At 40.3% G+C, this 144,179-nt stretch overlaps 2 protein-coding genes and 1 non-coding gene across 4 annotated transcripts; all 3 read left to right on the top strand.

Moving 5' to 3' along the window:
- The first annotated feature begins 5,027 nt into the window (after positions 1 to 5,027).
- On the top strand, positions 5,028 to 12,489 carry LGALSL (galectin like). The gene is made up of 5 exons (XM_050754835.1): positions 5,028 to 5,146; positions 5,910 to 5,981; positions 6,162 to 6,250; positions 6,920 to 7,097; positions 9,343 to 12,489. The coding sequence occupies exons 1-5, from the start codon at positions 5,111 to 5,113 to the stop codon at positions 9,484 to 9,486; spliced, it is 519 nt and encodes a 172-aa protein (XP_050610792.1). The 5' UTR covers positions 5,028 to 5,110; the 3' UTR covers positions 9,487 to 12,489.
- A 61,018-nt stretch (positions 12,490 to 73,507) lies between these two features.
- AFTPH (aftiphilin) lies at positions 73,508 to 143,203 on the top strand. 2 transcript variants are annotated; one of them, XM_050754815.1, is made up of 10 exons: positions 73,508 to 73,632; positions 100,697 to 102,663; positions 117,216 to 117,367; positions 119,100 to 119,226; positions 119,634 to 119,690; positions 123,331 to 123,453; positions 129,811 to 129,871; positions 131,421 to 131,504; positions 135,359 to 135,482; positions 142,093 to 143,203. In XM_050754815.1, the coding sequence occupies exons 2-10, from the start codon at positions 100,729 to 100,731 to the stop codon at positions 142,235 to 142,237; spliced, it is 2,808 nt and encodes a 935-aa protein (XP_050610772.1). In that variant the 5' UTR covers positions 73,508 to 73,632; positions 100,697 to 100,728; the 3' UTR covers positions 142,238 to 143,203. The 2 variants fall into 2 exon arrangements, with proteins under 2 accessions (XP_050610772.1, XP_050610773.1); XM_050754816.1 differs by lacking the exon at positions 131,421 to 131,504.
- LOC126934518 (U6 spliceosomal RNA) lies at positions 129,213 to 129,318 on the top strand. Its single transcript, XR_007718983.1, has one exon. It is a non-coding gene; the product is annotated as a U6 spliceosomal RNA (small nuclear RNA).
- Positions 143,204 to 144,179: the final 976 nt, after the last annotated feature.

The raw sequence follows: 144,179 nt of genomic DNA, 5'->3' as shown, positions 1-144,179 counted from the left end.
GTGAAAACTGGCTTCCCTCTACCCTTGTAGTTTCCTTGGCTGGACTACGAATTAATTTGACATGAGACAGGTTAACAGGAAAAAAACATTTTAATTACATATATACACATGGGAGTCCCACAAATTATGAGACTCCAAAGGGTCAGATGGTTGCAGCTTATATAGTATCCTGAGCTACGGAAAGGAATAGGGCGTGGGCCTTCAAGGGGTGGTGGAAACGTAAGTTGTGGGAGGGTGAAAGTACAAATGTATGGTGAATAAAGGTCGTCTTGTTATGCAGATAAAGTCACCCAGATAAAAGTTGTCTGGAGCAGCCCTCTTCATGATGCAGATACTGTATTAGATTTCCTTTATAGATATACATTTCTTTTACAAAAGGACAGCTTTTCCAGCTGCAGTTTCCTAGAATAATCAGCTCAAAATATGCCAAAGAAGTATATTCTGGGGTGGCATATTCTAGTCTCCTACAGTTACATTTTGGGGTAGTGTGTCCTGAGCCTCAACTGGGGACAATTTGTGCCCTCCCTTCCAAGAGGGGCATTTGTCAATATCTGAAGACATTTTTGGTTGTCACACTAGGGAGGAGGGGGAGGTGTTATTTGCATCTAGTGCTCAACATCTTCTAACACACCAGACAGCCCCCCACGAAAAAGGGTTTCCTAGCCTAAAATGTCACTAGTGTGAGGAGAAACCCTGCTTTAGACAATGTGTATATACACACCGATAGAAAATGAGGGGTCTGTAAGTTCAAGTCAGGCCTTGGAATCATGGCCCATAGGAGGCCTCAGAAGGCAGGCATGGTGGAAGGGAAGGAAGCACATGCCTCTCTGGACCAAGGTACAGATGAAAGGCAGCCTCTGGAAGCAGGGGTTCAGTTCAGCTGGTTGCCACACCAGAGAGAAGAGTGGGGTTAGAATTCAGGCCACAAACAGAGCTGCAATGTGGTCTTTGAAGACTTGCTTTTGTAGTTCTGCAGCAGTTGCTGCTAGGCATACGCTCAGGGATATGCCACCTCCTTCAGAAAGTGGCCTTAATCCTCCAAATGGGAGTGAGTTTCCCTGCATCAGTGCTCAGGCTGTGGGTCTGAGGCCTTTATTATCTTACCCACTAATACATCCTGCCATTGTGTCCCAGAGTAGACTGTGAGTTTCCTGAGGACAAGACTCATGCATTTTCAACTATCTCCACAGGACCACAGCATGTAGCAATACTGATAAAATAGTTGCTGAATTGTCATCAATATTTATTCTCCTCCCAATATTAGAAATTGTATGTGCATACATTTGAACAAAACATATAAAATGTTAAGGTAAAAAGGAAGTAATCTATTTTCCTCTGGAAAAATCATTTAGCAAAGCCCATCTTCAAAGACCTGTTTATACTTTTTTTTCAAAGCTAATAATGTTTGACTGCCTTCCCCACTTCTATAACGTTTTTAGTAGTTTCCAGTAGTAACACAGTTCATCTTGAAATTTCACTACTGCATTTCATAAATGGGTCCCAATTTGGTTAATGTTTTTACACACAAATACCTATAATCAAAGCATGGAGCAAATTTTGCCTATTCTTCGCTATACAACTCAAAAAAGAATTTTTTAAGCTCTATAATTCATTAATTTGCTAATGGCTTTTCCCCATAAGGGATAGTTTGACCCTGCTCAACTTTTAGTTACAACAAAAAAACTCATTCAGGCTTTCTCTCTGCTCTTCATATTCAAAATAAACCATGCCCTAGATTGAGAAGGAATCAAGCATTTTTGGAATAAAAGGCAATTTTCCATGATAAAATATTCTGAGCACATTTAGTACCTTCCTATTCTTTACATTTCTAAAATGTAAGAAACTCATCTCCAGCAATCCAAATATCTTAAACTCCACTTATAAAACAAATCAAAGGGTTATTCTTCACCCTACAAAAGCACTTATCAAAAGATTCAACCCAAGATTATTTTCATTCAGCAGCACCTACTCTCAAACCCATTTCAATTTAGACAGTATTCACACAGCTTTTCAGGAACCAGAACTTTCTAAGAGCTAAGAGGGAATGATGAATGAGCTCAGCCCCTTAATTCTGCAAGTGAGGAAACTGAGGCTCAGAAGACCATATGAACTCTCAAAGCTGCATGATAACAGCTAGCACTTATCAGGGGCCCAGGGCTTCTCACAGCTTCACCACTTCCACCATGTCAAGGCCACCATCACATCTTGTTTGGAATGCTATAGGAATCTCCTAAGTCCCATTTTTACCCTCCCTCCTACCATCCACCCTCTCTCCAAAGGCCACTCCATACAGCAGCATGTGGATGCATCTACAGTAGAAGGCAAACTATGTCCCTCCTTTGCTCAGAAACTTTTAATGTCTTCCTATTTCCCCATGTAAAAGCCAATCCTCAACCACAGTGTAGAAGGGCTATCCATTTCTAGCTACATATCTCCTCAGTCACTGCCCCCAGCCCCAGTACTTGGAGACTTTTCCCTTGCAGTTCCCTCTGCCAGCAAACTCTTCCTCCAGATGTCCACATGACTCACCCCTCTCCTTCAGGGGTCTTCTCAAATGTCACTTTACCACAGGTGGCTTCCCTGACCATCCTGTATAAATAGCATCACCCCATCTCCTGTCTCTCTCTCTACTGGCTTTTAAGTTATTTTTATTATTATTGAGACAGGTTCTCACTCTGTCACCCACGCTGCAGTACAGTGGTGAAATCACGGCTCACTGAAGCCTTGACCTTCTGGCTTCAAGCGATCCTCCCACCTCAGCCTCCCAAGTAGTTGGGACTACAGGCGCACAACACCACACCCAGCTATTTTTTTTATTTTTGTAAAGACAGAGTCTCTCTGTGTTGCCCAGGCTGGTCTCAAACTCTTGGCCTCAAGTGATCCTCTTGCCTCAGCCTCCCATATTGCTGGGATTATAGGCATGAGCCACCACACCTCACCTTATTATTTTTTCCTAACGCTTTTATCACCCAACATATTTTGTTTACTGACTTCCTTTGCCCACTAGAATGTAAGCTCAGCAAAAAAAAGTCACCTGCCGGATCCCCAGTGCCTGGTATATGGCAAGCACTCGGTATTTTTGTATAATAAGTGCTCACTATGTGCCCAATACTGTTTTAAGGAAAGCATTTACTTAATCCTCCCAATAACCTGAGATAGGCATTATTATCATCATCATCATCTCTGAGTATAACAGATGAAGAAACTAAGGCACAAAGAATTTTAGTAATTTTTCCAAGATCACATAACTAGAGAATAGTAGAGCCAGAATTTGAACCCAGGACACCGACTCTTTAACTCCATCACATATTGTATCACCCTTATTGTGTCACTCAGTTAATGACAAAGAACTGCTGCACTTTAATGCTGCTTCTCTATACCAGACTCTCAGAAATTGATACATACTAAAGTGTGCTTTCAAATGTCAATAATTTCCTATAAGTGCCTAATATTTTAAAATATAATAAAGTGTGATTTTGAGCTAAGACTGGTAAACAAAGTGTGCTGCAGCCACAAGCGTGCTGCGCTTCAGCCTCTAGTTCGAGAACCACTTCCAGAGGATATGACTGAGGCTTACAGGCGTGTGTAGGTAATTCTCCCTGCTCAACTGAGATTACCATGATTAGCTCTGGTCCATAAAGGGAAAACTAAGACACAAAAGCCGCAGTGATGTTCTAGGCCACACAGCCAATTGCAGTGACTAGAAAGAAGCCCGGCAGCGAAGGTAAGCTGAGATGGCTAAGGTGAGCTGAGATCGCGCCACTGCACCCCAGCCTGGGCGACAGAGGGAGACTCCGTCTCAATTTAAAAAAAAAGGAGCCTCTGAGGGGCCCTCTGGGACTGCAGTAGGTCACACATGCTCCCTGCTTATTAGTGTAGAACGCCCCGGTGATTCATGCAACGGAATGTTTCAGCCAAGGATGTCACCTAATAGAGGATATGTTGATACAGCTTTATCTGAGAAGTTACATAATCATCCTAGTGTGGAAATGCCATAAAGGAATTTCTGGCTTGAATAAAACAGGTGTGTATCCCCTGGGAAGTACTCCATGAAGGGTATGAGGAGATTTTCAGTGAGAAGCTTACTACCCTAGACTGGGCAAGTGACTTGTTAAAAACAGGGCTCAATGGAGGCTCCCTGAGGACAGTGACTGTGCCCAGTTTGATTTGGTAAGGCTTAGACTCCTGTCCGAGAGAGTCCAGGGAACCCCAGACCTGCCTGTCCTTCCACAGGGAAGAGAGACCTTTCTGTTTCTAGCCTCCTGGGATAGAAAGGTCCCTACCTTGAGTCCTCTCTGCTTCGTTCTTTCAGGTCACACATTTATTTCTGCAAGCCTTCAGACCTTCCATTCTCTTTCTGCCCTAGAGAGCAGAATGAATCCTTCCCCCGATTTTGTTGGAATTCTCTGAAAGAAATCCTGCCGAGTCTCCCACTCTGGAATACCACCCCCAGCACCCAGTCTTCCCTCGACCTCGCCTCCCACCGCCCCACCAGCCCCCAGGACGTGGCAGGAGGAGGAAGGAGGCTGGAGGGAGTGGCGCCGGTGGCACGAGCACCTGTCACCTGACCTGCTCGGGCCCTTACTTCTCCAGCCCCGGCCCTGCCCACCCTCTGGCCGGTGTGCGCCGACAGGGTCCCCGCCCTCCCGGACCGGGACAGGCCCGTCCCTCCCGCCCCGGCCTCCGCCACCGTCCAATGGCCGAGGGGCAGGGCCCGCTGAGCAAGCCGCGGCAGCCCCGCCGGGTCCCCGCCCTGTTCCCGGTTCCCAAGCCGGGCCCCGGAGGCCTTTAAATGCTGCCCAGGGCCGACGCGGCACGGCCCTTGCCACCTTTCTTGGTCGGGCAGCGGCAGCGGCAGCAAGCAGCAGCGTCGGTCCAGGTCCGGGGCCGTTCCGGGCCGCGGCGAGCACCTTGGCCCTCGCGGCCCGCGCTGCCTCCCTCCCCTCCCCTCCTCCCAGGCCCTGCCTGCCAGGTCGGCGCCGGGCCCCGGGCGTGCGCGCGCGCGCCCCCTCGTGTGTGCGCGCGCCCGCGCCCCCGCCCCGCGCAGGACAGCCCCGGGATCCCCGCCCGCGCGCTGCGTCCCACGTACCCCGCCGCGCCGGGCAAGAAGATGGCGGGATCGGTGGCCGACAGCGATGCCGTGGTGGTGAGTGTGGCAGGGCGCGCGCGAGGCGCCCCTCCCCGCCGCCCCGCACTCCGCTGCCGCCTGCTCCAGCAGTGCTGGGGTGCTGAGAAGCCGCAGGCCTGGCCGGCGCCCCCCGCGTGGGAAGGCGCCGGGTACCTGTTAGCAGCCGCCGGCTGCGCGCGGCCGGTGTTGGGGGCTGGAGAGGCTCCCGGGCTGCGGGGCTCTGGGCTGGGGAGGGAGTTTGGGGAGGATGGCGGGGTGGGGGCGCCCGACAGCCCGATCTGTGCCGTGCAACCGCCAGCCAGGTGTGCGCGTGGGTGAGTGTGTCCGGGGCGCGCGCCCCACCACCGCCCCCGACGTCCCGGGGATTCCCCCTTGGAAATGGGTCGGCGCCCGGGGCTCCCGAGAGAAGTTGAGCACGGCCGCTCCACTTCAGCCACGTCCCGGAGGACAGGCCTGGCCCACCGCGCTTCCAGAAGCGTTTGCGGTTGAAGAGGGGCCTGCCCTCCTCCGGCGTGGGGCTCTGGCTCCTCGGTGGACCTCGACCTTGATTTTGATCTGGATCTGAAGGGTCTGCGGATCTTCAGAAGCTTACCCACCGGGTGGAAAGGATGGGTTTTTTTCGGGGGTTATGAGATTATCTAAGAGACAGTGAAGAGGCATCATCGGCAGACACTGTGTGCGTGTGGAAGACTGCTGGATTCCACCACATCTGTGTGGGTTCTTCCTCCAGCCCCCCAAAAAAGAGCCCATGGAAAGCCAATCTGTGTGCTTCTATTTTTAGAAACTAGATGATGGCCATTTAAACAACTCTTTGGGCTCTCCAGTTCAAGCGGACGTGTACTTCCCACGACTGGTAAATGGCTTTGCTCTGTGTTCTGTGTCTCTGCCTGTACCCTCCTCCTTTCTCGTTGCTTTTTAAAATTTTATTCGTTTGTTTATTGCATTTTCCAGTGGGTCAGGCCTTCAGGATCTGAGGTCTTGGCTCTTTCCTAACAGGCTGTGAAACTCATTTTTCTTCTCCCACCCTTTGCAGATAGTTCCATTTTGTGGGCACATTAAAGGTGGCATGAGACCAGGCAAGAAGGTGTTAGTGATGGGCATCGTAGACCTCAACCCAGAGAGGTAAGGCAGAGTCTTTACAGAACTATCAGGCTGTGGCTGAGCCCTGCCCACTCCTGTTGTGGTTTAGCACTCCTCCTCTTCCTCTCCTTGTGCACAATGTTGCTAGTTGCCAGTGCCAAGAAAGTACCATGTTCCCATGAAAAGAATGTGTATGAATCCCAGCCATCATTTCTCCAGACAGCTATTTATATCAGAGATTATAAATATAGGCCCACATTTTCTCTTTGACCCTTAGGGAGGCCAAAGGATTTTTTTTTTTTTTTTTTTTTTTTTTTTTTTTTTTTTTTTATGGTTTTGAAACATGGTGCCAGAAGCAAGAACTATCAAGATGAATAAGAACCCAACTTAACATTATTTCCCGTGGTCAATTTCTGTGGCTGTTTTTGAGAATTCCTAAGTGGATTAAGACATTGATGTGTGGTCGCTTTGGGGTATTTGAAATCGCTAATTTTAGTCATTTTCAGCTCCACCAAAGTTTTCACCAGAGCTTGCTTTAGGTAACAAAATAAACTGGTTTGACTTACTTCTCCATAATCTAACCTCTCTTGAAGAGTAGTGGCCTCTTAAAAACGGGCAAACCCAGAGGAGGAACAGGAAATATAAGCACCTGGGTCATTTTGAAATGTTTTTATATCCAACCCTAAATCAATGAGATGATTTTCTTTTCAGCTTTGCAATCAGCTTGACCTGTGGGGACTCTGAAGACCCTCCTGCCGATGTGGCAATTGAACTCAAAGCTGTGTTCACAGATCGGCAGCTACTCAGAAATTCTTGTATATCTGGGGAGAGGGGTGAAGAACAGTCAGCAATCCCTTACTTCCCATTCATTCCAGACCAGCCATTCAGGGTGAGTACCTCGAGTGCCTCGGCTCCAGCCACTGGCAGGGTGATAATGTTCGACTTACCTAGTGTGTGCCAAGAACACTTGAAGCGGCCAGAATTTTTGCATGTCCAGGAAATTTGTCACCCAATGGTGAAAAAAAGATCAAAAGAGCTCTGTTTGCTGATGTAAATTAACACTTGCCATAGTAACTGTTAGTTCTATTCAGCTCACACATTTAAATAGACCCATATTTACGTGACCAAATTGTTAAGAATAAGTAACTTTTCTATGTAGTACCCAACATATAGTAGATACCTACCCCCAAATATCTGATTGATTAATCAATACTAATAAGTACCCACTTATTAAATATTAATAAATATTAATAAGGTTGAGAGCTACTTATTAGCTCTCAGCCTTATTTGTATGACATTTTAAAGAATATGATGATGATCATTTCATTTTCTCTTGTTCCCTTTGCTAATGAGGCCATGTTTGTGTCCTTGTTTCCCGCTCTGGATTAATTAACCGCAGTCTATTTCACAGTTACAGACTGGCTGACAAATTCCTTCCCTTGGGACTGGATGAATAAAGATTTGCTCCCCACTATCTTTTGGGCAGGAAGCACAATCCAAACTTTTCATTCAGTCAAGCAGCATTAGCAGCACCTTCCTCTATGAAAGGCAATGCCAAATAAGAGATGCAAGTAGTGGCACATTGGCTTGTGCCTGTAATCCCACCACTTTGGGAGGCTGAGGCAAGAGGATTGCTTGAGCAAAGGAGTTCAAAACCAGCCTAGGAAACATAGCAAAAACCCTGCCTCTTTAAAAAAAAAAAGATTAGCCTGGCGTAGTGTCACACACCTGTAGTCCTAGCTATTTGGGAGGCTGAGACGGGAGGATCGCTTGAGCCCAGACATTCAAGGCTACAGTGAGCTATGGTTGCATCACTGCACTCCAATCTGGGTGACAGAGCAAGGTTCTGTCAAAAAAAAAAAAAAAAAAAAAAGGAAATGCAAGTAGTAATGGTGTTGAAAAGGGGTCAGACCTAGTGATGAATTGTCATTACACTTTCACATTACATCACAATAATGACAACTCAGTTAAAAGCTCCATGTTACATATGAGCCCAATAAAACAGAACTACACTTAACTGGTTACCCTTCATCTAGAAATTTTCAAGTGCCTCATGAAGAAGTAATTATTTCACTTCCCTTCTTACATTCTGAGGGGAAAATAAGAATCCATGATTTTTGCATCAGTGGTAGCATTGAGATAGTTGCCCTTCTAGTTATAGTCTCTGGAAAGCACCCTTGACCCATTCTCTCTCCTCACCCCCTTCTCTAGAATGGTGATGTCCCCTTGGGCTCCTCTTGGTGAGGATAGTTTCTCAGTGATGAACCTTAATGCATAGCTCATGAATGTGAATAACCACAGCTTCTGACTGCCAGGAGGAATATAATGCTCCCAACAACAAAACTGAAGTGAAATAGGCCTTTCTTGGTGATAAAATTTTAGTAATATGAATTAAATGTGACTAATATCACATATGGAGCCTCCTTACATGGTGAATGCCAATGCTTTTAATAAACCCATCATAGCACACTACCAGTAATTAAACTTTATGGTAAATTACTTGAGGAAAAAGCTTTTACCTTATGGAACCGGTATTTCTGTTTGACTCAACAAAACCTTGTTAATTACATGTTCTTTGTCCAGTGGTAATTACTATGTGTAACCTTCTCTCTGCCTTAGTGCTTAGCATATTTTGAGTGTCTAGACTATTATGGTCTGCTACTAATGGATGCCAGTTCTGCCTTGTGAGGGGCCCTTCTGAAGGTGGAATAGAATAGTTCAGGGGATGACAGTGGAGGCATTAAGTGCCATATAAACAAGTCTATGCTACTTTACATCACTTTCTGGAGTATAGGCAGAAGGGAGATATGTTAAAGGAATGCAGTTTTAAATCTTTAAAAGGTATTATATTGAATAGTGTAGAGCAATGGTTCTCAAAGTGGGTTCTCTATTCTAGCAATATCAGCATTACCTTGGAACTTGGTAGAAACACACATTCTTAACACCTACTGAATCAGAAATTTTGGAGGTAGAGCCCAACAATCTGTGTTCTAACAAGCCCTCTGCAGGTTTCAATGCATTCTAATGTTTGTGAACCACTGAAGATACTGCCTTTTTTTCTCTAAAATGAAGTATTATTTGTTTTCCCCAGTAGGGTTCATTGAAATTGTGGACTATTATTTTGTTTCTTCCAGGTGGAAATTCTTTGTGAGCACCCACGTTTTCGAGTGTTTGTGGATGGACACCAACTTTTTGATTTTTACCATCGCATTCAAACGTTATCTGCAATTGACACCATAAAGATAAACGGAGACCTCCAGATCACCAAGCTTGGCTGATTTAAACCACCTCTATTTCAAATAGGATCACGTGCCACAACTGTCTTGACTGTTGGTCTGGAAGAAGTGTCCTAGCAAGATCTGGACACTTAAAAAGAAAACAAAAACAAATGGCAAGCTTCACTGTCTCTTCTTTTGTACAGTTTAAACCCAAAATGACAACTTCAACCGTGGTTTGCCCTTAAGAAGAAAGCTGTTGGGACAAAGACACCGAGCCATTATACCCAGAATAAAATAATACATTTATGCTGGATTTTATTCAGACCACACTAAAATGGATTTGTGATGATTTGTGATTTGGTAGCAAATTATTCATCTTTTCAAAGCAAGGCAATGCTTAGAAACAGAAGTGCTAAAGACACTTGAAAAGCCAACAACAACGGTACAGTGAAATCAATGCATTTCTGCGCTGAAGTGGAATTGTGTAGCACAACCAATATTTTAGTCAGGGTATTTACATAGAATGTAGGTTGTTCAAGATTTGACTTTTTTTGTTTTGTTTTTGTTTTTGTTTTGCACAGCATAATGTTAATTCAGATTGTTGAAGCTTTCTTGTAGTTATTTATTTCACTCAATGTATGTATTAGAGAACGAACAATGTCTCAAGAACAGCAAGTTATAAACTTTTGAATGTATAAATATCTTAGGTCCTAGGGGAGAAAATTACATATTACAATTATGAAACTGGTGAATTTCTGCTTTAAAGAATTGAGATTCTCCATACCCCTAAACTTAGGATCTCTTGATATAAATTGCTGTAAGTGCTTTTGGGAAACCTTTACAAAACCATTTTGATAAAACTGCTTTTCAAGTTATTGTTGGTTATGTAAAATTCTATTTACATTGCTTTTTCTCCTTACTGGGAATTAGCACAGTATTGGCTTCCTTAAGACTAATTATTTCTCTCTTGATTTATATAATAGCTCATTAAGTTGTTATTAAATTAATCAAAAACACAAGAGGTGACTGCTTAGACAATTTTTAAAGCGACTATAATATAAACTTTTAAAGGAATAATATGAAAATGACTGTGGAATGCAGTGTAAAGCAGAAGCAAATGGCCCTGAATAACTTACTTGGAAGTAATTTATATCAACTTAAGCTGTTAGCTCATTGTATAACTTTTCTTATGTGACCCTCACCAATATCCCTAAGTAATGCCTTTGGAAGCTTCAGAGTAGAAGATGCTTCCTACTGTGTTGGCTCTGAGGAGATAGTAGGATTAGATGGGATTCAGATTAGGAAATGATCCAGTTTATCTGAAAGGTTAACTCCCAGGACTCCAGGTCTTTGAATCCAGCCAGTAGAGTGAATGCTTCCAATTAAGCTGTAGGCGTTTCCCTGCACTTATGGAACTGATCAAACAGGGTGACTCCAACAGGAGGCTGCAGTACTGTAAATGTCACCGCAAGGCAAGGGATGCTTAAAGTCCTGGGTTCTGGACTTTACAAGCTACATTGGCCCTGGAGGGAGGGACCCTTGGCATTGCTTTGATCAGGTAGTGAGGGAAGACAGGGTTCTGGGGTGGGGGTGTATTTATATATAATTTAGGTTTTGTTTGTACAGCATACTGTGTCTTGCAATGACACATCCTTGTCCTGCTTTGCTTTTTTGAGTTTTTTTTTTTTTTACACAACATGCAGAGGCACTGAAGTGACCATGTCATTTTCAAGTGTCAAGAATGTAGACAGTGTTTCAGTACCAAAGTCTAAAATAAACAAACTAAAATTGTGAATTTTTTATAGGTGATATATTTGGATTCTTCTCAACTTTGAAACTGTTTAGCACAGTTCCATTGTGTTATATAAGAAGATACTGTATCCAACAAGACTGGCTGTATATTGAAAAGCTTTATGTACCAGCCAACTTATTTAACCATATTCAGCCTGTTCCGTGGGGGCTGCTCTGTGGTTCCAGGTATTTTCAAGCCTGTGATTAACTTCTCATGGCTTGTCACTTCAAAGTCCCTAAATTTTGAGAAGTGTTTGTATAGAGACTTAAAGGGCACCTTGAAATAACATTTGTGGGAGTTTCGATTCAACTTATGGTGGAAGAGCCCCATAGGAAGACTCTTTTGAGTGGCCAACCATTCCCACCCACTGCATAATTCAGCAGAAACTAGAGGAGCAGGGCGTGTAACTGATTGGAATTGAGACTCTTATTCTGTCTACCTATCAGCTAACTCATTAGCAGCCAAGCCCTTAGGCAGCTTAGTGTGAAAATACAATGTTAACTGTTTGTTTCTCTGTGCGGTTAGTGGGAACCTCTTGGATAAGCCTATTGGGATTAATCTAAATGATGTGATGATTTGATTCAGGTATAGCCCAAATTAGTAAGGGGCTTTAGATGTAAACTGGAAACAGTATTCACACCCTCTCCTGGGCCTGTGAGATCTAAGGTGAGAATTTCAGGATGGAAAGTGCAATTTAAAGCTTCCACAGGAAAGTATTTGGGTATGTGAGGAGTTATTTCTGACCAGAGCCCCAGTTCTGCAATAACCAAAACCAAGGAGTATAAATAACAATCAGGCTCTGGGGGAATAGAAAGCAGGCTTTAGACAATCTGTCCATTTCTGCAGTAAAATTGGAGTGAGTGTATATATCTACTTAAAACCTAATAGAAGTGACTTCTACTTTTTGGGCTATGCCAGAAGTATTTTTAAATTATTATTTAAAATTTTGAAGCCCCATTTCAAATCTTGCCGACCTTAGTTCAAAACCCCCTGAGACATCACTTTTATAATTGAGGATTTGTTAAAACGGCAAGTCATTTCATTTGTGTTAAAAAGAAGATACCCAAAAGGAAGGAGGGAGCCCTGTTGCCTTGAGATAAACGGCCTTGGCATTTTCTGGCATTAATGTAGAAATAATGTTCCTATGATGACATATTTTCAAAGAAACACTTTCTTATTTACTGTGTGGTGTAAAATGTTGCTAAATGTGTTGTTACATTATGTCACTGCTGAAAGTTATTTGCACTATAATAAAGGAATTTTCTACAAAACGGTTTCCAGTTTCTAACATGCTACATTTGGCGCCAGGTATAATGTACTTAGCATAGACTCTAAGGCCTAGCAGTGATTCCTCACTTTCACACTTGTGCCTCAAGATAACTTTTTCCTGCATTCCCCACACTGATAAACAGAAGAAAAGTGTCTCAGGGCCCTCAGAGATCTAATAACTTACATTGTGAATGGTAAATGCAGTGGGTTCCTTTAATATATAATTTGCCTACAGCAAATTCACTCTTTTGGTATAAAGTTCTGAGTTTTAACATATACATGTAGTCATGTAACTACCCTCTCAATCAGAATATGGGATCATTTCATCATCTCAAAAAATTCCTTTGTGCTACTCCTTTGCAGATAAATTTGTCCCCCATTCCTAATCCTAATTAGGCATCCACAGAGCCATTATCCCTCCCCATAGTTTTGCATTTTTTGTAATGTTTTCTTAAAAACAATCGTATAACATGTAATCTTTTAGAGTTGGCTTCTCAATTTGCATAATGCATTTGAGAGTCATTCTTGGGTATATCAATAGTTTTTATTGCATTCCATTGTATAGATATACTACAGTTAATCCATTCAGATGTTGAAGGATGCAGTGGGTTTTTATCAGCAAATACAATCTTAGCACAATGTAGATACAGAAACAAGATTGCATTTCTCTTGCCTTCTCTTTCGTGTGGTTTGAATGATTAGGGAAGAAATTTAATCTCTTGGCTATTCAGCCTACAGATAAAACTGTATGGCTTATAGAAGTTTGCCCAACTTCTGTCATTGCTGGGTGACAGATTTACTCACATGCTATATCTAGGGCCCTTTTTATACCTTAATTTTATTGATCCCATCTTTTTTTAGAGTGCAGCATTGTGAGGCTGGTTTGCTGCTTCCTCTGTCACAGCTTTTGTAGTTAAGTACTGGCAGATGAGGCCTGTTAAGGTAGGGACAGTTCGCTGAGGCTGTTGGACAAAGATAGGAGAGCTTCCCTTGCTCCCTAGCCTGGTTAGGAATGCCTCTTGGGGGATGTGACATTTTACTTATGACAGCATTTTGGATTAGATGGCCTGGAAAATATATCCATAATTGGAGCCTTTGAGTACCACGAACCCTTAAGGCCTTCATTCATTCAACAGGTATTTATTGAGTTGCGTCACTTGGATCCATCAGTGAGTATAAAAGACAGAGGTCTCTGGTGGCTTTAAACTTTAGTGTGATTAGCAGGCAGATAGCTCTCCCGTTCCCCCAACCCCCAGGAGATTTCTGTTTCACCAGGTCTGGAGTAGGGCCCAGAGGTCTGTATTTTCAAAACCACCCAGGTGTGGTGGCTCATGCCTGTAATCTCAGTACTTTGGGAGGCCAAGGCCAGAGGATCATGAGAAATATACCAGGAATTTGAGACCAGTCTGAGCAACTTCGGGGGACCCCATCTCAATTGAAAACAAACAAACAAACAAACAAATAGGTGTGGCAACACATGCCTATAGTCCCAGCTACTCAAGAGACTGAGCAGGGAGAATCGATGGAGCCAGGGAAGTTGAGGCGCCGTAGGCCATGATCATACCACTGCACTCCGCCCTGCAGTGACAGAGCTAGACTCTGTCTCAAAGAAGAAAAAAAAAGAAAAACAAGAAGCACTCTGGATGGTATAGGTGGTCCTGGGTCTCCTGAATCTTAGATTAAATGACGCTGCCTTTGGGAACTCCTAACTGTTGGGTTGTACAGGCCTTGAGATTCCAATCTATGGATATCATTCTGTGAAAACTGCATTTCAACACAGGCACATCCTTCTCTGCCAAGATCCTGCAACTATCATTACAACATTACAACTATGTGTCATTGTCCTTGACTTAACTTCTCTTCTCTAGGATTTCTCTATCATTTCATTTGCTCACTTCTGCCTCTACCTCAAAAATAAAACACTGTAGTAAAAGAAAGTTTGCCTTTCAACTGAGTCTTGTAAAAATCCTCCTTCTTTGGGTTGGTTTGGGAACTAGATGGCACTTTGACACCTATTTTAAATAGCGATTGCCCCTAGAAAGATTAAAGTTCTTGGGGAGGCCTGTCTTCCTTCTTGGTAAATATTTCAATTAGTTATTCACTGAAGAATTGTCAAGGTGGAACTCAGTTTTCTCTGATGCAAGTCCACATGGTGGCTTACAGCTTGTAAAGAGGCAAAGGGCAAGCAGCAGTGGCCCAAGTGAGCTTTCACGGCACTTTAGAAATGAATTTGAAGGCTTCCTTTCACAGGAAAATGCAACTGAGTGTGCACATAATGTTGCATGGTTGCCTCGAGCCACTTGCTTCCAAATCACCAGATAAATTTCACAACGATTTTTCACACACACACACACACACACACACACAAAATCTTCTGCATAAGGCAGAGACCTGCCTTGCAAAACATAGACTTCATAATTAATTAAAATGGGTGTATCTAAGGTACAGAAACAATACCCAACCTAGAGAGCAGAGGAAGAAATAACCACTGACTCTTTCTCTTGCTTTGATACACCCTTCCATCTCCCAGGGAAAGATGGTGACTGGATGAACAAACAGAGGGTGAGGAGGCATCATTGTTTGATAGGACAACACAGACAGTCCCTAAATAATAGGCCCTGGGAAGCTGCAAGCCAACCACAGGCCTTGGGGATGATGTGGGGTTTTGGGGGCCTTCCAAGCTTTCCTGAGTCAGAACAATAACAAATGTTTGCTAATAACCCAACACATCCCTTTCTGTCAGTATTCTGTCATTAATTCTATTTTTTATTTTATTTTTTTTTTTTTATTTTTTATTTTTATTTTTTTGAGACGGAGTCTTGCTCTGTGCCCCAGGCTGGAGTGCAGTGGCGCGATCTCGGCTCACTGCAAGCTCCGCCCCCCCGGGTTCACGCCATTCTCCTGCCTCAGCCTCCCGAGTAGCTGGGACTACAGGCGCCTGCCACCTCGCCCGGCTAAACCCATTTTCTTGTATTTTTAGTAGAGACGGGGTTTCACCGTGTTAGCCAGGATGGTCTCGATCTCCTGACCTCGTGATCCGCCCGTCTCGGCCTCCCAAAGTGCTAGGATTACAGGCTTGAGCCACCGCGCCCGGCTCTGTCATTAATTCTAAAACGACAGATGCAAATTATCAAAGCTTACCTAAACAGTTGGGATGGGAACAGGAGGAAGCAAAGTGGTGAGTCTCTGGTGACAACAAGGAGTTGGGAATGGGGCGTCCACGCCTCCTGGATTTGTGATGTGTGCTCAGGTTGGTGCTTTAAACCTCCAGCCTTAACTGACCTCCTGTGGGAAATAAGGACTGCAATGCCACTTGTTATGGTGAGCTTGGAGAGCCAGAGGTGACAGCAGGTCATGCAGGAGTAAAGCATTTCTTACAGCTAATAAAGCCAGAGTTTAAAATAATCATGACACCAATTTCCATAACAATCCTCCACAGTTTTATAAAGAAACAGTGTAAAAACTGCTAATCCTTAAGACTATGCTCCAATTCACCAGAATATGCCTTACATATAATTTCACTGGACTCTCATTTTATTTAAAATCTAGCCAAAGTTAGCAGTGTATTAGGCAATATTTAGAATAGCATTTGTAAAATATACTTAGGGATTTTTTTTACTCTAAGTTATTGCAGCTGTTCCAATATTAGAAAGCACAGATTTCTCTTAATGCAATAACAACGACCTTTAGCTCAGCATAAAATGATATTTAGTGTTATAATAAAAAGTGAACAAGGAAGAGATGCACCAAATGATGAGAAACTGCTGAAAACATTTTTTAAAATGAGAATCTTCATGTAGTAGTGTGGTCTGTTACTCTAAGATTCTAATTAACCATGTATCACACATTTTTTAAATCCTCAGATTTAAAAAAAAATCATACACACTATGGAGCACAAGACCACAGTCTTTTATTAGAAGAGGTTGGAAATGGATCTGCTCTCACAGGGCTCTGATTACAGTCGACACTGGGGTCACCCCACAGGTTGGTTTGTTTTAAGGCAACTAACTTTCTTTTTGGTTTTGTAAATGATGTAAATCCTTGACATGAGAGTCCCCTTACAATCCTTCAGAATTAAGTACATAATTAAAACAAATTAAAAAACATATCTCTCTGGTTAACCATAGCCATCGTTTCTCTCTCCTATGAGAGAATCACTCATAACTGGTGCCAATGCAGTTAGATGTGAAAGAAGCACTGTATCTGAAGGCATATTAGACATTGTGGGGTACCAAACAGGGAAAAGACACATACCATTTACCCTTAAATAATTTATGATTTAGCTGTAAAGACAAGATGTGTACATATAAAATACACGTAAAGATGAATGTCAATAGATAATTAGAGTCAGCCTGAGTAGGCAGAACATAGCAAGCTACAGAAGTTTGGGGAGGACAGAGCTTGCCATGTCTTGGGTGATGGGGGTAGGTGGGGAGGGTCTAAAGCAATGGTCTCCAACCTTTTTGGCACCAGACACTGATTTTGTGGAAGACAATTTTTCCACAGACAGGGAGGAGGGGGGATCGTTTTGGGATGAGTCAAGCACATTACATTTATTGTGCACTTTATTTCTATTATGATTACAGTGTAATATATTATGAAATAATTATACAACTCAACATAATGTAGAATCAGTGGGAGCCCTTGTTTTCCTGCAGCCAGACAGTCCCACCTGGGGGTGATGGGAGACAGTGAAAGATCACCAGGCATTAGATTATCATATGGAGTACACAACCTAGATCCTGCACATGAGCAGTTCACAATAGGGTTCACATTCCTATGAGAATCTATTGCCACTGCTGATCTGACTGGAGGTATCTCAGGTGGCAATGTGAGCAATGGGGAGCAGCTGTAAATACAGATGAAGCTTTACTCATTCGTCCACCATTCACCTCCTACTGTACGGCCTGGTTCCTATCAGGCCACCAACTATTACTGGTCCATGGCTGGGGACTGGTCTAAAGGACTTTAGCCATGTTTCTAAGGACCTAAATCCCCTTTGCATGTTTACAGGCACAAAACTCACTAGTATATACTAACTTCGGGTTTGATCTATGGGGCCAGGGTTGTGTTTCCTAATGCTCGGTGATGTGGTTGAAATTCTAGCCTCCCAAGAAAAGAGTTCAGGGAGGAAATTTATGTTCTTTAATTGCAAAACACATGGGTCTCTGGTAGAGAGCAGACCCTTCCTTGAACAAAGCCTGGGGCAAAGAAAGGCCTGCTTTGTGGACTATCTACAAGGAATCACATCACTGAATGTACTCAAACTTCAGCTCCATGCATTTATCACCTAAATATAGAACAAAGCAAAAAACTGTTTAAATACTATATATGGGTGCCATGGCTCACACTTTAATCCCAGAGATTTGGGAGGCCAAGGCAGGAGGATCACTTGAGGGCAGAAATTGGAGACCAGCCTGGGCAACATAGCAGGACCCTATCTCTTAAAAAAATAAATAAATAAAAATAAAAAATAAATTAAATTATCTACATGTGGTGGCACATGCCTGTAATCCCAGCTACTTGGGAAGCTGAGACAGGAGAATTGATTGAGCCCAGGAGTTTGAGGCTGCAGTGAGCTGATAGCATTCCTGTACTGCCTCAAGTAAACAAATAAATAAATACCACAGGGACAATTCCACCTGTCACTCCATTGAAAGAGAAAGGAGCCCAAGAATGGGGAGGTGATTCAAATGGGCCTTCAGTTGGTTCTGCTTCCTGGGTCTCTCATGGTTAAGCCCTTTATCTCCCTGCAGTGTTACGCCAGTGTACAAAGATACCATCAGTATTTCTTATGCATGGCCCCTAACCACAAGCCAAATCTTTCTTCAGCCAAAGAAACAAAGATCTGTTGACTTTTGTACCTAGCCCATGGGTGAGATGGGCTTCCGCTGTTTAACCTGAGTGGACAGTTTCCTTGTTTAATCGTAGTAGCCAGCTCCTAGATAGCAGAATTCATTCTATGAGCTCTGGCTCAAGACACAGCATTATCCACTAAAACTTTCTGTGGTGTTGGAAATGTACTATAATATCAACTGTCCAGTACAATGGCTACCAGCCATATTTGAGCATTAGGGTGACTAAGGAACTGAATTTTCCATTTTATGTCATTTTAATCAATTTAACTGTAAGTGGCCACATGGGGCTAGCATCTACTGTACTGGCAGTGTGGGTGTGGAACATCAGGAGCTGCTGGGCTTATGTTTGGTCTGGACACTCAGAGAATACCAGAGGCTGCAGAAATTCCTTATTTAAACCCAAGTCATGTTCGCCCTCAAGGTCAGAAAAGGCTAGGTGCTTTCTAAAGGCCAGTGGAGGCCTAGTGGGGTAAAACACGCAGGTGCTCCTGGTAAAGAAGTCATCCGAAGGGAAGAAGTGCTCAGGCAGTTTGATGCAGGAAGACAGGCAAGTTGAGAAGGAAGTGGCAACTCTGTGGTCCCAGGCCCTGCTCAGTGGAGCCACACTTGAGTGCTAGAACAAGGACGCGGCCATAAACCCCCTGCTAAACCCCCTGCTTCCTCGTGAACCCCACTCCCTGGAGGATGAAAGGGGAAGGTAGTGGCAGATGGGCAGCTTTCCTCAGTCTTGCAGCCAGCCTGCATTTCCCAAGCTGTGTGTAAATGCTCGGCATGGTGCTGGGCAGCAGTGTTGGCAGCTGCAGCAGCACCTACTCAGGCCTGCTTTTAACAACCTCTGTACAGCTGTCAGCAGTGACAGTGATGCCATCATCAAGCATCAGGAGTATAGCTGTCTATTTTGGAATTATAGTGATGATCAGGAGCATTTATTTATTTACATTTTTATGTCCAAACCATAGGTGGCTGGTCTCCTATGAACAAGCCTTGGATTCACCTGAAGCCAACCCAGAAGAAGGATGTGGTGCTTTGCTGAATCCTCAAGAAGCAAAACTACTCCAGAAAGCGTTAGGGAGCAAGGAATTTTACTATTTTGTGGGAAGAAGTGCATTTTATCACATACCACCCAAGAAACTAGGGCATAAAAATTCCTGTTAGACTTTTTTTTTCTCTTCCAAGTTTCCCTTAGTTTCTATTCCCTCTCAGGGCCCTCTTTTAGGCAGCTTCTAAATATCCCCCAGCTCCCTTCCTTATGCAGAGCTATTTGGCCACTACGAGCTCCCCTGGGGTTTTTTTAAAGCATTCATCCTGCATGGGCCATTTTCCACCATAGGGGAGATTTGCCCCTAAGAAAAGTAGGATTTCTCTATCATATCATTTCATTTCATTTGTTAGTTTCTTTAACACCCAGCCTCAAGTCCAGAGGAACTCAAGGCAGCAAAAAGTGAAAACACCAAGACAGGTGAGAAGGAAAAAGGCCAGGCACCTCCTGGTGCTTTCTAGTCTCAGGACTCAGGTTTAATGTCCTTTCTTCAACTTCCCCACCTTTATCCTAAAGTGTTCTCCTTTCCTCTCAATGTTGTCTCCTCTGTATGCTTGCTTAATATCCATCTCTCCCATTAGATAATAATTTCCACCAGGACAGGTACTATACTAGTCTTACTCTATTGCATCCTGAGCACCTAGCATGACATTTAACACATAATAAATAACAAATAAGCCAGACATGGTGGCTCATGCCTATAATTGCAATACTTTGGGAGGTGGAAGTGGGAGGATCGCTTGAGGCCAGGAGTTCAAGACCAGCCTGGGCAACATAGCAAAACACAGTCCCTTCCACCACCTACAAAAAAGTAAATAAATAAACGTTGTTGAATGAATGAATGGTAGCCAAGATGTGGTACTGGTTATATATCACTCTGCAACAAATTATTCCAAAATTTAGAGGCTTAAAATGATAACAAACAGTTAAGATCTCACACAGTTTCTGTCAGTGAGGAAACCGGAAACAGCTTAGCTAGGTAATTGTAACTCAGGATCTGTCATGTTACATACAGTTAAGCGATCAGCCAGAGCTGCAGTCACTTGAAGATTTGACTGGGGCTAGTGGATTCACTTTTCAACATGGCTCATTCACGTAGCTGTTAGCCACATGAAATTCTCCACAGAACTGCCTGAGTGTAGTCACAACATGCAGCTGTGTTCCCCTTAGGGACTGATACAAGAGTGAACAAGGTAGAGGCCGCAATGTCTTTGATGCCCTAGCCTCAGAGGCCACCCTTCCACAATATCCCATTTCTTACATAGGTTACCCCTATCCAATGTGAGCAGGAACTACACAAAGGTATGAATACCAGGAAGTGGAACTGTTGGGAGCCATCTTGGAGACCGGCTACACAGATGGCTAATTCTTGCAAATTCTCAGAATTATTTGAGTGGTTGCAGAATTCCTAAAAGGTAAATGACAGTGGAGCCAGAGAAATGCTGTTCATGGCTATTATGTTTCCCTGGTATTACATCCCCCACCCCCTACTACTGTTGCCTGAGATTAGTGTTTCCTATAGAATGTCTTCACTTGTACATCCAGATCCTCAGAGTAAACTAAGACAAAGAGAGCATGAAGAACCCAGAAATTCCTAGCGGATTGAAAATAGCAAAATTCCATTTATGAAATATGATGACAAAGTCTTCCTAAAATTATGGCAGAGGGTAGAAAATCAGTTCTTATTGGGAACTTCAAATAAGCATAATTGTATTTAAGAAAAGTATTCGCTTTTTTTTCAGTTTAGAAAGAATATAATTACTCCTCAGAAAATGCGTGAATTTTCCTTATTTGTCTTCAAGCTGGTGTTTGGTTTTAATGGAATTGGATAGGAAGATAGACCGAGGTAGCAAAATCCATTGCTAGCCTGCATCAAAGGGCACAGACTCAAATGCCTACAAGGGGGAAGCACGTGATATTAAAGAAGTAAAATGGGCCACGTGGGCAGCTGCCACCCAGACCTAGCCATTGTTGCCATAAATAAATGCGAGCCCTTTATTGCCAAAGCTTCTGGATTTTCTTTTAAAAGAAAAGTCAATATGTATTAAATATTGCGTGTGAAAATAATTTTAACTATGTGGATTAATATGGCCCTAGATCTGGCATACTAGCTGCCATTTTGCAATCTTTGCTATGAGTTAAAGAGTAGATGGAGTAATAACCAAGCAGGTGAATGGGTCCTGGTTACTGCTTGTGTTGGGCGGTGGAGTGGGGGTGGCGGGTGTGGTGCCTTTTGAGAGGCTACTTGGCCTTTTGAGTTCTTCCAATTTACTGAGGAAGTTTTCCATTCTCCTTTTCACAGACATTCTCTGCATATCTGAGGATTGGGGGTAGGAGAGAGGGGAAAACATGACAAAAAGGGGTAAGAGAGTCTCATAACTCAATGGACATAGAAGCTGAAAGGAACAGCACACTAAAGCATTCTCATACCACCGTTGGAGCTCCTTGTAGGTGAAAGGGCCTTCCAAAGCGAAATCACTTCTGTAGTCTCTAGCAGGACAACCAGCTCCTTACAAAGTCAATGAGAAAACCAGCCTTTGGCTTTCCTCCCTCCTCGGTAATAAAATCATCTGGGACTCCAAATGTCATTGGCTGTGCAATCGGGGTGCCTTCTTCATATCAGGCAGTGGTTTTGAGGGAAGTCAGTGCCTCTCCACTCAGAGACACGGTGCAAAGGAAAAGAACATGAAGACAGACACATTAGGATTCAAATCTTGCCACTTACAAGTTACGTGGCCTCCTTGCATAAGTTTTGACAAGTCTGAGCCTCATTTTTCTCATCTGTCATGTGGGATAGCAAAAATCATCCTTATAAGATTATTGTAAGGATTGAACAAGAGAAGACACCTAACCATTAGGGTTACATCAGGGTAACAATTCTCTCACCTGATATTTTATATTCTGGACCTCAACTTTGCAGTTCATAGTCTACCTGAATAGTAGAGCTTGCAAATTTCTCATGTTGCAGATGAGAAAAACCAGTCCAGAGTGCTTAGGTGGCTTTGTCAATGGTGGGACTTTGCTCCTCACTGCTTGTCAGGACCCTGCGCAAGGCTCCCTGAGATGATACAAGTGGGAACCAGCTCAGGAAGAATGATGAATGGCCCAAGATAGCAATGTTCTGTCTGGGCTGCTGAGGCCACTTAGTGGTGAGCTGGGAGCCTGGCTACTGTCTTGGTTGATCCTACAGGAGAGGCTCATGTGCCTGACCCACCTCCCAGCCATGGTTAGAAGGGATTAATTAGTGGCTGGGAATGCAGCTGTGACAGCCATCCTTATTCCAGTAAGCCACCCGAGCGCACCCAGCAGCTACAGCCAGATGGAAAACAACCACTTACGCCTTAACAAGCTTGTTCAGCTGTAGTTCTGGGGAGTCCTGAGAGCCCTGCTGATTACCCCATTTTTTTGTCATTGTTGTTGTTTGGTTTTGCTTTGCTTTTTGTTTGGTTCAGGTTTTCCTCACTGAGCAGGCCCCTGCTTTGATTAGCTTGTCTCAGTCGTCCATACAGTCACATACTACTTTCTAGGCAGATTTCAAATCATTTGCAAATGCAGAAGTACGAGACTGTGTTTGTATTTGCCTGGATTCAAGCCTTCCTCAATTTGCCTGAATGGCTTCCATTTTTAACACAGAGAGCTCACTTCTCTTTGTAATCCATTCTAGCACCTGTTATAACCTACCCAGGGCACTGGAGGAGAGAGGAGGCAGATTTTCTTTTATCCACCAAATGTAACTCCCTGGTTAGGCAATGAAGAAAGCACCAGGCTCCTTTGAGGTCAGGAGGATGAGATGTAGCGCCTTGTCACAGGCTTTTCTGGAAAACAGTACATGAAACACTACCTATTGCCCCACCATAAAAGTGAAATGAAAAGTTGAACTGTGTTCACACGACAGTAAGTTCAAGGTACACCCTACCCTACCCCTCCAAGGCCTAAAAGAGGGGAAATTCCTGTGCTCTAAATTTGCTACAAGTGGGATGTCTGGATGCAACAGAGTACCAAACAGATGAGCAAGTTCTGGGTGGCTGATGGGCTGCAGTTGATGATGGACACCACAGAATCATGCTCCAGAGACCACCCACCCTCCCGGGGCAAGGCCTGGGGTTCCCACAGGGAGAGTCACACTCTGGAGATGAGGTCCTGCCTGAAGAAGGTGCCTGTGAAGAATTCAAATAAGCTCTCTGGAAGGACAGTATATTGGCCTTAGAGATCTGAGACGTGAAGCCAGTTCTAGGGTGAGAGGGGACTGACAGAAGACTTGGAACTCATTCTTGAAGTGATCTAATATTGCCATTTTATTTTATTTTATTTTATTTTATTTTATTTTTTGAGTTGGAGTCTTGCTCTGTCACCCAGGCTGGAATGCAGTGGTGTGATCTCAGCTCACTGCAAGCTCCGCCTCCCAGGTTCACGCCATTCTCCTGCCTCAGCCTTCCAAGTAGCTGGGACTACAGGTACCTGCCACCAGGCCAGCTAATTTTTCCGGCTAATTTTTTGTACTTTTAGTAGAGACAGGGTTTCACTGTGTTAGCCAGGATGGTCTCGATCTCCTGACCTCGTGATCCGCCCATCTTGGCCTCCCAAAGTGCTGGGATTACAGGCGTGAGCCACCGTGCCTGGCCAATATTGCCATTTTATAGATAAGGAAGCTGAGGCCCAGGGAGATGAAGCCAATTGCTTAAAGTCACACAGTTTACCATAGATGTAGAAACAAAACCCCGATCTCCTGCTTCCTAAGCCAGGAGTCTTTGCAGGAAAAAAGCCAGGAGCAGGAGGTGGTGTGAGAAGCTGAGGTGAGATGGGAGTCACCAAGGCTGCTAAAGAGGCTCTTAAAGGAAAATAGTCAGATACTCAAATCTGTCACATGTTTCCCAAGGATTATCACAGCTTAGAGAGTAGTGAAAAGTGACCCCTAACCCCAAGAAATAGAATTTTGCTTCAAGGGTAAGGAAAATATCAGAAAGAGAGAAGGGTAGTATTCTGTCTATGTATGTATGTATGTATGTATGTATGTATGTATATAGAGATGAGGTCTCCCTATGTTGCCCAGGCTGGTCTTGAACTCCTGGGCTCAAGCAAGCCTCCTGCCTCAGTCTCCCAAAGTGCTGGGATTACAGGCATGAACCACTACAGCTGGCCTCAATTTAGTTAGGTGCCTGGCAAAAGAGAAGGGTTGAAATGCAGCACTCTCGGGTGAACACGGAAGCTGTCTACAAACACAGCAGTCTTCTGGAATCACTATAGACAGTAGCGATCTGTAGAAATGCTTCCAGCAGAAAGTCTGTTGAAAGGGAGCAGAGACTGATTTATCATCTGTGGCACCTAAAAATGACATTGTTTCTTGACAGGGGCCAAGAAACAATGTTGCCAGGCGTGCCCACTGGCTACCCTGCAAACAGGCACTGGTTTGAAGGGATGGCTCACCCACGGGTCCTGGGATTCTCCCATCTTGTGGAGGACTGTTCACTTCCACGAAATGGGGAAGGACAAGGTTCTGAGGGGCCTTCCAAGATCAGTCAAGTGATGAGACTATGGACACTGAGAAGACGTGGGGTGGGGATAATGAGGAGGATGGGGATGCAGGACCCCACGTTTCCCTAAGTCTATTGGACCTCCACACCCTGAACCAGGGCCCTGAACAGTCCACATGGGGGAGGGACAGTGCATGTATTTGGCTCCCTGGTGGACAGGAGGTCAAGTCCAGCAGGCTGAATAGCAGAAACTGCTGCAGAGCTGGGGACTGAAGCTGAGGACAGGGAAAGGGCACTCGATTCTGCAGTTCTGCAGATGTTCTACTGGGTCATCTGTGGTTCTGTGAAGTACGTGACATTGTCTTCACAGCCATATCCCCCAGTTTCTCATCTTCTCCTTCCCACCCACACTCCCAAGAAGATGAACTTTCACTTCTTCCACTGAATGACCGATACGTTAATATGGGAGTTCCAGGTGGTAGAGGACACCAAGGTCAAGTGTCACCTGGGTCTCAAGGGAGAAAAGGTGCTAAGAATGGCCCGGCTCTACCGCAGGTAACTTTTTCTCCATTTCACTCCACCAACCTGCTCATCTCCCTGCATTCTAGATATATGCTGCAGTCATAAACAGCTCTTGCATCTCAGGGACTTGATAAAACAACAAAGTTTATTTCTTGCTTGTCACTTCATGTCCCTGTCAGGTGGGTAGAGGGTGTTGAGCTCCTCATCATCCTCACTCTGATCCAAGCTGATGGAGACTCCATCATGGGCACCATTGCCCTGGCAGTAAGCACTTAACACATGGGCCTAGTGTTTCTTATGATGAAATCTGTTTTCTCCCATGATGTAGTTCTTTTGAAGATGGCATAATCAGGGATGGAAAGAATGAGAATTCTCATTACAGGGCAGTAAAAAGGCCAAATAATAAAGGTTCAGGAAAACAATTCCCAATTTTAAAACTGCCAGTTACTGGCTATGTGACCCAGGGCAATTCACACATGCTGTGAACAGTTTCTGTGGGCTTATCTATAAAATCAGCAGCCTTGATTTGGGTCATCATGAATGTGCTTTAAGATGTAGGCTTTGTCATCAGGCATAGTAAATTTGGTCCTTAATTCACTGATGGTTTTCAGGTCATTGACAGTGAGCCTGGTCATCCAGGGCTCTGGCCCAAGCAGGACTCAGGCCCCTGTCCAGTCCCTGGTGGGAGGAGCCAGGCGGTAGTTTTGTGGGGTCCTCAGACTCACACTGCACGTCAGGTGGTCAATGCGCGTTCCTGCAGTCATTGTATGCTATGGCCTCTGGTCTCAGAAGGGCTCAGTTTCTGGAGGAAGCATTGAAAAAGTGCCTCTGCTTGTCCAACACCAATTTGAGACCTTCAGAGAGCGTGAACGCGAGACTTCCTCTCTTCTGCTCTTTATCTGAATCGCAAAGGGCAGCTTGTGTTTCCAAGAGCTCATGGTTTGTTCCAGATCACACAACCTGTGCCCTCCTGACAGGCTCCCCGCTGGTGCCAGCAGGACACCTTCTGAAGCACTAAGATGCCCAGTCCAGTCTTTCCTGACAGGACTCTTCCCTGGACAAGAAGGACTGACAAGCTTCCTATAAGCATTTGACAAAGCAGAAGATTGTTTTCTAATCACACCTTTGAAAATAGAGTCTCTCAAACATTGCTGGTAGAAGCATGCATTGATTCAGCCTTGCTGGCAGGCCATTTGGCAAAATGCATCAAAAGCATTAAAAATGCATAAGCCATTTGAGCCAGAAATTCCATTTCTAGGAACTTACCCTAAGGAAACCGTCTAAGATTGAGGTGCCACGGAATTCATTACATCCTTATTTAGAATGGGGAAAAAACAAACAAAAAAAAGAAACAAAAACTAGAAACAACCTCAATGAGGAGAGCAATGTTAATAAATGAATGTGATCATAAGATGGAATCCTGGGCTGCCACAACAAATGACATTCCCAAAACGTTAAAGAGAAAGAAGAAAAAAGCAGTATAATACAATATGATTCTATTTTTAAAATGTATTTTATTTTATTTTTATTTGTTTGTTTGTTTGTTTAAACACAGAGTCTCACTCTGTTGTGCAGGCTGCTGGAGTGCAGTGGTGCGACCATGACTCACCGTAGCCTTGACCTCCCAGGTTCAAATCAGCCTCCCTCCTCAGCCTCCCAAGTAGTTGGGACTACAACCACATCCAGCTAATTTTTAAATTTTTTGTAGAGATGGAGTTCCACTGTGTTGCCCAGGCTGGTGTTAAACTCTTGGGCTCAAGAGATCTTCCCACCTCGGCCTCCCAAAGTGCTGAGATTACACATGTGAGCCACTGTGCCCAGCCTAAAATCCCATTTTTATAAAACAGTATGAAGGACATATTTCAAGAGGTGATGGGAATTGTATTGTCTTCCTTTTGTTTCTCAGTACTTCCTAATTTTTCTGTAGAAAATGTAAATCCATCCAATCTTCCAACAAGTAGATTGACCAAACTACTACAACTAGTAGTTTTATTGAGTAACTACTAGGTAGTTTATCGAGGAACTACTAAGTATCAAGCACTATGCTGGGTCAGTATTGAGAGATGAGATTCTTGTTCACCAGAACTTTTCTGTTTATTACTACTTGTGTGAATTTTTTTAAATTATTTTTTCAGTTGTACCAGTTAGGTATTTTTTCAGTCTAGAATCCAGGGAGTGAGTTATATCAGAGGCTTTCAAATAGTTCTAGTTCACAAAACCATCTTAGTGGTGCTAAAAACCCATTGATCTCCTGGTTCTTTCTCCCACACCCCACTGCTGCTTGCCATGGCAAATCAGGCAAAATCTTTGTCAAGGCAGTAGGGAAAGCCTGACCTGCTTTCAGAGAAGGCTATACTCTTGTTAAATATCAAAAGGCAAGTTACTGATTTATGCTAGAAACAGAAGGATACCTGTTGTGTATCCTTGAGGGGATGAAGAGTCAAGGGTGGCTGTTGGACAAGTCCTGCTGATGAGTTTGGGTGGCTTTCAAAAATCCACTAAGCTCTCCACTCCACACTTTCCTTCTACAAAAAAATCCAGATGAGAACAATAGTGTCTGCTCTTCCTATGTCACTCCTTATGTGAAATATGGAAAACATTATCTGCCCTGCCTGCCTACATGAGGAGTCTGCACAGCTCACATTGACCCTCTTAAGAGTTAACCTTACTCTAAGTTGGGTCTCCGCAGCAGTGTTTGTACTAGACTTTCTCTCCTGGGATTTTAGAACGGGCACCAGGAGACTTAGGTTCATTCTGAACTGGTTTTTCAAAAGGAAGAAGTAAAACACCTTGGTTTCTGGGCTTGGCCATCTTTGGTCGAGGAATCTGGATTACAGAAGAACAAAGCAGTTTGCTGAGAGAGGCAGAGCTGAGAGACAAACAGGCCTGGTGGATTTCCACTTCTAGGACCCTGGCCTGACCTAGGACTGGGCTACATTCTTATCTTCAAGTTCAGGAGAATGCCCTGTATTCTTATCAAAAATCCTCCAGTTTTGCTCAAGCTAGTTTAAATCATCTCTGTTTTCATAACTAAGCAATTCCAACTTACACTCCTCCTCAAAAATTCTGTGAGAATCAAATAGACTTATTTTATTTTTAGACGGAGTCTCCCTCTGTCACCCAGGCTGGAGTGCAGTGGTACGATCTTCACTCACTGTAACCTCTGCCTCCCAGGTTCAAGCGATTCTCCTGCCTCAGCCTCCCAAGTAACTGGGACTACAAGTGCCCGCCACTACACCTAGCTAATTTTGGTATTTTGAGTAGAGACAGGGTTTCACCATTGTTGGCCAGGCTGGTCTCAAGCTCCTGACCTCAGATGATCCGTCCACCTCAGCCTCCCAAAGTGCTGGGATTACAGGCATGAGCCACTGTACCCGGTCAAATAGGCTAATTTTATATGAGACATTTGAAAACTCCTTTAAAAAGGAAGTCCCCTAACTTTGCAGTTAGGTTAGGATCTCAGGGTCTGACTGGTTTTCTTTCTCAAAATTCAAACAATTCTGCTAATTTCTACTCCACCCTTATCCCACATTCAAAAGTACATGTCACATCCAATTCCTGGGCTTTCTGGGGGATCTGTGGCACAAAGTAACTTGATACTTGGATTGCATATTGGTTACAATAAGTAGTGCTGGCTGCTGTAACAAATGAACTCCCAATTCTCAGTGACTTGACAAAATAAAAAGTTAATGTCTAGCTCATGTCAAAGTCCAGTAGTGCTGGAAGGAAAGTTCAGCTCAATCCTATTATGTGGGAACCCAGGTTTCTTCTACAAACTGGTTTTGTCATTTCCAGGGCCTCGAAGTCCTCTGCACAAGTCAACAGGACTTGTCCAACAGCCACCCTTGACTCTTCACCCACTTGCTCCATCCACTCACAACAGGTATCCTTCTGTTTCTCGTATAAATCAGTAACTTGTCTTTTGATATTTAGCAGGAGTATGGCCTTCTCTAAAAGCAGGTCAGGCTTTCCCCATTGCCTTGCCAGAGATTTTGCCTGATTTGCCATGGCAGGTAGTAGTGGGGTGTGGGAGAAAGAACCAGGAGATGCATGGGTTTTTATTTGCGGACTAGGCCTAATACCAGAGGACTCTGGATCCTCTGTGCCCAGCCTGCAGATAAAGGAAGAGCGAGTGAGAACTCAGAGGTCTCGTGGGCAGTTTCTGTGGGGCTGGGCCTGAAAGCGGTGTATGTCATTTCTGTCCATATTCCACTATTCAGAGCTTAGCCACATGGCCCCACCTACCTATGAGAGAGGCTGGAAACATATAGTCTAACCACATGTCCAGAAGGAAAAGGAAAAGGGAAGGAGGTTTAGTGAACACAGAATAGTCTTTACCTCCATTTTCCAGCCCCATAACCCCTACTCCTGTTTTTAGTTGTCTCTAGCCTACTGTCATTTAGCCAACAATACAGGGGTTGACAAACAATGGCCTAAGGGCCAAATCCAGCCCATGGCCCATTTCATACATAAAGCTTTCATTGAGACTCAGCCATGCCCATTTATTTACTTACTGTCTATGTTGCTTTCATACTATAATGGAGCAGCTGAATTGTTTTGACAGAGCTCGTGTGGCCTGTAAAGCCTAAACTATTTACTCTCTCGATCTTTACAGAAGAAATTTGCCAACTCCTACAAAAATACATCAGCTTTCCAAATAAGAGTGCACAATCTCTCCTGACCGTGTCTTTTCCTCTTCTGTTTTTCCCCCTTACGGGCCACCTGCTGCCCCGGGTAAACCATCAGGTGAGACAGCCTCTGGAGAATGGTTCCAATGTGCTAAGGAAGAACTTGGGTGCTCATTTATTCCTGAGGTTCACTGGAGTGTTTGGTCTTTTTGTAAAATTGCTGAAATTTTTTATGTTCTGAAGTCTAAGGATACTCTTTCTGAATTTGATTATTTTTTTCTTATTTGACTTCCAAATGATGTTCTCATGTTCACCTGGAAGTGCCATATCAGTTTTCAGCTAATGGAACAGAAAGCAAACAAGATGACTGTGGTCAATTAAAGAACAAAAAATGGGTTAGAGAAAGAGCAAAAATTGGGAAGAGATAAGCAATGTTACCACAAGTCTCACAACCTACAACACCAACCCTACCCCCTCTAATACCTTGTTGTTACTGAAAAAAGACTGTGAGATAGGATTTATTGCATACATCGTGCTATCTTCGTAAATTCAGAGGTTATACGTAATTTAGATCATTTTAATTAACAAGGGTTATATGTTGCTTCATTGTCCTTTATTATGTATATAATGTTATAAACTTTGCTGCATGATCAAAGCTTCTTGGATTCTTTCTTAAATAAAGATTTTGAGACTTCAAAAGAACCTACATCCCCTCTCAGATGGCTTCTTCTAGCCTAGGGTTCCTATGATTCACAGAAACCCCATCCAACCCCCAGTGGCTCTGCCCAGCCCTTCTGTGGTGTTTCTAAGCACATAGGTCTGGTTTAAAAAAGAACCCACACCTCCCCGCCCTTCCTGGAGCTCAGAAAATGAGCTTCCAGCCTCCAGAGCCCGTGCCGTGTGGGCAGATGTGCCTGAAGGAAACCAGACCCCTGGTGGAGGTGCCTTGCTTGGGGGAGAGGGCACGGATCATATGGTAAGGCAGTGGGTGAGCCACCCTCCCAAGCCACAGGGAGACACTGGGGATGGGGCTGGAAGATTTGCAGACTCTTCTGGGCCTCACTGGGAAGTGCAGCTGTAGCCTCCAAGCTTTTTTCCCCTAGACATTCAGAGGCTTTTTTCAGTGTAAGGAACATGGCTATGCTTTGGTCAAGGATAGCCCCAGGTAAACATCCAGAGTGACTCAGAAAGTTTAGAGCATAGGTGTATAACTCCACTTGTTATCACACCCAAGTAGCCATAACATGGGAAGACTCATCATTTGGCTCTAAGCCACTATTGTCTGTAAAAGGTATAATTGCCCTGCTGACACTGTATAGGCCTGCTCATGCCCAGACAGAGAAAGAGTTAAGCTGCTGACCCTGAAGGGAGAGCCAGCAGCACAGCTGTGCATGGGAGCAGCCGGACCAAGCAGCTGAGATACAGCAGACAGTGTAAGAGAGCTGCTGATGAGAGAGCTGCTGAATAAAGCTGTATTTCATCTACCTACGGCCCCCTAAGTGTTCTTTCAGCTATCTGCCATTCATCCACCCACTCCCTTCAGACCTCAGCATGGGCTGGAGCCTAACCCTAGACTTAACATTCAGGAATCTCCCTTTTCCGTGAATCACTGAGCCCCTCTGAGACTAGAGCTTCCAGTTGCTCCTCCTGAGATCAGCAACCAGGGAAAGCAATCAGCCAAAGCGCCCGCCTCTGCCTGCCACTTTAAAGGTCCCTGCTAGCATGTAAGCTCCATGGAGACAGGGACCTTTGTCTCTTCGCTGATGGATCCTAGGACAGTCCCTGGTACTTATCAGGTGCCCAATAAATATTTGTTGAACAAATGGCTCTTAGGTGATATACTTGTATGCACTTGGGAATGCCTGTCTGCTTACTAGTGTCCTTTTAGCACTATGGCATTGTTTCTTAGACAGAAAAAAAGCCTTTATTTAGGTAAAATTTATACACAGAGAAATACACAGGTATTCCTTAGCACAATTTGATGAGCTTTGAGAAATGTATTACCTCTGCCACCAATCAATATTTTTAATATTTCCATCATCATTTCCAAGAAAACCATGCCTTTTGTTACTTAGTTTAGGGACTTTCCTCACTTTACTTATTCCCCCTTAGAGTTCTTGCCTTATTTTACTCTATGATAAGGACTCATGGCTGCCTTCACCTTCCAAGGTGTCCCAAGGTATAAGCTCAGTGAGGCTGGGATGCTTCAACTAGATAAACGTTGAAGTATGCACACCTGGATGGTCTGAAGGTAAAGCCTGATTCAAAGCTGCACAGAGAGGCACCTGACCTGTTTCTGAGTGCAGCAATGGTTTCATAAACATGGAGAGAAGATCCTGGGTGGAGGAGCAGGAGAGGCTTCCTAAGTTGAAGAAAGGACAGGATCAGGGTTCGAGAAAGGCCAGACAATGAGACACAGAGAGATCACAATTTTGTCTCAGGTCAGATCTACTATTCTTACAAACAAAAGGATTCCCTTCCCAATCATTCAGTGAATAAATAGCAGGCTTCATCTCCACACCAAAACCCACACCCCAGGTTTACAAGTGAGCACAGTGTCTTGTACCCAGTAGATGTTCAACAAATGATTCTTGGGTAGAATTTATTGAACACCTATCTTATCTCATGGTAAAGCTGCACCTGACCCAATTCACTGTAACTCAAAGGACCCTGCAGGAAATGGGCTAAATTCTGGAACCAGTCAACAGCATCATGATCAAGAACACAGATTCTGGAGTCAGGTTGACTGGGTTCAAATTCCAGCACCACCACTAGATTTGTAACTCTGTGCATGCCATTTAACCTCTCTGTTCCTCAGTGTTCCTATCTGTAAAGCAGAGCTGATGAGGAGGATGAGCTTCTTCTTAGGATTAACCAAGATGGTGTGCGTAAAAAGCATAGCACGTGCCTAGCATATATGTGTGCTCAGTGAGGGTCGGCGGTCATGATTCACAACTCTGAGAGGAGGGTGAGCCTTACAAAAACACACCCTGCTGCAGGAGCTCAGCAAAACTTATTTAATCCATTCTGAGGCCAAGCTGCAATATTGGTAAGATGCTGCCTCGGTGGGGCATGCACAGTCCCAGCAGACAGAGAGCCTTGGAGAATCTGACAGGAGGCTCTGGAACATCCCAAGGAGCAAGGACAGAAAAGTTTGGAATTCAGAGATGGAGGAGATTGAAGGATAGCCTGGGAGAAATCCTTAACGTGAAGATGGAAGTTAAAAATAGATGACTTGTCTCAGCAACGAGAAGGCAGATGTTCTGCCTTCAAAACTTGTATGTCTAATTTCTTCCCCCAATTTTTTGTTTTTACCCCAATTTTGTGTGTGAGTGTGTGTGTGTGTTGTTTTGTTTTGAGATAGGGTTTCATTCTGTTGCCAGGATGGAGTGCAGTGAGTGGCACAATCACAACTCACTGCAACCTTGACCTCCTGGGCTCAAATGATCCTCCCACATCAGCCTCCTGAGTATTTGGGACCACAGGTGTGCCTAATCATGCCCAGCTAATTATTGCATTTTTTTTAAGAGATGCAGTCTTGCCATGTTGCCCAGGCTGGTCTCTCGGACTCAGTGATCCACCTGACTTAGCCTCCCAAAGTGCTGGGATTACAAGCCTGAGCCACCATGCCCAGCCTCTCCCTAATTTTTTGTTGGGCAACTTGTTGCATACCAGATATATGCTCAATCTGAGGTACACAAATACATCACACATTTGTCATATGGGATTGTCACAATTAATAAAGAATATTGAAAATACAAATAGGAGGAAAAAGAATTTACAACATATGTTCATGTTACTGGGCCCTGCTACAGTGTAATTCCAGCTCTGTAAATTGGATTGATATTGAAATGCAACTGCAAGTTGGTCAGGACTGTGAGAGCTGGGGTCTGGAAAACTGGGCATCACTGCAGCCCTAGATCAGGGCAATGCAGGGAGGAAGAGAGGCCCATCCTCGATGAGAAGCTGGTTCCAAGTTTTTTTTTTTCCTTTTTCAGGCTACTTCCTCAACATCATGATTATTAATTATCCTTCTCTATAGTACCTATTAGAAGGATCCCCTCCAGGGAAAAAGCAGTTGACCTTTAAAAAATGTAGTCTTTAAAAGGTTTAGACCCATGACTCTTTCCTCTGTGATATTCTAAAAATGCTTCCCTCGGCAGTTCAGCTGTGACCCACAAGACACAAATAACATTTCAGGGAAATTACTTGTCTCTATCTCTAACTAGGCCTTTACATCTTCTAGTCTCTGTCATGATTTCTTTTGTTCAGCTGATGAGAACTCTATCTTGTTCAACCATCTTGGTGAAGGCATCAGAGTTCTACCTGTCCACCTGCCGATGTAGCTCCCTGGGGTATAGCTCAAGAAGCCAAGGCTGAGCTTTCCTGCTTCTTGATGTGGAGGCCCAGGATACTGTCTCTGAGAAATAAAATTCCTGGTTATCTTCCTTCAGTGGGGGGCAGCCTGCTTTAATAAACAAGAACAGTCACAGCGCCTTTGGAAACAGGTGGCACTGCCCCCTCCCTGGCATGCTCAGCCTTTGGTTAGCACAGAAGCAGTTTGACTTGGAGACTGAAGAAGGATTCCTTCCCAGGGGACTTGTTCAGCTGGCAGCAGGTCTGGTGAGAAATTTACCTGTTGGCACAGAAATAAAAGAACAGAGTAATTCGGTGAAAGCATTACAATCAACAGGTCTGCCCTCTCTGAGTGAAGGCCTGATGTTGGAGTCATCACACCCCACCAGCAGGAACAAGCGGGCCTATTATTGGATAAAGACAATTACCTGCCTGCCAGGAGGCAGCACGCTGCTGTGGAATGAATGTCCTTCGCTTGTATCCCAGAGCTGCCACTTCCTGGATGAGCAGTTCTGAGCAAGTTATGTCAACTTTCCAAGCTTCTATTTTCTTACTTGTAGAATAGAACTAAGAAAACCAGCCTTGTACGATTGGGAGGAATGATTAAATGAGATCAGCAGTGGAAAGTGGCCTGCAATGTGCTTGACACATAGTAGGCCCTCATTATTGCCAGTTTCTTCCCATGTTTCCCTCCCCTGCACTTTTCCCTCTCCTGTTGCCTCCTAGGAAAGCGTGGTGAATGGGAAGAAATTAAAAGTGTGAAGAAAAAAAGGATAATCCAGGCAGAGAGGAAAACAACGCTGGAAGGAAAAGTCTGAGGACATTCAGGCAGCCAAAACAATGATGGTATTTTTGTGTTCTAGTAAGTTCTGTGGTGGATGCCTGCTCACTTTTTCTGTCTGTCCAATGTCCTTTCTCCCTGTATTCATTTTCTGCTGCTGTATAGCAAATTACCCTAAACTTTAGCAACTTAAAGCAACATACATTTATTTTTTCCCCAGTTTCTATGGGTAAGGAGTCACCCAGCTCAGGGTCTCCCCGAAGACTGCAATCAGAGTGTTTGCCAGAGCTGCCTTCTTCTCCAGGTTCAGATAGGGAAGGATCCATTTCCAAGCTCACTCAGTGGTTATTGGCAAGATTCAGTTCCTTGTGGACTATAGGATTGAGGGTCTCAGTTTCTTGCTGGCTTTGGCCAGAGGCAACCCTCAGTTCCTTGCCATATGGGCCTTTCCATAAGGCAGCTCACAATATGGGAGCTGGCTTCATCAGAGTGAGCAAAGGGTAGGGAGAGAGAGAGAGATCACAAACTTTGGTAAAATAATCTCAGAAGAGATATCCCACCACTTTCCTCATATTCTACTCATTAAAAGTGACTTACTAGAACCATCCCACACTCACAGGAAGATTACATGAAGGCTTGATAACAGAAGGTGGTGATCACTGGAGACCATCTTAGAAGGCTATCTCATTGCCTTTCCGATAAAAGCAACCCTCCTTCTTCTGTAAAATCAAATATGATTCTTGTGGGGCTGCTCTCGGTAACACCTGCCACTCCCAACCCATTCCCACACTGAAATGGCCTGAGACCCAGGTCTGGTGGATTATCATAGCACATCTTGTAGCCACAGTGATTGGTCCAAGATGGAGCCATGTGACCCAAGCTTGGCCAATCAGAGCCTTTCCCAGGGATTTATATATATTGAAACAGGGAGTGAGAAGTTTTCTCTTTCATCTGAAATAACTAACATCAGATGTAAGCTTGGGATTTCCCATGGCCCTATCTTTCAGCAACCATATAAAGAAACTGGGCCGAGCGAGGTAGCTCACACCTGTAATCCAGTACTTTGGGAGGCTGGAGCAAGTGGATCACTTGAGATTAGGAGTTTGAGACCAGCCTGGCCAACATAGTGAAACCTCATCTCTACTAAAAATACAAAAATTAGCCAGGCATAGTGGTGCAGACCTGCAGTTCCAGCTACTCAGGAAGCTGAGGTGGGAGAATCACTGGAATCTGGGAGGCGGAGGTTGCAGTGAGCCGAGATCGCACCACTGCACTCCAGCCTGGGTGACAGCGAAAGACCCTGTGTCATAAAAAAAAAAAAAGAAAAAGAAAAAGAAATTAATTTCAAGTACACCAAGAACAACTGAGGCCATCATATTCTGAAGCAGAGATAAAAGATTTGAGATTAAAGAGAGAGTGCGAATAAACTAGTGACATTTTCCTGAATTCTGGACGCTGCTTTCACCTCCCAAAGCTAATGTATCTCCCTTTTTCACTTGAGATAATTTAAATTGGTTTCTGTCACTTGTGGGAAAAAGCATCTTGATCAATTTAGCTACAGTTTTTGCATCTACAAAATCAAGGAGCTGAACTAAAGGATTTCCATGTTTTTTTTTTTTATATATATATTTCAAGTTCTAAGATTCTGATTTAAAATGTCTGATCTTTTACTAGGAAATAGATTTTTTTCAAAAGTGAGGGAAGAGCAGGAGAAGCAGCCTGAAAGAAAAGGAATGCAGAAGAGGAAGACAGGGTCACTCCTGGGACAAATGAGAGCCAAAGACCAACTCTGGCTGCCGCATGATTTAGACAAGGCTCCCGATTTTAACTCAGAACCGTAAGAGTACCCTGCAAAAGGACTCATGACTCTAGTGATCCCAGGTAAGGCCCGGACATACTTTTCTCTGACATGCTGTTGGAGCCATGACGACACAGTAGTTGAGGGCATGGGCTTTAGAGGCTGCTGCCCCTGGATTCAATGATTATCATTGTCATCATAGCATTTACTGAGCGTTTATGACATACCTGGAAATATCTCAAGACCCAGCCTCTTCACTTACTAGCTGTGTAACCTTAGGGAAGTGACTTAATTGCCACAAGCCTCTGCTTCCTCATCTGTAAAATGGGTGCAATAATAGTTTACTTCTCACAGGGATGTTGTGAGGATTGAATGAGTCAATGCAGGTAAAGCATCAAGAACAGTATCTGGCACGGGCTTTTCCTAAAATGTTCCTCCTTGCCTTTTACACACAGCTCAAATATCAAATATCCACAAAACTTCCCCAATTGTACTCCACCTCCTCTGTCTCCCCCAAGCAGTTTACTCCTGCCTGCTAGCTTTCTGGCCCTAGCTCTGTATTTCATTCACCTGCTCACAAATCGATCACCTGTGTGGCTCACCATACCTTATCTTTGGGTTCCTGAAGCATTGGTCAATGACAAACACACAGGATCTCAACAAATTTAAATGGGTTGAGCAAACGATATTCAGCCCTTTCTCAAAAACAAAGCAGACAGTCTGATCAGTAGTACGTGCCACACCTTTTGGTTTCACCACCTCAGTGAGCATTAAGGATTTTTGTCAGGCGAAACTCTGATGTGTGATTGTGAAGATGCTCCTCACATGAAACCACCAATTGCTCAAGCTAAAAGTAACAATTCCTCACAGCTGGCAGGCCAGCCCATCTGCAACTGGCCGTGGAGCCTGTGTTAACGAGTGCGGTGCTGCTGGTTTGGAAGCTGACGAAAGAGAGAGTAAACACAAAGGTTGCCTGGGTGCATAAATACAAAACAATCTCCTCCTCACCTCATCCCTGAAACAGGCCAGTCACAGCATCAGGGACTCCACAAGTGGCTACTTGTCAGCTCCTGTCAAGTGCAACGGCAAGGACCTACCATCTTCAAGCTGCAGATACTAAGGATGAAATTGCAGGACCTGCGGTTTTATAAGAAGCCAAACAGTGTGTGCATTCAGAAAAAGATATTTTTTAAGGTGAGTACATGGCAAGGTCGTGTATACGGAGAGGAAACATTTCCCCACTCTGGCTAAAAGAAAATGTGTTAAATGTGTTCACCCAGCTAACTACAGAAAGAACCTCTGGGATCAGTCTGGTATGCCACATGAGGCTGACCATGTGGCACCTCATTTCTCATTAGTGCAAATCTTAGAGAAGCCGTACAAAGTGCTTTTGAATCTATAAGGGAAACGAGATGGATAACTGGCTGGGGTGGCATGAAGTTTTCTAAGTAAATAGTGGAATAAAATGTATGAATACAATTTTTATTCCCTTGTGTTGATTGGAATTCAACTCGAAGGCATGGTAAGGCTTATAGGATCACAGTGGTGATCTCCCAAATGACTGGAATTAAAAAAAAAAAAAACCTCTTATTCTCAATTCCTCTTCTCCATCTGTATGTTTTTTATTGATTCACTCATTTTATTGATTCACTCATTTATTTATTTGTACCCTACGCCATTCCTGAATGCAATGGAGCCTTTGCTCTGCAAGCACTGGGGAACTGACAGTGGCTTTTGAGCAGGGAAACTACATGATCAGACATGAATTTTAGATGATCTGGAATCCGTGTTGAGGATGGAACTAGAGAAGACAGAGGTTGGTAATTGTTCAGATGAGTCCTGACCAGATACCATGAAGGAGAGAAGACACATTATTTAAGAGGTAGAATGATCAAGATTTCTTGATTGGGTGACTGTGGACAGTAGCAAAACTGTGAAAAAATAACTAGAAAATGCCTTTTTTCCATGACTTTGTGAATGATGACGCTACTCAAACAGATTGACAATATAGGAGGTGGACCAGTTTTGGAGTATGGGTAGTAGAAAGCTCGAGGAAGTGCTTTAGAGAAAGGTGCCATATAATGATGCTAAGATTTCAATTCTGTGTCAAGTTGCCAGTGCAGGTGACGGAACATGTTGCTAATGAAGGTCTACTGTTGCTCCTTGTGGGGTGATCGCCAGCTGTGCCCTTTGAAGTTGTCCTACATCCTCATCATGCCCAATGGTGACCGCTAGGCTCATTAGAGGAACTTTGAGAGGGTGTGGAAATGGAACAATACAAGCCCAGAGACATCCTTACAGACCCAGCCAGAAGGCCTCTCCTACCGATGGGATGGTGGGACTAGAGCAGTGCCACTTTTGCTTCTTCTTAATATTTGAAGGGTGGGCAGAAATCTATTGCCAGTGGAATATTGAGTATGCAAGGGTAGATGACCTCACAACTAGGGTGACTGTCCTCAGGCCCTGCCTTGAGTATTGTCTCCCAGTCTGTCTTCATAGCTTGAGGAATGGATCAGGGAGAAGAATCCTCCCTTCCAATCATCCTAGTCTCTCTCTTTCTCCCCAGACACCTTCTGTCTATCTCGGAGCCTCTGCTGCTCTTTCCATATCCCCGGAATGCCTTCCTTTTCCACACTGGGTGAGTCTATGAGCTGGGATACTTCCTGGATGGGAGAGCCGTTATCTGCTGGAGCAGTCAGCTGTGGACTCGCCAGGCTCTGTCTATGACTGCTGCACAAATAGAACGCTTTTGTTCAACTTGGGAATTTTTTGTGTATTCTTTACCTATTATCTCATCTTGTTTCTAAAAAGGTTCGCGGCATCTTGCAGTGTAACAGGAGTTGTTTGCTTTTATTTTATTTTTTGTTAGAGGGACTGGGGATGCCCTCCTTGGGGCTAAGAGCCAAGGTGCAAAGGTAGAGCTCCCCCTGCTGGCTGGCTTTTGCTCCTGCAGCCCTCGGGCGTCCGACGCTTTCGCCTTTATGAAGTATTGTGGTTTCACAGGGGAGAAAATCAGTGTGGCTCAGCTTCGGGAGGTATGCTTGCTTTCAGAAACAATGGTCAGTGTGCCTGTTGGACTGAACATGCTTAAAACTCATTCCATCACTTTCTGCCATTATCTTTCACTAGCTCTTGCACGAATATTGAGGCTCTTAGTTTGTGGGACGTTGATTGGGCCCTGACCCTGAGGCAAGCACTTTGCTAGCACCAGGAACACTAAGGCCAATGAGACACCCTCCCTGACGTTGTAGGCCAGCATAAGTGAAGCTGCCCTCTTTCAGATAGGAAAGCCCTTGTCAGCCCAGGATGGGGACACTCAAAATGAAAGGAGCTCCCTAGCCAGGGCCCCAGATCCAGGTGCATTCAGGAATAGCGGGTATTTTGTCACGAGTTAACTTTGAGTTATCCTGGCCCCTCCTCTAGGCTGACCCAGCAGGTGGGAGAGAGAGCAAGGCATCCTGAAGGCTGCAAGCCTAGTTGGTTGTGCTCCACCCAGGTGATCTACACCTCAGAGCACTTCCTCCCACTGGGCAGTGGACCACTCGAGCAGTGGTTCTCGACACCTGATCCCCAGACTCATAGCAGCAGCAGCAGCATCTAGGAACACGTAATGCATTCTCAGGTTTGAAAGGCCGCTGGGTGTGAGGCCCAGCAGCCTGTGCTTTAGCAAGCCCTCTGGGTAACTCTGACAGTTTAGGACGTCCAGAGACAGTGGTGTGACCACCTCTGGGAGCCCTACATGATAGCTTGGCTTCATGAGACATGGCTTCTTCTGCCTCACAGCAGTCACAAAGCCATAGCGTTTCAGAGGTACCTATTGGATACCCCTTCCTTTCACAAATGAGAACACAAAGGTGCAAGAATATATGGTTCGCCCAGGGCAAATCTGTCAGGGGATTTCCCCACCAGGCATCCGAATCTACACCAACAGAAAAGGGAGGCCAGTAAAAGGGACCCTTCCCGGGTTCCTTAGAGCTGCCTGCTCTGGGTGTCAGGGCTCTGCACAGCATCTAGTGCAGATCTGTCTCTCCCGGGCCTGTAACTGGGTCACCCTGAAGCTCTGGGTCCATGGTCTTCCTCTCCTTGGGGGTGATGTTGCATTCCACTTTCTCCTTTTTGATCGCACTGGTCCTTGCTGCCACTCACTCGGAGATGGAACATAAAGGGCCCAGCTGTGAAAGGATCACAATGGGGTTTGGTTTTTAAAATCAATCCTCAGCATCTAAAAATACTTGTCAATTACAGAGAGACAGGGAAGTCACTAGAAAGACGGGAAATGTTTGAGGATGGAAATGCATCCCCTCTAGCCTGGCCATATGGTACAGATGCCCTTTCAGATAAGTGCCAAGGTCTTGTCAGCTGGCTAGAATTAAGGCAATGATCTGCCTTCCCTCCCCACAATATTTACAAGTGTTGATTTTCTAGAAGGAAAGTGATGGGGAGGGAAAAAGGAGAAAATAATAGCATCTTTATTAATATGAGGATTTTTGTGCACATCATCAGAGGGATCAGGCCCCAAAGGGGAGACTGCTCTTTGAAAACACAGCTTTCTCTCAAAGAGTAGAAAAATGATGGGCTCACAGGGTGAGCACTATCCGTGCAGCCCTGCATGACGGGTGAGGTGCTGACTCAGGCAGAGAAGAACTTTCTGTACCTCTCCACTTATTATTATTATTAGGGTCTTTGCAAAAGGTTCAATGCTCCCTTGTTTGAAAAAATCACTACACACACTTTCATCCCTGATGCAGTGAACAGGGGTTGGGGAGCACAAAGGAAAAACTATTTTCTCACCAAATGTGAAGGAGTCGTTTTCCCAGGAAGCTTTAATCAAATGCTATGCCAGATGTATTGAGGAAGCAGTGCAGGGAACATTCTGTACAGGAGGATGGCCGTTCCATACCTGCCTTCTGGAGAGGAGGTTCTGGGCAAGCCTGTTCCATACAGAATGTTTCTGCAGGTATTGGTGGCATGGCCGGATTTCAGAACTGTTTTAAAGAAGAGAAAAAGGGGATCTTCCAGCTGTTTTGGGAAAGGGAGCCTGGGGTACAAAAGGAGTGCTCATCACACACACACACGCTCACACTCACACTCTCACACGGACACACACACTCTCACTCACACACACACACACACACACACACACACTCCGAGCTACTTCTGCTTTGTTTTCCAGATATCCCGCCTCCTCATTCTAAGCAGCCCTTCTATTTCTTGGTCTCAGGAGGGGTTTCTTAAAAGAAAAACTCTTTTCCTGATATAAATAAGAGTTTAATCTAATTGAGGATATAATATTAGATATCCTGGAAGTGGGGGTTATTTGGGGAAAAATGGGGGTTGAGCTGAAAGAGGGGGATGATTCATGGGTTCATTGAGAATTGGGACCCATGGTCTGTGTCCTCCCAGTGCCCCAGGGATACAGCAGGGCCTCTGGGAGGAGTGGCCATGGGACGTGCCCAGGGCAGCCAGGTCTAAGTGTGAGGATACCCAGTTCACAGAAAGAACACACTCCTAAAAACAAGTTAGATGGGCTGGGTTTGAACCCAAACTCTGCCATTTGCTGGCTGTGTGACATGGGGTAGTTACTTCCCTTTATTGCCTGTTTCCTCATCTGTAAAATGAGGACTATTATTCTACAAATATTTAGGGCTGGGCACAGTGGCTCATGCCTATAATCCCAGCACTTTGGGAGGCCGAGGCGGGCGGATCATGAGGTCAGGAGTTCGAGACCAGCCTGGCCAACATGGTGAAACCCCGTCTCTACCAAAGATACAAAAAATTAGACAGGCATGGTGGTGCATGCCTGTAATCCCAGCTACTCGGGAGGCTGAGGCAGGAGAATCACTTGAACCCAGGAGGCGAAGGTTGCAGTGAGCCGAGATCACGCCACTGCACTCCAGCCTGGGTAACAGGGCAAGACTCTGTCTCAAAAAAAAAAAAAAAAAAAAAAAATTATTGAACTATATACTGGGTACTATTCTAGGAGTTGAAAGACCAAATTAAAAAAATAGAGGTCCTATCCTTACAGAACTTACATTCTACTGGGGGGAGGAGGGGCAGACAAAAGACTTTATTAATAAATAAATCACACAGCCTAGTATGCTGGAAGATGATAAGGGTTATGGGAACAAAGTAGAGCTGGGAAAAGCAGAATTGGAAGGGGAGGGGCACAGATACAGGTGGTCAGGATATGCTCATTGAGAGGGTAATATCTAGTCAAAGCCTTGAGGAAGATGAGGGAGAACCATGAGTTATCTGGGAAAAGAATGTTCTAGATCAAAGAGTAGGTGCCTCATATAAAACTATGTATGTAAAGTACTACCAAGTCCCTGACACCTTAGTAACATTCCATAAACGTTAATTGTTGTCGCTATTTTCACGGTCAAGTATGGCCCAGCAGCTACCATGTGGGCTAGAAAGATAAGCACGTCTGCAGTGATCAGCATGCCCTGGGCTGGAGGGACCCCTCCAAGTGACTGGTTCTAGATAAAGTCCCCAGGACCTTTGTTCGACTCAGGGATAAGGGGAGGAATCCCTAAAAGTGACTGAAATTACATTTCCCTCCAGGCCTACCAACAGGAGACTCAAGTCAGATTCTATTATGATTTAAAGAAAATAAGGTAATGTTGCTTTCTGACTTGAACTGATAAAGTAAGATTCTTACTCATGCCCAAGAAAAACGGGAGGAGTCTGAGAAGGGAACATATGATAGGGTCCTAGACTGAAAGATCTAAAAATGCCTTGATGTTGCAGATTGATATGACTTCAGCAAGGCAGGGACCAAGGGCAGCAGTTAGGGGAGACAAATGAGAGGCAAAAAGGAGTTAAGTTCAGAGAGAAGAAAAATGTACTGGAGGATATATTTGAAGTTGCTACAAGTAAAATATAAGCAGCTCTGGCAATAATAGCAGAGCCTGAACACATAGCAAGAACAATCAACCCCCAAAGGAGGTAGGAGCAGTAGACATCATAAGTCAGAGAGGCCAGAGAGTACCATGTGGCTCCAGGGAACCAAGTTTATCTAAAGTCAAAAATGTTTAGCCTCCATTGAAGGGGTGGGGATGGGGTTGGGGGACTTAAATGTGTTAGAATCCCAAAATGTTAAAATCCTGGAAAAGACTTCCATGCTTATTTAATCTTACACCCTCCTTTTTCTATGTGAGGAAACTAAGACTCAGAAACAGAAAACAGCTAGTCGGGAGTCACAGTCTACGGGTCAGAACTCCATTCACAGTGACAGAAACTCAATTCAAATCAACTTAATGAGCAAAGGGGAATGCATTTTGGCTCGCGTTGTAAAGACCGGGACTGGTTCACAGGGCAGGACTGAGACAAAAATTGGGGTATGAACAAATCTAGGATGTACAGCAGAGACAAAATCAATAGTAGATGGCTGTCACAATATTCTGTGAGCGCGTAGGCAGGCATGAGGCCCCCTAGAATTTACAAGAGTTTTCTTAAATGGATCTGTGATCCATTTCCCGGAACAAAATTAATCAAACATCAACTTCATGGGAGGCAGGAAACTGCTTGCCATTCTAAATGGCACTTGTTTCCAAGGGCTGCTCAGTAAGGGTCTGAAACTAAAGTTGTGAAGTAATGGTCCACACATTGAATCAACACTCCGGATGCACTTTGTCTGCCCCCAGGGTGGGATGTTTTAAAAATTCATTTACTTAACAAATACTTGTTGAGCACTTACTATGTGCCAGGTCCCACTGTAGGCACTTGGCAAAAACAGTGAACAAAACAGGGAAAAATCCTCGCCCTCATATACTTTGAGTATAGTGGGAGGATATGAGCAGTCAGCCAATAATTTTTAAAATTCTATTATTCTAGAAGATGACAAATAGTATGGAGAAAAATTGAAAAGCAGGGAAGGAGAGAGAGTATAAGGTGGAAAGAAGGAGGCGTTGCAATTTTTAAAAGAGTGGTTAGGAAAGGCTTCCCTGAGAAGGTGACATTTGGGAAAACACCTGAGCAGAAGAAGTAAGGCTTGCGGGCATAGAAGGGAAGAGTATTCCAGGCAGGAGGCACAGCAAGAGGCAGAAACAATGCCTATGATATTTGGGAAATAACAAGGATGTCTGTTTTTTCTTTTCTTTTTGTTTTGTTTTGTTAATCTATATTAGCTACCAACATTTAAAAATTGGGAATTTCACATCAAAATCTAGATTTCCAGATTTCTGGAAAAAAAAAAATCTCTAATTAAGATCTTGCAATGCTGGCTCCAAATCATTTCGTAAAATAATGAGCTAGCTCCGAGTAGCAGCTCTTCTCCCATAATGGGACATGCATCTCCCATGTAATATAGTCCCCCTTCCAGCCCAGGTATTTTCTCTTACATTCATGCGCAGCTACTTCATTCATTTCGTTTCAACTGCTGGTCAGGCCCCTACAGGCATTCAAGCCACTGTGGCCTACATAGGACAGGTTAGGCTATGGCCATAAGTAAATCCCAACAGCTCAGTGGCTTAATTTAACAGATTTGTTTCTTGTTCACACAAAATCCAACAGGGATGGGGTGATTCTTTCAGGCATCTGTCCTTCATGCAATGAGTGACTCCTGGTCTGGGTTATTTCTATCTGTATCTCTGCCATTTCAACTTGTGGACTTCTTGGTCACCTTAAAGAGAGAGAGAGAACATGGAGGGGCCACACTGACCCTTACGTGTTTTACGTGGGAAGTGACACACATCATTTCTGCTCACCTTTTATTGGCTACAACTAGTCACGTGGCCTTGCCTAACTGCAAGAGAGCTAGGAAGTGTAAGCTTCCCATGTATCCAGGGAAGGACAAAGAAAAGGATGTAGGTACAATGTATTAGTCTCTTCCCTACCCTTGTTTAAAACTGTGTTTACAAACTATCTATTCTCAGCCAGAGCCACCTGGTTATGTGCATATAATGTGATATCACTGAGAAATTTTCAGAGAACTGAGCTTCCCAGACAGGTGGCTGATTATCTAAGCAACCTACAGTAATTATATACATGGCACAGATGTTAAGTGCGTGAGCTCTGGAATCAGACAGCCACTGTCTGAATTGCGATTCTACCATTGCTAACAGTAGGACTTTGACCAATATTTTTAACTTCTCTAAACTTGTTTCCTTATCTTTAATTTGAAGATAATAAGAGTACCCACCACATAATCTTAATGTGAAGATTAAAAGAGTTTATACATATAAAATGCTTTGAAGAGTACTTAGTGAATTCTTGGTAGGCATCCATTGTCTTCAATAAAGATTAGTGTTCCAATCATCTGAGGCCAGGAGTTCGAGACCAGCTTGACCAACATGGCGAGACCCTGTCTCTACTAACAATGCAAAACTTAGCCGGACCTGGTGGTGCATGCCTGTAATCCCAGCTACTAGGGAGACTGAGGCAGCAGAATCACTTGAACCCAGGAGGCAGAGGTTGCAGTGAGCTGAGATCATGCCACTGCACTCCATCCTGGGTGATAGAGCGAGACTCCATCTCAAAAGAAAAAAAAAATCTGAGAATAGCTAAGAATTTGGAAGAATTTACATAAAAGCAATCAGAGTTTTTAACTTATGGGAACCAAATAAACTATAACCTCCTATAGCGTTTATAGAACTCAGAAATAATATTTATTTAACTTTATTATGAGACAACACATACTTTCCTGTATTTCTAGATATAGTTTGGAAAACTATCCTTAATAGTCCATTTTATATGCCTTATGTTTAAAAGTTTGTTTTAGTCATTTGTGAAAGACCATTGCTGCTGCAAATAGTTGTGTGCTTTACATTCTAAGCTTCAGTCAATTTCTTTATTTAAGAGCATCATAATCTGACCTGAGCATTCATTTGGAGAATGTTTTTGTGTGTGTGTGTGGTCTAGGGTGACAAAAGACCACAAAAATGTGTGGTCTGGATTTTTTCAACTATGTCATTAACTTGATGATCCAAGACCAGTTATAGGACGAATCTATATGTAAAAATAAAGTCTAATTTATGGAAGGAATTATTCTAAGGGAAAAATCCACGGTCAAGCTGTATCTTTTATGTCCTCTATATTGCATGTCTATTTCTGTTACACAATTTGTTATTTCTTCAAATTTCCTATGATATAGCATGATAAATATCAAAGAACCTGTTTGGGATATAAAACTTTGATAGAAAATATTTGATGAGTATCTTGATTATGACCTAGAATATGTGTACATTAGTAAAATAACCAGATATACTACAGAACTCTCTGTTGACTCAAACAGGTTGACCTCAATCCGAGTTTTCTCTTGATGTCACTCTGTTGGCTGAAGGAGGAAACTCAAACCTCAGGGTTTGTTTTTCCCAGGACAGATAGTAGTGATAGTGGTTATATTTTAATAAGAAAAACAAACCAGGAAACCTTGAGAAATTTTAAAAAGCACCGTCGAGGCATATTTTTTCATAATTACATACTTATCTATTTATTGCCCATGGAAAATATATGTGTAGAAGTATTTGTCTGTTATTTGTTACAATCTTCTTAATTTGTTTCAAAGATAATGCTGCCATACTGCATTCCCTCTGGAAGGAAATATTACTTAGCGTTTTATTAGAAAACTCTTTCTCATATACTCTTTTCAAATTCCCTGAAAGTTAATACTTTATCACACTTGCTTTATTATTCTTTCTCTCTACAAATACACAATGTTTTCTGAAATATTTGCAAATACATTACAGATATGTGGTCCCTTTTTCTCTAAATATTTCCGTGCGTATTTTTTTAAAAACAGGAACATTCTCTTACATAATCATAGTACAATTGCCAAATCCAGAAATTGACACTGAAACAATAGTGTAATCTACAAACTTTATTCAGATTTTGCCATTTGCCCACTAGTGTCCCTTTTGTGGTCTTCGATCCAATTCAGAATCGTATGTCACATTTAGTTGTCATGTTTCTTTAATCTCCCTTAATTTGAAACAATTCTTCTTTGTCTTTCATGATCTTGACATGTTTATAAGAGTACGAGCTAATTGTTTTGTAAAATGTTGCTCAGTTTGGATTTTCTGATGTTTTCTTGTGATTTGATTCAAGGTATGCATTTTTGTTCAGGAATATTCCAGAAGCCATGCTGTGGTCTTCTCGGTGCTTCATGTCAAGAGGCACATGATGCCTATTTGTCCCGTTAATGCTAATGTTACCTTTGATCCTTTGTTGAGGTGGTATCTGCCAGATTTCTCCACTGAAAATTACTGTTTTTACTTTTTAAATAAATATCTTATTGGGAGATACTTTGAGATGGCATAAATATCCTGTTTCTCATTGTTCTTTTAGCTTTTATTGATGATTCTTCCCTGAAGCAGTTATTATTGTGGTGGTAGCCAAATGGCAATTTTCTAATGCCATCATTCCTTCAACATGGCCTCATCAGCTATTATTACATATTAATGCATCTTGCTCCTCTCAAAGGAACAGGAATAGGAATAGGAATAGGAATAGAAATAGGAATAGGAATAGGCCCTCTGCTATGGGACTAGGAAACTTGCCCTTAAGTTAAAGGTCATGGAGGTAGGCTGAACAACAAGACTGTAGCAAAAGCAGGGGACCTATGGAATGAGCACTACTGTTTCTGTAGGAACTGACCATATAATTTCTAATATGTATGAATATGGCCACCCTTCCAAATTAGTGAGTTAGTGTGGGGCAGTTTGATGCAGGTTTGCACAGCTTTCAAAATTATCCAAAATAAAGCATGCCTCCTAGAACCTAGTGTACTTTTGGTTACACTAAAGAAGAGGGAGCTTTGCCAAGCTTTTAGAAAGCATGGGAATGGATGATAAATCAAGAGTAGATGCACTGAGAGAAGAGGAATCTGTTGAAGTTTGGGAACCTTGGGATGTTTCTACTTTTGCAGCTTATGCAACAACAGATGAGCCAGTGAGAGAAAAAGCCAGAGAGGGAGGAACAGTGTGTTGTTTTGAAAACTATGGTAAGAATCTGAAGAAAGAAAAGTCATCCAATGTTATCTTCCCCTGGGTATAGTCTTGGATTTGGAATAACTTGAGTTATTTAGAAAAACTTAGGGTGAGCATTATCAATATGCGTAAGTCCATAAGGTAAGGAGAAACTTCTCTGTGGGCTCTGAGTATCTAAGTCCTTTCCCCCAAACAAAAACCATGTGGCCATTATCCGCTCAGGCAGTGCTGTACCCAAACCCACCAGAATGCACAGGACCCACTACCCTGGTTCTGACAGTAGAGCCTAGGAGGCAACTCTATCCCATCCTCCTCCACAAAAAAAGAACAAAGCCCAAGACCCTGCAGTGTTTGACTCAACTTAACCTTTTCAATGACCGCTTGCAAAAACTTCCCTTCCCTTCTGGAATCCATTTAATTCACTTATCTGTGCTTACTCCCTAGTCTCGCTCACTGTCCCTCTTTTCCAAGCATGGCCTGGTCAGAACTGTTGAGTGTTACAGAGAACAGCAGAAGGAGGTCTTTGGATCTTGGGTTTAAACAGTTCATTAGTTCATTGAATTCACTGATACCTTTTGAGAGGCCAGGTTGCTTTGTGTGTGTGTGTGTGTGTGTGTGTGTGTCTTGTTTTGTTTTATTGTTTTTTGTTTGTTTTTGAGACGGAGTCTCACTCTGTCGCCCAGGTGTGCAATGACATGACGCCCACGAGTGCAATGACGTGATTTCGACTCACTGCAACCTCCACCTGACAGGTTCAAGCAATTCTCCTGTCTCAGCCTCCTGACTACAGATGTACACCACCACACTCCACTAATTTTTGTATTTTTAGTAGAGACGGAGTTTCATCACGTTGGCCAGGATGGTCTCGATTCCTTGACCTCATGATCTGTCCGCCTCAGCCTCCCAAAGTTCTGGGGTTACAGGCGTGAGCCACTGTGCCCGGCCTTTTCTTTTTTTTTCAGATGAGGTTTGCTACGTTGCCTGGGCTGAAGTGCAGTGGCTATTCACAGGTGTAATCATAGCTCATGACAACCTCAAACTCCTGGACTCAAGCAGATACTACCTTAGCCAAGCAGCTGGGACTATGGGTGTGTGCCACCGTGCTTGGCTTGAGAGGCCAGTTTTAATTTTTAAAAAGCGTGATGTTTCCAGATTGCCTGGAGTTAAGAAGTATAAAGCATATAAAGAAAGTGGAGAAGCTCACGATAGCCTTTACTTGCCAGAAATATGTTTGTAAAGGGGAGGAAAAAGACAGGTTAGCAATCTGATAGGGAAGCAGCGTCATGCATATTTCACGCTTTTGCATTTGGGAAGTTAGGGTATATTTTCAAGGAGCTAGAGAATGACAACCTGGACTTGCCAGAAAGAGAGAGATAATGGTAGATGGAGGTGGAGGCAAAGAAGTACTGGTAAAATCAAGAAATCCAGATAAGGTTAGCTTTGAGAACAAAGATAGCATGTGACTTCTCTGGAAATAGGGAGGAAGAATGAAGGAAAAAAGCAAGTGATATATGATGATCCAAGCAAAATTGAGACAGTGGAGAGGAGAGCTGAGCCCTTGATCTTTTCAGTAAATTAGGTGCAGAAGTCATCTATGAAGGATGGAGTGGGTCAGAACTTCTTTGGGAAGGATGTGTGAACCCAAAAGTATCTGAGATAGGTCTCAATTAGTTGAGAAAGTTTATTTTGCCAAGGCTGAGGACACACCTGTGACACAGCCTCAGGATGCTTTGATGACACGTGCCCAAGGTGGTTGGGATACAGCTTGCTTTTATACAATTTAGGGAGACACAATACATCAATCAATACATGTAAGATTTACATTGGTTCAATCTGAAAGGGCAGGACAGCTCGAAGTGGGGGCTTCCAGGTCATAGGTAGATTTAAACATATTCTGGTTGGCAATTGGTTGAAAGAGTTATTATCAGTCGAAAGGAATGTCTGGGTTAAGAGAAGAGGTTTTGGAGACCAAGGTTTTGTCCTGCAGATGAAACCTCCAGGTTGTGGGCTTCAGAGAGAATAGACTGTAAATGTTCCTCATCAGACTTGAGGTCTGTGTTGATGTTAAATGCTAGTTGGCTTTTCCGTAATTCCAAAAGGAAGGAGGGCATCAAGAGGCATGTCTGACCTGCACTTTCCCATCATGGCCTGTGTCAGTCTTTCAGGTTAACTTTGTAGTGCTCTAGCTGAAAGGAAGGAGTGCATGCAGATGGTTGGGGGCCTTAAAATTTTATTTTTGGTTTACAGATCAGAAGGGTTTGGAACAGCTACCTTGAAAAATTCAATAGAAAGTGAAGAGAAATAAAATGCTACTCTGACAACAACAACAAAAACTTATGAATCTGAAAAGCAAATGTGCTTAGATAATGCATCAGGTACAGATTAATTTGCTCCAGAAGTCTTTACAGGTCTCTGCTGATTGTGGTGCTTGTTGGAACATCTATCTGAATGTCTAAGTCTGATAGAAATCTTTGGCAGACTAACTAATGGCATGGATAACCATTAGCATGAACTTCTCAATACATAGAGAAGTGAAGTTTTCCACTCCCAGCAAGCTGTTAAAAATCCTAATTATCCCCTGGGAACCCTCTCAATTTCAGAAACTAAATCCTTTATAAAGGAAGGAACTCACACATACACAAGTCCCCATCCATGCACACCATGAATAAAGTATATTGATCTTCATTTCCAGGAATATACTCTAAGTTATTTCCAGGAAGATAACTGTGAGTCATTGCTTGACACATGGACTTTCTGTGTAATCCCATCACTGATTATTCAAAACGAAGTAAGCTTTCTACTGCTATTAGTCTGTTTTGCATTGCTATAAAGGAATACCTGAGACTGGGTAGTCATAAAGAAAGGAGGTTTATTTGGCTGTACAAGCATGGCACCAGCATCTGCTCGGCTTCTGGAGAGGCCTCAGGAAACTTTCAGTGGGAAGGCAAAGCGAGAGCAGCATGTTACATGGTGAGAGAGGGAGCAAGGGAGGGAACAAGAGAGATGCCTGGTTTTTATAAACCGTCAGCTCTCTCGTGAACTAACAGAGCAAGAACTCACTCATTACCCATTACTGGGGAGGTGGGGGAGGTGGGGGAGTGGGAGTGGGTGGAGCAAGGTGGGGGGGTCACCAAGCCCTTCATAAGGGATCTGCCTCTATGATCCAAACACCTCCCTCCAGGCCCCACCTCCAACACTGGGGATCGCATTTCAACAGAGATTTAGAGTGAATACCTATCCAAACTATATCACTACCTAGTCCAGTGATAGCAGGAGCTGGTTTTTGTTGGAAGACATATTTGTGTCAACCATGTAAAAAGTTTATTCATATTCCCACTGCCTTTTGATACCACACCATGGCCAATTATGGATGAAACGCCAGTTTCTTTCCTCCTGGGCTTTTGTGGAGAGAATGAGAAAATCACTTACTGGAGAAATGAAGGCTGAAAGCCCTGGCAAAAAAGGAGACGGTTCTCTAGAGGCAGGCAGGAAAAAGGTTTCAGGAGAAGAGATGTCAAGTGCTGATGCCAGAAGCAAAGGTACCAATGTTGATGGCACCTTCTTCCAGATCCTAAAGGGCTTTTCCTTGGGTTCAAGCTTTCTGCAAATGGCAGCAGCTGGGCAGGCTGCTAAGCATAGAGGAGAGTTGCTCTCACCTGATCCTGAGAACCAAGACTAAGTAATGCTTCCTGGGAAGGCCCAGGCCAAACAGAGGCCCTGTGGCAGGTTGCTGCAAGGGAAATCCAGGAACAGAGAAGGAAGGAGGAAGTTTAGGAAGCAGACCCATGCTTTGACTGAAAAGTGAGCAACAATAAAAGGAAGGGGAATAAAAGCCTTCCTCTTTTATTCCCTGCAAAGAAAATAGAATTCATAAATTTGAGACTCAAATGTACTCTGTAAAATTTTAAAATTTGCAGCATTTTGTTATTTGAGGGCTGGTGTTAGACTGCAGATAAACATGTAGTTTAATACATACACATTATATCAGATTACATATTGCTACAATTATTGGCGTTGCTTTGCTGTTTGCAAAATGAGCCTTGTAGGAAACAAGCATTTCCAAGTAAATGACAACTGAAAGATTCTATGAAGAAAAAAAAAAGGTAACCAAAAGGTTTAAATGCTTTAGAGGAAGTCAAGCTTGGAGGACAAGTTATATTTGTGTTTGGAAGCCATGCTGGATGCTACAAGTGTGCATTATGAATGTGCACAGTGAACGGAGGCAAAGGAGCCCGCAGGGCTATGAGGATGGGGGTGCTATGGGGACATAATCATAGACAGTTAAAGAGCATAAAGAATATCGACGGAGTTCAGGGAATAGAATGGAGCTACCCTGGAAAATAAAGGTATACAATTAGGTCGAAGCACAGCCAGACAGGTGATATATGATGCTTTTTTTCAAGGTTGGCTTTTTTTTTAATTGTGCTGTTTATCTCCTAAGAACACTTGAGTTGTTACAAGCAAACTTTCTGGGTTTTTTTTGTTTTTGTTTTTGTTTTTTTTTTGGAGATGGAGTTTTGTTCTTGTCACCCAGGCTGGAGTGCAGTGGTGTGATCTCAGCTCACTGCAACCTCTGACTCCCAGGTTCAAGCGATTCTCCAGCCCCAGCTCCTGAATAGCTGGGATTACAGGCACCCACCACCACTCCTGGCTAATTTTTTGTATTTTTAGTAGAGAAGGGGTTTTGCCATGCTGGGCAGGCTGGTCTCAAACTTCTGACCTCAGGTGATCCACCCTCCTCGGCCTCTAAAAGTGCTAGGATTACAGGTGTGAGCCACCACTCCTGGCTGCAAAGCAAACTTTTGAGCTGACAACTGAAGTCTCAACTCAAGCACAGTCCACTGTCTCCCCTACTGCTGTAGAGCCCTTGGTAGGGAACTAAAGACCCTCCACAAGCTGGTCTCAGCCTGCCTTCCCAAACTAAGACATGGAAGAGCCAGCAGTTAAACTATAAGATTGGGAAGAGATGAGTTGACCTTGGGCCTCTCTAACCCCACATTGGTAGTTAAGAGATATCACTGGTTGCCTAATAAGGAGTGGGATGGTGGCAAGTACAAAGCCTGCTCATCCATCTAGGCATTGTCCTATCCCCTCAGCTGCCCTCTCTACTTCCTTTCTTCTTCACCCCCACCCCATCTTCAAGGAATCTAGCTACACTCTGCAGATACCCTCTGACTAGCCAAAGTCATCATCACAGCCAAAACCACAAGTGCCCACCCTTTGACATGCTTCAAACTTACTATCCACCTTTCCTTTCACTTTCTACCCTACTCTCCAGACAAATTCACAAAGAAATCCTGGCATTATTGTCATAGCAAAACACAGTAGAGAAGGCTTACTGTTCATCAACATGGGGATTGGTTAACAAAAAATTGTGGTTGACCCCATTAGGGAATACTATGCAGCCATAAAAAAAGAAGAGGAATGCACTGCATGAATTGATAGGGGGAAATGTCCATGAGCATTCTTTTTTCCCAAGTAATTTGCCCAAAACTATGTCTGGAGCGAGATGATTCCATTTTTTATAAAATAAAGCAAAATAAAAACTATATATATGATGTCCTGAGACCCACCCCCACCAAGGGTATGCCTGCAGAAAAACAGGTACTCTGACTTGGCGAAGGTCCGAGGTTCTTGCCTTGCTGGCTTGGACTGAGTATACACACTGAGTGGGTCTAGAGGTGGAGGCGGAGGAGGAGGAGAACCAACGCCAGTTCAGGTGCAGGGAGGCTGGGAGAAGGCAGGCTTCGAAGAAGGAATGAGGAAGGGAAAAGAAAGGGCAAGAGAGACAGAGAGAGCAGCTGCTGTGGAGAGAGGAACTGCTTTGGGGATGTCCTGCCGGCTACCCTGAAAATCATGGGAGTATTATGGTGTGACCACCACTTTCTAAAGCCAGTTTCTCAGCTCAGAATAGTTTTTTAGCACACTGTGGAAGAAACAAAACTTCTCACTGAATATTAGATTTATAAACTGTCAGAAGAACTTTATTTTCAAGCCACTGCAAATGGAAGATAATTGAGCTGGTGTTTGCTGCCTAAAACACCAGAGATCACATGGTATGGTCTTAAAGAAGAGAAACTCAGGGAAAGGAGGGAAAGAAGAAGAAAAATGCTTTGAACTTAATATGTATACCTCTTCATGTGACTAATAAGAGGTAATTTGTGAGCCATTACCATCTGCTACATTTGACTTATTACCTTTCATGACTGGCTAAGCCTTTATCACAAGCCTTTAAATCCACGCAGATGTAACAGGTTTGCATGTCACACATAAGGCCCTGCAGAAAAACAATTTGACAACAATGGTGTCTTTATCACTTCATAATTAATGACAACAGAGAAATCTGTATCTTGATGGATATTAGCACACACGTTTATCCTCATTCGAGACCTTCACCCCCATTCCAGTAGTCAGCTGACGAAAGCTTTTTGTTTAGTTCATTCAGTTCTCACTTCAGCTTCCTTATAAGCAAAAACAGACGACTTACAGCAGAAGATGGAATAAGCAAAATATTTTAGATCCAAGTGATTTGTTTCACAGATTTCATTTAATGTAAATGGATTCCCTTCATAATGGAAGATAAACTTCTGGAGAGTTTTGTGTTGTTCCTAATTCAAATAGATTTTCTATATTTTCCAAAAGGTTTACAATAAATGTGTTTTAATTTGTAACCACAAAATAATTTTTAAAAATAATAGAGACCAGGCTGGGTGTAGTGGCTCATGCCTATAATCTCAGCACTTTGAGAGGCCAAGGCGGGCAGATCACTTGAAGTCAGGGGTTCAAGACCAGCCTGGCCAAAATGGTAAAACCCCGTCTCTACTAAAAATACAAAAATTAGCCGGGCACGTCTGTAATCCCAGCTACTCAGGAGGCTGAGGCAGGAGAATCGTATGAACCCAGGAGGCAGAAGTTGCAATGAGTGACAGAATAAGACTCAGAGTCTCAAAAATAAATAAATAGAGACCGACCAAACATAAAAAGAAACTGCTTTGTAAAAGCTTTAGTCCTCACCCTGATTCCCCACTGCTGTGTCCTTCCAAAGAAGAATTAGTGTCTCATCAAACAAGAAAGCTGATTTTAATGGTGGGCCCAGTTGATGACTGAGTCTGCCTGGCTGGCCTGATGGCAGTCATTGATATCCCTGGAAGAAGCCATGTCCTCTCAGGAGTTTCCACTGTTTGTGAAGAAAGTACCTCAGTCAGAGCTTCAGGTGCCTCTAGTGGCCTCTAGCTGCCTTAGTACTTCTGAGGTCACAGCCCTGCTTATTTAGGCACCATGCCTCTGTTTCCCACAGAAGACAAAGTATAAAGCATCCAAAAAGTATATGTCTCAGTCAGGGTCCAGTCAGAGATCAACGGGAGATTTAACACAGAGAACCAGTTACCAGGGTGTTGGAAGAGCTGAGAGGCGGAGCAGGGTCAATGATGTGACCCAGGCATCAGCAATAATTGGAAGCTGTCACCCACTCTAGTGGGGACAAACTTATTACCCGTGCCCAGAAGCCAGGACTGCCTGGTAAGAACTGGCCACACCGGCAGAGGAGCTGTCTCACGGGAGGTGGATGTGAAGGAGGCACAGTCCCTGTTGGAGAGGCCACTTGAAGCAGATAAATGGGGAGAGGAAGAAATGCCCAGGCTTTTTCATTCCTCGCTCCTTCCTCTCACAGTGCCTCCCATTAACAGAGCTCTCCAGAAGCCACTTGGCAAAGGAGCCTGAGAAAGAAAGGAGGAAGCACTGAGGCAACATGAGCTGACAGTTTCACTCTGTCCTTTCTTCTGTATTCCGAGTGTAGCCCACTCACTGTTGTCTCCCACTTGAGTCGTGCAGCATCCATCTGACTCGTCACCCCGCCTCCATGACAGTCTCCACACCGCCGCTAAACCCCCTCAGGTGCCTCTCGGGATCTTCAGGTGCAAAGCTGCTGCACGGTCCTCCTGAGCTGACCCTGCCAGACTAAACTTCCTTATCGTTTATTCTTTCTTTATGAAAACATTCAAAAGAGCAAAAAAGCCCTGAGAGTAATACAACGAACATTCATGTGTCTACCATCAAATCTAAACGTATAAAACTTTATAAAGCCTCCTGTGTAACCTTTCTGTGACTACACTCCCCTCTTTGATCCACTGCCAATGAAAACCATCATCCTGAATTTTATGTTTATCATTTTCAGGTATGTCTTCATGCTTTTATAAAATATGTAAATATCCCTGACTGATCAATGATATTGCAGGTTTTCAGGCATTATATATACAGTATCATAGTGTGTGTACCCTTTGGCAACTTTTCCACTCAATATTACATTTAGGAGTCATATACCTGTCATTTAGGAGTCATGGAGCCCTACATAGTTCACTTCTAACTGTTCCATACCATAGAACTGTACTTACACTAGGTGGAATAAATTGCCTTATGAGTGTCAGACTATAAAATCAGTACACTATGGGTTAAAGCAAAAATACATGAAGCCATCCTCAAAAGAGTCAGAATAGGTCTTAATATGATTAAATATACAAACATACTACACTGAGTGATATATCACTCAGAAAAGGGTTGCTCAGCCATGGAAGCATGGAAAACAGAGTAAGAGGAATAATCTTCAGAAGGTAGCTTAGTGTGTGGGAAGAGTCAGTTGAAGTGTCATCAAGCTATGAAAGTTTGATGCTTCCTTCTCTGCTGTAAAAATAATGATAATAATAATAATAATAAAGACCAGTTTAATCACATGGTTGAGAGCCACATTTTTCTCTTCCTTGGACAAGGTCAAGCTGTGTTTGCTTCTCTTACTCTGTTTTCCATGCTTCCATTGCTGACGAACCCTTTTCTAAGTGACATATCGCTCAGTGTGATACGTTTGTATCTTTAATCATATTAAGATATATTCCAACTCTTTTGAGGATGGCTTCATGAGTTTCTGCTTTAATACATAATATACTGACTTTATAGTCTGAGAGTCATAAGGCAATTTACTCCACCTAGTTTTAAGAACTTGAAGTGTAGATCATCCAAAATGTTCACATCCTTTGATCTTGCAATTTCCATTTTAGGTAGTGGTGGCACACATCCTCAAACGTGCATGGGTATTAATGTTGCAGTGCTATTTATTATATCTAAAATTGACACATAAATAAGCCTAGCTATATTAATAAGAGACTAGCTATATTAATTAGGCATTTCCATTCAATTAAATACAATACAGCCACTAAAGAGGCTTGAATCAGTTTTTATTTATAGTACTTACACGGAAAAAAATACCTAACATCTTCCCAATACAAAAAAAAGCAAGTCATGAAATAATATTCATATTATTACTTAATTTTAATGTTAAAAATGTTTATATAGGCACAAAAAGTCTATAAATACATACGCGCACACACACACACGTAGCTGGGCTCAGTAGCATGCACCTATAATCCCAGCTACTAGGGAGGCTAAGTAGGAGTATCCCTTGATCCCAGGAGTTTGAGGCTGCAGTGAACTGGAATTAGCCACTGCACTCTAGCCTGGACAGCATAGAGAGACCCCCATTTCATACCTTTAAAAAATATACCACAGGAATTTTTATGTTATCAAGATGATAACATTGGTAATGGCTGAGAAGGTGGAATTGTGTATTTGGGGTAGGAGACATTTTTCCCTTTTTTGGATTGTTTTATATTATAATCTATTATCTGAGAAAATATATTTCTTGGCTCTTTGCATTTTTATAATTTAATTTCTATTTTTAATTATGTAATATAAAACTAAAAAAATACAAATAGATTTTGTGGGGATAAAAATATGTCAGATTCAGAATTTTGAAACATGTTTTTGCTATTTATATGAACCTCATTGACAAAAAGTAAGGAGAAGGCTCACCAGCCAAGAGCTGAGAACCGCCACCCTAAGTTCATTAGTACATGGATTTCATTGGTTCTCTTTTATACCTTAGTACAACCCAAAATTCAGCCTTGCCTCAGCCCACTCCAGGAACTCCTTTGGGAGCTACAGGGGAGGAAGGGCCTTGTGTCACCCGGAGCACTGATCCAAACAAAGCACCCACTGGGAAAATAGAGGTTATCCATCTTTGGCAAACACCCAACCTAGAGGACAGAGTTGGGTAGGATAACAGATCTCTCTTCCACCCATACTCAGCAGGATGGCAGGCATGGAGCCTGATTCTCATCCATTAATCAACTTCAACCCTTTCCTTTATCTCTCTTCCCAGAGATAACACCAGTCTCCCAACCCTTAAGTCCCTTGTCAGAGATCTCTGTTATCCTGAAGTTTAGTATGTGATATTTCCCATGCATGCTTTTATGCTGTAAATAGCATACATAGTGTTTTACGTTTAAATTTAAATGAAGACTTTGATGTTATGTGTATCTTTTAGGAACTTGCTTTCTTTTTCAATCAACATTTTTGAAACTTATCCATGTCTATTCATGCAGATTTATTTCATTTATGTTAAGTGTGAGTTACCACATTTTACTTACCCATCTCCCTACAGGTGAACAGCTGGATTATTTCCACTATGTTGCTGTTAAAAACAGAGCTATAATGAATATTCTTGTATTTGCTCCTTGTGCACAGGTGCTGACATTGTTTATGGTGGTTATTGTCATAGATATTTTCAGAACTTCCTTATAACACATAATGAACTCTGAAAAATTTAAATGAATGCTCCATTGTTCTATGCATATATGTAGTTTTTTCTGTTTTTTGTTTGTTTTTTTTTTAGACAGGGTCTCACTCTGTCACCCAGGCTGGAGTGCAGTGGTGCAATCTCAGCTCACTGCAACCTCCAGCTCCCAGAATCAAGTGATCTCCTGCTTGAGCCTCCTGAGTAGCGGGATTACAAGTGTGTGCCACCATGCCTTGCTAATTTTTGTAAAGATGGGGTCTCGCCATATTGCCCAGGCTGGTCTTGAACTCCTGGCTTTGAGTGATCCACGCCCCTCAGCCTCCAAAGTGCTGGAATTACAGGAATGAGCCACCACACCTGGCCCATATATGTAATCTTAAATGTCTCTGGATTTGTATGGTTTGATTCCTTAGATTATGTTAACACCTTATACTAAGATGAAAGAGATGGCAAAGTCAGCAGTAATGATCCTTGCACCTTAAAAAGAGAAGTAGGATGTTATGATACTATCTGACCCTTGTTTGTCTTTTCTACGTGTGTGTCCTAGCTCCCCAGCTAGACCAGGAGCTTCTTGTCAGGAATGATTATGTGTTAGACTTCTTAGAATTCTCAGCACGTAGGAGAGTGCCCTTTACTTGATGTAACCTCTTGCTCCTAAGGGTGTGCCCTCATACCAGCACCATTGCCAATACTCAGGTACTTGTTAGAAATGCAGAATCTTAGGTCCCACCCCAGACCTACTGAATCAGGCTCTGCATTTTAACAAGATCCCCAAGTGACATTAAAGTCTGAGCGGCACTGTTGTAAACTCATTGCTCCCAGGACCTTACCAACATATGTGTTTAATTTTAATGATGTTAACATCAATATCTCATATTCCCGGATCCCATCTTTATTTACTCTCAAGGACCTTAACTGATATAGTGCCATACAATGAGTGTTTCATGCTCCAGTGTGCTCTGGAGTAAGAAAAGGGGCATTCTCAGATCACAAGTTCAGGAGATCGAGACCATCCTGGCTAACACGGTGAAACCCCGTCTCTACTAAAAATACAAAAAATTAGCCGGGCGTGGTGGTGGGCACCTGTAGTCCCAGCTACTCAGGACACTGAGGCAGGAGGATGGCGTGAACCCAGGAGGCGGAGCTAGCAGTGAGCAGAGATCATGCCACTGCACTCCAGCCTGGGCGACAGAGCGAGACTCCGTCTCAAAAAAACAAAAGTAAAAAAAAGACAAAGGGCATTCTCAGGCCAGCAGGTCAAAACATCTTCCCAAAGAAGGTGACATCTGAGCAAGTCTTCTAGGACTTGTAGTCGTCAACTAGGTAGAAGGGTGTTCTAGGCAGAGGGAATGAAGTGGGAAACGCATGCATGCTTGAGACATGTTTAGGGAGCTTCGAGTAATTGAGTGCATATGAAGAAGTAGCCCAACAGGAAACTGATAGCAAATTATGAAAGATCTTGTTTACTAAGTGAAAGAGTTCTGTTTTTATCATATAGGCAGGCTGGGCAAAATTAGTGAAGTATTTTTGGTAATAAATGGCAAAATTAGATTTGTAATATGGATAGGTCACTCTGGAAGCTGTTTTGAGGTTGAATTTGGGGGAGGATGTACCTTGGCAAAAATGAGCGAGCCTAACAGATGGCAAGGTGGCCAGCATGTCTGCAAGTGACCCACCGACCAAGTTCAACACAGGGAGGCTTGAGACAGCCCACCAGAGAGGGGCTGCCCTATGTGGCTGAAAGATTTGGAATCTGTGTGGCTAATCTAGATTGCTCATCTGTGATGGAGCTGACAAGAGTGAGCTGCAGGAGCACCTCTCTAGGTTGAGTGTTACAAAAATGGGTAACATGAAATGGGTAACATGAAATGGGTACCCATAAAATGGGTAACTTCTCTCAGCAGGTGCGTTGGTAAGATCAGCACTCAAATTGTTCAGGTTGTACACATAGACTTGAAGGCAACACAGACTTAGAACTACTGATGTTTTTGAGACATATGTGCTCAATTCAACAAACATTTGAGCATCATATGTGTATAATGCTGATGGAAGGATAAAAGTATTATGGTACGGTCACAAAAGCTTAAGAACCATCAACCCCAGTTCCTTAATATATGGATTTTAACAGGTTCCCTTTTGCACCCAAGTACAACCCAAGATTCAACTCTGCGTCATCCCACTCTAGGAATTGCTTTGTGAACCGCAGGGAGGAAGGGCCTTGCTACATCTGAAACACTGATTCATTCACTTGAACCTGTGCTCAGGAGTTCTGAGAGGGACACAGTATTCAGAGGTGTGCCATCATCTCTTGGCATGACGTATCTATCTCAAACTCCATGCAGCTGATGTAGCCAAAGGAGAATGGGCCTCTAACCCAGTAGGGATACAGTACATGCAATTACCACCGCCGCAGCAGCAAAAGCTAACATTTGCTAGTATTTATTATGTCCCAGGTCTTGTGTTCAATACCTTATTTACATCATCTCACCTAGACCTCATATAATCCATAAGGTAGAGATGATTATTTTTCAATAATTGTTTTAATGAAGTATAGGACATACATAAAAGTGCACAAAGCACATGCAAAATCTTTGCTTGTATCTGATACTAGGGTGCAAACTCATGGAGGACAGAGAATATCTTTTTCATCTTTATGCCTCCACAGCACCTGGGATCAAGCCTTGAAGTACTCATTAATGTTTGTTAAGTGGTTAAATAATAAGTTAATAGCCAAAAGAAAATAAATGCCCCCTTGTCTTAATAGTTCTGAACTTTTGGTACATGTCACCATGACCTGTGGAACTCTAAATGTCATAGCTGCCAACACCCTGTGTCTGGAGACCTGACACAGTGAATGGAGCCTGATTCAGTAGCTGGATTTTTGATTAGACAAATATTTTCATTCACCTTTAACTCCATGCTCTTCTCAAATGAGAGCATGATTTCACTAAATGAAATGACTTCACTAAATCATAGGGCTAAAAGCATGATGATGTGCATCTATCATGTCTTTACCTCTAAAGTGATTTTTCTTACACAACTCTTCCTTCCAAATAGTTAAAGTACTCTAGGGAATATCATTTAAATGGATTTTTAAAACCCACTCTTTCAACATTTTTACATCAAAAAGGGTAATAGTAATCATTGGAATTACAATGAAAAATGTTCTGGCAGTGCATTAAAGGTGAACCATTACTAGGTTGAGAAGAAATTCATTAAGATTATGGATATCAGTAATATCCAGAGAATTTAAAGTGGTATTTTACAAATGTAATATTCTGAAATTTGCTCTATTTTTGTTGTTAGTAGAACCTTATCAATGTTCTATTATGACAAGAATCTAAATTGTAAAGAAACTTTGAAATGATGTACATTTATGTTGCTGTTAGGAACATACTAAATTTCACACCATCAATTTCATTTATTTAATTATGCATTCACCTAATAAATGTTAGATGAGCACTACCCTAGGTACTAGAAATAGAAATTAAAATACAGTACCTTCCTTTAAAGTCATCAGTTTAGTGGAGTAGACAGTTTACAAAATTAGAAATTCCAATGGATATGATAAACACAATATTATAAACACACACAAGGCACTGCAGAGGCTAGAAGAGGAGCAACAAATTTGGGGATGGAGAGTGGAGATAAGATGTCAGTGAAGGATTCCAGGAGGAGTAACTCTTGAGCTTTGAATTTTATCTTAAGGAAAAAAAACAGGAGGCAGCTGTATCCATCACAATTCTTAGTCACCAGCAACAGAAATCAGCATTGGCTGATTAGGCAGAAAAGAAACTTATTAAAAATGTTGTTAGGTAGCTCACAGAATTTCCTGGATTACTCAAGAACCGGACTCAGAGTCCACACAGCCAGAAATATCTCTAAAAATCATGCCAGAGTTCTGGTCTAGTGAGAATACAGCTGAAGCTGACATTGCCAGTACCACTGCCCCTAGACATTAAGCAGCAACCAGCACCTGACGTCCCAGAAGGTAGTCTTGCGGCAGCTGCTAACATCACCATCTGAGAAAAATTCTCTATAGTTCTTGCTTCCAAGTGCCACTAGCTCCCAAAACAAAGTCTGGGACAGAGACATCTGATCAGCCCAGCCTAGGTCACAGGCCTGCACCCAGCTGCAAAGGAAGCTGGGAAAATAGGTATCCCTGTTTTCGGTATCAATTACTGCACAACAAACCACCTTAGTGGTTTAAAACATCAATAACCATAATTATACCCCAATATTCTGTAGGTTGACTTGGCTCAACTGGACAGTTCTTCTGCTCCAAGTGTTATCTGCTGGGCCAACAATCATCTGAAGGCTTCTCTGCCTGGGATGCTCAAGACAGTTCGCTCCTATAGCTGGCTGTTGTCTGCGAGCTCAGTCAGAGCAGGTCGGTTCTCCTCTGTGGGGCTTCCACAGCATGGTGCCCTGAAGATAGTTGTACATTTTACAAAATATCTCCCTTCCAAGAGGAAGCATCCCAAGCAACAAGATCAGAAGCTTCAGATCTCTTAATGCTCAGCCTGGGAAGTTACAGAGCATCACTTCTACCCATTCTAGGAGTCAAACCAAGTCGCAGGCTAGCACGCACTCAAGAAGAAAAACAAGCTCCACTTCACGATGCAAGGAATGGCAAAAAACAAAAACAAAAACAAAAACAAAAAGCCAGCTATCTTTAATTCCCTACACTGGCATTTTCAGCTTTTTTACTCAGATGAAGGCTTTCCCCCTACCTAGACTCGTAAGTTGGAGATTTACTGAAATACAAGAAATGAGTTTAGATGCTGAGCCATTAATGACAACAACAAAAAGACAGCTGTCCACTGTTGGAAGAAGAGCATTCAAAGCAGAGGGAACAGTATTGGAAAGTCATAGAGAGGACTTCAGCTGATACTGCCACTTAAATAGTGCACTACTCGTGATGATATAATTCCTGCTGTTTTCTTGCTAACACTGCATTAGAACTGCTCCTTGTTGAGCAGAGTTGTAATTCTACTGTATTTGTGCACATTAGAGGGTTTAAACTAATTACAATTGACTCAGAAGTTGCAGTACTTGCTTGTTTTCTCCTTTCTACATCTTTAAAATCCTTTTCAAGATCATTGTTAACAAGATCTGTTCCAGGATCAGAAATGTGTATTTGACAATGATAGCCTAGGGAATGCAGTAATTTGGAAATAAATAAATCCAGATCTCATCTGCATACTAAGGTATTTTTAAATTTTCTTTTCTTTTTCATTATGAATATATTCAAAGTGGAAAAAAGTAGAAAGAATGGTACAATAAACACCAATATTTTCATGACCCAGATTTGATTTAATAATTGCTGGCATTTTGCCATGCTTACTTTATGTATATGGAGTATTTTTCCTGAACTATCTTAAAATAAGTTACAGACATCGTGACATCTGCAAAAAGTAAGGGCATTCTCTTACATATCCATAATTTCATTATTCTATCTTAAAAATTTGACAATAATTCCCTGAATATTTAATATGGGCTCAGAGGCCAGACTACCAGAATTATTGCCTCTGTCAGCTCCAGTACACCAGAGGTCCAAAATGTCAGCAGGGAGTTCAGCATTGACAATCTCTGGAAAGCTAGTGTGACAGTGTGGCTCCCCAAGTGATTTTAAGTCTTGGAGAGCAGCAGCAGACCCTGGAGGGACCCAGAATTAGCAACCCCAGTAGACAGAATTACCTGAGGCAATATCAGTGGCAGCTGGCAGCTTTAGGGTGTCCTGAAACAGGGTTTCAAAGGGGGCATTTATTTTATTTTGGCTATTTGCTTATTATTTAACCATTTAACAAGCATTAACGAGTAGGTCAAGACCTATCCCAGGAGCTATGGGGGCAAAAGATGAAAAAGGTATTCCCCGTCCTCCAGGAGCTTGCAGCCTAATATCAGGTACAGGTAAGTTTTGCATGTGCTTTATGCACTTTTCTATTCAGTTACAGACATCATGACATTTTGGCCATCTGCAAAAAGTAAAGACATTCTCTTTTATCTCTGTAATTTCATTATTCTATCTTTAAAAAATTGACAATAATTCCCTGAATATTTAATGCCAGGCCATATTCAGACTTCCTCAGCTATCTCCAAAATGTCTTTTAGAAATGGTTTATTCAAATAAGAATTCAATTAAGAACCATGCATTTCACGTGGTCATTAATCCTCTAAAGTCTCTTTTAATCTAGAATATCACTTTTGAAGAGATCAAGTTATCTGTTTGTAAAATAATCCGTATACTAGATGTGCATGCTTGTTTCCTTATAGAGTCATTTAACTGGTTTCTCCAGTATTTCCTGTAAACTGGAAGCTGAATTTAAAGGCTTATTTAGATTCCAGGATAAATATGTTTGGCAAGAATACTGTGTAGTTCTGTATCTGTGTACTTTACATTGCATCACATCAGGAGGCCACTGTATTCGATTTTCTTTGTCTTTTGGTGGGGGTGGGGGAGGGAGGCAGGAAGCAAAAATAATACCTACCAGGCTGGATGAGGCAAAATAGTCTAAGACAGGGTCACAGTGGAACCAAAGGTGTAGTAGAGAGATGTGTTAACCAGCCCCCTAGGATGTTGTCTGCCTCTGAGCCCTTGGCTTTGGGCTGAATCCCTCACCTGAGAGGACAGAGGCTCCTCTTGATGGTATTAATGAAGGGAAGCAAAGGCCCACCCACAAGACCTTCCTCTACCCCAGGGCAAGCTCCCAGCACAGCCTCTGCACAGGTCTCTCCTGCCCAGCTCCGGGTGAGGACTGCTCTGATTTCCTAATAAGAAAAACAATACAATACAGCAACACTTATTTCATGGGCCCTACAGAGCTATAAGAACTTAGAGTCTGGTGCACTCAATACGGGCACAGACTAGAGCACCAGAATTATCATCTTTGTCAGCTCTAGCACACCAGAGGTCCAAAATGTCATCAGGGAGTTCTGCATTGACAATCTCTGGAAAGCCAGTGTGGCAGTGTGTTCAGGGGAGCAGCGGCAGACACTTGAGGAACTCAGAATTAGCAGCCCCAGTAGACAGAATTCTCTGAGGCAGTATCAGTGGCAACTGGCAGCTTTAGGGTGTTCTGAAACAAGTTTGTTCTCAAACTTGGCACAACTGATATTTTGGGCTGGATAATTCTGCATTTTGGGAGATTTTCCTCTGTATTGTAGGATGTTTAGAGGTATTTCTAGCCTCTACCTACTAGATGCCAGTTGTAGTCCCACCCCAATTGTGACAACTAATGGTGTCTCCAGACATAGGTAAATGTCACCAGGTTGGTGGGGAGGGGCTTGCGTCAGCATTGTCCCATTTGAGAATCTTTGGTCTGGGGGAAAGGTCAATTTGGTGACAGTATCGTTTTCCATTAAGAGACTAATACTGGGCTCAATATAGGAATCTTTTACATACATTAGTTCATTTCAGGTGGATAGCAACTCTGTGGGGCGGGAACATTTTCTTGATTTTTGCAGCTGAGGAAAGTTCTCTGCAAGGTTCCATGATGTTGCTAACATTCATACCTGGGCCGATGCCACTTTGAAGCTGATCCTGTTCATATACCAAGCTGCCTCTTTCTGACAGCACAATGTCAGCATCCCAGGCCTGGCTGCAACAGAGAAGTGTGGGGGACAGTCTTTTTTTGAGACAGGGTCTCACTGTGTCCCCCAGGCTAGAGTGAAGTGGCTCAGTCACTTCTCACTGCAGCCTCAACCTCCCAGGCTCAAGTGATCCTCCTACTTCAGCCTCCCAAGTAGCTGGGACCACAGATGCGTGCCAACACACCTCGCTAATTTTTAAAATTATTTGTAGAGATGGGGTCTCCCTATGTTGCCCAGGCTTGGGACAGTCTTGAAGGAGCATCATCTCAGGGCCAGGAGCAGCTTCTGGGTTCACAGCATTGATCTGGTTAGAGTTCCCAAGGGGCAATGGGAAGTTCCACTGGCGCTCTTCATGGGGCCACCTGAATGAAGACTCGAAGAGGAGATAGCCAGGAGAGTAGCTTTGGAGCTAGGGGGACATGGAACATGTTAAAGACTTTGAAGTGAAAGTCGTGGGCTCCTGAGAAATAACAATGAGGGGATTATCCCTAAATTCTTTATATACAAGATCCTAGGTTCCAAAGGCATCTGAGCTCATTCAAGACTTGCAACATGAGAACAGTGCCTGGACAAACCATACTTCACTGGAACAGCATAGAGCTGAGAGAAGCTCCCTCTGGGACCCCTGCAAAGAGGAAGGGCTTGTTCTTGGGAAGGGGAGGGCCTAATGCATGGGGCCTCAAGGAGCCTGGAGAAGTACTCCTCAGCAGAACCAATTGTATACACTGGGGCAAATACATATCTGAAAGGAAGCATTTCTCAAAGTATTCCAGCAGATCTTCCTCCTCTTTGAACTTGATACTTTTATTGTCAATCCTATGCAGCTTCAGCACTTAATTATTCTCCATTTGATAGAATCAGAAGTTTCAAGGTGACAATTGTTTCAGGTATATTGGTCTTGTCTCCCCAACTAGACTGTTAACTCCTATTTCTGGGCAGGAACCAAGGCCTGTTTCTCTACAGTCCCTCAGCACAGAAATAGAGGAAGCTGAGTGCATAAAGGTGTTCAGTAAGTTGTTAATTTAAAAAGAAAAATTACAAAAATAAAAATCAAGAATAGGATCATAAATTGATATTATACCTCTATAATTATAAAACCATTGAAAGACATGATAAATAGCAAAGCCTCAAGAAAGCTATTAAAAATACATTAAATTTTTCAGCTGTGAGTGGCGGCTCATGCCTGTAATCCCAGCACTTTGAGAGGCCGAGGCAAGCAGATCACCTGAGGTCCGGAGTTCAAGACCAGACTGGCCAACATGGTGAAACCTCGTCTGTACTAAAAATACAAAAATTAGCTGGCTGTGGTGGTACACACCCGTAATTCCAGCTACTAGGGACGATGAGGCAGGAGAATAGCTTGAACCCAGGAAGTGGAGGGTGCGGTGAGCCAAGATTGCACCACTGCACTCCAGCCTGGGCAATAAGAGCAAGACTCCATCTAAAAAAAAAAAAAATTATTTTTTTTCTAGTACTACCCATGCCACTCCTTCAAGGGAATGTCATTTATTGAATAAATATGTATTGCCATCAACCATGTACCTGGCCATGTTCTTGAAGTTGGGAATATAGAAATGAATAAAGCAGACAGAAATCTCTGCTTTCATGCAACTGTTAAAATTGCATGAAAACTACCTCTATTGTATTTCCCTGGATCCTATGACTACACATTTACACTACAAATTTAAAGACAGATGTAGGTTTTAAACAAAGGTTCAGCATTGTACAATAGAAATATAATGTGAGCCACATTGCAATTTAAAATTTTCTAGTAGCTACAGTTTTAAAAAGTAAAAAGAAACAGGTGAAATTAATTTTAATGTTTTACTTTATATATTTTTGTCATGACTCACAGCAAGGTTTCCACTTCTCTTCACCTTGAAATAAGGGACAGAAGTAGAAACAGAGTTATCACTTGACTGTTCCACAGTGCCCTGAGGCCAATCTCCTTCAAAATAAAGGAGACTTTTCTCCAGAGAGACAAGTTGCTCAGAAAGGTCATGTTTTCTCCAGGTGATCAGGCTGAATTTCACAACATAGCAGGTTGATAGTGGAACCATTTCTGCAATCAGTATAGCACATAATGAACCCTTCAAAGCTTTGCTCAGAGCCAAGAGAGAGGCTTGAAGACTAGAATAAAGAAGAAGGTTGGGCTGCATCTCCCTTCAGGAGAACACTCCATCTATATTGCTCCATATGTGGTAAGCCCATGAGTGGGTACAGGTTCAGTTCTGGGGGCTGTGAAGTGCAAGATCAAGGTGCCAAGAGATTTGGTTGTTTGGTGTGTGCTGTTCTCTGCTTCCAAGATGGCACCTTGTTGCCGAATCCTCTAAAAGGGGTGGAACACTGTGTCCTCATGTGGCAGAAGAGTATGTCTAAATAAATCTAGGAAATGACTTTGGGGTCTTTGATTTAAATGTTATGTATTAATGTCAATTACCACTACCAGAAGCCCATCCTTCAAAATTTTTTCCTTGGAAAGTTCTATAAAATTTGATAGAACTTTATATACAGAATTTGAGCCTTTAAAAATTTTGCTGAAAAAGTTTCAGCACCTTTAGAAATAATGTAGTCAAATAGCAGTTTCTTCCCTACCTCTACAATTTTACAGATAAAATTAATACGGTCTTAATAGGTTAAGACATATTAAATATTGAAATATTCAATATTTTCCCTGATATATTGAATATGTCCAGAAAGTTCTAGATATCCAGTATTCCAGAAAGTACTATAACACCAAATTGTAATTTTTATTATTTATGCAATAAATTTGATAAGCAAAACCAAGAAAGATCAGTGGGAATGATTAAGAAGCAAAATCTCTATTGCTCATCACACTTTGGGAAAGTTGCTCATTATAATCATTATTATTATTGAGAAAGGGTCTTGCTCTGTCAGCCAGGCTCGAGTGCAGTGGTGCAATCACAACTCCTTGACTTCATGGGCTCAGGTGATCCTCCCATCTCAGCCTCCCGAGTAGCTGGGACTACAGGAGCATGCCACCTCACCTGGCTAATTTTTTGTAAATATGGAGTTTCACCATGTTGCCCAGGCTGGTCCTGAACTCCTGGGCTCAAGTGATCTGCCCACCTCGACCTCCCAAAGTGCTGGGATTACAGGCATCACCCACCATGCCCAGCCTAATACCCTATTTTTATAAAACTGTATGAAGGACATATTTCAAGAGGTAGTGGTGAGATAATACCTGTAATCCCAGCGTTTTGGGAAGCCAGGGTGGGTGAATTGCTTGAGCCCAAGAGTTTGAGACCAACCTGGGCAACATAGTGAGACCCCATCTCTACAAAAAATAAAAAACTTAGCTGAGCATGATGACATGCACCTGTAGACCCAGCTACTTGGGAAGCTGAGGTAGGAGGATCCCTTGAGCCCGGGAGGTTGAGTCTTCAGTGAGCTGTGATGGCACCACTGCACTCCAGCCTGCGCAATGGAAGGAGAACCTGTCTCAAAAAAATAAAAATAAAAATAAATAAATAAATAAATAAAATCTTAGGTAAATGTTTAGATACAGAAAGGACCTTGGGGATTATCTGGTGCATATTTCTTAAGCTGTGGTTCAAAGACCCTCTTCCGTGAATGAGCTTTAGGAGGAGAAATTTGAGTGTCCATGAATATAAGCGTTTTTCTACAGAAAGAGCCAAAGATTTTACCATATTCTTAAAGAGATACATGTGCCAAAACATTATTTGTCCTAAAAGGGTTGAGAACCTGTGATCTGACTGTATTCTCTCATTTGTTATAAGGAGACTGAGCTCAAGAGAGGTTAAATAACTTATACAAAATCATAGTGACAACAGAACCTGGTCATAGACCCAGGTTCTACACATATTGCCTTTCCAGAACACAACCACATTGCTGAGGTTTTGTTCTTGTCTGTTAATTTCTTATACAATATAAAATGAATTAAATTGTTTTCACTTTTTAGTCTAGTCAATCTTCTTTCTCCTCTTAATTATTATTCACTGCTGGTTGGTAAGGAGGTGGCAAAATTAGTACACTCCTATATTGCTGGTGGCATTCTAAATTAGCAGTCTCTTGGAAAATAATATGAGATGATAAATTACCAACAAAACATTCATAGCCTTTTGGCTTATTAACTTTTATACTGAGAAAAAAAAATCCTAAAATTGAACAAAGCCACACACACAAAATGTTCATCTAAGTATTATTTTATAATAGTGAAAAATATCCATATAGTGGCCATTCCATTGACTACTAAGCAGCCAATTAAAATTAAAGTTTTATATTAAACGATGGGAGGAAATGCTACAACACAACATTAGGTGAAAAAAGGGACACAAAATCTACTTAAATTATGATTACAAGTTTGTAAAAAGTATGCACAGGAAAAAAACTAGAAGTAAATACAACAAATGTTAACTGGCAATTTTTTCTTCTTCTTCTTTTCTTGATGCCAAATCTTAGATAATGCAGTTATGGCCATAATTTTTAAAAGGTAAGTAAAAACAATACTATCATTGACTCCAAATGAAATGGACTTTATATTTCCCAGATTTATCATCTTAAAAATACTCAAATACTTTCCTTTTGTAATAAAATTTCGTAAGTATTACAGCACTGTCTTCAGAATTGCATGTAAGATTACCAATTACAAGTTAGTTGGCCAAATAAGTACTCAGTTTCCCTATTACAAAATTGTAAGCTGATGGGGGGGTGTGCAATTTAATTATTTTTTGAGACAGGGTTTCACTCTGTCGCCCAGGCTGGAGTGCAGTTTAAATTCATTTAAACATGTTCTTAGTGTAGGGTCTGCTTTAAGGTCTAGTCATATGTTCTTATTTTGATATTTCTGTTTAGTAGAGCTATAAAATGAAAAGCATGTGTTCGTTTAAAATCAATTTCTAGTTTCTACCCACAAATTCAAGCTTGCACACGAGCTAAACCAGCAGGGGGCGAAATACAATAGGCATAAATTTGACAAGCCATATAGATTTTTCTTACTTTAGTGACTGAGCAATAACACAAAATCCAGCATCACCACAAAGCAATTGATACTCCCATTTAAAGGGATGCAGTCTCCGTACATCTTACAGCGATTGAGTAGTAAAGAGACAAATGCGGGTCTATTGGAGCGCTCCGAGTTAATTTGTCTAGAAGGTTGCAGAGGCGGGATAAATCGTGATGAACTGCTATTGTCCTTATCTTTCTCCTGATTTGTATAATTCCTCCACCCAAAGGGGTGGACACTTCTCTGTGCCTGAGGGGGTGTTTTCCATTCTTGTTTCTTTGCGTAACTGCTGAGCTTTGATGTTTCGGAACTATTTTAAATTATTCAAATTACGATGCAGACGTTTGGCAAACATGGGCAGAATGAGGAACCGGCGGGGCTCATGATTTGTAGGACCCCGGGCTCATCATCCGAGACAGTAATAATAATCCTGTAGCCTGTAGTCTGATGGTTACACTGGCCGGTGTTCTAACAGATATTCATGGTAAAGGAGGAAAGGTAATAAAAACGCAAATAATCAACTGCTCAGGACTGATGATGGAAACAAAATCTGTTACGACCTCTGTTCCAGAAATGCGTTTGAATGCAGAAGTTTATGGTGATCTCTTTAGCTTCACTGGATATTCTCCGGAAGGATCTATGAAAAACGACCACCGTCTCCATCCGTTAGCCAAATTCCGGACTACTATTTTTTTCTTGGTCTCGAAGACGATTTGTCAGTTTGGCGGCTGCGTTCCCACCTTAAATTCTATTTATCGCAATCTCTTGTTATTTGTTAAATACCCAGCTTCTTCCTCTGTGGGCATAAATTTAAAAAGAGGAAGAGACAGGCTGTGAGTGAAAAAGTCGTTTTTCGGGGCGAAAAGGGCAAGCTGACGAATGCTCTCTAGCAGGTTTTTCGTAAAACGGGTTCTATATTTCCAAACCTTTACAATTTTATTTGGAGAGCAAGAGACTTAACCCGGTCCTGAGATGAACGTTAACCAGCTGAGAGGAGCACCTGTCCCTCGCCGGGAGCGCAGCCTCAACGGGCGCCTGAGTGCGGGAAGACGTCTATCCCCCTACAGCTCTATGACTCGCAAAGAAGTAAAAGGAAAGGGCAGCTTGCCCGCACCCAAAATGGCGGCCGGCGTTCTGTACGACAGCGCCTGCGCAGGGGTAAGCGTTCTGTGACACCAATTCCCCTGGAGTGTCCTCCCCCACCCCACAGCACCCACCAGCGCCCGGTCCCGACCTAGCCACCTGCGCCCGGAAGTGACGTGTCGGCGGCAGCGGTTCCCCCGCTGCATGATGGGAGAGTGTGTGGAGTGGGCGGGGGGTCTCCGCGGAGGAGGTGGAGGCGGCGGCGGCGGAAGAGGGCGGAGGGTAGTGGGATGGGGGTCCCGCGGCAGCGGTGAAACTCCGGGTGGGCGTCCATGGGGCTGCTGCGCTGACAGGGCTGTGAGCAGCCGGCCTTCCGCTTTCACCAGTTCCGCGTCGGAATAGACGGTCCTTCCCCGGGGAGCCAGTTCCTCCCCGGGCCCCTGAGCCATGCCCATCGCGGCCGCCCCGAAGGAGCCAGGTAAGCGCCGCCGCTCCGCTCCCCTAGCTGCGCCGGGGAAAGAGGGTGTGGGGACCGGGCCCGGCCCAGCAGCCGGACCCTCACCCGGGCCGGGAGCATCTGCCCGCCGCGGAACCGGGGGCTGCGAGGACGGAGCCGGCTCTGCGGGCCTGCGGGCTCCCGGCTTGGGCTCTGCTCTCTTCTGCGGCGAGTGCGGGAACGCCGCTGGTGGCGCCCGAAGCGCACGGCCCCCTCCTCGCCATCCCGAGCACCGGCCGGGGAAGTGGGAGTCCTTCCCTCCCCGGCCACCGCCGGCTCTCCCTGCCCCTTTGCTTCCACCTGCCCAAAGCTCCGCTCTGCTGCGTTCTCCCGGGAGCTGTTCAGAAGTTTGGGGCTTTGCTCGGGCTTCCTTGCTCTCCCTCCCCCTCCCTCGTGACAGGTGTAAACACTGCCTCCTTCACCGAGGCCCGAGGCTGGCCGCGACCTGAGTGCTGCTTCCAAGGATCTCTGAAGCAAGCGAATTTGGAATCCTCCAACAGGCAGAGGGAACAGCCCCAAAGCTCACTCATCCCTTCCTGAGAGTACCTTTTCTGCTGTCTTCTTGCACTCTTCAAGAAATTATCTGCGTCTTCTCCCCAGATTGCGTTTGAAAAGTTGAGCCATTATTCTTTAAGCGCCTGGTTTGGCAGGTGCTGCGTCTTGCTTGGGGCAGAGGCAGAGTATGGGGTGAGCGGTGGTAGGGTCCTTGCTCTATTAAGAAAGTAGTGGGGATAGCAAGGTTTTTTTTCTTTGTTGCTTTGTGCAAGTTATAGCTTGGTTATACTGAGTCTTTTCTGTTGGGGCCGAGGGAAGAACTGACTCATACATGTAAATTTTTTTATTGGGCGGGGGGATGAAACAGAAGTAATGGTTCTGTTTCAAAGTTCTCACTTTAGGATAAGTAAAGTAGAACTTTGGTTTTCAACTTTTCCTATGGTGTAAGTCTTCCTTCCACCTCGTATTCCGAGAATTTTCTTTGGTGGAGGGGAGACACAGAGTTTATCTTTGATGTTACGCTTAGTTGTTGCTTTCAGTTAACCTCTTAGACATTAAAATGTATGCTAAACTCTAGGGACAACAAATGTTTCAACATTATTATGTTAATATAATTAGCACAGTCACGTACATTTTATATGCTTTGCCAGTTTAAATGTTGGCTTTTTTAGTAGTCATTTTTAACGCTTTGCAGAGGTGTATTTGTTTAAACAAAGTATCTGTAGTAGTCTCCTAAATTTTGTTCATAAAGATATTTCAGATGGATTAAAAGACAGATCTTGTGTAAAATATGTAGCCCAGCAAATGGCACCTAGGAGATATTCATTAGATCTAGTTGTTCCTCCGTATATCAAATTAGATATATTAGTTGATCTTCAAAGTACATACATATTTCTAAATCTTCAAAAACCTCTGGAAAAAAACCACTACATTTCACATAATATGTAGGGCACTTAAGTTTTAATGTTTGCTGATCTTTTGACCTAGAGACTAAAAAAATAATCCTATATCACAACGAGGATAATAGCATTGATACGTCTTGCAGAATCCAGTTTTCTTTATGAAAATTGTATAATCTGGGTGAATCCCATTATAAAACATCATTTTACATTTTCATTTGTTCTGCTTACAGTTTTTGAAAAACTAATTCAGAAATGTAATGAAATTTGAGTACCAAATAATGTTTTATTTTGTGTGAAATCTAAAGTGCTTTCCTTAGCAGGCAAAGTCTTTGAATAGCATCTCATTAAGGGATTGCCCCTTCTCTCCCAATCCTTCCCCCAAATCTCATAAAAGGAGGCCGCTAAGTATTTAGGTATTTTTAAATCATCATAAATTATTTAAATAAAATGTTTATATTCTAATTTAATGTTACCTACACTTTGTAGGTTAAAAAATAAAGGTTTTTCCCTTATTCTTAGCACTTTCAATTCCTCTTTAAGTAGAATAGTGAACCTTTCTGGCCGGAACTTTATAAGTAATTTTAGTTTTCACACTATTTTGAAAATCTGGCATTATATGGATTTTACGTATCTCATTTTGGTAATCATTTTCTCTATCAGTTTGTGTATATATCAGGTATAGTCAAGTCCTTTTGCAGCTTTATATGATAATTACTAACATATATGAGCAATATATATGTTGCTCATACATATTGCTTCCTGTGAGCAAGATACTTTTCTAAATGCTTTATATACAGTGTACTAACTCACTTAATCCACACAACCTGTAAGGTAGTAAGTAGTATTATCCCTCATTTTTCAGAGAGGAAACTGAGGCACAGAGCTGTTAAGTAACTTGCCTTAGGTCAAACAGCTGGTAAGTGACACAGCCATTTGATAGACCATTTATATAGTCTCATGCAAAACTATATTGTCTGTGATTTGTGCAGTGTGTAGCAAAAGTATAACAACGTGCATGGGAATGATAAACACCAAGCAGAATAAAGGTGACCTCTGGAGAACTTGAGAGGCATGAAGGATCTAGGAGGGGCCCATGAGTTTACAAACATATCTTTACATCCTTAAAAAAATCTGAAGTTGGCTTCGTAAGAGATTAAGATTTAACACACCTGGGTGATGGTTACTTGATCATTCCTTACGGCCTTTTTGCCCCTAAGGTTTGTATATGCATGAAATTCTTCACAATGAAATTAAAAGTTTAAAGGCCGGGCGCGGTGGCTCACACCTGTAATCCCAGCACTTTGGGAGGCTGAGGTGGGCAGATCACCTGAGGTCGGGAGTTCAAGACCAGCCTGACCAGCATGGAGAAAACCCTTCTCTACTAAAAATACAAAATTAGCTGGGTGTGGTGGCAGATGCCTGTAATCCCAACTATTCGGGAGACCGAGGCAGGAGAAACGCTTGAACCCGGGAGGCAGAGGTTGCGGTGAGCTGAGATCACGCCAGTGCACTCCAGCCTGGGCAACAACAAGACCAAAACACCATCTCAAAAAAAAAAAAAAAAAAAAAAAAAGACATTAAAAGTTTAGGTATTTAACTTTAAAACATGTATCAAGTATCACTCTTCTTTCTGCATTGTATATGCTGAAAGAGGACCCGGAAGGAGTTAGTATTATTTTTTGTTGACTTTCTTTTAAAATACAAGGAGCTTCTAAGTTTAAAAAAAAAAAAAATTTTTTTAAATTAAGGATTGTTGGCCTCTCCAGATTCCTCTGCATTAACTTACCTTGCCTGGGCTCTTCTCTATTGCTGACAACCATTTAACAGCCCTTTATCACACTCCTAGTTTCTATTTCTGGCCTTACCCTCCTAGCATAGGGGCTCATAGGTCTGTGGATTAGAACTATTCCCAAGAAAAAGAGAAAGGTCAGAACTAAATGAGGAGGAAGAAAGAAGGTGGGGAAATCACTGCTTATTGATTTGGGAGAATTGAAAAGAGGAGGGAAATAATGATTTAAGACTCCATCCTGTGGTTGTCAGTCACTGTCACCCTTGTTCCAAATAGCTAACTTCAAGATAAGCCTTGCAAAGATAGATTGCTAATTAATTAAAGGTTAATTTACAGGCACTGTATTAGTGAATAATTCCTGTAGGAAAATTACACAGTACATGGTAATTTACTGTAGGTTCTATTTATGTAAATATTTACAGTATGCCATAAACCATTTCGATTAAATATCTGCTGACACCATGCATGTTATCTTCTTCCTTTCATTCATAAAACAAGTGTCTATTGAGCACCTGCTATTTGTCAGGCCCTGTTGTAGCTGCTGGGGATACTGAAATGGACAAACAAGAAAAAAAATCTGCCTGCCTACAGCTTCAGTTTCTTTGTGTATATATGTATGTACTCACACGTTTGTGTACGTATTTGGGACAAATAAGCAAATAGCAATAAAATGGCAGATGATGTTAAGTATCATCAGAAAAATGGAATCAGTTTTGGGGGATAGGGAGTGGTGAGTTTTTTGCTTTAAACCAGTAGTAAGGGAGGTTGGTGGGGCTTGCTGTTTTATATAGGGTGGAGTCAGAGAAGGCTTAAACCCGAAGAAGGGGAAGCAAATAAGAAGAGTGGTAGAGACGGAAGTATGCCTGGAATAGTCAAGGAATTGTGGCAGAGAAGTCCAGGGTGAATAGAATAGGGTGAACAAGTAGAAGAGTAGTACAAATTATGATCAGAGTTAGAGGGTAAGAGGGGCAGTGTTTTAGGGTCCTTACAGAAATTCTAATGACTTAGGCTTTTTTCTATGGGGGATAGTAAGTCATTGCAGGATTTTTGAATAAAGGTGTAAGATAATTTATGTTGTAAAAGGATCTGTCTAACTGCTATATAGAAAATAGACTATAGGAGTGGAATGTAAGAATAGAAGCAGAGTCAGGAGATAATTGTGTTGATATAGTTAAGAAGAGATGGTAGTGGCATGAACCAAGATGGTAGCAGTAGAGATGGGAAGTGGTAGGACAGTTTCTTGAATTGGAACCTGCAATAATTCCCTCATTTTTAAACTCAGCTTACAGAGGCACTCCCTTCTGAAAATTCAAGGCCCTCGCCACCTATGTTTCTAGCTTACTCCTTGTGCCCTTCATAGATCCTGTGTTCTAACCATATTTTATTATGTGTCTTACTGTTCTTGACAGGGGCCCCATGCTTTATCTTTAGTGACTACCATTTCCTCTGTCAATTAAATCCTTCCTATTTCAAATTTTCTCCTTATGAAGTTTGTTTTTTGTGTTTTTTTGTGTTTTTTTGTTTGTTTGTTTTCTTTTACCCTTCCTTCTCTTCCCAATCAAGTGTGATATTTTTCTTAGAATCTTGGTAGCCACATTTTACTGCAGTGATGTTTATATTCTGCAAAAAACATATGCATTATTTTTGCTGTTCTCTTGTGTTATTCTCCTTAATTAGTTGTAAGTTTCTTTAAGGTTGAGACTCCTTTTACTCAGTTCCACCACTGTTTTGTATGTAATAGATGCTCAGTAAATAGTGGGCATATACATATTTAAATTTTTTTTAAGTAGTCTTACTGCAGAAGCATACAGGAGCATCATAGAAAATAGACAAGCAGAAAAATCGCTTTTTTTTTTTTTTTTTTTTTTTTTTGAGACAGAGTCTCACTGTGTCACCTAGGCTGAAGTACAGTGAAGTGATCATGGCTCACTGCAGACCAGACTTCCTGGGCTCAGGCTGTCCTCCTGCCTCAGCCTCCTAAGTAGCTGGGACCATGGGCACACACCACCATGCCTGGCTAATCATTTTTATTATTTGTAGAGACAGGGCCTTGCTATGTTGCCCAGGCTGGAAAAAGATACTTTTAAAAAAATCCCTCAAGCACGTCAGGTGGCTCATGCCTGTAATCCCAGCACATTGGGAGGCCAAGGTGGGCATATCACTTGAGGTTTGGAGTTGGAGACCATCCTGGCCAACGTGGTGAAACCCGGTCTCTACTAAAAATAGAGAAAAATTAGCCGGGCATGGTGGCGGGCACCTGTAATCCCAGCTACTCAGGAGGCTGAGACAGGAGAATCACTTGAACCTGAGAGGTGGAGGTTGTGGTGAGCCAAGATCATGCCATTGGACCCCTGCCTGGGCAACAGAGTGAGACTCCGTCTCAAAACAAACAAAAACAAAAAACAAAAAATCCCTCACTGTTGCAGTGTATATAATAATGCATAGTTTCCTACACATTTTAATGTATTTATATATGTGTACTTTTTACCAAAATGAAGACTTGTTGTACATAGTGTTTTGTAGACCTTTTTGTTTTAAGTCAGTTGGTTTAGTCATCTAAACTAATAGTCAAGGCCATATTCAGATTATTCCCCAGTTCACCCAAAAAAGTCCCCTTGCAACTGATTTACCCAGATCTTTATCTACTTCATATTATGTTTTTCCAGTTATTAAAATTATGAAAAAATAATGTGCTTATTATAGAAAATTTGGGAAAATGTGGGAAAAAAAGTAGAAAGAAAATGGGTGTGTCCACGATGGCAGGAACCCATCTGTTTTAATGCCTGGCACAAAGTAACACTCAATAAATACATGTTAAGAGGGATAATAGAAGAAAAATATCACTGGTCATCATGCTACAAAAAGAAAGCTGTTAATATTTTGGTTTTCTTCCTGTTTTATTTTTACTGTGGATATGTGAGTGTGTCATACACATGCATATGAATCATATTACATTGATTTTTTACTTATTAAATTGTGAGCATTTCTCCTTGTTACTAAATTTTCCTTAAAACATGCTTTTTGGCCGGGCACGGTGGCTAACGCCTATAATCCCAGCACTTTGGGAGGCCAAGGTGGGAGGATCACCTGAGGTCAGGAGTTTGAGACCAGCCTGGCCAACATGGTGAAACCCTGTCTCTACTAAAAATACAAAAATTAGCCAGGCATGGTGGCAGACACCTGTCTTCCCAGCTACTCGGGAGGCTGAGGCAGGAGAATTGCTTGAACCCGGGAGGTAAAGATTGCGGTAAGCCTAGATCATACCACTACACTCCAGTCTGGGTGACAGAGCAAGACTTTGTCTCAAAACAAAACAAAAACACAAAAAATGAGAAGACCGTGCTTTTTAATGACTGTGTAGAATGCCATTTTCAAGTTATCTCTGCTGTTTCCCACTAATGTGGCTTTTCCAGATTTTACCGTCATAGAAGAGCATCTTGGTGAAAAGGTTTGTACATAAATCTTTGACCTTATTGTTGATTATTTCCATAGGATCAAGTCTTAAAAGTAGAGTTATTAAGTCAGAGGGAGAGCCTGTTGCTTTTTAAGAGGTTATAATAAAATCACTCCTACCAGCAGTGGTTGAGTCCCCATCTCCCTCTCATTTCCTCAGATGATCAGTAATATGCAGTTTTTAAATTACAGGAATTTTTATTTTGAATTTAAACTTTTCAGCAGTGTGGAATGTTTGCATAATTTAAATTTTTTGAATGATTTAAACCTGTGATATGCCTTTATTTAATATAAGGTTAATCTTGCTTAATGCCATGCTCTTTTTAAGGTAACCTATTCTGTTAGCAAGTGATTTCAGTATTAAAAAATACAGTACTGTCTTCTAGAACTGTCTTGTCTAATACGTAGCCACGAGCCAAATGTGTCACTTGAAGTGAAACTAGTCCAAATTAAGATGTGATTTCAGTGTAAAATAGCAGATTTTAAAAACTAATGTGAAATATATCAGTACTCTTTTACATTGCTCACGTTAAAATAATAATATTGTAGATACTTTGGGTTAAATAAAATTTCATCTGTTTCTTTTTAAATGTGGCTACTAGAAGATTTTTAATTGCATATATGGCTTTATTGTCAGTTGGCCACGCTGCTCTAGAAATTACACTTTTTATTTAGATAAAAAATATAAGATTAACTTCACTCTTATAGAAAGGAATACATAGATTTTTCTTAATTACATATTACATTTAAACCTCTCAATATATTTTCCATAGTATACATGGGTTGCACAGTAATTTTTCAAGTTACAAGTGTTTGATCACAAACTGTAACTTACTATGGTTCTTACGCTCTGAAAGAAATATGTGTAGGAGGACTTGAGGAAGGGTGTTAGGAAACTTACCTGAGGAATTGATCTCTCACCTAAAAATTGAAGGATGTGTGGGAATGTCTTAGGCACTGGGACTGTAAGTGCAAAGACCCCGTGGCACAAGGAAATGTTAATTATCTACCTTTCAAAAACCGAAAGAAGGCCTAGCCTAGAGCATTGAAAATGGGGGAAAGGAGGAGTAAGCCTGGAGAGAGAGGAATGGTTTAAAGTCTTTGTTAACTTTTTTTTTTTTTTTAAATCTTTATCACAAGAAGAGGATTGGCATGATCAGATTTGACTTTCAAAAAGATTACTTGGGTTGGGCGTGATCGAATACTACTTAGGGAGATTAGTTTAGATGATAATGGCATTTTGGACCAGAGTGGAGTCAGAGGTGAAAAGAGGTAGATATTCCAGAATTGAGGGATTTGTGAGGTGAAATCATTTGTTACAGATATTAAAGGATAAGGAGCTTTGTCAAAGGGGATCTTAAGTTTCTGGTATGGTAACTGGGTTAGAGAGCCCTGGAACATAACCAGCTTTCAGGAAAAAGCTTGAGCTCTGTTCTTGTTAAGCTCAGTTTGAGATCTTTGTGGAATCAAGTGGAGAGGTCTAAGCAGAGAGCTGGCTTGGCTAGGCTCTAAAGATGAATCTGAGAGTCCAAGAATATGGTAATTATTAATAAAAGCCTTAGGTAGATGAAATTGTTTTGGGAAAATTGAGTAAGGATGAAACCTAGATAAACTTATATTACTAATTTGAGTGTGTTTAATACCTATGGGAAAATTGGTTTATTTTGCAGCCTATTTTGTGTAAAAATGAAAGCAAGGAGTAAGATCAAATAAGTTTAAATACGTACTGTTTGACATATGTGTAATTAAGTAGATAATCTTACATAATGCTTATTTGATTCTTTGGAAACATTTACCTTTTTCCTGCAGCAGAAAATAAACTGGGCTTCCTAACTATCAAACAAGCTGAAGACAATTATTAATAGGTATTGCTGTTTTTGCTGTATTAATAGATCTAGGCCAGGTGTGGTGGCTCATGCCTGTAATCCCAGCACTTTGAGAGGCCAAGGTGGGTGGATTCCTTGAGCTCCGGAGTTTGAGACCAGCCTGGGCAACATGACAAAACCCCATCTCTACAAAAAATATAAAAAATTAGCCGGATATGTTGGCATGCACCTGTAGTCCCAGCTACTGGGGAATCTGAAACGAAAGGATCACTTGAGCTCAGGAGGTCGAGGTTGCAATGAACTGAGATCACACCACTACACTCCAGCCTGGGTAACAGAGTGAGTGAGATCCTGTTTCAAAAAAAAAAAAAAAAAAAATCTGAGGAAAACTTATATAATTATCTTCAAAAATATTGAAAAGGCATTTAAAAACCCATTTGTGATTTTTTAACAAAGCAACTTAAAATAAGAATTACTGAATAATTCTACAATACAATAAAAACATACACCTCAACTCAGAAATCAGTATCTTAATTAAGGGTGAATATTAGATTCCTACCTATCACCATTGTTATGAGACTTGGAAAGGAAAAGTCAGTCTACCCCAATTTGCTAGTGATGTGATAGTATACATAAACTTTTGTTTATGTAAATAATGCTTGCCAGTTAGACAGGGTGGAAGTGAAGACTACCATTTACATGAACAGAAAAAGGTAAAATACCTAACAATAAACTTGATAAATGTAAAAATTCTGTATTGCTAACAGATTCAATTTTTATGTTATATAAAATGAACAATTCTATATTTAGGTAATAAAAGTGATCCTGATGAATGAATTGCCACTTGTTATTCTTTAAATCATTTTAAGTGACATGTGATACTTTTCAAAGCAAAACTCCTAGGAGTAGGATTTTTAATATTTGCATACATTTTAGTGAGGCCAGAGTTTTTTAAATGGTCGAAATAAATAGTGTTTCTGCCTTAGCCACCCTCCCAAGTGAGTTTTTTGGTGTTTTCTTCTTGGTGATTGCTTAAGGTTTGTAGTATTTTCAGTTTCGCTGTGGTTTTTCATCTCTCATCTTGTTTATTGTGTGGATGCAAAAATGTTGACCTGGAGTATTTGCAGCTAAAATACTTCTGCTACAATGACACTCAAAATCTGAAGCATCGATTTATTTTCTTAAGGCTTTTGTTTTTAGTGGCTATTTATAAAAAGCAATGAACTTATTAAGAGATAATTTAACTATTTTTATACTGAATGCTTTTTATACTTTTTACTATTTTTGATAGTATCTTCATTCCTAAAAAAAATTGCTAAGAGATTCAGGTATCAAAAATTTGTATTTTCTCTCACCTAAAGCCCAAACAGAATATTTGAGTATTCATCACTTCATCACTTCTTTCTTCTTTTCCATATTTCAGATTCTGGGCCAGCAGATGGTAGTTTTCTGTCTCATTAGGTTTCATAAGTTTACACAAAGCACAGGGCAAGTGTTACATGTAAATAAAAAGTTCAGATTTTAATCAGATTAGCAGTGACCCTGGTTTCTGGAAGTAGGGAAGTTTTTGGTTGGTGCTGCTGTTCACATAAGCATTTCTTTGTGTTCATCTGCAAGTGAAACTGTGATTAATTCTTTAAGCTTGTTTTTTTTGTTTCTGAGAATTCCTTAACATTTAAATTATATACTAATTATAAGTGAAGCTTCAAAAAGGAATAAACAAATGATTTCATAAGCTTTCTAGCTAAGTAGAAAGTAGTAATATTTCCAAAGTGGAATTTCCCATATCTAGAGCTGTATCAAATACTTATGTATTGTTTCAAAAATTGTCACAGTGCTTAAACTTTGATCCTTTTAAGTAAATTTTTCAAGTTTCATTTTTAAGAAGAGTATTGAAGATTTAATATTGTGAACTCGTTTTTGAAATCTTAAAGATGTTAAGTTTCTTAGTGCTAGTCTCAGATAAATGTGTACAACACAACTTTAAAATATTTATACAACCAAATCATAAGAGAAAACATTTTTGTAGGAAAAAGTACTGTTGCAGTGATTTACCTATATCAATGAGTTTAGCAGTTCAGTTTAGAAACATTTAGGTCATCCCTGGAGGTATAAAGTCCAATGGCATTCCTATACTCTGGGAACTTAACACAAAGGTTCTCAACCTTAGCTATCCCATTTAGTATCAACTTCGAAACTTTGAAAAATATATAGATGTTTGGGTCTACCCATTCTATTAGAGAAAAAAGTTAATACAAAGCTAAGGTTGAAAACCTATTAGGGGAAAAAACCATGGAAACAAATGTGATTTGCTTTGTTAAATGTAATAGGAAGTAGATATAAAGGAGGATTAATTCAGACAGGAAACTTGATACAATGAAAAGAACACTGGTTTTGATGTTAGAGTCCCACTTTCCCTACTTATTCTTTGTGGGACCGTGAACAGATTATGTGACTTGTTTCTTCCTCTGTAAAATGGGTTTTTGTGATTAAACTGAATGTATGAATAAACTGGTGTACAAATAAGTACCTTGCACAGTACCTGTCACATAGTAACTTAGTAAGTATAGGTGATCTCGCTTCTCCAGACTTCATAGAAAACTTCACACTTGAATAGAATTTTGAAGGCTTAGTCAGTGGGTTCTCTGGACATATAAGAACAATACATACATTAGAAGAAATGACATGTGTGACAACTTAGAGGTAACAGTGCCAGTGGAGGATCCAGAGGTAATTTTGTCTGGCTGGAACAAAGAGGGAGTCTCTTAGCCACGTTGGCTAAGATACAGAGTTTTAAGCAGACTGCAGTAATCCTGGCCAAAAATAATGAGGCCCTGACAAGGTGTAGGTTGTGGGATGTTAAAACAAATACAGTAAGAGATGTTAAAGAGGTAGAAACTTGATTGATTTGATTTGTGGTAGAGGGGGAGCAGTCAGGGGTAACACTCAGATTTCTAGACTTAGAATTCAGAATATAGTGTAGGAGCAAGTGGTTTCTGTTTACCTTTTGAGTAGAGGTTGAATTCAGTCTTGGAACTGGGGAATATGGGATGTCTCTGAGACATCTAGGTAGAGAGATTTTTAAAAGGCATTTGGGTAGGTAGATCAGGAGGTCAGACATATAGATAAGGTTTGAGCATTATGAACAGATAAAAACAAAAGGGGGATGAGATTTCTCAGTGATAAGATATAGGGAAGTGGCTGGGCATGGTGGTTTATGCCTGTAATCCCAGCACTTATGGAGGCCAAAGTCGGTGGATCACCTGAGGTCAAGGAATTTGAGACCAGCCTGGCCAACATGGTGAAAACCCATCTCTACTAAAAATACAAAAATTAGATGGGAGTGGTAGCACACGCCTGTAATCCCAGCTACTGCTTGGGAGGTTGAGGTGGGAGAATCGCCTGAACCCAGGAGGCGGAGGTTGCAGTGATCGTGCCACTGCACTCCAGCCTGGGCGATAGAGCAGAGCAAGACTCCAGCTTTAAAAAAAAAAAAAATAGAAGCCAGGGCAATCAGATTCATTGACGGAGAAAGGATAGGATAAAAGGAGAATCAAAAGAGAATTGCCAGCAGGGTGTGGTGGCTCAAACCTGTAATCCCAGCACTTTGGGAGTCCAAGGTAAGTGAATTGCTTGAGCTCAGGAGGTTGAGACCAGCCTGGGCAACATGGCAAAACACTGTCTTTACAAAAAATTTAAAAATTAGCTGGGCATGGTGGTATACACCTATAGTCCCAGTTATTTGGGTGGCTGAAGTGGGAGGATTGCTTTAGCCCAGGAGGCAGAGGCTGCAGTGAGCCATGATTGCACCACTGCACTGCAGCCAGGGCAAAAGAAGGAGACTCTGTCTCAAAAAAAAAGAAGAATGCTTTTCAGAAATGCTTTTTCACTTAAAAATGTATTTTAGACACTTTCGCCTATTAGTAATATAGCTTTCTTTTTTTTAATGGCTGCACTTTTTATTTACCCACTTCTTTATTCATAGATTAAGTTTTCAGCTGCTTTTTAAAAAAATTGAACAAACAATACTGGAATTAATACTTTGTGGAAATATCTTTGTATATTTGCATGAATGCATCTGTAGAATACATCTTTGCAGATGAAATTGCTTAGTCAAAAGAATGGAAACAACAGACACCAGAGCCGCCTACTTGAAGGTGGAAGGAGGGAAGAGGGTGAGGATGGAAAAACTACCTGTCGGGTACTATACTTATTACTTAGGTGATGAAATAATTTATACACCAAGCCCCCGTGACACACAATTTACCTGTGTAACAGACCTGCCCGTGTACCCCTGAACGTAAAATAAAAGTTTAAAAAATTAAAAATTTAAAAAAGAACTCACTAAAATGTTTGATATGCTACTAAACTGCAATAGGGTGCGTGAGCCAATATATACTCCTACCAATAGTATCTTTTAGAGAACTTTTACATTGTAGATGCTGCCCCAGAAAAGTTAATGTTTGCAAACTTAAACAATTGCTAAATGCTTTCTGAAAGTGAAAATCGTTAAAATTTGCCAAAGTGTTCAAGTTTTATGTTATGTTTGTATTTTTTTAAAATATTATCCTTAAAGTAGCATGCTTCCTAGATTGAAGGTAGTATGAATTTGAAAAATAGTAATTTTCATTTATTACTTTTATGTAAAATTCTGTAAAGAGAAAACGAACACTTTTATTTTATCAAATACTTGGTTCATTGAAATAATGTAATTTAAGAATGCATTTTGTTTTTGTAAGCATCAAAATCAGGGAGGAATTCTTTGTTTTAAAAGAAGCCCTGTTCCCTCCTCTCATATGCTGGAAGTAATAAATAGATTTAGAGGAATTGGATCAAAAGGAAAGAATACTTTTTTATACTTTGTATTAAAACCTATTTCTGGTTTGTAAAATCAGTTTAAAGGGTCATGACCAGCTTTTAAGAAAAAATGAAATAGAACTAAAAATCAGAGTACATAGAGAGTAAGGGTAAATGCTGTTTGGCGAAATTTTTTTTTTTTTTAATGTATGTTGTGTCATCACATAAAATGTATTTCTTCTGTGAGTCACAGGAAAAATGTGTGAAAAATTCTGCTTTATATGACAGGCCAATTCTCCAGTTGTTTCTAACCAGATGTATTTGGTACATTGCAAATAATAAATGTTATATATTTTTTTCTTTTATCCTTTGGCCTTTCTACCTCTCAGGAAAAAGTAAAACTTTAAACCGAGTAGAAACACCATTTAAAAAGGTCAACCAGCTAGGAATTTGTTCACCATGGAATTCCTTCCATAGTTTTTGTGGGGTTACTAGTATCAGCAGACCCATTTGTGGCATTACCTGTATACACTCCACACGCATACACTCTTGAGCACTATTTTGGAATGTGTTTATATTTGATTTTTCAGGTATACAAAGTTTGTTTTATAATAATTCCCTGAAGAATATCATGTGTGCTATTATCTGTGGATCATTTATGACTGTCTTTAAGTTTGGTTAATTGTTTTGTTTCCTTCTGTCACTTCATTGCCTCCAGGTCATCTTTTTCTCTTAATTGATGGGTGGTAAGAAAACAAATTAAAGTAAAATTAATAGCACCTGGCAGAGACTTAATTTGTGCGGTAAATCTGCTGTTACATAGATCATATTTTAAGGCCAAATTTGTGAGTTGTAGATTATGTTGGACATTGTTGCTTACTTTCTTATTGGCTCAGATAATTGAATTCTAACTGCATTTGGTTGAAGTTTTATAACCTTTAGTAGATGCTTCTTTCTCTAAGAGGTGAATTGCTCTCATGGTGGGTGTTTGTGATGTAGAAAGCAGCACTGTTGGCCAGGCGCAGTGGCTCACGCCTGTAATCCCAGCACTTTGGGAGGCCAAGGTGGGCAGATCATGAGGTCAGGAGATCGAGACCATCCTGGCTAACACGGTGAAACCCATCTCTACTAAAAATAGAAAAAATTAGCCAGGCGTGGTGATGGGCGCCTGTAGTCCCAGCTACTCAGGAAGCTGAGGCAGAAGAATGACATGAACCTGGGAGGTGGAGCTTGCAGTGAGCTGAGATCTTGCCACTGCACTCCAGCCTGGGTGACAGAGGGAGACTCTGTCTCAAAAAAAAAAAAAAAAAGAAAGCAGCACTGTCAGAGGAATGGCAGCTGCCACAGCGTACATTTTTAGGTTACAGACTAAAGTATTTTTTTCATTTTGAAAGTCCACGCAGTAGTTTGTTATTTTGTTTTTCTGGGAATTTTTTTCTTAGAATACACTAGTCACTTGAGGTTTAACTTAGTCTTGACCAGAATGCTAATTTAAAACTTTACAGCAAGAAACTTATTTTGAAGCATGTCAGCTGTTCATGTCAGCTGATTGCAAAATCTTCTGTGGGAAATTTTTCATGTAGTGTTAAAGCAAGTCCTGGGGAGCGGAGAACAAGAAAAATTAGTTGGACTATCCAGAGTGTAGCATTATGCTCTGGCGACACTCGCTGACACCTCTGCTTATGCTGAGGAATTGTCTCAAATCAAAGCACATATTCATGATAGCAGGTCTGTTAAAAACTCACTACAAATTTTTGTCATTTAGCTAGGGTTTTTTTGCAGCTTGCATATAATGTACTGCCCCTCTTAACATACTTTCTCTTTAGGCATGTTGCAGCACAAATGAATGGGTTGTTTTCCCCACATTCATCACATTTCAGGCCAGCCTCCCTCAAATCCCACTTATTTACCTTGATTAAATTTGGATATTTCATAACTTATTTGGTAAAGCACTAAGAGACCAGAGGTGTGGTTATATAAATCTAATTGGAGTGTGGGTGAGTTGGAGCACAATTCAAGAGTGGTTAGGAGAATAAATGCCCCAGCAAGAATGGTGATAATATATTTAGTTCCTGCTGTGAGCCAGGCTCTGAGGATGCAGTGGTAAACAACAGAGGTCTATGCCTACACAACATTTACAGTCGTTTGAGCTCAAATAAAGTAACTCTTGAAAGAGCAGTTTCAGTAGAGTGGTAGCATGGAAGCCAGATTGTGTTGAGTTGAGAAGTGAGTGGGAAGTTAGGAAGTCGAGAGAGTGAATAGGCACGTCTCTTTCAAGAAGCTTGGTGGTGAGAAGGAGAAGAGCTAGGCCGCACAGAAGAGAGGAGGATTTTGTTTTGTTTTGTTCTGATTTGTTTTGAATTTGGAAGAGGCTGAACGTTTATAGGAAAGGATCAATAGTGATGGAAAAAATTTTAAAGCCCCTGAGCAAGCAATTGAGAAGAAAAACAGAAGGTCCAGGGATTATCTGTACGCAAGATTATGGATGTAAGCAAGATTTTAGTGAAGGGACATGAAATCAAGCAGTTTCTGCCTTTCAGATTCTATTTTCATTGCAGAGTTTAAGGGATATGAGAGTAGAGAATTAGAGTGACTAATTTATTCTGCATCTATATGATAGAAGCTGAGAGTCCTAGGGCAAAAAAATGTTTTCCAAGGGCTAATCCATCTATCCTCATGGCTGCTTCTATTTTGTTGCCCTTGTTATCAATAGTTATCCAATGTTATGTATTCAATTTTATGTTGAAGTACCTTTTGGGAAAAATAGCTAGTAAACTCTCAAATATGGTCAGCTGATATGAAGAGTTAAAGGTACAACAATCTCTAATATTTTTATCTTGTTTAATTTTTACATGAAACTATCCAAATGCAAATAAAATGTGTTGTTATGAATTTGTGTAGAAGGTTAAAATGTTCAGCAGAAGAAAAACTTTTTCATGGAAATTTTTGAAAACCGACTTCTCTCAAATAACTCATTGCTGTTTAACAAGGTGATAATCACTTGAAAAGTGAAAGTGTGTTGCTGCTCATGTAACTGACTTATATATATTTTTACTTTTATGGGTCAATTGTATTGACATCAAAACTAGAAAGACAAAATATTTTGTTATCACTATTGACAGTGTGGCTTTTTTAGGGTGATCAACTTCAGTATAAAGATATTTTGCTGCTCATTTTCATTGTTTGCTCATGTTTGGTACTATGTACACTAATACTGAAACAAGATATTTGCTGCTTGGCATTTTTGTTGGTTATACTGTACTTTCTCGTCTTGTAAAAATCTTTCTCCTTCCAAATTACTCAGCGGTTTCAGAAACCTTTTTCTGAACCACTCAGAAACCTTTTTGTGAGAATTTTTATAATTGTAATATTTGCTGTCAATCACGTCTAATATTTTAAGACATGTATAAAATATTTGATTAGCTTGTGATTAATTCATCACTTACTAGTTATGCTGCCTTGCAGGATTACTTAACCTCTTTGAGCTTTTATTTCTTCATCTTTAAAATGAAGCATTTCTACCTCATATGATAGTATGAGGAGATAATTGAGATAATTCACGAGTTCTCTTCATATAATATTGGCCCATAGTAAGCACTCAGTAAAAACACATGGAAGATACTATTTATTTAACAAATGTCATCTTAAATAATGTACATTATGCACTTGGTGACTTAGTGACATACAGTTGGTGTCTGATATCTTGGGTTTTTGTTTTTAGGTTGGCAAGTTAATTAGAGGCTCTCCTTGTATTTGTTAGTTTCTGTTGCGCTAATATGCTAAGAAAAAAAGAAAAAACACCCAAAAAGTAAAAACAATTATTTCTCTAGATTTTAAAATTTAGAGCCATGAAAACAACTGTGATATCATAGCATTCTAAATATATTGAAAACCAAAAAGTTAACTAAAACCCAAATCTTCATGTGGTTCAGAAGAAGGGCTCTTTTCTACTTCTTTATGACTCTCAAGCAGAAATGTAGGCTGGGCAAATTCATTGACAGTACATTTTGATATTACCTTAAAGTTTCCATAAGGATATTATAATAAAGGTTTTTAATAATTTGAACTACTCTACACCAGACAATACTTGTAATGTAAATTGATGTTGTTAATGCTTATATAATATTTTCATTCATTTTTCTAAAGAAAACACAGTTTTTCTTTTTTGTTTTTTCCTTTACTCACCCAAATGACTCATTATAAACTTTGGACATACTGTGGTAAAAAGCTGGTGATTATTTTTTGCCATCCATTAAATATACTTTGCTAATGTCGTTGATACTATTGAAGTCATTAGCATATTTCAGATACAGTTGTTTTTCTTCTCCCTTTTCTTATCATCATCCTTCTTTCTACAATATCTTCTCCTTCACCCTCCATCCTAGTCCCTATAAAAATAAGTTGAGAGTGAAGGGCCCTGGGTGAAGCTGGATTGTATAATCTAGGTCAGTTTATCTGTGCTTGGAAGATGATGTGCACATTGATACAGCTGAGCTGATACCCTGTAAAGGATGGGAGTTTCTCCCAGTTGAGCAGTGTGTGCTGTACGTTTTTAGCTTGTCTGGAAGGAACTCTCGATGTTTGATTCTGGAAAGATTGCTAGAGGACCTCTTACTTAGAGACACTCTGCCCGCCTCAAATGTGAGCCCATGGACCTTTAGGGTGCATGATACTGTGTGTGGATGATAGGGGGTAGGAGGGTACCAGGGATTAACTACGCCTTAGAGGAATATGTAGGGAATACCCTATGTATTTCCCACATACGATGAATCCTTTCCATCCCAACCAAGCATCTTCTAAATTCTTGTGGTTGTTCATCTAACCAAATAGGAGCTACAGGCAGTTTACTTCAAGATACCAGTGAGACCTTCTGAGTTACATTTTTCTATTTCACTTCAAAACTTCCATCTTTTAACAGACTAGTAACTGGACCCTCGAGTTTGTTTAGAGGTTATGATCTCAGTCCTTCAACCTTGGGCTTCAGATTTAGTTTGTTATCAGCACCCCCCACCCCCCATGCCCCCAAGCCTATGAAATTATGTAGTTATATAAGTCAAGTTTTATATTTTCTAGGGATTAGTTATAAAAATTGGCAATAAAGTTAACTTCAATAAAGTCAATGTATCTTTAGTGTGGTTATGAATATTTTTCTTAAGTGACTTATTCTTTGAGTGACCTTTTAAAATATAGAGTCATATGAATGTTTGTGCCAATTAAGCAAACATTGACTTAGATTTTGTTACAGATAGATTATTATTTTAGCCACAGAGTTGGTCAAAGTTAAAATATAATGGTAGTTGATCATTTACTTAGTGCACAGAATGTGCCAGGTACTGAAGGTCTGGTATAGTTTTAGTACGTATTATCAAACAGTTTTCTAAGTATCTGTACCAGTTTATACTTCCACCAGTAAAGTGTGGGAATCACAGTTTCTCCATATCCTTACCAAAAGTGGCTATGGAGAGAACAATTTTATTTTAGTCATTCTGGTAGATGTATAGTGGTATCTTATTGTTGTTTTAATGTGCATTTTTCCCTGATGATTTTTTATATGCTGTTGGCTATTTGGATATCCTCTCTTGTGAAATACCTGTTCAGATATTTTGGCCATTTTTCTGTTGGATTGTTTCACATGGATTTGTAGGAATTCTTTACATATTCTGGATATGAGTTCTTTGACAGTTACATGTGTTGCACATATCTTCTCCCAGGCAATGGCTTTCTTGGTTTTTCACTCTCTGGTATTCTTTTGATGAACGGAAGTTTTAAATTTGAATGCAGTCCAATATATCAATCTTTTCTATAGTCAGTGTTTCTGTTTCTTGTTTAAAACATTTATACCTTTCCTAAGGTCATACAAATAATCTCTTCTGTTATCTTCTAGAAGGCTGATTGCTTTACCTTTCACATTTAGGCCCATGATCTGTCTATCTGGACCTTATTTCTGTGTAAGACGTTAGAATCAAAGATTTTTTTCTTGCCTGTGTAGATATCCAGTTAATCTAGCATCATTTGTTGAAAAGTCTATCCTTTCCCCTCCACACTGTAGTGGCGTCTGTATCACAAGACCATGGGACTTTAAACCAAGTCTTGATATCAGGTAGTTTAAGTCTTCCAACTTTGTTTTTCTTGAGAAACTATTTTTAAATGGCCAAATAGTCTCAGACAGTTGTTGGCCCCATTCCTTTCTTCCTTCTGCCTTCTCAAGCCCATTTGCCTTTTGACCCCAGAGCTTACAACTTACAGACTCATCATCTCTTCTCTTCCATGACCATTTCAGACTAGAGGCTAGAATTCCATAAGCAAGTGCAGCTTCTCCTTTGGTGGAAGATTAATACAGAATCACCTTCACCTGTTGTATGCCCTGCCATCCTGGCTACTAATTTGACTCGGGGCTTAGGTTCCACTGCTGATTGCTATTGGGCTTCTGGACTATTTCCCTGACCCCTTTATATTGGACCTTCTATGCCGGAATTCCCAAACCCAAAACCCTCTGATTTTCCTGGTTTGTAGCCCTGAAAGTCGGCTTCAGTTTGCACTTTTATTATTTTTATTCACCTATATTGTCCCCTAATCTCCTTATAAGGATGTGATTTCTCATAGACAAATCTCCAAAGTACAGGAAGCCCACCCCAAATTCTCTATGCTCTAACTACTAGGATATCTTGTTTGCTACCCAATTATGAGACCCTCCTGTCAACTGTGTTTGTATACGGTGGCTTGCAAGACAATAGCTGCATTATTTATTTGCTCCCCTCTAACAGGTCTTAGAATAAGTAGACATAAAAATGGCAAGTTACACACAAGCACGCACGCTTGTTTGTACAGGTTATAAAGAAATTAGATGACTAATTGGGACTCCTTGTGGTGTGGATGGAGAAAGTAGTCCATTAAGAAGGATGAAGAAACATTTATTCAGTTTGTTGTGTGCCAGACACAGTACTAAAGTAGCTCATCTATCCTTTTTTTCTCCTATTAAGTAGGAACAGCTATTTAAAGCCCATATTTTATGTGTTAAAAGTGGATTATATAAATGAAACTTTATTTGTAAATTCATTATACAAGTAATACTTCAATTAACATGAAGCTTCTTTTAAGTAGCGTTGGCCTAGACACAGAGGAATTTTCTGGAAAGTTTTGAGCCTCCCCTACACTGACTGGTTTGAGGACACTTAGAAGCAATGGCACTCTCTTAGGTTTCTAAAGGGTAAGTTGAGTCAGAGCCAAGACCTGCTACAGGGGAACATGGAGCAGCCCAAGTTCTCACCATCAATAGGTGACCCCCCTTTTGAGAAATATGAAAATGTTTTTACTCTAGAAGGCCAATAAAGCCTGTCTCACCTATAATGGAAAATAGAGTACCTTGCAAAGGTATGACAGAAAGAAAAACTTTCAGAGTTGTTGCTTTGGTTACAAAGTTTCTGATTCATATCTTTGTATTTGCATTAACGTCAGAGTTTGGAATAGGTTGTGAACCAATACATTATTTCATTTTTAAACAGTAAAAGTTTTGGAAAAAAGCAATAGGTTAATCACAGATTAGGCTAGAAAAAAAAAGCCATCACACATAGTTCTTTGAAAGTAAGGTATTATGGGCATGTAAAATGGTACAGCCACTCTGGAAAAGAGTTTGGCAGTTTTTTACATAACTAGACATATACTTACCATGATACCCAGCAGTCACACTCTTGAGCATTTATCCCAGATAAATGAAAACTTACATGTCCAGAAAAACCTGTACATAGATGTTCCTAGCATCCTTATTATACATACTATTTATATATACTATTTATACTATTAGTGTATATGTATGTACACACACACTATACATATGCAATTTATAATAGTAAAATACTGGAAACAACCAAAATGTCCTTCAGCAGGTGAACAGTTGAACAAACAAACTGGTATATCTGTACAATGGAATGCCACCAGCAATAAAAAAAAAGACTAGACGGGTGGATCACGAGGTCAGGAGATCGAGACCATCCTGGCTAACACGGTGAAACCCCGTCTCTACTAAAAAATACAAAAAAAAAAAAACTAGCCGGGCGTGGTGGCGGGCGCCTATAGTCCCAGGTATTCGGGAGGCTGAGGCAGGAGAATGGCACGAACCCGGGAAGCGGAGCTTGCAGTGAGCTGAGATCCGGCCACTGCACTCCAGCCTGGGCGACAGAGCAAGACTCCGTCTCAAAAAAAAGGCCTAACCTATTGTTACATGTAGCAACCAGAATGGACCTCAAGGGCATTACACTGAGTGAAAAAAATTCAACCTCAAAGGGTTGCATACCTTATTACTCTATTTACATAATACTCTTGAAATGACAAAACTGTGGCCATGGAGAACAGATTAGTGGTTGCAAGGAACAGGAATGGAGGTGGAGTGGGGGCAGTTCTGTGTCTTGATAGTGGCGGTAGTTACACAAATCTGAATAGAGGATAAAATTGAACAGAACTATACACAAACACAAATGCAAGTTCTTTTTTTTTTTTTAAATGAGATGGAGTCTTGCTCTGTTGCCCAGGCTGGAGTGCAGTGGCATGATTTCAGCTCACTGCAACCTCTGCCTCCCGGGTTCAAGCAATTCTCCTGCCTCAGCCTCCCAAGTAGCTGGGATTACAGGCACCCGTCACCACGCCCGGCTAATTTTTGTATTTTTAGTAGAGATGGGTTTCACCATGTTGGCCAGGCTGGTCTCAAACTCCTGACCTCAAGTGATTCTCCTACCTCGGCCTCCCAAAGTGCTGGGATTACAGGCATGTGTCACCACACCCAGCCTTTTTTTTTTTTAATGGTAAAAATTGAACAAAGTCTGTGAACAATAATGTTAACAGTAATGTACCAACATTGTCATGGTAAATTTTATATTATGTATATTTTACCACAGTTTTTTAAGAGGTGTTATTGTATAAGTAACACATTTATTCTAAAATACACATATTTAAATGCAGGCATATAAATCTCTTTGATTGCTTTCTTTTTTTCCATTTTGAAACAATCACAAACATAAAAAGTTGCAACGTGAATACAAATAACTTTTTTTTCGGAACAATTTAAGACTGCCAGCCTGATGTCCCATCACTACCAAATAGTTTAGTGTGTATCTCCTACAACCAAGAACATTCTCATGCATGACTACAATACTAGCATCACAAGGCTGGGCGAGGTGGCTCATGCCTGTAATCCCAGCACTTTGGGAGGCCGAGGCAGGCAGATCACAAGGTCAGGAGATCGAGACCATCCTGGCTAACACAGTGAAACCCCGTGTCTACTAAAAAAAAAAAAAAAAAAAAAAAATTAGCCGGGTGTGGTGGCAGGTGCCTGTAGTCCCCGCTACTTGGGAGGCTGAGGCAGGAGAATGGTGTGAACCCAGGAGGCGGAGCTTGCAGTGAGCCGAGATTACGCCACTGCACTCCAGCCTGGGTGACAGAGCTAGACTCCGTCTCAAATACATACATACATACATACATACATACGTACATACATACTACCGTCACAATCAAGAAATTAACATTGATATATTGCTGCTATAGTGAATCTTTTGGACCCTGTTAAAGTAGATGATTCACAATCATCCCAGTAACAACCTTTTTAGAAAGGAGATCAAGTGCTGCATTTACTTCTCATGTCTCTTTATTCTTCTTCAATCTGAAACAAGTTTTCAGTCTTTCTTTGGCTTTCATGAGCTTAATACTTTTGAAGATTACAGGCCAGTAATTTTGTAGGCTCTCTCTCAGTTTGAATTTCCCTGAAATTTCCTCCTGAAGTCAGTTGTATTTTTGACAGGATATCCTAGAAGTGACCGTGTATTCTCATTGCATCTCATCAGATGGTGCATGATTTCAATGTTCCCATTACTGATAGTGTTCATGTTGATCACCTGATCAAGGTAGTGTCAGGCTTCACAGTGTAAGCTTATACTTTTTCCCTTTGTAGTTAAGTATATTGTGGGGAAGTACTTTGAAACTATGGAAATACCCAGTTCCTCGTCTAACTTTCAGTTTATTTACTTACATGTTTATATCTGTGAGGACTCAGTTTATTATTGTATTGATTGGGTTATAATCCATTATCATCTTTATTCAGGTGCTCAAATTGTTCCTGATTTAGTTAGTAACAGCCCCTTAAAGCTAGCTTTTGTATCGTATCCTTTTGACATGTCACTATCTTTACTAATGCTTTTAAATTTTATTTTTACTTACTTTTTTTTGAGATAGGGTCTCACTGTCACCCAGGCTGGAGCAGTACAGTGGTGTGATCAGAGCTCACTGCAGCCTTGACTTCCTGGACCCAAGCAATCCTCCCGCCTTAGCCTCCCAAGTAGCTGGACTACAGGTGCATGCCACCATGCCTGGCTAATATTTTGTACTTTTTGTAGAGACATGGTTACATCATGTTGCCTAAGGCTGGTCTTGATCGAACTCCTGGGCTCAAGTAATTCACCCGCCTCAGCCTCCCAAAATGCTGGGATTACAGGTGTGAGCCACTGCACCCGGCTGCTTTTAAACTTTAGAAAAAGGAATCCTATAGTTAATGGCTGTGTAATATGCTGTTGTAGGGATATAGCATAACTTGCTTAAATAATCTCTTTGCAGCATTTTGTTTTAGATTTCTTTAAAAAGAGTTTGCATAGTACAACCATATTGCCTTCTGGAAGGCTTGTAACAGTTTACACTCACAAGCAATGTGCATGTGTGCAAGGGTTGCTATCCCCACATTCTCATTAACAATTGCAAAGTGATTTTAAATAATAGGAATTTCATAATTAGAGGGACATAGTTAGAGGTCACTAAGCATTAGAAGGGGTTATCAGGACACTAGGCAAGGGAAGAAAATAGGATTTATGTGTATCTTGTACTTTTTTTTTTCTATTTAAATCAGCAGCAGGAAAGAAGAGTATGGCAGAGCAAAGCAGTTGTTTTCTTCTTTATGGTTCTAATTTCGTAAGAAAGATAATTTGAAGTAGATATATTACAATGGAGCCTTTTCGTTTTCTTGTGACTTGCTCATTTCTTCCTGGTAACTCTCAGTGACTGACCAATCATTAACCTCAAAGATCCTTTTCAAAATTCTGAAGCCATTCTCCACTAAGCAGCTGTCTGAATGAACTTTGGGAAAGTTGCTCACTAGTTGGCTTCATTTTCCTTACCTCTAAATTAAACTGTGTGGTTTCTACAGTACCTTCACTCTAAAACTGGAAGATCTTAGGAAATTTTATTCTGAGAGAAGGCTAGCTTGCAAAACTGGTTGAATTTTCTAGTAAACATTTTCTTCATGTATCTAACTGGGCAACTGTGAGTTGTAAGAATTATCTGTTTATTATTTATGGGCTGGGTTTATTCTAGGACTTTGGCTGTTAGTCCTCCGTTTGCTTTCTTTTTTTTTTTTTTTTTTTTTGAAACTGAGTCTCACTCTGTCACTCGGGCTGGAGTGCTGTGGCATGATCTCACCTCATTGCAACCTCCACCTCCCACTTCCCGGGTTCAAGTGATTCTCCTGCCTCAGCCTCCCGAGTAGCTGGTATTACAGATGTGCACCACCATGCCCAGCTAAGTTTTTTTTTAGTGGAGATGGGGTTTCACCATGTTGGCCAGACTGGTCTCGAACCCCTGACCTCAAGCGATCCACCCACCTCAGCCTCCCAAAGTGCTGGGATTATAGGTAGTCCCTTTACGTCTAATGTTAAATCTGACTTGTGGAACTTTTGACTCCTTAGCACAGAGGAATAGAATAACTCAGGTTTCATTTAAGAATTAAATACATTAGGCTGGGCGCGGTGGCTCACGCCTGTAATCCCAGCACTTTGGGAGGTCGAGGTGGGCAGATCATGAGGTCAGAAGATCAAGACCATCCTGGCTAACACGGTGAAACCCCATTTCTACTAAAAATACAGGAAAAAAAAATTAGGCAGGTGCGGTGGCGGGTGCCTGTAGTCCCAGCTACCTGGGAGGCTGAGGCAGGAGAATGGCATGAACCTGGGAGGCAGAGCTTGCAGTGAGCCGAGATCATGCCACTGCACTCCAGCCTGGGCAACAGAGTGAGACTCTGTCTCAAAAAAAAAAAAAAAAAAAATTAAATATATTGAAAAGAAGCTATTATAAATTAATTAGTATGGGAAGGATTATTCAACAAAAGGGATTAAGACCATTGCTTGGCTGTTTAGAAAAAAAAAATTCACCTTACATTTTTGCTTTACATCATACACCGAAATAAATTCTAAATGTGTTAAAATTAAATGTTTTTTTAAACCCTAAAAGTAGAAGAAAATAAAAGTGAATATTTATTAAATTTTATATGATAGTGAAATAATGAAGAAAGTTGCATAAAACTTTCTTCATCTTCCTGAAAAGATCAATTGGTTTGACTTCCTAAAATTAACTTGGGAAAACAGCTTGGCAGTTTCTTATAAAGTTGAGCGTGCTACATGACCCAGTATTCACACTCCTGGGTTTATATATTTTAGAGAAATGAAAACTTGGGTTCACATAGTAATCTGTACATGAATGTTCATAGCAGTTTTATTTGTAATAGAAAAATACTGGAAACAACCCACATAACCTATATGGAGTGAATGGGTAGACAACCTGTGGTATATCTGTACAATAGAACACTAGTTAGCAATGAAAAGGAGTCAGACCCAGGAGTGGTGGTGTGCACCTGTAGTCTCAGCTACCCAGGATGCTGAGACAGGAGGATTGCTCAGCCCAGGAAACCAGCCTGGGCAACATAGTGAAACCCTGTCTCTAAAATAAAGAAAAAGAAAAGGAATGAACTGTTGACACATGCAGCAACATGGATAGCTCTCAAGGGCATTAGGCTGAGGGAAAAAGCCAGCTTCAAAGGGTTATGTATTTTGTGATTCTATTCATATAACATTCTTGATGTAACAAATTATAATGATGTAGAATAGATCAAGGATTAGGGTTTAGGGAAGAGTGTGACTATTAAGGGGTAACATGAGGGAGTTTTTTTGTGTTGATAGAATAGTTCTTATCCTGATTGTAGTGATGGTCACTCTAATGTAATCCACACACATAAAATTTTTAGAACTGTATACACACACACACACACACACACACACAACTGGTGAAATCCAAACAAGGTCTGTACCTGAGTTAATAGTTGTACTGATGTCAGTTTCCTGGTTTGACCATGTGTTATGCTTATTGCTGTATTACCACTGGGAGAAGCTGAGTGGAATATACACAAAAATGCTTTTATTTCCAACTTGTTTTGAGTCTTAAACTATTTCAAATTTTTAAATTATTTAAAAATTAACTTGGGTCAGAAATAAACATTGAAAAGCCAAATGAAGAAAATATTTGTAACAATTATTAGAAAATTTTTATGCCTTTTATTTATTAATATAAAGAACTCATACAAATCCATAAGGCAAGCACTGAATCCTTAATGAATTGAAGGGGAACTTAACAGAATAAGCATGTACCCAGGAGAAAATTTTGTAGGTGTACTTTTGTAAGTGTATATTCAGAATTATCTGGAATCCCCACAATCAGTCAGTGTGCCGCCAGTGCTCTTGGTAACATGTCGTCTAAGAGAACTTTTTTTTTTCCAGTATATTATAGCTGTGTAAAGTAATTTCACCCAAGAGAAAAATAGATTAAAAGATACAAAACATTATGCAGGAAATGGTCAAGGAAAAAAGGAGACAAAAGAGAGCACTGTAAATTTGCATTGTTTTAAAGTAGCTTTGAGAGAATTTTGAAAGATCTTGTTCTATGTAATCTGTCCCCTCCAAAAAAAAATTTTTTTTTTTTTACAGGTGTAAATTAATTATTTGAAAGCAACTGAACAATGGAGCCAGACATCATTCGAATGTACTCTTCATCCCCCCCACCACTAGACAATGGAGCAGAGGATGATGACGATGATGAATTTGGGGAATTTGGCGGGTTTTCAGAAGTTAGCCCTTCTGGTGTAGGGTTTGTTGATTTCGATACAGCAGATTATACTCGTCCCAAGGAAGAGTTTGTACCTTCAAACCATTTTATGCCAATTCATGAATTCTCAGAAAATGCAGATAGCCTTACAAGCTTTAAGTCCATTAAAAATGGTAATGATAAGGACATCACTGCTGAACTTTCTGCTCCTGTGAAAGGACAGTCTGATGTTTTACTTTCTACCACCAGCAGAGAAATAATTTCATCTAAAACATTAGATACTTCCATTGATGGCATGGAAAGTCCAGGAAATTTAAATAAAGTAGTGGAGCAGAGACAGAATGTTGGAACACTTGAAAGTTTCTCTCCAGGAGATTTTAGAACTAATATGAATGTTGTTCATCAAAACAAGCAGTTAGAGAGCTGCAATGGTGAAAAGCCTCCTTGTCTGGAGATTCTAACAAATGGGTTTGCAGTGTTAGAAACTGTAAATCCTCAGGGAACAGATGATCTGGACAATGTAGCTGATTCAAAGGGATGGAAGCCTCTTAGCACTCATAGCACTGAGTATAATTTAGACTCTGTACCTAGTCCTGCTGAGGAATTTGCAGATTTTGCCACATTTTCCAAAAAGGAAAGGATACAACTAGAAGAAATAGAATGTGCAATTTTAAATAATAGAGAAGCACTAACCATTCGGGAAAACAATAAAATTAATAGAGTCAATGAACTGAATTCTGTAAAAGAAGTGTCTTTGGGTAGAAGCTTGGATAACAAAGGAGACACTGATGGAGAGGATCAGGTTTGTGTTTCAGAAATAAGCATAGTGACTAACAGAGGTTTCAGTGTTGAAAAACAAGGCCCTCCAACACTGCAACAGGATGAATTTTTACAGTCAAGTGTTCAGTCAAAGGCTTGGAGTTTGGTAGACTCAGCTGATAATTCAGAAGCCATTAAGAGAGAACAACGTAAAACTGAAGAAGAACTTGACTTACTTACTTCTAAATGTGCTCACCTATGCATGGATTCTGTTAAAACTTCGGATGATGAAGTCGGTTCTTCCAAAGAAGAAAGTAGTAAGTTTACTAATTTCCAAAGCCCAAACATTGACCCCACAGAAGAAAATGATTTGGATGATTCTGTAAGTGTAAAAAATGGTGATAGTAGTAATGAGTTTGTGACTTGCAATGATACCAATGAAGATGATTTTGGTGATTTTGGTGACTTTGGCACTGCCAGTGGCTCAACTCCACCTTTTGTTACTGGTACTCAAGATTCAATGAGTGATGCCACTTTTGAAGAGTCTTCAGAGCACTTTCCACATTTTAGTGAACCAGGTGATGACTTTGGAGAATTTGGGGATATAAATGCTGTTTCTTGCCAAGAGGAGACAATATTAACAAAATCAGACCTAAAACAAACTTCTGATAATTTATCAGAAGAATGTCAATTGGCAAGAAAATCTAGTGGAACAGGCACTGAACCTGTTTCAAAACTTAAAAATGGGCAAGAAGGTGAGTTTGGACATTTTGATTCTGTGCCAAATATTCAGGATGACTGCAATGGTTTTCAAGACTCTGATGATTTTGCAGACTTCAGTTCAGCTGGTCCTAGCCAAGTTGTAGATTGGAATGCTTTTGAGGATGAACAAAAAGATAGTTGTTCTTGGGCTGCTTTTGGAGACCAGCAGGCTACTGAATCTCATCATCGAAAGGAAGCCTGGCAGTCACATAGGACAGATGAAAATATTGATACTCCAGAAACCCCCAAAATGCACAGTGTACCTTCAGCAACTTCCAAAGGAGCAGTTGCTAGTGGCCATTTACAGGAATCAGCCACTTCAGTTCAGGTATTTACTAATTTTCTCTAGTTTGTATGACGTAATAATTGTTGTGGAGGCTTCTAATTTCAGCTTTTCAAGAAATGTTTTTTCAACTGAGTACCTGTTGAAGAAGTCTTGTTATGTTGTATAATGCCTGTCTGATTTGTGGGTTGGTTACATTTTTCACAACCCTTTGGGAAACTAATAATAGTCCTATAGTAAAGCACAATAAGATTTTTCTTTATCTCAATGAGTTTCATTAATATTTACAGATATTCATCAACTTGGATTTTTTAGTGACTATAAATACCATTTATGTTAAAAAAAAAAAAAAAGCCCACACTTATTAGCTAATTAATGGTTCCAGTAAATCCTTCAGTATTGCCCTTTACAGTGATTTTAAAAGAAGGTTAAACTGAGATTTAGATTTTTTTTTTTTTTAAGCTTAAGAAAAAAAATGTTAATTTTGTCCATCAAAGACCTAGGAAATTCAAGTACGGTTTTGATTCCAGGAGAGAACAAGCAGAATTTGAAACCTCATTCTGTGCCAAAGGCTATAGTGAATTGAAGAATAGAAAAACAACTAGAAAAAAGCAAATTTTTCTTTTTCCTCATAATTTAGCAGCTACTAAAAGACTTGGGGTGAGGGTATGAGATGAATTAAGGTCTAGTCCTAAAATAAGAAACAACTATAGGTTCACTTATTGTAGTTGTATTTATTTGCCTATACTTTCTTATAAATGTACCTGTTAGCTCTTCCTAGAGAGTAGGTGTGTCAGGGAGAATATTTTTACCCCTTAGCTCCTATACATTATCCTTTTTTGATTCAGACTCTTTCAGAAAAGATTCATTAAGATTCACTTTGACCTAAAGTAGCCCCTAGAGGTGTAGCTTGATATCTCGGTTGTTCCCCAGTCCGGAGTTGTACCCTGTGCTAAATTTTACCTTTTTTCAACTCCAGGGGTGTGGAAGAGGGCACTCCCTTGAATGTCACTGCCTTATACTGACAATTGATATATGTAACTAACACCTGATCCACAAGCTTATTTTAAATATGCCATTAATAAACTCAGAATCTACAAACTTTATCCAGTTATCTTTTGCTAGGAAAACCATTTTCAATTGGAAATCTTTCCAAAGTCTTTGTAATTGAAATAGTTATACTTCATTGCCTTGATAACTTTGACACAGTAAGATATTAGAGAAACTATGGTATTACCAGTTGGTGTGCATAGCTAATCGCTTTTTAGTTGGCTTTTGTGTCTGGGTAGTTTAATTTGCTAATTCAATTATTACATGGTTTGACTAATGTGTATTATTCCTAATGAGTAATTCATTATTTAGGCAGAACCTTGCCATTTTAAACAAGAAGTGAACTCATTAGTTCTAATTATGATGCTAAATGAGAACTGTTGCTTTTGACCTAACCCTTTCCCTATTTAGTTTCATCTCACTAGAGGATAGGGTGACACTGGTATTGGATGATCTTGAATTTGTAGCCTTAGAACTTTTAACATCATCAGATAATGCATTTTTAAAAGTGTGACCACTTCAAGTAGGAATTTCTTGCATCATACAAGTTGATTGAAGTTATTTATGTATAATTTGATAACTGGATGTAGGAGATAATAAAGCATGTGGGCTTCATGAAATCTGACAGATCTGAGTTTGAATCTTGACCCAGCCTCTTAAAAAGCCTTATAATTTTGGATAGGTTACTTCTGAACTCAGCTGTATATACAAAGAAGATAATATCTACTTCAGAGAACTTTTGTGAAGATAAAAGGAAATTTTTAAATGAGTGAAGAAATCAATCTGCTAGAAAATAAGAATTTTATAGTATGATTCTATTTTTTTATAAAAAATAAAACAGAAACTGTATAGATGTGGCAAGTTACATTAAGAGTTTCTGAGGCCAGGCACAGTGGCTCATGCCTATAATCACAGCACTTTAGGAGGCCGAAGTGGGTGGATCACTTGAGGTCAGGAGTTCTAGCCCTGCCTGGCCAACATGGTGAGACCCTGTCTCTACTAAAAATTGGAAAATTAGCTAGGCGTGGTGGCATGCATCTGTAATCCCAGCTACTCAGGAGGCTGAGACAGGAGAATAACTTGAACCCAGCAGGTGGAGGCTGCAGTGAGCCGAGATCATGCCACTGCATTTCAGCCTGGGCTACAAGAGAGAGACTCTGACACACACACACACACACACACACACACACACACATATACGCACGACTTAGATTTGTTTGGCTCAGGCCTCACGCTTTTATTTTTGCTAATGGGTTATGGAAAATGAACAGAATTTGGATGTCGGGAAAGAGAAACTGCTGGAGGAGGCCAGAAGAACTTTGGGAAGAAAGTTGAAGTAGTGAAATGGGTAACCCCTGCTGAGTAAGTGACTGAGTCAGAAGTGGAGAAAGATTGAACCAAGACTTTCATTCTTACCCTGCTGTTGGTGAAGGAGAGTTGCAGCCGGCACTTTCTTTCTTGGGCTTCAGATTCTGCTGGAAGAGTATATTAATTTAGCCCTTTTGGAGAGGATTAGATTTATTAGCATTTTTCTTAAAATGTTTTCCCTAGTAGCTCCGGACAGTGTTCCAAACAAGCACAGAATTCCTTTTTTTTTTGAGACAGAATCTTGCTGTGTCGCCCAGGCTGGAGTGCAGTGGCACGATCTCAGCTCACTGCAGCCTCCGCCTCCTGGGTTCAAGCAGTTCTGCTGCCTCAGCCTCCCAAGTAGCTGGGACTACAGGCCCGCACCACTACACCCAGCTAATTTTTGTACTTTTACTGGAGATGGGGTGTCACCATATTGGCCAGGCTGGTCTCAAACTCCTAGACCTCAGGTGATCCACCCAGCTCGGCCTCCTAGAGTGCTGGGATTATAGGTGTGAGCCACCGTGCCCGGCCTCCTCACATATTAATAACAGTAACCATTATAAGTTTTTTAGTGGTGAAAGTTGAAATGATTTATTCCTGTTCAATCTTACCTGGATGCCACAAGTGTCCCGAACAAAATGCCATCAAGTGGTTTTGTCCGAATTTTGCTTTGACAGAATGTGAGCGTTTCAGAATTCAGAGCTTAATTAAATTAAACATGGCAATTTGATTTAATTTGTTTGATTAAGCAAGCATGGAAAACAAATCTTTCTTTTGTGAAGTCAGACAAATGGTATAGTTGGTCATTTCAGATTTCTTCCACTTTTCACTATTTGGTATGTGACATTGTCCAGGTCCCCATTTCTTAGCACTTTCCTATTTTTAGCCCACCAAAAAGATATCTTAAAATGTTAATAAATATGTCTTCCTTGAGGTTAGTGCAATAATTTGTTACTTAGGTAGGGGAAAGTCAAGCAAGAATTCTTTCGAAATTAAAAAAATGTTCTTAGTCTAATTCTCAGCTGTGGGTCCAGCAAGTCTCAGTGGGTTCAAGCTTTGATGTAAAAGCCATACATGAACATTATTAAGAAATGGGTACCTTCTCCCTTCAGTGAATAATTTTTTCTGAGAACCTAAAGTTTAATATATTTCATTCTTTTTTTTTTTTTTTTTTTGAGGCGGAGTCTCACTCTGTCGCCCAGGCTGGAGTGCAGTGGCGCGATCTCCGCTCACTGCAAGCTGCACATCCCGGGTTCACACCATTCTCCTGCCTCAGCCTCCCGGGTAGCTGGGACTACAGGCGCCCGCCACCATGCCCGGCTAATTTTTTGTATTTTTAGTAGAGACAAGGTTTCACAATGTTAGCCAGGATGGTCTCGATCTCCTGACCTCGTGATCCGCCCACCTCGGCCTCCCAAAGTGCTGGGATTACAGGCATGAGCCACAGCGCCCAGCCTGTTTCATTCTTTTGTTAACATTCGTATAAATTGTAGAGAAGGTAAGTACTGGTATCTCCATTATACAAATGAGAATGAAGTCTTCACTTTTTGGCTAAAGATTTAAAACAACAAAATGCCAACAACAACAACAAAACCTTCCTTACATTTCAAAGCAGTCCTTTTTTATGAATGTTATTTTAACCTTTTTTTTTTTTTCTATCCTGGGAAGCCAGGAAATTTTCTGTATTTTTAGTAGAGACAGGGTTTCACTGTGTTAGCCAGGATGGTCTCGATCACCTGACCTCGTGATCCACCCACCTCGGCCTCCCAAAGTGCTGGGATTACAGGCATAAGCCACTGTGCCCGATGGAAATTTTCTTTTTAAGAAAAAAAAAACAAAACTCTTTTGTTTCAGAAAGAAATCTTGATTGAAATAACCAAGATGCTTGTTTCACAGATATATGGTAAAAGAGATAATAAATGTCATAAGCACTGCATTTAACCCTGAGCTTTTGTAAAATGTTAAAATATTGTTCTGGATATCATTTAGAAATTTAGGTAACAGGGAAGTAATCTGTTTATATTAATTGGCTATAGAAAAGGAGGCTATGAGTTATTTTTTATTAGACATCCAATTGATAATGCTACAGGGAAAATGCTATTAGCTGAAGATTTGTTTGGAGAGCTTTGAAAGTCGAGTGCCACCAAAAAGAAGAGAATTACTAATACCTTGGCTTGTGTTAGTTCAGGATTAAGTTACTGGTTTGTTTTGTTTTGTTTTTGAGATGGAATCTTGCTCTGTCGCCCAGGCTGGAGTGCAGCAATGCAATCTCGGCTCACTGCAACCTCCGCCTCCTGAGTTCAAGCGAGTCTTATGCCTCAGCCTCCCAAGTAGCTATGATTACAGGCACAGAAACTCAGCGTTCTTAAACTGAATATAACCAATCCTTCCTTTTCATCTTCACTTATTTAATCATCTAGCTAATATTTATGCAGGTTTTCCCTCCTGTGAACATTGGAACATACAACTGAAAACAGAAGTAAGCAACAAAATAAGAGAATTAAGATTTGAGACTTTAGCCTTCCTTATAGATCTTTGCTTACTTATTTGGATAGAATTTCCTTTTGCTATTTTTTCCTCAGAAAATTTGACTATCTGGTGTTTAATTTCAAAATAGAAATGCTTTATTAGGTTTGTTCAGAAACTGTGCAGAAAGGAAAAATCATGTGTAAATCATGGGGAATATTACAGCTGCTCACTCTTCATAGAGCTTGAAGTTGGGGATTGGTAAGTATACAGTTGTAGATTGTACTTGATAGCTTACTTAATATTTAATGGTGATGCAGTTTAAGATATCCTCTTAAATGGAAAATTAAATTACCCAGTGGATTTTAATGTTTCTTCTAAACTTCTACCTGAGTGTGAAACCTAATGCTATCAATATTAAAACTGTTGATATTAATCAACTTCTGTCCCTAAGCAAAAAAGGAAAACTAACTGGAAATAAGTTGAAGGAATATCAAGAGTTACCTTAAATATAAAATACTTAAGTCATTACTTAATATCCTTGATAGGGTCTTGGAAACTGCAACTTTAAGGGAAAGGACATATAACAAAACCAATTTTACTGTAGGCTAACTGATATAAACAAGAGTTAAGTTTCTATGGCATCTTTCTGGTCACAGAAACATCGCTGAACTTCTAAATAAAGACACAAAGCACTTCTAATATTAAACATTTAAATAAATGTGAGCTATACTTACATTTTAAAAAGATTACTAAAAACAAACATAATTACGTACCCAGTTTTTGGTGAATCAGTGAGTGACACCACTTGTAGTGGTGCTGGGTAAAATCAAGGGATAAATGTTTGCGAAGCAAAAATGATCTAAGGAGCATCTCCTACCACCATACAATTCAAAAACAATCACAAATCTGGCAGACTCACTGGGCACTTTCATACTGCATCATTTATTGCTGTGCATTTGTATGATTAGTGTAGACTTCATGAATGTTTATTTTATAATTTATTCTTTTTGCAATCTACTTATTCCAGCTCAGGGTCACCGGTGACCAAAGCCTATCCCTCCAGCTCAGGGTACAAGGCTGAAACTATTCCTGGCCTGGATGTCATTCCATTGCAGAGCACACTCATACACATACACCAGCACTCACTCAGACTGGAACAATTTAGACAATCTAATGTGCATGTCTTTAGGATCTATGGGGAAACTGGAATACCCAGGAAAAAACCCATGTGGACATGGGGAAAATGTGCAAACTCCACACAGATAGTGGCTGCAGCCAGGAATCAGTTGTTTTTCTCATTAACATTACAACAAAATGACGTTATTCAAGGACCTGCTGTCCTTTAAGGAGATAGGCATTTGAGTGGCATAAGAACCAGAGTCTAGGCTCCTATATACACCTCTCTGGAAAGCTGAATGAGACTTGCAATACACTTAATCTCTTTACACTCAGGTGTAGTCTTTTATAAAATAGAGGTGTATTAGTTACAGTTCCAGATAAACAGAACCAATAGGGTATGTGTGGAGGTTAGGGAGGGAAGGATGGAAGGGAGGTAGGAGTGGAGGTAGTAGAGAGAGAGAGAGATTGAGTATTGGAAATTGAGAAGTTCCAAAAGCCACAGTGTGTAAGCTGGAGACCCAAGAGCTGATGGTGTAGTTCCAGTCTTGAGTCCAAAGGCCTAAGAACCAGGAGAGCAGTGGTGTAAGTTCCAGCCCAGAAGCCAGCAAGCTTAAGATCCAAAAAGAGCTGATTTTTTAGTTCAAGTCCAACTGAAGTACCAACTCAAAATCAAGCAGAAGTTCCTTAGCCTTTTTGTTCTTTTCAGGTCGTCAGCTGATTGGATGAGGCCCACCCACATTAGGGAGGGCAGTCTGCGTTAGTGAGATTACCAATTCAAAGGTACTGCCAGAATAACGTGTTTTGGCATTTTTTGGTTTGTTTGTTTTTGAGACAGGGTCCCATTCTGTTGCCCAGGCTGGAGTGTACTGGCATGATCTCTGCTTACTGCAGCCTCCACCTCAGCCTCTCTAGTAGCTGAGACTACAGGCGTGTGCTACCACACCTGGCTAATTTTTGTATTTTTTTTTATAGAAATGGGATTTTGCCATGTTGCCCAGATGGTCTTCAACTCCTGGGCTCAAGCAATCTGCCTGCCTCAGCCTCCTAGAGTACTGGGATTATAGGCATGAGCCACCGTGCTCTGCCCCAGAATAATGTTTGAACAAATGTCTGGGTACCCATGGCCCAGTCAAGTTGACACATAAATGTAACCATCACAAGAGGGAACACCTTACATCCATATATAACTTTCAGGATGTTTGGAAGACTAACCTGTTTGTGACTAAAACATGCCAGTTGAGAAGGTGTGCATTAGATAAAATGGCTTACTTGCACCAATGGATAAAGTGAAATGGCTGCTTATGTACCCTGGGACTTTATTCCTCTACCCCCAGACATAAAGACATGACAGAACTGGGAATGAGCAAAAGTTGTCCATTCATACTTGAAGCTTTGCCCCATTGATGAATTAAACCATTGTGTAATCATTTTTTGCTTTCCCAGAAACCAAATCTGGTTTAAAAAAATAATTATAAAGACATTCAAGGTAATGAAGGACCCTGATAGGAAAATGAATATATAAGAAATGAGAAAATTGGGAAAGAGGAAAAAGCTATAAAAGCAAGTGTACCTTTGAAGATGTGGTATAGCCAAGGATGCATTACGACTTTCGTGAGCCCTTTCTCCATAAAATATGTTTTTTGATTAACAGTAGAAAGTAATATGGAAGGGCCGGGCATGGTGACTCATGCCTGTAATCCCAGCACTTTGGGAAGCCAAGGCGGATGGATCACTTGAGGTCAGGAGTTCAAGACCAGCCTGGCCAACATGGTGAAACCCCATCTCTACTAAAACCACAAAAGTTAGCCAGGCAGGCATGGTGGTGTGCGGCTGTAATTCGAGCTATTCAGGAGGCTGAGGCAGGAGATCACTTGAACCTGGGAGGCGGAGGTTGCAGTGACCCGAGATCGTGCCACTGCACTCCATCCTGTGCAACAGAGCAAGACTCCATCTTGATGGGGGCGAGGGGGAAGAAAGTAGTAGGGAGGCAAATTTGTGTGAGAGTGCCCCCTAGTTCTGGCTCTTGTCAGTATACTCAGCTATCAAGCTATTTTGAGAGCAAAAGCTCCTGCTTTGGGCTAGTTTCCATTCAGAATGATTTTTGATAGGTACGAACTCGTCTAAGCGTAAGTATACTTCTGTGTAAGTAGCATAGCTCCGCTACTTGGCTTCATAGCATTGGACATTAATAGAGAAAATGAAAAAGGAGGGTGTGGTACCTGCCTTGAATAGCATTTGATTTTTAATCCTACATTTATCAGAGCCCCAGTTTTTGAAATGTTTAATAGCCAGATGTGCTACTGTTTGCCAAGCTTAGAAGCTGGTACTTATATGAATGAAAAGGCATGACTGAGTCACATAAACTGGCATTCAGCTAGCCAGTCACCAGTTTATTCCATATTCAAAGGAAAACTGAGGACTATTTTTCCTCTTTATACTTTGAAGATGATGGCATTTAAAATTAAAGTAATCAGGGCTGGGTGTGGTGGCCCACATGTGAAATCCTAGTGCTTTGGAAGGCCAAGGTGGGAGGATTGCTTGGAAGTAGAAGTTCAAGACCAGCCTTGGCAACATAGTGAGACCCCATCTCTACAAAAAATAAAAAGTAGCCATGCATGGTGGTGTTCACCTGTGGTCCTAGCTACTCAAGGGGTTGTGGTGACAGAATCGCTTGAGCCCAGAAGTTCAAAGCTGCAGTGAGCTGTGATGGCACTGCTGCGCTGAAGCCTGAATGAGCGAGTGAGACTGTCTCTTAAAAAAGAAAAAAAAAATCGAGTAATTGGTGTAAAGACTATTTTAATTTGACGTTTAGTTAGTATTGTAACATCAGCTAAATGTTTAGTATGCTAAGTATGTGTGCATTTACTCATTTTCAGAATGCAGCCCTGACTCTTTAGTAAGAATTAACAACTAACTTTGTTGAAAATGATGAATTTTAGTGTTCGATGAAGTCATTTGCTTTAAGCATAGTTATCACTGCACATTTAACAGGTAAATCCCTTATCTAATAATGTCTGGAAATGTTTTGAAAGACCACAAAAAGTGGGGGAAACATGGTTTAGTGAAAAGAATGTAGGCTTTGCAGTCAGACTTTGGATCAAATCTCGCTGTGTACTATACCACCAGTAAGGCTATGGTTAATTATCTGAATCTTCCTGAACTATAGTTTCTTCATCTATAATATGAAGACAATAATACCTCTGGAGTTTCTCTTAGAAGATTCATGGAGTAAATACATGTAGAGCATCAAGCATAGTATGGTATATAGAAGACAAAATTTGGCTATTATATGTCTTATAATTATTTAAATATGCCCAACCTGTGTATAAAAATGATTTAGATGGCTTACAATAAGATATACTTTTATAAGTAGAACAATTATGCCCCCTGCAGTCCTAAATGAAGGCAAAGTGTTTTTTGTTTTTTGTTTTTTGTTTTTTTTAAACTAGTGCACATTAATACCAAGTATGTACCGGAACCTAGGTACTAGAAATTCAAGAAAAAGACATAGTCCCTGCCCTCAGAGCTCTTGTAATTTTTAGAAATGGACTTAGAACCGCTTTGATGACAACATAATATAGTGGTTAGGAGCACCTACTCTGAAGCTATACTTCCTGGGTAGGAACTCAGCCTCTCCACTTAATATTCGTGTGACCACAGGAAAGTTAACCTCTTTCTGCTCTGATTTTCTCATCCAGGAAATGGAGATAATATTATTACCTCCCTCACATGGTTCTTTTGAAACTTAAATGAGCTAAAATTTATAAAGCATTTAGAATAATGTCTGCCACGTGGTAGGCACTATGCGAACATTGAATGAAAATTATGATGCACCATAGCAAGCTTTTGCAGTTTCTGAGTAGGTTTCAGGGTACATCTTTTGATCTTTTGCTGAATTTAGGCTCCCACTTTCCTGATCTGGGTTAAAATAATATTGTTTGCTTTACCTATACTGCCTTATGTGCCTAAGGAAACTAGAGCTCAGCCAGTCTCACTTCACCAATTCTAAATAATAAAGTATCTATTTTTTGGAATTTTACATCTAATTCAAGTCCACATGTACTGTAATATGTTAATGTCACTGTTTGATGCAACCTTTTTCTGCATTAATCTGCTACAAGGAGTTTGAAGATTTGTGTTGTGCCCCCACCTAATCAAAACCAGTAGATTTCCCATTATGGCTACATGTACTCTGTATTGAAATAGGAGTTCACACAAGCAGGGTAATATAAGCAAAGTACCTTTTTACTCATAAGAAGAAATCCAAGTTTAATATTTTACTTTAACTTGAGTTTTGATGTGATACTGAATTTTACCACTAATTTATATGCATATGTTAAACTATCCTTGGCTGATAGAGAGGATGATTGTAATTTAAAACAGATTAAAATAATATATGTACCCCCCAAAAAAATTTTTGAAAAACAAACTTGAAACCTTTGCCACTCTCACAGTTTTGATACACCTTTTATCCCAAGTGCTCAAATTTTATGTTCAAAATAACAATGATTTCTTTTTAAAAAAGTAGTGTCTGATTAACAATCTGTTTGGGAAAATCTGTTTCCTGAAAAAAACCTGTCTGGTCATAAGAGAAACTGTTCTTGTGGTAGGTTATTTTAACTTCTCTTCTTCTGAGTATTATATTAGTTATATTCTTGTAACTGTTCTACTTACCAAGTTATTTGGACTGTGTTACATCACATTTTTGCATGTTTAACTTTATTTTGCTTCTTAGGAAGCAAAGTACTCTTTTTGAGATGGAGTCTTGCGCTTCCACCTCCCAGGTTCAAGCGATTCTCCTTGCCTCGGCCTCCCACATAGCTGGGATTATAGGCACCCACCACCACACCCAGCTATTTTTTTGTATTTTTAGTAGAGACGGGGTTTCACAATGTTGGTCAGGCTGGTCTTGAACTCCTGACCTCGTGATCCGCCCGCCTCGGCCTCCCAAAGTGCTGGGATTACAGGCGTGAGCCACCGTGCCTGGCTGAGAAGCAAAGTATTCTTAATGCCTAATGTGTGGTTTACACATTTTGTGTTTCATAATGCAATCAAGATTTAAGTCATAATACCAATAAGCCAACCACCAATATCCAAAATGTAAACTCTACAAGGAGTAACCATAGCAGGTTTCATTTATATGAGACTCTTAAAAATAGATACTTAAAAACTGGGTACTTTTTTTTTCCTCCCAACTCAACAGGGATGACCTTGGGAAGGATGCACAATACTTGGATTAATTTCTTGTTATAATGTGTAGAAATTGATAAATTGAGATAAGTATTTTCATAGTGATTTAGAATGCTAAATCATGGTAGAGAAATATTCTTAGTGAGCTTTGATTCTAGTTTTGAGACTCATTTATTTAATTCCCTGGCAAGCCACCTGTGTCTATATGTATCATCTGTATAATAACAGTAGTAATGATAAAAACTGCCACCTCTGACACCCTGGGTGCCAAGTATTTAATCCTCTAAATTATCGTCCACCTCATGAGGTAGATAGACCCTGATATCTCCAGATTATAAATGCAGAAACTGGGCAGAAACAGTGGTGGGCACCTGTAATCCCAGTTACTTGGGAGACTAAGGCAGCAGAGTCGCTTGAACCTGGGAGGCCAAGGTTACAGTGAGCTGAGATCGCACCACTACACTCCAGCCTTGGTGACAGAGTAAGACTCTGTCTCAAAAAAATAAAAATAAAAATAAATGTAGAAACTGGAGTCTTAGCCCCTGGATCTATAGCCCTCTATTGAAGTGTTATACCAGTCATTTACTTACTGGAATTAACTAATAGTAAGTTAAATTTGGCCTTATTTATTACCAAGAACAAGATAATGGTGAGAAACTCGTTACAGGATGCCCTTACCACCAAACTGGTCTTATGGAAATTGATATACTTTTTTTTGAGACCAAGTCTTGCTCTATCACCCAGGCTGGACTACAGTGGCACGATCTCAGCTCACTGCCACCTCCACCTGCCTGGTTCAAGCGATTCTCATGCCGCAACCTCCTGAGTAGCTGGGACTACAGGTGTGTATCACCATGCCCTGCTAATTTTTGTATTTTTAGTAGAGATGGGGTTTCACCACGTTGGCCAGGCTGGTTTCAAACTCCTGACCTCAAGCAATCCACCTGCCTCGGCTTCCCAAAGTGCTGGGATTACAGGCGTGAGACACTGCACCTGGCCGGAAATTGATACACTTTTAAAAGTAAAATGTCAGAGCAAATTTAATTTTAATAAAAATCTTTGGGCTGGGCACAGTGGCTCACGCCTGTAATCCCAGCACTTTGAGAGGCCGAGGCGGGCAGATCACCAGGTCAAGAGATTGAGACCATCCTGGCTAACATGGTGAAACCCTGTCTACTAAAAATAAAAAATTAGCGGGGCGTGGTAGTGGGCACCTGTAGTCCCAGCTACTTGGGAGGCTGAGGCAGGAGAATGGTGTGAACCCGGGAGGCGGAGCTTGCAGTGAGCCGAGATTGCGCCACTGCACTCCAGCCTGGGTGACAGAGTGAGACCATCTCAAAAAAAAAAAAAAGTTGGGCAATGCTGTTAATGGATGCTGGTTATTTATTATTTACAGCTCTATCTCAAGGGTCAAACCATGACCCACAGAATGAATCTGTCCTGCCGCCTGTTTTTGTAAATAAGTTTCACTGGAACATACCCATGCTTATTCCTTTACGAATGGCCTACAAGGCCCAATGTATTTACTGTCTGGCTCTCTAAAGATAAGATTGCTAATCTCCTGCTTTATCTTATTCAACATAAGATTTGAAGCAATCTAATGTAATATCTGATCCTAAACATATATGAAACTTTCTTTAGAAATTTCCATTCAACTTATATCCTTTATGGGAAAAGGCTGAAGAAGAAGTAAAAATTGAGGCAATTAGGTAATGTTTCTTTGCTTCAGCTTCATTCCACTCATTTGAGAATTTTGCTGGTGTCTTGACACCTGGCAGTTATGTGTAACATTGCCCAAGTGGTTGGATGTGTTTTAGGGTCATTTCTTTTCTTCCTGTGGTAAACATTTTTTTCCTATCCCATTAAAAAGATAAAGAGGATACAAGAAAGATTTAATTTACAGAGAAATAAAATTTGGTCATATGTGAGTTTTTTGTTTATCTTCCCTGCCCAGGAGGAGCCAATCATGTATCCAATTAGGTGGTTATCTGATCTCTTTGAAAATAATGTCTGTTCGTTCCCTCTGTTGAGGCAAGTGAGAGCAAGGGCCCCTTGATGCACTCAAGTTTCACAAGCCTTGGGATCTTGAGGCTACCCTTTACTTAGGGTTCATAATTGATAGTGAGAACCTTTTCCAATATCACACACATGAATATAATTATGATGTAACTTTTGTAGAATTACAAAAGAGTACCCTGAGACTAATTATGCAGTGTTAAATTTTTACTCTGATACAGCTTCCAAAAGAGATTTGGATTCAGAAAAGGTGAAATTTTTTCCTTTTCCTTTTTTTTTTTTTTTTTTTAAATTTTCTTGGGTGCTCACTACATTACAAAACAGAAATCAAGTATCAGCTTGTTTTTGTTACTTGGCAGGAAGTACCACCATGATGTGGCATTTTGCTCATACAGTCTGTCAATTCAATAGTAAACTTACTCTTACAGCAGGCTTTAACTTACAATTTGTATTCGTAGTTGATGTTTACATGGTAAACTGGGCTAAGTTGGAAAATATATTACATGTATCTGAAATAGGAAAATAGGAATAAATGTTATTGTAGGTTACACATGTATAGTAAACCTAGTGGTACCAAAACTAAGTTGATCTAAATCCAACAAGTTTTAGTTAATAAAAATACGTTAAAAAAAATGCCAAGAGATTTATCTGTTTGTTCTTGGTGAAACTACTCTGGGGAATATGAAGGCTTTACTTAGGAGAAAGGTAGTATTCTATTCAAAAATAGACATGCAACAAAGACGAGTAGAAATGGAATATCTAAAAGATAATATATATCACCAAAATGATGAATGAGCTTTTTGAATTTTTTATCAGTAAAAATTGAGACATTCTTTCCTACTTTGCTTTGTACTATTAGCAGCAAAAATATTTCCAAAAGGCTATCAAAATTCGTGTTTATGTCCAAAAAAAAAGATTGTTTAGCTATAATAGCATAATACTTCTCACAAGCATCCGATCTTTTTGTTCCTAAATCTAGAGTAGATGAGTGGTGGTAAGAGACATTCCAATGTGGTGGAAAGAATATAAATGCTCTCTGGGTTTTTTGGGTTTTGCTTTGGGCAGATTATTCACACATTGAGATTGCTTTCTCACTGTAGAATTGGGTAATTTATTTTTTGTAGAATTTTGTAATAGATGAAGATACTACATGTAAAGTAGCAGGTATATTGCTTGGCACGTTGCTTTTACTTGCCAGCTACGTAGCTCATCATCATTATTTAAATTAATCATTTAGAGTGATTGTTTCATGAGTAGTTGTGTTCTTTTCACTTAGTGTTTTCTGTATCTGAGTGATGGTTCTTACAGTAGTGGACAGGGTGTGCATGTGTTTGCATTTTAATGCTATTACTATGATATCAAAATTAAATGAAAATAAACTTTTGGGGGGTGTCTTGATGCAGACAGCTTTATTAAACCGCCTGGAGCGAATTTTCGAAGCATGTTTTCCTTCCATACTTGTCCCTGATGCTGAAGAGGAAGTTACTTCCCTGAAGCACTTGCTGGAAACAAGCACTTTGCCAATAAAAACAAGAGAGGCCTTACCTGAAAGTGGGTAAGTAGAAGAGAGTGTTTAGATAGCATGTGTTTTTGTTACTTTCAGCAGTTCTTTTTTTTTTTTTTTTTTTTTTTTTTTTTTTTTTTTTTTTTTTGAGACGGAGTCTTGCTCTGTCACCCAGGCTGGAGTGCAGTGGCCGGATCTCAGCTCACTGCAAGCTCCGCCTCCCGGGTTTACGCCATTCTCCTGCCTCAGCCTCCCGAGTAGCTGGGACTACAGGCGCCCGCCACCTCGCCCGGCTATTTTTTTGTATTTTTTAGTAGAGACGGGGTTTCACCGTGTTAGCCGGGATCGTCTCTCGATCTCCTGACCTCGTGATCCGCCCGTCTCGGCCTCCCAAAGTGCTGGGATTACAGGCTTGAGCCACCGCGCCCGGCCAGCAGTTCTAATTTATAAGTTTATCTTAAAACATTAAGGTTCAGGCCGGGCGCAGTGGATCACCTGAGGTCAGGAGTTTGAGACCAGCCTAACCAACATGGTGAAACCCTGTCCCTATTAAAAAATACAAAAAAATTAGTAGGGTGTGGTGGCACATGCCTGTAATCCCAGCTATTTGGGATTGAGGCTGAAGCACAAGAATCACTTGAACCCAGAAGATGGAGGTTGCAGTGAGCCAAGATCATTGCACTCCAGCCTGAGTGACAGAGCAAGACTCTATCTCCAAAAAATAAAAAATAAAAAAAAATTAAGGCTCAAAAACATTGTGTCAAAACCTAAACTCCCTGCCTCTTTTCTTTTGAGCTGTTTGTTTTTATATTTCTAAATCAATATTCTAATCAATTGATGTTATATATTATTTTTTGACTTCTTAGAATGGTAACTGAAAATTTAGATCTTACCTCTGCTATTCTCCCCTCATCTTCCCCATATATCAGTTTTTGGTTAATTTCTTATTTGGCATTTTCATTATTATAATCATGTATATATTGTTTACTCTTAAGCCACTGTTTTCTTTATAGTACAACTTCTTCCTGGGCTTCTCTTTTTCATTAGTGTTTCCCTACCCTTTGAGAGCTTGTTCATACACTTGTGATCCAACCCCTTATTCTGCTCCCATCTAGAATGGTTTCAGTCTGGGCTTACACATATGTTGTCTTGGGACTTCCCTTCACTTAGATCCCATTTTGGTGGAGCACATCCTCCAACAGCCTTCTGAGAAAAAAAGATAGATGGGAGGTAAAATTTTATTCTACTCTCACATTAAATTTATAGTTTAAGATCTCTTTGTTGCTGATGTTCTGAAATTTCACAATGAAATATCTTTTTTTCTTTGAGACAGAGTCTCACTCTGTTGCCCAGGCTGGAGTGATCTTGGCTCACTGCAACCTCTTCCTCCTGGGTCAAGCGATTCTCCTGCCTTGGCCTCCTGAGTAGCTGGGATTGCAGGTGCCCACCACCATGTCTGGCTAATTTTTTGTATTTTTTAGTAGAGATGGGGTTTCACCATGTTGGCCAGGCTGGTCTAGAACTCCTGACCTCAGGTGATCCGCCTGCCTCAGCCTCCTGAAGTGCTGGAATTACAGGCATGAGCCACCATGCCTGGCCTCACTTAGTTATTTTTCTAGTGACTGTAAGTGTTGGCTCTTGATTTCATTCAAATAGTTATATACTTACGTTGGACCCAAGAATAATTGGAATGTGTAACATGTCACAGCCATATTGTAAGTAGAACTCATGGTGAAAGTTATTGAGCAACCTATTGTTGATGGCTTCATCATGGCCTTTGCAGGGAATTGCTAGATGTGTGGACTGAGCTACAGGATATCCATGATGCACATGGCTTGAGATACCAGTGGGGCGGCTCCCATAGCAACAAGAAGCTTTTGTGCTCCTTGGGAATAGACACCCGAAACATTGTGAGTTTGTTAGTACCTTGAAAAATCTTTTAATCAACCTGTGGGTGTTTTAAAATTCTGTTATACTTCTGTTTAAGCTGTGGTAAGCTAGTTCCTCAGAAAATAAATATTTGGTTTAAATGTTCCTTTATATTGCATGTGCTGACTTTTAAACATCAATCTACCTAAATTTTTCTTCAATACTTATTTTTAGAAAAAATTGTTTTAGTAGTTTTTCTTAAATATAAAATGAAGGAATTGGACTGGGAGATAAAATAACCCCATATGGGCAATTTTTAAGTTTCATCAATTTATTATTCCCAATATATGTAATAAAACATCGCAAGCATATTTGGAAACTGTTTCATTGTATGATGGATTATTCTCTAAATATATGTTCTTTCTGTCTGTCTAACACGTGTGTGTAGCTCTTCACGGGCAATAAGAAGCAGCCTGTTATAGTGCCCATGTATGCAGCAGGATTGGTAAGTACAAAAATCTCTCTGCATGTATTTATCATTACTGCATTTATTCTGTAAAATCATCTTAAAATATACTTCTGTGTCATGCTATATAAGAGACGTTTAGTGTTGGAATCTGAAGGGTATAAATAGATCTTTTTTGAACTCATAAATCCCATCAAATACTGATCGCAGGACTTTTAAAATATTTCATTAATTACAGATACTGTTTTGTTTTAGATTGAAAATTTTTATCTTACTAATATTAGCATATATAACTGTTTGTAAAATGCACCTTTGGAGGATTCTTTTTCTTTTCTAAACTTGCTTTAAAGAAAAAGCAGCTGGGGCCAGGCACGGTGGCTCAAGCCTGTAATCCCAGCACTTTGGAAGGCCAAGACGGGCGGATCACAAGGTCAGGAGATCGAGACCATCCTGGCTAACATGGTGAAACCCCATCTCGACTAAAAAATACAAAAAACTAGCCGGGCGAGGTGGCAGGCGCCTGTAGTCCCAGCTACTTGGGAGGCTGAGGCAGGAGAATGGCGTAAACCCGGGAGGCGGAGCTTGCAGTGAGCTGAGATCCGGCCACTGCACTCCAGCCTGGGTGACAAAGCGAGACTCCGTCTCAACAAAAAAAAAAAAAAAGAAAGAAAAAAGAAAAAGCAGCTGAAGTATCTGAAGGCCTAGAGATATAATTTGTTTTAATTCAGTTATTAATTTTAAATAATGCAATATTGAGGCTTATAGATGTACATAAAAGCTTAGAAACACCAAATTATAGTGAAATTAAAATGAGCCAGGACTTATAATGGGTTCTTAGTTTTTCCATTAATGTTTTAAATGTGTTGAATTTTGTTTTTTCAGATATGCCAGGTAGTACCGGAAAACAGACATTTTCATTCTGTTCCTTCTCAAGACTCAGTCACATTTTAAAGTTTGATGTTTGTGTTTTTTGGTGTGTCTTTTTTATTGATGAAAAAAAATATATTTTTATTGATGAATAAAAATGTCCCATCAAACTTAAAACATTACTCTAACCATTAAATTGGAAATAAGGGAAAAATAATGAAGGAATCTTTGGTATAGAATTTATACACCCCATTATGTGCATGTGACAATTTGCTGTGGAACTTGACCTTTAAATCTATAAACTTTCTCCATGAATAAGCACTAATTATTGATTTTGAATTGGAACATTTTGATTTTTGTGGAATTTTCTAGAGTTTTGTTTTTTTTAAATCAGTGTTTACTCCTTCGTAAATGGTTTTTATCATGTACTTTAAAAACACTTTGATGATTCCCCATTGTTTTCTGTTGTAGGTAAATATAATGCTGAACATTTCTTTAACTTTTTGGTTATTTGGATTTCTTTTTTTCTCAAGGAGTAGCACTCCAGAGGTTGTTGATGTTATGGAACTAGGAATTTAATTTGTAGGCACTTTCATTCAGCATATTAAGGGCAGTGACCTACTTAATGCTAATGTGTAGCCTCACCCCATTAACCAGTTCTGTGAGGTTTGTGAGGAGTTAGAAGCTAAAGCTTATGCTTTATTTTTCAACCTTTATTAGAAATATTTTTACTATTTCTATGGGCTTTTTTTTCCACTTCTTTCCTCCCCGCCACCTTTTTTCCAGTTTATTTTCACATCTATCAGCTCATACCTATAGCTACTATTTCTATATAAGCTTTAATACCAAAGTTTAATGAATATAAATGTATCTCCCCTCCTCCATCTTTGTGATATCTTTCGTTTAGAAACCTTTCTTTTAATATCGAGTTTTAATTTATAGCTAACTTTACCCATGGTGCCTTACATGTATGAGATGTTCAATAATCTTTTGATCTCACCTGGAGAAATAGTACCTGAAATGATCATTTAAGCCACTGGTTCTCAAACTTTCATGTGTATCAGAATCACTTGGAAGACTTGTTAAAACACAAATTGCTGAGCACCCCCCCCCCGCCACCCCCGTTTCTTGTTCAATATTTCTGAGGTAGGCTCGAGAATTTGTACATCTGACAAGTTCCAAGGTGACACAGAAGCTGCTGATCGGGGATCACAATTTCAGAACCACTGCTTAAAGTGATCATTCAAATTACAAGCCTTGGCTGAGACTAGTAATTGTTTACCAAATGTATCGACTCTGCATACGGGCACACTAGAGAGCCTGTATAATACTTATGGTATTGAGTCAGACCATGAACTTCTTTCATTTTTCTAGCTGCTGGGTTAAAGCCTTTCAGATGTGCTACTGTTAAGAATTGATTCTGCAAACTGTTTTAGTTTACGCCTATTTTATTGGGGAAGGGAGGAGGCAGGGATTCTCCTGAAAATTTTAGAAATTTACAGATTCTAACATTAATGACTTAGCAGCTTTGAGTTTTGTTTTGTTTGTTTCTTTTTGGTCCAGTTAAGGGTGATTTTGTCTAGGATATAACCTTTGATTGAAAAATATTCAAAAGCTTATCAGATGTTATTTTAAAACATGTAACAGTTTGACTTTTTTCAGACCTAGATTATGGCCCATTTTGAGTTTGGTAGAGTGTTGATGAAAAATACTGATTTTTTTCCTATTTCTGTAGCCATACTGAACATCTATCTTTCTTACTCAAGAAGCATATTAGGCCGGGCGCGGTGGCTCACGCCTGTAATCCTAGCACTTTGGGAGGCCGAGACGGGTGGATCACCTGAGGTCAGGAGTTCAAGACCAGCCTGGCCAACGTCCCATCTCTACTAAAAAAATACAAAAAATGAGCCACACATGGTGGTGGACACCTGTTTCTTAGCTACCCAGGAGGCTAAGGCAGGAGAATCGCTTGAACCCAGGAGGTAGAGGTTGCAGTGAGCCAAGATCACGCCACTGCACTCCATCCTGGGCAGCAAGAGCGAAACTCCATCTCAATTTAAAAAAAAAAAAAAAAAAAAAAAAAAAAGTATATTAGATTTGTAACAAACCCTGTGGAACCTGTAAGATGTTTTCCTTTCTAAAAAGGCTGTATATCTGCTTTGCCTGTCCAAGGAACTAAGTACTAAGTTTCCAGTGCCGTCATAGGGATCAGGATCAAACATTACATTTACACTGAAGGATATAGATGTCATATTATATGGCGTGTTTTAGAATCAGCTCTCACTTCTCACACCACCATGGGGTAATGTGTACAAAGGGTGCCCTTTCCATTTTAGTGTCATTAAAGTGTTGGATTTTTAGAGGTTAGATGTGACATATTGTTGTCTCCGCCAACCCATCCCGAGTTGGTGCTTATGCTTCCATGTGACAGTAATAACCCTGTACTTTAAAACATCTGATTTACAATACAAAGTCTTGCTTTAAAAACTTTTGATTCTAAAGGTATTGTGAATGGTTCTCATTATAGTGCTATAGGATTTTCAGTAAATAAAATTTAAGAATAGCCAGGTGGGGTGACATGAGCTTGAGGCAAGAGGATCCCTTGAGCCAAGGAGTTTGAGGCCAGCCTGGGCAACATAGTGAGACCTTGTCTTAAAAATGTCTCTTAGAAAAAAAAACAAAAAGACTACTTCCTTTTTGTCTTCAGTACTTTCCAAGTGACCTGTTTTTTAGTTTCTCCTTTCTGATAGATTAAGTTAAGCTTGTGGGCTGTGCCCCCTACCACCATTAAAGGCTAATATTCCTTTTTCAGGGTATGTTAGAGCCCACCAAGGAACCATTGAAACCACTTTCTGCTGCAGAAAAAATAGCTTCCATCGGTCAGACAGCCACCGTGTCACCAGATATGAACACATGTACATCTGATCAGTTCCAGGTAAAAATATCTATATGTGTATAAATATGTTTATGCATGTATATACACATATATCCACACATACTGCCTTTTTCCTTCATTTATGACTGTTTTAAAAATATTTTTAAAGCTTGATTTAATGATGGATATGATTTTGATTAACATCCCTTGGAATACAATGAACAAATCGTCTTTAATTTTTGAAAACAGAAAAGCTCAATTTGAGAAATGGGTGATTATGGGTAAGTTCTTAAACCTTTCCAGGCCTTAGTCTCTTTATCTATAAATTGAAGGGTTTAAAATGAATATCTCTAAAGTCCCTTACAGTCTGAATATTGTGTAATCATAATTACTGACACAAATCTGGTAAGTGCTGGATTTTCAAAAAGAAAAAAGAAAAAAGGAAACATTGTATTTATACCAACTCTATAAGTCTGCTAGTGTACAGAGGAGTAGTAACACCTGCAGAACTAGTATTTTTTCTGGAATCCTGTGAAATTTTATAAAGCAGTAGTAAAGGTTAGGTATGTCCATTGCCTTAAACTTGTTTTTAGAGTTTAAGCAAAATGGTTATTTAACTCGAAAATGACGTGACCTTTAACTGAACGATCTATGGATTAGGAAAATAGAAAACTGTCTTACTTTTTTTTTTTTTTTTTGAGATGGAGTCTTGCTCTGTCTCCCAGGCTGGAGTGCAGTAGTGCGATCTTGGCTTACTATAACCTCTGCCTCCCGGGTTCAAGCAATTCTCTTGCCTCAGCCTCCCAAGTAGCTGGGACTACAGGCATGTGCCAACATGCCCAGCTAATTTTTGTGTTTTTAGTAGAGACGGAGTTTCACCATGTTGGCCAAGCTGGTATCGAACTTGTGACCTCAGGTGATCCACCCACCTCAGCTTCCCAAAGTGCTGGGATTACGGTGTGAGCCACCACACCCAGCCAGAAAACTGTCTTGCCTTTCTTATCCTTTACCTCCTTGGCACACTTAAGCACAAATTTTTTTTCAGACTAATATGTTAATATAAAGTCTTCTCTCACTTTTTGTCTAGGTAAAATGGGCCATTTGGGCTTGCTTACTCTTTCCATATCAAGTTAGAAACTGACTCAGTGCTGGTTAAATATTGTATTTTTAGAAGCTTAGTATTTTTAAGTGAACATTACCATTTCTAAAACATATTCTTGCCGTGTTTTGTCATTTCTTAACCTTAGATGTCATCTTTAGTTGTATCTAACACAAAAAGTGTATGCTTGGACAGCCTTTCCCAAAATGTGTTCTCATTGAATATTAAATCCCCATTAAAACCATTTAGAGATGGTTCACTAAAGGGTTCCAGGGTAAAGTAAGTTTGGGAAGTACTTCATATCATACCCCCATAACTACCCTTAGAGATCACAACACACATTAAGGACACTGAAGGGTCCTGCAATGAATGGCCTTAATTTTAATTCATTTCTCAGATTTACTTGGCCACAGGACCTTTTTTTGCAGAGACCAGAGGAGAGGGGAGTGGTAACACCTGCAGAACTAGTGTTTTGAAGAACATACTTTAGAAAATGTGTAAAGCATAGGTCCTACCATTTTAGGTGTGTTTCAAGAAACATCTAATATTACTGCTGTGTACCACTATGTTTTATACTTGGACATAGCTTAAATGTTACTTTGAAGCCAGCTTATTACTAGCACTGAATTAGTGGGCCATGTTTATAATACCTGGCCTTGATGGTTGGGCAGCAGACAAGGTGGCTTGGGCAGAATGTCTCCATAGGTAGACTCTGTTCTTAGTTACCGTAATTTTGTTGCCCCAGTGTGCCCTCTGGCTATAAACTGCTCTCCCAGGTCTGCCCTGTCTATGCCCTGTATATTTCAGAATTACCTTTCCCATGGCACATTTTTATTTCTGCCTCCATCTGCATTCTTATTCCTACAGTGTTAGGTACTAGGAAAGGATTTTGAGTAACTACTTGGTACATTCACTGAAAATGGAGCTGTTCTTATTGAGACCATTTGTTGCTAGTTTTGCTTGCTTCCTCCTCCATCTAACCACTTCCACCTTACAACCCCATAAACTATTGCTTATTGTGTCAGTTAGCTGTTGCCTGTCTTTTTTGCCTCTAGCTGATTTGATCTTACTGTGTATTTCATTTTAGTCATAGCTTATGTTTCCTATATAATTTCACTGTGGACTTGACAAAAAAGTAGTCCAGATGACCTAATGAAAAAACGTGTTTAGAATTTTGTGCTAAGATGCCTGACCTCCACAGAATTGTATGGTGCTTGCTTGACTCCATACCTCTGACTCAGGTTAAAATATTTAACAGAGCAGGCGTGGTGGCTTATGCCTGTAATCTCAGCACTTTGGGAGGCCAAGGCAGGTGGATTGCTTGAGCCCAGGAGTTCAAGACCAGCCTAACCAACATGGCAAAACCCTGCCTCTACAAAAATTAGCCAGGCATGATGGCATGAGCCTGTAGTCCCAGCCTCTCAGAAGGCTAAGGTGGGAGAATTGCTTAGAGCTCAGAAGGTTGAGGCTGCAGTGAGCCATGTTCACACCACTGCACTTCAGCCTGGGCAACAGAGTGAAACCCTGCCTTGGAAAAAAAAAAAATTTAACATCTGAAGTACATTTTCTAAAGAGTCTCTTTACAGAAAATTATATATATATTTTATATATATATGTATGTGTGTATGTATATATGTGTGTGTGTATATTATATGTGCGTATTTTTTTTTTTTTTTTAGGTAGAGTCTTACTGTGTCACCCAGGCTGGAGTGCAGTGGCATGATCTCAGCTCACTGCAGCCTCCACCTCCCGGGTTCAAGCGATTCTCCTGCCTTAGCCTCCCAAGTAGCTGGGACTACAGGCACACGCCACAACACCAGACTAATTTTCGTATTTTTAGTAGAGACGGGGTTTCACCATGTTGGGCAGGCTGGTCTCAAACTCCTGACCTCAAGTGATCTGCCCGCCTCAGCCTCCCAAAGTGCCGGGATTACAAGGCATGAGACATCGCACCCGGCCTAGAAAATGATACTTCTTACTACTCTTGTTTAGCATGCTACATACACACACACACACACACACGTGGATTTCATGCACACAAATGAAATACACAAATGTGTGTGTGTGTGTGTGTATACATAATTTTACTTTTTGGCCATGCAGGAAGTTACATCTTCCTACTAGTCTTATTTCTTTTAGATGGAACAGCTCTAGCCTTTAGTGCTAGAAGCAACAGTGGCTTCCAAACTTAGCACAAGCACAGTTGGATAATTCCCATTATGACTACATGCTTTTGGGTCTGTCTGTTCTATCCCAATTTTGGTACCCATTGAGTTTGTTTTTGTCTTCCAAATTGGCTTGTATTAACTTAGTTTACAGGTGAAAACAGTAATTTTAGCTTTTTTGGGATTGTGTGTGTGTTTTCATTTTTATCTGCTAAATTTCAAGGTCACACCATTGTGACCACTACTGATTTCCATCTTAGTAAAGTCAATACTTTACACTTTATTCATCGTTAAGTAGGGTCAACACTCTGACTAGCAGTTATCTATCTAGTCACCACTAGCAACCTCTTAGACTGCCTGATATATTTTAGTTGTGAATCAGAATTTTAGAGCTAGAAGAAAAAATGATTATCTAGTTCCATGCTTTTTTTTTTTTTTTTTTTTTTTTGAAACCAAGTTTTGCTCTGTTGCCCAGGCTAGAGTGCAATGGTGCAGTCTCAGCTCACTGCAACTTCTGTCTCCTGGGTTCAAGCGATTCTCCTACCTCAGCCTCCCAAGGAGCTGGGATTGCAGGCACCTGCCACCACACCCGGCTGATTTTTATATTTTTATTGGAGATGGGTTTCACCATGTTGCCTAGGCTGGCCTTGAACTCCTGACCTCAAGTGATCCACCCACCTCGGCCTCCCAAAATGTTGGGATTACAGGCGTGAGCCACTGTGCCTGGCCACTATGCTCACTTTTTACAGCAAGAAAACATATTTGGAAAGTCTAAGTGATTTACCCAAAACTATGTATTAGTGGTACTGCTAGGACTAGAATCCAAGCCTCCTGTCTCCATGTTTTTGTTCTTTTTATTATGACCTTATTTGCCTAGTGCTGTTTTCTCTGTAGTAATAATTCATACCACATTGCTTCAAGTGGTTTTAAAATGCTTCATTCTCATGCTTTCTCTTGAGTTTCCATACTTGTGAACATCATTAGTTTTAATCTTTTTTTGCTTTGGTATCCTGTTTTTCACCTTTTTTCATTTCCATTAAATGTTGATTCGTGTGTATCACCTCATTATGATTTTGGCTGTCTTCTAAATACCATACCCTATTTGAGAAGCTCAGATTTCAGCAAATCATTGAAATATTTCTAAGCACCCAGCTACTTGACATCATTCAGATAGAATGTGTTCATGAAAGCTACTTGACATCATTCAGATAGAATGTGTTCATGAAAGAACTTGCTCCATTTATTCAGAAATTGTTATTGCATAAACCTAGATTTTGTCCATTCAGTGTAGATTATGAGCAAAGGTGTCACTGATCTAGAAGTGGAGTAAGTTGAATCTGCTAGAATGCTTAGAGATGTTTGTTTCCTTTTAAGATCAGCTAAAGAAAATATTTTCTAAATATTTATTAGCTGTGTAGGTAGGTTATAAACTAGGTTTTCGGCAGTTTTTTAACTTTTATCTGAAATAATTATAGATTCACAGGAAGTTGCAAATATAGTACAGAGAAGTCCCTTGCACCCTTCACCAGTTTCCTCCATGGTTACATCTTACATAATATACTATAATGTAAAAGCCAGGAACATGACATTGGTACAATATGTGTATATAGGTCTATATCATATCACATAGATTCATGTAACCACCACCACTACTATTAAGAACACCCTTCATAGTCACTGCCCCACAACCATCCCTTAGCCCTGGCACCCACTAACTAATGTTATAGTATTTTACTCAATTTATACCTTGCTCCAGGCTGGACCTGATTTTTGGAAACTAAATACTTAAATTAATTTGCCTGTCGTTGGTATCCCAGTTATCCTGATAGTCATATTATAATATCATGGATTAGACTTTTCAAAAATAACTGATTCATGCTCCTTTTCTATAGAAAACAGCAAGTGACCTTACCTACCCAGAAAAAAATTAATACAAAGTTTTAACAGTGCCTGCCTTACAATAAAGTGTAGTGTTAAGTGATGTCCAAAAAAACCGATAACAAAGTCTAATAAAATACAGCCTATTTTACCACCCCCAAAAGAAAAGAAAAAAACCAACATTTTTTTCTTGTGAGAATATTCTTAAAATGAAGTGTGAATGCTCATTTTAAAGATGTTTTTGCACTGCCTTCCATCTTAAATTTACCATTTGCTTATTTTATATGTTTGACAGTTATGAAATTTAAACCCCTGGAATAGTGTTTTTTTTTTTTCTTTTTTTTGGAGACAGAGTCTCACTCTGTCGCCCAGGCTGAAGTGTAGTCAATAGTGGCACGATCTCGGCTCACGGCAACCTCCGCATCCTGGGTTCAAGCTATTCTCCTGCCTCAGCCTCTCAAGTAGCTGGGATTACAGGCGTGTGCCACGATGCCTGGCTAATTTTTTGTATTTTCAGTAGAGACAGGGTTTCACTGTGTTAGCCAGGATGGTCTCGATCTCCTGACCTCGTAATCCGCCCGCCTTGGATCTCGAAGTTCTGGGATTACAGGCTTGAGCCACTGCGCCCGGCCTGAGCATCCCTTTAGTTTTGTTTTAGTATTGTTTTTAAAATTCTATGCTCACTTCAGCAGCACATTATTAAAATTGGCAAGGTACAGAGGAGATTAGCGTGGCCCCTATACAAGGATGACACCCAAAATTAAATTCTGGTATCTAATACGTAATTTCTAAATTAAAGAAGTTGATTAAAATAAATATTTTAAATCAACACTTTAAAAATGTCTCATTTATTAGCCCATGATTTTCTTCAAAATTTGGAAAATTGTAAGGAACCAGACAGACCTTAGACATTGAATCTTCTCATTTTATACCATGTTTTTTATTGTAATCACACCAATAGTTTAAATCACGATTTGAGAATAGATTGAAATCTTGGCATAGAATCAGTTCATAAATTTGTTTAAAAATGTAAAGATAATTTCATTTCCCAGATACAGCTTTTTAAATGTCAATAACCTGTACTGTTTGTAAATTTTGCAATTTCAGTTTGTGCTAATATTTGCAGGTAACCTTCTGAAATTGTAAATTATCCCAATTTTGTCTTTAGGTACTTTGTTGCCTAATGGTCTTGCTATAATTTTTTTTTTTTAAAGGATTCTTTACGTTGCTACAACCTGTACTGATTAATTTTGATTTTTTGGTTTTCAACTCTAGGAGTCTCTACCACCCGTCCAGTTTGACTGGAGTAGCAGTGGCCTTACTAACCCTTTAGATGGTACGTCTCTCCGTAGAGCCTCTAGCACCAGAGCTAGAGTTAAGAAAGCTACAAAGTTCAGACAAACTTCTCTCTGCTGATTTCCTTTTTTGTTTGAACATAACTTATTCTTATCTTTGGAAATTCAGGCTTTCTTTCTGAATAGTAATTGCTCAAGAAACCAGCCGTTACTATTATCAACAGTATTAATGTCCAAATATAGGTAATAGTAGTTAGGTAAAATTTTAGTTTCTTTATCTTAAGTCAAAAGTAAGCTTCTTTATTTTTTACAAATATCTAGGTAGTTTAAAAAATTTTAGCTAGGACCAATTTACCTTGAATTTTTTTCTGTAAGTTTTAATTTATGGAATTTTCTTGGATGCAAAGTCTTGTGGCTAGAGGCTGCTTCAAAGCACAAAGCACAATTATTTAACCAAAAACAATGTGCATAGATCCATGTTTATTGACTTAAAGTAGCTTTTAGATTTAATATTTTATAGAGCACCTATATGCAAATAGAAAATAAATTTCACGATCCTTTTCTAAAGCGTGTCTCCAAATGTTAGTAGGCAGTTCTAAAAATAATTGGTTTCACTTATGGCTTTAAAAGAAAATCCTCAAAAAGGAATAATTTATTCCAGTAATGTAATGTGGGCTTTTTAAAATAAGTAACACACCAATGCTAGTTTCTAGTGTTGACACCACAAGTTTTAAGTGGATCCCAAGATGTAATTGGTCTTACTCCTTGTGCTTAATTGTTCGAGCCATTGTCTAAAACACCTGTCATTGTCTAAACGGCAATTATTTTGCCATTGTAAAAAGACACTATCAGCTTGGCCTTATAGTGGGGTCCTAGGATATCTGGAAAGCATCCAATTGAATTAATATAGTGCTGAAGGAAAGCCTGGATGCACTTTTTGCTGTTGTCTGGTGTCTTCAGTCAAATCATCATGCTTTTTATTAACAAACAACTTCTTTAAAAATGTATACTATTTCTGATTACTGTTTCAGAGTTAAAGGGGAACAGTACAGCTTGAGGTTGCACATCAGGGTAGGGTAGTTATGACATTCTTTATTATGTTATTTTAAACTAAACATATTGGTGCGTGTCCTGAAACTGACAACTTTGTCACTTTTTAAAAAGCATTAATTAGAAACCAGTATTACTAACATGAAAGATTGATTTGGGCATGTACAGCGATTTTTAATGTTGGGTTGAGATTAAAGTATTGTTTCCCTTTAACGGGTACGCTTTCCTTTTGGTCCTTCTGGTATGGCTTCCAGTTTTGATTGAAGGAACTGAACTCCTAAAACCTTACTAAGTGTTACATTCTTTACATTGTACATGAGAAAATGTACATTGAATTAAACTGTTACTTTAGAAATGTCCTTAGTAATGAAAAACTAATACTGTACACATTGTTTTAATGTTGATTTTTAAAATGTGTAATGATTACTAATTATAACCTGCATGTTCAAGTGTGTGTCTTACCCCTTTTTACACATAACCCCTCCTCCCTTGGCTTACCTTCTGTGTGGCTGCCTACCAACACGGTCACTGAATTTCAAGCTAGTGGAGGTTCCACTCTTCTGAACCTTGATTTCTTTGGGCCCGTGGATGACAGTAGCTCTAGCAGCAGCACCACAATCCCAGGTCAGCAGAGTGTTAAAACCACAATTCCAGTTTATTTACTAAAAGCATGACCACATCACTTGACTTTCCTATAAACAAGGAAACAAGTAGATTGTATTCTCTATGTCTTTTTAATACTTTTCTTTCATTTGTTATTTTCTAGTATCTGATTACAAAAAAAAATGACTTATGTGAAATGTATTTCAAGGAAAACTTTCTCAAAGTGTAATATTCAAAGCTGAAATTAGTTTCTAGGAATAAAACATCCCTAATGTCCTTAGAGAGTTAAAGGTAGGGTTGTTGGGTTTTTTTCCCCTCTGAGTGGAAAATGTGATATTTTATATGCTTATTTTTAAAAGCATATTCTATAAAGCCATTTGAAAAAAATACAAGTTTAGAGATAGAATATTTTAGTATACAAAGATGACTTTACATTGTAGTGCCTGTAATAATATAACCTTTACGAATTCCAGCATTCAATTAGTTGTTTATTAGTGCTGCTAAATATATAATTAGGTTCCAAAATGTTGGAGTCTAGCACTAAGTATATAGTCCCATATAGAACTATTTCTGTTTTTATGTAGCTCTTAAATAGAAAGTATACTGTTAGTTTTCCATGGGGAAAAAAATGTTACAAAAGTTAATAGTAGAAAATAATTGCTATGAGATACTAAAAGCTAGAAATTAAAAATTACTGGAGTGCCTGTTAATGTTCAGCCCTGCAAAAGTTCAGTTCATTGACCAAAGGACTAATGTACTTTGTCATTTTCTAACTGAATAAAAGATTAAAATTATAATGGCATTTTTATGTTTACATTTTATTCAATATTATTTTAATAACTGTCGTCCCAACATGTGATCTGGTAATCATGCCCATTGATCACCAGACAGCTGTTGGGGTGCCATATAGATGCCCATGCCCAGAATGCATAGTGAGAGTCCCTTTCTGTCCCCACCAGTGGGCTAGTTTCACAACTGGCCTGGTTCCTGAAAATTCACTGGTTTTGTGCTATTCCACTAGATAGTGCTACCACCCACTTCCAACAGTTGAGCAGCCATGATGGGATATGGATGGGGGAGACTAATAGTCAGCTCAGAGTGAACCTGGGACCCAGGAAGCCCTTGAGATTTGTTTATGGAAATCTGATTCTGCTGCAGGGAAGTTCCAAGGTCATTTGGTATAGAGTGACTGGATTCCTCAAATCCAAGCCCCTGATTGTTCTTACTGTTTTCAAGATTTTGCAAGCATATGAAAAACCAATCTGTCTGGTTTTGACTTCAAAATGCTATTGTACTATTTACTTAAATTACTTCTAAATTTACATTTGATCTATGCAATGACCTGGGTAAGCTAATTGTCTTGACATTTTAGAATACTTACTGGGGGGTGGGAGGGACAACCAAAAACATGTATATCCTTTTGTTACTATATTCCCAAGAATTAAGCTCCCATTTTAAATTTGCTGTCAGCTTTGTTTTGTCATAAACTGTATTATCATTTGAATGAGGTCACTGTTTTTCTTTTGGGTCCCTAAAAACCTGGTTTAAATTTAATTTTTGGTTACATTTCAAACTCATTTAAAAACCATTCATAGGAGCACAAATAACGTGGCTATATAAAGAAGTACAGAAATGACCTGATAATCAGGCTCAGTGTACACAGCTGCAAGAAGAGCAAGCGGTTTCAGAAGCTTAGAGCTGTAATGGAAGTGAAATCAGCATGGTCAAATGCAGTTCTCATTACTTTGGAGCCTTTTAAATATTTTTGTTCAATATTTTCATTAATATGCTCTAGCTGCTATATAAATTTGATTACTATATATTTGCTTTGGCTTCTTTTTATTGCTATTGGGTTTTGTTAAAACTTACCATCAAGCTACAGGTGTCAACACCTTCCTTAGTATTCCATTTCACCACTTGCTTGCATTTTTTCTGACTTGTTTCTGGGAAAGTCATTTCGTCTTAGCTTGCGGTTAATTATTTTGTGTGTGAGACTTAGGAGGTTGGCATAGAACTTGGTTGGCTAGCTTTAGTAATGTAACTAAACTATGCCTCATTAAGGCTCTGTTAAAAAAAAAAAAAAAAAGACCTTCCATTAAAAAAATTACTCTCCAATTATTATAGTAAATAGTTGTCTTGTTTTTGAAAAATCTAACCATAGTTTGGGGGGGTTTTTTGGTGTGGTGGTAGTTATTTGGGGGTGTGATTTTGTTGTCTTTTTTTTATTAATCTGCCACTTTACTGTTTGACAGCCAAGTGGCCAGTATTTTATAAACCCAACTAAGTTTTTACTAGCACTTTCCTATTGCCAGTCAGAATGCAGTTATTTATTCTGCCCTATACACTAGACAGCAACGTAAATTTTGTGGTTGCTGGAATCTAGCCTTTAGAGAGAGGGAAGTACTTTGGGCTCATTTGGTCCCTTTACAGACATATACAATTTTTTACATTTTAATTGCAACCCATATTCTTATTACAGGAACACAAAGGAAAGTCCTTTTAAAGTATATTTTGAAACTGTACCTTAATGAAATATTGAGAACTTGGGAGAGTCAACATACATTTTCTATAGCCTTCCTCCCTCGTTAGACTTCGTAACTGTGGAAGTCGCTTTTGCTTGTCTGATTTCTGTAAACATCTGAGATCTGTTTACTTCTGTAAAGTTAATAGAAGTCAGTTTCTGATTTTTTAATTTGCTAATTATCTTAAAAGGAAAAAACTTGTTACTCTAAATATATGCATTTATATATAACATATATAACTTTATCTGCTGATCTTACAGGGCATTTTTTTTTTAAAAGAAATAATAAGTAAAAACTTCAGAAACTGTAAGACATTCTTCCTTAGAATTTTGCTTTGCTGTTACACCCTGCAACTCATGAACTTTTTTTCTCAAGTTATTTGCTGGTACCAGGAGAGTGTAGGATTAAAAACTTTTTTTTTTTTTACTCTGAATATCTTTATTATCCAAAGTGTAACTTAAGTTTAAAATATTTAAACTGTTCTTTTCCATGTTATTGTTGTCATCATTGCTATAAATCTGTATTACATGAGAAATATGCAAAGTTATATGTATATTTTAATGAAGTCAGATGGGGGAGATTTTTTAAATCAATTTTTGCAATAAATCTAACCCTCTGAGCTTCCTTTTGAATTACTCTAACAAGATATTTGAACTAATGACTACCAGATTCAGATATGAGACTACAGAAATATAATTAACCCTATAGACAAGAATTTTCATTTTGTCCAAAAGTGGTACTTTTACTCACCTTTTCTGAAAATCTTTTACCCTCCCCACCTCTAACCTGAAGAAAGAACTATGTGGTATATGTTTATGATTAGTCCTTAGTCAAAATATATTTAAACGAACCAGATCATTTACCATGTTTGAGACTTTATATTAGCTTCTAAATCTTTTTCAGTGGAAGAAAATAGAGAAAAAATAAGGAGGTGAGGAAACAGGAAAATTTTTAAAATGAGATTAGTTAATTGAAAAATGGGATGTCATATCATGTGCATTCTTTTTATAAAACATTGATAATTTTATATCCCTTCCTGATCCAAATTGAGGGAGTTTTCTATAGCAGATAGAAATTTTAGAAATATTTGGTTAGCATCTGCTGCATAAATGCTAGCTTAAGGATATATTCATTCCAAAATGGAATTTGAAAAGTATTTTCCTGTTTTATAAAAACTCCAAAAAGTAGAGTTCATAATTTAAAAAATAAATGCAGTATTCCAGTGTTCTGAAGATAGTTCTGTTTGTAAAAGACTCAGATGTTTACAGAATATTGCCTTTTGCATCTTGGATTGTGGCTAACTGGGTAACCCACTGCAGCCTACCATCACTAACTATCATTTTATACTATAAGGTGTGGATCCGGAGTTGTATGAGTTAACAACTTCTAAGCTGGAAATCTCCACCTCAAGCCTCAAAGTGACTGATGCATTTGCGAGACTCATGTCTACAGTAGAGAAGACAAGCACATCTACCAGGTAAACAGTTAGTGTCAATTGTACCCACATTTTGAATTCTGAGACAAAATGGCCCAAAGGAAAAAGCACGTTAAGTTGGGAGCATTTCAATATATTGTATTACAACTTGCTTTATAAAAGTCAGTTGATGCCCAAGTCCAGAAAATATTATCAAATTATGTTTAATTATGAACTTAATAGAACAGGATTATTTCATAAGAGATTGGCCAAGGCTGACAGACGTGGTTTTCTTCCCCCCTCCCGCCTCCTCTTTGTAGAGACTAATTCTGATTAAGTATTGTGATCATAAGGCCATTATAGAAACACTCTCCCTTTCTCTTCATAATTGCTGAGAAGATCATCTTTGAGAACCCAGTTTTAGAATCCTGGAGTCACCTAGGCTGATCTTTTTACTTGCAGGCTAAGATGGTTCTTGGAATTTTCATTGACGTGCACCTCTGATTTGGGAGGTAAAGCCTTACTTTACCAGGCTTTCTAGAAGCCCCTTCAGAGGCATGTCCTATAGAAAAGTAATTACCATCTCCCTATGTTGGAACTAAAGGCAGGGAATGTCACTCGGGCCATGTGTTTGGGATTCAGAAAATCTTTAGTTTCATATGATTAGGCTGGTACAATCCATTGCTTTGAATTACTGTTAACCATGAGACTGAGCCAGTTTCTAACAGGAAGATATCATTCTGAACCAGGAAATCACTAGTGCAAAAGCAAATACTGGTTGATTGGCACACCAGCTCTGCTGTCTCAATCCGTGATTCATCAGCGTTTTAAAGTGGAACTATTTACCCATTGGTTGCCCACTTTGAAAGAAATCTTATAGCTCTTTCTCCTGAATACATGCCAATCACATGTTAAATTCAGGTTTATATTTTAAATAGATTCTTCTATAGAAAAACATCAATTTAAAAAAGCCTTTTTTATTGTGAGTAATAAATGTTCATCACTCTTAACTTTAGCTTGAATTATCACATTGTCGTTTAAAACTTTGTGTGCTTAGGCCGGGCGCAGTGGCTCAAGCCTGTAATCCCAGCACTTTGGGAGGCCGAGACGGGCAGATCGCGAGGTCAGGAGATCAAGACCATCCTGGCTAACACAGTGAAACCCCGTCTCTACTAAAAAATACAAAAAACTAGCCGGGCGAGATGGCGGGCGCCTGTAGTCCCAGCTACTCGGGAGGCTGAGGCCAGAGAATGGCGTAAACCCGGGACGTGGAGCTTGCAGTGACCTGAGATCCGGCCACTGCACTCCAGCCTGGGCAACAGAGCGAGACTCCATCTCAAAAGAAAAAAAAAACCGTGTGTGCTTTTATTCCCCCAGATTTTTCTTGTTACCAATACATATAATGATGAAATACATTATTATACATTTCATAATTGTAGACTACCTTTAACTTTTCCCTAGAATGGCTTTGTAGCATGTAAATCCTTGTTTGTCTGCCAGTTCTCTCCATTGTGCTCATTGCCCCATCTCTTTACAGTATGCCACCTGGCACTGCCAAAGCCTCCTCTTTAATGAACCTACTTGTAAATGTGGCTATGTGGATTTTTTTTTCTAATTTTTTCTCTTTCCAAATAAATCACTTCTTCAAATTGAAACTCCTCTCATAGAAAAAAATGGATGAGAAATTTGTATGTGTTAACTAAAAGCTAACGCACATTTGACTTAAAAATAAAAAAGGATGCTTTTATTGTTTGGATTTCCCCCTGCTATTTTTAGGACAACCCCTTCTAGGACAGTTCTACTCTTTCCTCACTTTGTTTCCCCTGCATTCTCACTGACCAAAGAACTATAGTTTTGAACATCGCAATGATGAGAATTCATTTTGTGCCATTAGGAGGAGCTCTAAACCACGTTAGGCTCTCCTGATTCTTTAACTCATCTTTGAAACATGCTGAATCTAGAGAACTCTTCCAAGCCCTATCACTTTAAGAAGCTATTTTTTCTCTTGTTCTATACTAATAGGGAATGAACTTATCATGTATCCTGGAGTTAACGTCTGCTAATTCTGTATTGAGTTACTCGCTAGGACCTGTCCAGCATCATATTTAAAACAAAAATTGGAGAGAACAAGTTGCCAACTTTGTATTTTCTGTTTTGAGAAATGTCATTTGAAAATGGTAAATACAAATGCCCACAAGTATTAAAATACTGTAAAATGTCCCAACGAGTGATTCTCAATTGTATAGAGCAGAGACAGGCTTGTGGCATAATTTCAGAAAGCATTTTTAATATCTTATTTTTAGGTTTTCTTTCATTTTTCTCTTGAATAAAGTGAACTGCAAAAAAGCTCAGCAAAATCTTCTTGGCTATTGACAGTAAGCAGAAGATAAAGTGAAAAGGCATTGTGATAGACTGTAGGGTAAGAAGGAGTTAAAACAGTGGTCAAGGTAGAGGAGAATGGACATGGACCAAACAATAACCAGTATTCTTTACTAAGTGCCTTTGAATGTGTCAGGGAATGTATATGGGCTCTTCTCTTTTGGAACACAAGTTGTGAAAGTGACTTCTCACTTTGACTTTTTTAAAGATATGCAAGTTCTTAGTTTTAAAATAGTTCCATCTTCTTGCCTACCTTTCCTAATATGGAGGAAAATTACTTCCTATTGTAAATCACTACTAACTAGTGACAGCTAGTTAGTAGCCATAGACCTGTAACTGAAGTTTATACAGGTCAAAGAAATAGTGCCAAAAATAATAGATCTTTTATTCTTTTTAGGCCTTTTTATTGAGATAAAAATTTGTAATTAACTCAAGTGTTCAGTTCACTGGTTTTTAGTATATTCACAAAGTCGTGCAACCATCATCACTATCTAATTTCAAAACATTTTTATCACCTCAAAAAGAAACCCTGTACCCATTAGCAGTCACTCCTTATCCCTCTCGTTCCCCAGGCCCTGGCAACTACTAATCTGCTTTCTGTCTCTATGGATTTGTCTTTTCTGGTTATTTCACAAGGATGGAATTCTACAGTCTGCAGCCTTGTGTGTCTGGGTTTTGCTTAGCATTCTATTCTCAAGTTCATTCATGTTGTAGTATGTATCCATATTTGTAGCATGTATCCGTATTTGGCTGCACAATATTTCACTGGACATAGCACATTTTGCTTATCTGTTAATCAGTTGATAATTGGGTTGTTTTCACTTTTTGACGATTATGAGTAATGCTGCTATGAACATTTGTGTAAGTTTTTGTGTGGACAGATGTTTCCCACTCTCTTAGGAGTGGAATTGCTGGGTCATATAGGAACTCTTAACTTTTTGGGGAAACTGCCAAACTTTTCCAAAGTGATGGCACCATTTTACGTTCCCACTAATAACATACATTCCAACTTCTCCACATTCTTACAACACTTGTTACTGTCTTTTTGGTTATAGCCATCGGTTTGAAGTGGTATCTCATTGACATTTTGGTTTGCATTTCCCTGATAGCTAATGATATTGAGCATCTTTTCATGTGTTTATCGACTATTTGTATATCTTCTGTGGAGAAATATCTATTCAGATCCTTTGCCTTTGTTTTGTTTTGTTTTGTTTTAGTAGAGACAAGGTCTCCGTATGTTGCCCCAGGCTGGTCTTGAACTCTTGAGCTCAAGCGATCTCCCTCCTCAGCCTCCCAAAGTATTGGGATTACAGGCATGAGCTACTGTGCCCAGCCATTTGCCTATATTTTAATTGGATAATTTGTCTTTTTATTGTTAGGTTGTAAGATTTTTAAGTATATTCTGGATACTAAGCCTTTGTCAGAGAAATGATTTGAAGACATCTTCTCCAATTCTGCAGGTTGTCTTTTCATTATCTTGATAGTATTCTTTGACACACAAAAGCTTTTAATTTTGATAAGATCTGATTTTTCTTGTGATTTAGGTATCATATGTAAGAAATCATTGCCCAATTCATGATCACAAAGGTTTATACCTAGATTTTCTCCTAAGAGTTTTATAGTTTCAACTCTTACATTTACGTCTTTAATCCATTTTGAATTAATTTCTGTATATGGTATGAGGTAGGAGTCCACATTCATTCTTTTGCAGGTGGATATCCAGCTGTCTGAACGCTGTTGAAAAATTTCCACCACTGAAAGGTCTTGGCACATTTGTCAAAAACAAGAATTAAAACACAATTGATCATGTTTTTTCCTGGACTCTCGATTATAATCTATTGACAAAAAGGATACATCTTCACTAGAGAGAATATAGATCAAAATTAGGTCACTACCTTTGAGAAATGATGGTAACTTTTTATTTTCAAATTCTCCTTAAGTGTTAAGTGTTTACTTCTTTCCATATTCTAAGAAGACTAGCTCACAGCCATCCACAATGACTATAGATAAATGCACAAACTAAAACTGTGTAAACTTGTTTTTATTTTAAAATATAATTTCATATTGCCTCTGAAATAAAGCAATTATTTAAAACCCTAGAATAATTACCAACTGTTTCTTAGGTAAAAACTTATTTTTTGCTCTCTGTTCCTACACCCAAACTGTACTCCACAAATAGGGAAGTCCATTTAGGTGCACTTTTATTCACTATTGTTTTAAATAACCGTTTATCATTATAGCAGTAGTAAAGTATATTTTAGAAAGTTAGGAAATCCAGACCAAAAAAAATTAAAAATGAAAGTATCACATTCTTACCATTCAGGATCACTAAACTCCTTAGTGTATATTCTTTCAGATCTTTTTCTATGCAAATATATGTGGGAAGGGGTTCTACCAAAAATGAGATTTTATGTCCATAGTGAATTGAACCTAGTCTTAGTGGTCTCCATCTGTCAATTTCAGTGAGTTTTCATTTCATCTACTTAGGCTATATTCAGATTTCTCCAACTATCCTTTCTCGGCTTTGTACAAACCAGTATTCAATTGAAGACTATTGTACCTGGCTGTTAAGGCTCTTAAGTCCCTTTTAACCTAGCATATCTCCTCATTTCTTCTGTTTTCTGTTTAATAACAGTAGCTTGTATAAAGATTAGTCTGGGTGTCCTGCGGAATGTCCTAAAAACTCTGGATTTGTCTGTTTGCTTCCTTAAAGTAATATTTACTGTGTTATGTATCTCCCTATTTTCCTGTAAATTGGAAATTATATCTAAAGGCTTGCTGAATTCAGGGTAAATATTTTGGCTAGAATGCATCCTAGGTGTTGTATCACATCAGAAGGTCCATACATCTAGTTGACTCCATTGTTAGTGGTGCTGAGAGTGATGATTGGTGAGAAGCTGACCTTTTCCATTATACAGTCCCAGGTTTTCAATTGTCATGTATCTGGTTTTACTTTGGAATGATGCAGATATCCAGTTCCCCATCAAACATCCACATAATAGTTTTGCCACTATTTAACTGCAATTTAAAATGTAGATTTTCATCAGAAAAAAATTTTGGATTGCTCTTTCATTCTTCTAAGAAGCTAGTACTGAATGCAGTATTTGGTTCATCTGCTATATGCTTGATGCTTTTTCCCTTTTGAAGAACTTTAGTCCTAAACGTCATTGGATTTTTTATTCATTCTATAAAATTTTTTCGGTCCGGGTTCAACATGGTAACAGAAAAGTCCTAGGAATAAAAAAGCCTGTAGCTACCGTTCCTTTCTTGCTTTACCTCCTGGCTTCCTGCACCCCATCCAAGGAAAAAGGAAACATTTAGGTCAAAGAAATAACTTGTGTCACATCTAATACCAGCTGTCCTTTACCATAAAAGAGAATTAGGCTTTTTATAATGAACAATTTGAAATGATCTTTGGTCTAAAGTTAATAATCTGTGTAACTATTCCTTCAATATATTTAATGTCACGGAAAAAATAAAGTTTGAATTGCAATCATGTGCTCAATTTGAGGCTCATTTGGCATTTTCTGTGGCTCACCTGCTGAGTAGACCTGGGTCACCAGGGGTTTTCATGTCTGTGCTAGGCACTAAACTGCTTATTTCTCATATCGGGGCCCAGTGCAGCAAAATATACTTCATCTACAGGACCCATAGGATTTAGAGATTTCCCTCTCCCAGGGTTCCGTCCTGCCTGTGTACATGCATAACACCAGCAACCAGCCCTGAATGCTGCTGCTTTTGGACCTGCTGTTTGCATCCCAACAAGCTGAGACTGGGTCTTAGTGAGCTGAGAGCTTTCTCTCCTGGAATTCCCCACTGGGAATAAAGCCTGAGGTTAAAATGACTTAGTCTTGCCCTGGACATACTTTGTTTCATGCTGAGGTTGTTTTAGGGGGTGGAGGGACAGGGAGAAATCCAGTTAGGTGGAGTGTTACTAAGGCTTCAGCATTATATTTCTGCTTAGTAACATTTTAAAATTATGCCTGGGTAGATGCTTCTCGTGTAATGTAAAGCCTAAAAAGTACACGAGCTGTCCAGGTATGCATGTGAGTATCTGTGTGTGCATGCCTAGCTTTAATGAACATAAATAGGCCACGTGTCACTCTTCATGAAGATTTGGCATTTGGCACAGAAAGCACACTACACAAAAGTATTACAAGATTCAGGAATTAGCAGAGGAAAAAATACTCAAGTCCCCTCAGATTGCTAACTGTCTACCTTGAGAGTGGATTTTCTTCCATTTGACCTACGGCAAAGTCACATTAACACACTTGTCTTTTCCATTTGTCAATAGGAAACCGAAAAGAGAAGAGCACCTGAGTGAAGAAGCTATCAAGGTGATCGCTGGCCTTCCTGACTTAACGTTCATGCATGCCAAGGTGTTGATGTTCCCAGCCACGTTAACACCTTCCACAAGCTCTCAAGAAAAAGCAGACTGATAACTGATGTGAATTGGACGGTTACTATTGCTTTTCCTTTTTCCCATCCCTTCCCTACCATCAAAAGCATACCTGCTCTAATTAAAAACAAAAAATTCAAGTTCAGCTGATTTGTTGGTAAGCCGCACTAGAAAGGTATACATAGTAATGTATATTTATTTACATACTGAAGTCCTAAATTTATATTAGAAAAATGTAAATAATCGGGGGTAAACATTTTTGAAGATTTATTCTTTTTGTGTTGCTGGGGTGTATACATTTATGTCTTTGTGAAATACACTGGTGGTGTCCTTCTTACAAAACTTTTGAAATAAAAAAAAAACCTCAAATCTTCACTGTCTGAAATCCCCTTCAGTCTTTTCAGATTGCATTGACTGTCTTCTTGATTTTTCATTACATGTGGAATTACTTTTGCTATCATAAATAAGCTCCAAAGTCCCCCATTTAATTGGTTTTTAATTTTGTGTATGATGGGTTTCAGATCTGGCTTTTGTTAACATTTTGGGGCTTTTTTAATCTTTTCAATCTGGCGTATTGCTGTTTGGCCTTTTGCAAGGTACTTAATCAATTGCTCTTTTGTTATAGGGTATGGATCACTGTCAGAACTTGATTGGAGGGGTTTAAAGAGATTGTGTCTGTTTAAAATCAGTTTGATTCGGAGAAGGACCAAATTATATGAATGTCTTACAATGGAATTTACTTGTTACTGATTTTTTTGTTCTATTGTACCACTATTTTTTGAGGATTTTGCACAGTGTAAAATGACATAATCATAGATTGCTATGGTTTAGGCTGTATATACAGTGAAAACTATGGGTTTTAAATGTTTGGGGAAATTCCTATGGAAAAAAGAGAGACATGTAGAAGAACCTCTAACAAGGTTAATGTGCATGCCCAAGGTCTTTTGAAATTTCAGTGTGTAAATTTCCTTTTAGCTTACACAAAAATAAAATAATTTAAAAGAAATTTAGCCTGGTGTCTTTGTCCTTTGGTATGTGAGGAAAAATGTAATGAGTTTGAATCAGAAGTTTTATTGAATATTAACATATTTCAATCCAGAGAAAATCATTTGGTAGGGCTTCGACTTTGTTGAAGCCAGGAAGAATTAATTAGAATCTGGCCTATAAGAATTGGATCAGTACTTTTAGTACCTGAGCTGTTTGTTTTTATATAGAACATGAGATCGGTAAAGAAATTCCCATGATTCATTATAATGTATCTTCATCAGAATATTGGCAAGGTTAAATTGGGATTTGCAGGGATTTTTTTTCTTTCCAAGAATATATAAGCGTGAAATGAAGGTAGACAGAAAAAGTCTAAAAAGTAATTTTAGAATATTATTAGATATTGTTTCAGCAAAAAGTCACATGACATTGCATCAGGAACAGGCAGTCAGCTGACAGTCGGCCTCATCCACTCTAGGAATGTGCCATTGGAACGCCTGCACCTCTGTCATTGACAGATTCCTGTGTTGCCAGGGGATTACACTGGCCATTGGAACGCATGCGTGAGTGTGATATAAGTACGACCTGGAGTGACAAGATGCCTATCCAGTCCATATCCCACCATTTCCCCAACTATTTTTTTAAAAAAAGTTTGGTCTTTTTCAGAGAAAGCTTTCCTTCAAAATAATCACAAGTTTTTAGTATCCCACAAACCTTTTGGATGGAAGAAGATTACTCAGAAAATTCCTTAGCAGAATTTTTCATGTTTCAGTAATTGAAACATAAAGGGCTACTTCTGTAGTACCTTACAACTAAATTATAATGGCAAGTTTCACCAACCTAAGTTCACAGCCCACATGTTAACTGTGTTACCATGAGAAAATTAATCAACTTCTCTGAGCCCGAATTATCCATAAAAATGGGAGTGATCTCCTACCTCATGAGGTTGATGTATAAATAATGGATGTATTTAATGAGACATTTGTCACATGAGTAAA

This window comes from Macaca thibetana, chromosome 13 (assembly GCF_024542745.1).
Source record: "Macaca thibetana thibetana isolate TM-01 chromosome 13, ASM2454274v1, whole genome shotgun sequence".
Classification (NCBI taxonomy): Eukaryota; Metazoa; Chordata; class Mammalia; order Primates; family Cercopithecidae; genus Macaca; species Macaca thibetana.
This window is presented reverse-complemented; position numbering and strand designations above follow the sequence as displayed.

Excerpts from the sequence above, each read along its gene's own strand:
- AFTPH (XM_050754815.1), top strand. The coding sequence starts at position 100,729 with ATGGAGCCAGACATCATTCGAATGTACTCTTCATCCCCCCCACCACTA. Across the intron at positions 102,664-117,215 it reads AATCAGCCACTTCAGTTCAG|ACAGCTTTATTAAACCGCCT; the intron begins GTATTTACTAAT and ends GTCTTGATGCAG. Across the intron at positions 119,227-119,633 it reads GAATAGACACCCGAAACATT|CTCTTCACGGGCAATAAGAA; the intron begins GTGAGTTTGTTA and ends ACGTGTGTGTAG.
- LGALSL (XM_050754835.1), top strand. The coding sequence starts at position 5,111 with ATGGCGGGATCGGTGGCCGACAGCGATGCCGTGGTG. Across the intron at positions 5,147-5,909 it reads CCGACAGCGATGCCGTGGTG|AAACTAGATGATGGCCATTT; the intron begins GTGAGTGTGGCA and ends TTCTATTTTTAG. Across the intron at positions 7,098-9,342 it reads TTCCAGACCAGCCATTCAGG|GTGGAAATTCTTTGTGAGCA; the intron begins GTGAGTACCTCG and ends TGTTTCTTCCAG.